Raw genomic sequence first — 106466 nt, 5'->3', positions numbered from 1 at the left:
TATTTCAAAAAAATATTTCTCTTTCACACATTTTTTGTTGGGAAAACGCTAATACAGCGTTTATGCACATTTGTGAGCTGAACGCAATGATATGCAAATCAAGACACTCTCTGACAAAATGGCTCTCTAGCGCCCTCTTCAAATTTTATATTCAAAAATTCGTCGAAGACAATCGCTTTGTTGTGGACTTGTGGAAAAATTCACAGGGGCCTTATTTGTGATGGGGCACAATGTGAGAAAGTCACATGACTGTAGCTGTTATGGTTTAGGAGAAAAATAATGGGTGGAAAATGCGTTTCCATTATTAGGCCCGAGCCTGGGACTCCGTCCCGGCGAGGGACTCATTAAAACCGCGTCCGAAACCCAGAAAATGGCAAAAATCAAGTAGTAAACACACCCCGACATGGCAGTGAGTGGTGTCAAAAATTAGAACTCGACGAGCTCTAATTGTCACAAAAGACCCCGAGAAAAAATAACGAAAGATGACTCGGTAGCGCCACCTCAAACTTTGATTTTCATGGGGCCAATGGGAGCCCGACTCGGAAAAAAGTCGACGTAAAAATCCGAAACTCACATCAAAAAATAGTACATGTCGGGACATGACAAAAATGATATTATGGCCCCGCCCTAAAATGTACAGGACGTCGGCCATATTGGATCAAACCCGAGAACGACAAAAGTGCACACCCTCACATTCAGGACATTTTCTCGCACAGTTTTCATCACAAACACGTCAAATTTGGCCAAATCCCTCTAAACCCATGTGTGATCAAAGATTAACAATTACATTTTGATTATGACTTTGGGTGTGGTCAGGGTGAATTTTCAACAAAATCGCAATTTTTGCAATATTTCAATAAAATATTTCTCTTTCACACATTTTTTGTTGGGAAAACGCTAATACAGCGTTTATGCACATTTGTAAGCTGAACGCAATGGTATGCAAATCAAGGCACTCTCTCACAAAATGGCTCTCTAGCGCCCTCTTCAAATTTCATTTTCAAAAATTCGTAGAAGACAAGCGATTTGTCGTGGACGTGTGAAAAAATTCACAGGGGCCTTATTTGTGATGGGGCACAATGTGAAAAAGTCACATGACTGTAGCTGTTATGGTTTAGGAGAAAAATAATGGGTGGAAAATGCGTTTCCATTATTCTTCTTCTTCTTCTTCTTCTTCTTCTTATTTTGGTCGCGACTTTGAATCCACTTTTGACCCCCTGAACGTTAACGAAAAGTCAATTTTATTGGACCCAAAATTCAAGATTGGTGAAAAATTAATTATTTTGATGTTCAAAAAAATTAATGTATCAAAATGACTCAATAGCGCCACCTCAAAATTTGAAATACATTGCGGCAATGAGAGACCTTTTTCATCGTAGACAAATGAAATTTGGTACAAACATAGAACATGTCAAGACAAGTAAAAAATGATATTATGACCCCACCCTAAACCCTACAGGAAGTCGGCCATTGTGGGCGGAACCTCATTTTTTCAAAATTTTACCTCTCACATTTGGATTTTTTGCGCCTTGGATTTTCATTAAACAAACTTGCAAATTTGTCAAAATGAACTAGACCCATGTGGGATTATAAGCAACTCTTTTGGAATTTTCTAAGTAATAAAATGTGGGTGTGGCCAGCCTGCAAAGAAAAAAGCCATTTTTTAAAGTTTTTAATTGCATGTAACTCACACAGTTAGTGTCCTACGTCCCGGCATGAATATACTTTTTTATTCAAAATGTTGATCTGAACACATAGATATACAATTTACACAGGTCAGATTTTATATTGCTCCACAGCGCCCCCTCAAACTTTGATTTTATGGGGCCTATGGGAGCCCAACTCGGAAAAAAGTCAACTTAAAAATCTGAAACTCACATCAAAAAATAGAACATATTGGGACATGACAAAAATTATATTATGGCCCCGCCCTAAAATGTACAGGAAGTCGGCCATATTGGATCAAACCCGGGAACGACAAAAGTACGCACCCTCACATTCAGGATATTTTCTCGCACAGTTTTCATCACAAACACTTCAAATTTGGCCAAATCCCACTAAACCCATGTGTGATTAAAGATTATCAATTTTACTTTGATTATGACTTTGGGTGTGGTCAGGGTGAATTTTCAACAAAATCGCAAATTTATGAATATTTCAAAAAAATATTTCTCTTTCACACATTTTTTGTTGGGAAAACGCTAATACAGCGTTTATGCACATTTGTGAGCTGAACGCAATGATATGCAAATCAAGACACTCTCTGACAAAATGGCTCTCTAGCGCCCTCTTCAAATTTCATTTTCAAAAATTCGTAGAAGACAAGCGATTTGTCGTGGACGTGTGAAAAAATTCACAGGGGCCTTATTTGTGATGGGGCACAATGTGAAAAAGTCACATGACTGTAGCTGTTATGGTTTAGGAGAAAAATAATGGGTGGAAAATGCGTTTCCATTCTTCTTCTTCTTCTTCTTCTTCTTCTTCTTATTTTGGTCGCGACTTTGAATCCACTTTTGACCCCCTGAACGTTAACGAAAAGTCAATTTTATTGGACCCAAAATTCAAGATTGGTGAAAAATTAATTATTTTGATGTTCAAAAAAATTAATGTATCAAAATGACTCAATAGCGCCACCTCAAAATTTGAAATACATTGCGGCAATGAGAGACCTTTTTCATCGTAGACAAATGAAATTTGGTACAAACATAGAACATGTCAAGACAAGTAAAAAATGATATTATGACCCCACCCTAAACCCTACAGGAAGTCGGCCATTGTGGGCGGAACCTCATTTTTTCAAAATTTTACCTCTCACATTTGGATTTTTTGCGCCTTGGATTTTCATTAAACAAACTTGCAAATTTGTCAAAATGAACTAGACCCATGTGGGATTATAAGCAACTCTTTTGGAATTTTCTAAGTAATAAAATGTGGGTGTGGCCAGCCTGCAAAGAAAAAAGCCATTTTTAAAAGTTTTTAATTGCATGTAACTCACACAGTTAGTGTCCTACGTCCCGGCATGAATATACTTTTTTATTCAAAATGTTGATCTGAACACATAGATATACAATTTACACAGGTCAGATTTTATATTGCTCCACAGCGCCCCCTCAAACTTTGATTTTATGGGGCCAATGGGAGCCCAACTCGGAAAAAAGTCAACTTAAAAATCTGAAACTCACATCAAAAAATAGAACATATTGGGACATGACAAAAATTATATTATGGCCCCGCCCTAAAATGTACAGGAAGTCGGCCATATTGGATCAAACCCGGGAACGACAAAAGTACGCACCCTCACATTCAGGATATTTTCTCGCACAGTTTTCATCACAAACACTTCAAATTTGGCCAAATCCCACTAAACCCATGTGTGATTAAAGATTATCAATTTTACTTTGATTATGACTTTGGGTGTGGTCAGGGTGAATTTTCAACAAAATCGCAAATTTATGAATATTTCAAAAAAATATTTCTCTTTCACACATTTTTTGTTGGGAAAACGCTAATACAGCGTTTATGCACATTTGTGAGCTGAACGCAATGATATGCAAATCAAGACACTCTCTGACAAAATGGCTCTCTAGCGCCCTCTTCAAATTTTATATTCAAAAATTCGTCGAAGACAATCGCTTTGTTGTGGACTTGTGGAAAAATTCACAGGGGCCTTATTTGTGATGGGGCACAATGTGAGAAAGTCACATGACTGTAGCTGTTATGGTTTAGGAGAAAAATAATGGGTGGAAAATGCGTTTCCATTATTAGGCCCGAGCCTGGGACTCCGTCCCGGCGAGGGACTCATTAAAACCGCGTCCGAAACCCAGAAAATGGCAAAAATCAAGTAGTAAACACGCCCCGACATGGCAGTGAGTGGTGTCAAAAATTAGAACTCGACGAGCTCTAATTGTCACAAAAGACCCCGAGAAAAAATAACGAAAGATGACTCGGTAGCGCCACCTCAAACTTTGATTTTCATGGGGCCAATGGGAGCCCGACTCGGAAAAAAGTCGACGTAAAAATCCGAAACTCACATCAAAAAATAGTACATGTCGGGACATGACAAAAATGATATTATGGCCCCGCCCTAAAATGTACAGGACGTCGGCCATATTGGATCAAACCCGAGAACGACAAAAGTGCACACCCTCACATTCAGGACATTTTCTCGCACAGTTTTCATCACAAACACGTCAAATTTGGCCAAATCCCTCTAAACCCATGTGTGATCAAAGATTAACAATTACATTTTGATTATGACTTTGGGTGTGGTCAGGGTGAATTTTCAACAAAATCGCAATTTTTGCAATATTTCAATAAAATATTTGTCTTTCACACATTTTTTGTTGGGAAAACGCTAATACAGCGTTTATGCACATTTGTAAGCTGAACGCAATGGTATGCAAATCAAGGCACTCTCTCACAAAATGGCTCTCTAGCGCCCTCTTCAAATTTCATTTTCAAAAATTCGTAGAAGACAAGCGATTTGTCGTGGACGTGTGAAAAAATTCACAGGGGCCTTATTTGTGATGGGGCACAATGTGAAAAAGTCACATGACTGTAGCTGTTATGGTTTAGGAGAAAAATAATGGGTGGAAAATGCGTTTCCATTATTATTATTATTTATTTTTTTTTATTCTTTATTATTTTGGTGGCCGGATTGAAGTCACTTTTGACCCCCTGAACGTTAACGAAAAGTCAATTTTATTGGACCCAAAATTCAAGGTTGGTGAAAAATTTATTATTTTGATATTCAAAAAAATTAATGTTTCAAAATGACTCAATAGCGCCACCTCAAAATTTGAAATACATTGCGGCAATGAGAGACCTTTTTCATCGTAGACAAATGAAATTTGGTACAAACATAGAACATGTCAAGACAAGTAAAAAATTATATTATGACCCCACCCTAAACCCTACAGGAAGTCAGCCATTTTGGGCGGAACCCCATTTTTCCAAAATTTTACCTCTCACATTTGATTTTTTTACGCCTCGAATTTTCATTCGAGAAACATGAAAATTGGTCAAAATGAACTACACGCATGTGGGATTATAAGCAACTCTTTTGGAATTTTCTAAGTTATAAAATGTGGGTGTGGCCAGCCTACAAATAAAAAAGCCGTTTTGTAAACTTTTTTATTTGCATGTAACTCACACAGTTAGTGTCCTACGTTCCGGCATGAATATACTTTTTTATTCAAACTGCTGATCTGAACACATAGATATACAATTTACACAGGTCAGACAATAAATTGCTCCACAGCGCCCCCTTGAACATTTGAATTGGACCAAAAAAAGTACATTGACATAAACATTTGAAATTTGGCATGGACAGCTCTATTGCTATACTGAACAAAAAAGTCAATGACACCATACCTCTATTTTCAAAGGTGTTGCCATGGCAACGTCTGACATTTCTCATTGAAATACATGGGTTTTGGATAACTGGGATGAAAAATTATTACTTTGTCATAGACCATTGAAATTTGGTACACATATTCCTCTTAACATACTGAACAAAAAAGCCAATAAGAACATACCTCTATTTTCAACTATGTTACCGTGGTAACATAATAAATGTGTCATTGAAATGAATGGGGTTCAGAGTATTGGACTTTGTTGTAGACTAAATAGATGCACTACACTCACCAAACAATGGCCTAAAATTCAAGATTGGCTCATCATACTGAACAAAAAAGCCAATGGCAACATACCTCTATCGGCAACTATTATTAGGCCCGAGCCTGGGACTCCGTCCCGGCGAGGGACTCATTAAAACCACGTCCGGAGCATGGAAAATGGCAAAAATCAAGTAGTAAACACGCCCCGACATGGCAGTGAGTGGTGTCAAAAATTAGAACTCGACAAGCTCTAATTGTCACAAAAGACCCCGAGAAAAAATAATGAAAGATGACTCGGTAGCGCCACCTCAAACTTTGATTTTCATGGGGCCAATGGGAGCCCGACTCGGAAAAAAGTCGACGTAAAAATTCGATACTCACATCAAAAAATAGAACATGTCAGGACATGACAAAAAGGATATTATGGCCCCGCCCTAAAATGTACAGGACGTCGGCCATATTGGATCAAACCCGGGAACGACAAAAGTGCACACCCTCGCATTCAGGACATTTTCTCGCACAGTTTTAATCACAAACACTTTGAATTTGGCCAAATCCCTCTAAACCCATGTGTGATTAAAGATTAACAATTACATTTTGATTATGACTTCGGGTGTGGTCAGGGTGAATTTTCAACAAAATCGCAAATTTTGGAATATTTCAATAAAATATTTGTCTTTCACACATTTTTTGTTGGAAAAACGCTAATACAGCGTTTATGTACATTTGTGAGCTGAACGCAATGATATGCAAATCAAGGCACTCTCTCACAAAATGGCTCTCTAGCGCCCTCTTCAAATTTAATTTTCAAATATTCGTAGAAGACAAACGCTTTGATGTGGACGTGTGAAAAAAATCACAGGGGCCTTATTTGTGATGGGGCACAATGTGAGAAAGTCACATGACTGTAGCTGTTATGGTTTAGGAGAAAAATAATGGGTGGAAAATGCGTTTCCATTATTATTCTGCTTCTTATTTTAGTCGCGACTTTGCATCCACTTTTGACCCCCTGAACGTTAACGAAAAGTCAATTTTATTGGACCCAAAATTCAAGATTGGTGAAAAATTAATTATTTTGATGTTCAAAAAAATTAATGTATCAAAATGACTCAATAGCGCCACCTCAAAATTTGAAATACATTACGGCAATGAGAGACCTTTTTCATCGTAGACAAATGAAATTTGGTACAAACATAGGACATGTCAAGACAAGTAAAAAATTATATTATGACCCCACCCTAAACCCTACAGGAAGTCGGCCATTGTGGGCGGAACCTCATTTTTTCAAAATTTTACCTCTCACATTTGGATTTTTTGCGCCTTGGATTTTCATTAAACAAACTTGCAAATTTGTCAAAATGAACTAGACCCATGTGGGATTATAAGCAACTCTTTTGGAATTTTCTAAGTAATAAAATGTGGGTGTGGCCAGCCTGCAAAGAAAAAAGCCATTTTTTAAAGTTTTTAATTGCATGTAACTCACACAGTTAGTGTCCTACGTCCCGGCATGAATATACTTTTTCATTCAAAATGTTGATCCGAATGCATAGATATACAATTTACACAGGTCAGACTTTATATTGCTCCACAGCGCCCCCTTGAACTTTTGAATTGAACCAAAAAAATTACTTTGACATAAACATTTGAAATTTGGCATGGACATCCCTATTGCTATACTGAACAAAAAAGTCAATGACACTATACCTCTATTTTCAAAGGTGTTGCCATGGCAACGTCTGACATTTCTCATTGAAATACATGGGTTTTGAATAACTTGGATGAAAAATTATTACTTTGTCATAGACCATGGAAATTTGGTACACATATTCCTCTCATCATACTGAACAAAAAAGCCAATGAGAACATACCTCTATTTTCAACTATGTTACCGTGGTAACATAATAAATGTGTCATTGAAATGAATGGGGTTCAGAGTACTGGACTTTGTTGTAGACTAAATAGATGCTCTACACTCTACACAAACTATGGCCTAAAATTCAAGATTGGCAAAAAATGTTGTATTTTGATGTTCACAAAAATTAACGTATCAAAATGACTCAATATCGCCACCTCAAAATTTGAAATACATTACAGCAATTAGAGATCTTTTTCATTATAGACAAATTAAATTTGGTACATACATAGAACATGTCAAGACAAGAAAAAAATTACATTATGACCCCACCCTAAACCCTACAGGAAGTCGGCCATTGTGGGCGGAACCCCATTTTTCCAAAATTTTACCTCTCACATTTGAATTTTTTACACCTCGGATTTTCATTCAAGAAACATGAAAATTTATCAAAATGAACTAGACCCATGTGGGATTATAAGCAACTCTTTTGGAATTTATGGAAGTTATAAAATGTGGGTGTGGCCAGCCTGCAAAGAAAAAAGCCATTTTGTAAAGTTTTTAATTGCATGTAACTCAAACAGTTAGTGTCCTACATTCCGGCATGAATATACTTTTTTATTCAAACTGTTGATCTGAACACATAGATATACAATTTACACAGGTCAGACAATAAATTGCTCCACAGCGCCCCCTTGAACTTTTGAATTGGACCAAAAAAATTACTTTGACATAAACATTTGAAATTTGGCATGGACATTCCTATTGCTATACTGAACAAAAAAGTTTTGGATAACTGGGATGAAAAATTATTACTTTGTCATAGACCATTGAAATTTGGTACACATATTCCTCTCAACATACTGAACAAAAAAGCCAAAAAGAACATACCTCTATTTTCAACTATGTTACCATGGTAGCGCCACCTCAAAAATCAAAATACATTACGGCAATGAGAGACCTTTTTCATCGTAGACAAATGAAATTTGGGACAAACAACATGTCAAGACAAGTAAAAAATTATATTGTGACCCCACCCTAAACCCTACAGGAAGTTGGCCATTGTGGGCGTAACCCCATTTTTTCAAAATTTTACCTCTCACATTTGGATTTTTTATGCCGTGGATTTTCATTCAAGAAACTTGCAAAATGGTCACAATTTACTAGACCCAAGTGGGATTATAGGGAACTCTTTTGGAATTTTCTAATTTATAAAATGTGGGTGTGGCCAGCCTGCAAAGAAAAAAGAAGTTTTTTGAAATATTAAATGGCCCGCAACTAAAACATGCAGTGTCCTAATTCCCGGCATTAATATACGTTTTGTTCAAAATCTTAATCTGAGTGCATAGATATGCAATTCACATATGTCAAATATTACAGTGCTCCACAGCGCCCCCTTGAAATTTTAAATGGTATGTAAAAAAAATTTACTTTGTCACAAACATTTGAATTTTAGCATGGACATCCCCATTCCAATACTGAACAAAAAAGTCAATGACACCATACCTCTATTTTTAAAGGTGTTGCCATGGCAACGTCTGACATTTCTCATTGGAATACATGGGTTTAGGTTAAATAGGATGAAAAATATTTACTCTGTCAGAGACCATTGAAATTTGGTACACCTATTACTCTCATCATACTGAACAAAAAAGCCAATGAAGACAAACTTCTATTTCCAACCGTTCAGGCGTGACAATGTGATAAATGGTCCCATTCGAATGAATGGAGTAGTATTACTCAGTCGCTGATTTTGGGGGAGCGAAAGGCAGGATCTCCGCCGTGGCATGTACCCCGCGGTCGCAAGGGGTGGCGAGGGCCTTTATCACTGCTTGCAGTTTTAATTTTTTTTTAGGCCCGAGCCCCTACAGGGCGTAGGGCCTATTGCTTCCGCAACGATGAGTGCGAAGCACTCATCGTTGCAAACTGTCTTCACGAAGTTGCGCGCGAAGCGCGCAACTTCGTGGCAGCACCGCGACCTTGCACAGACTCCTGTGTCCTAGCAACCCATGCCGTAGGCATGGGTTTGCATATTTGTTGTTGCTAGCATGTCAGCGTCAACATTGAGTCGTCGTATTTTTCACTGGGTTGCCATGGCGATGCGCGAGAGCGCCCATGTTATCCTAATGGGAAAATTTCTAAATTTTCGTACATTTCAAAGTCTTATAACGACATATTACCGTCAACGACGGACATAAAATTTGGCACAGTGATTCTTCAGGTTGTCCCCGTCAAAAAAGTCCGGGGGGCCAAGTTTGTATTTTGCACGGTGTTGCCATGGCGATGCCTGGAAAAACCCAAATTTTGCCATTTTGTGCATCAGCACTTCGAGTCTTTTCACTTGTTTTGGTGCCAAACGGAGTCCAAAGCCGCAATAAAGAAGGGACAAGTGGCGCGTCAGCGCCACCCACAGGGAGTGCGGGTCGGCCTAGTGCGAAGCACGGCCCGCGAGGGCCGTTCGATGCCGCTTGCGGCTTTAATTATTTTTTTTTTATTCTTCTGCTCTTTGAGCAGTAATTTGACCCCCTGAACATTTTCAAAAACTCACCAAATTTTGCCCAAAATTCAGGTCTGCTGAAAAATTTATTTTTTTATGTGTTGCATCATTGGGCATAAAAAAATGGCGCGACAGCGCCCCCTGCAAAAGTCAAAATACATTGCGTCAATGGGAGACGTCCCGACATCAACTTTAGCGTAGAGCTATGAAATTCGGTACACACATTCTTCAAGTGATGCCAAACAAAAAATATTATTATGGCCACGCCCTCGGACGCACCGGAAGTCAGCCATCTTGGATTGAAAATTCCAAAATGCTGAGTCAGCGTTTTCGCTGACCTCGCATTTTCGTCAACTCCTCTGAAGGCGCTTCACCTGCAGGGCTGAAATTCACTGTACATCATCTAGACAAGTGGGGCATCAAAAGTTATCCAATTTATGATGATCCCTATTACGGTTTCCGTGCGGCGAAGCTGCAAAATTCCATCGGAATTTTTGCAATTTTCAAAAGTCCAAATTTGTTCCCGTTTGCGCAAGCAAAGTCAATTTGCCTCAATTCGAATCAGTTGTAAAACTTTCGGCCCTAATTCTTATGTTTGTGAAAGAATAAATTTGGCGCGACAGCGCCCCCCTAACAGAATAACAAATAAATTTGTATGGAAGGCTGAAAATTTAGTTTTTCCAAATGTTACCAAATTTGACACACAATTCCATTGGGTCATCCCAATCAATAAAGTCAATCAAACCTATGTCGTCTTTTGCACCGTGTTGCCATGGCGATGCGCCAAACTGCCAATGTTATCCTAATGGGAAACCTCCAAATTTTTCCCATTCATGGGAAAAATATTAGTTTCATGGAATAATGTGAAATTTGGCACCATGACTCTTCATGTCATCCTGATCACAAAAGTCAATCAGACCCATGTCATATTTTTCATTGGGTTGTCATGGCGATGCGCGAAAGCGCCCATGTTATCCTAATGGGAAAATTTCCAAATTTTCGTACATTTCAAAGTCTTATAACGAGTTATTCGCTTCATTGACGAATGTGAAATTTGGCACAGTGATTCTTCAGGTCGTCCCCGTCAAAAAAGTCCGAGGGGCCAAGTTTGTATTTTGCACGGTGTTGCCATGGCGATGCCTGGAAAACCCATGTTTTTGCATTTTGTGCATCAGCACTTCCAATGTGTTTTGACTTGTTTGGTGCCAAACGGAGTCCAAAGCCGCAATAAAACAGAGGCAAGTGGCGCGTTAGCGCCACCCACAGGGAGTGCCGGGTCGGCCAAGTGCGAAGCACGGCCCGCGAGGGCCGTTCGATGCCGCTTGCGGCTTTAATTATTATTATTATTATTATTAGTATTATTAATTTTATTATTATTATTATTATTTATGTGACACCTTATTCTCCGCCGTACAGGGATAAGTACTTTACTTTACAGGGATCTATTAAAGTCCAACGCTTCTGCAGGAGTTATTATTGAACTTAGACCAGAGTTGCGCTCATTCTCGTTTTTCTGATGGATGTTTACATGAGCAGCATCGTCCCTCACACGTGTCTTTATATCTGGACTAAGTGTTTACAGTGGCCTACGCAATCGAACATAAAGAGCATGCAATACCCGGATGAACACAGGTCAGATTCACTCAGGTGTAATATTGAATTATTGAGTTGAAAAACCTCCATAGCAACAGCAGCACACACCTCCTCGTGCCGCAGCTCTGAACTGTCACTTTAAGCCAATCACAGCGCCTTTCTGTGTTACGTACGGCTGACGCTTTACAAGCCCCGCCTTCACGTGACGTCTCCTCAAGCAGAGAGGGGCGGGGGTAACCAAAGATAGGCTCATGAAAGAAGAGGTGTTACTCTGTTTAGACACGCTTCTGTGTAAACATACTTCTGTGTAAAGCAGTCTCTTTAAAATCAGAGGACAATTTATAGAAAAAAGTAGCACCTGAGACATAGACTGTTTATTTCTAAAGTCCAGAGGAAACAGTCCAGCTTCTGGTTCAATTAACTTCGGTATCGGGAACAAACTGGACGCTTCTTAAATGATCTTCGGAGCTAACAACTGTGGAAATTATAAACTATTCTAAGATCTAAGGTCGAAATAAACTATCTGCTTCAAGACTGTACGAGACTAATCTGAGGAATCGGAATCGACGGAAGCGGACGAGTCTCGTGGGCATCTGGGTTGATTTAGGTGAAATAATGTCATATTCTGCGCTAAAGGCTAAGCTAACAGCTCAGTCTGTAGGTGGAGTCATGTAAACAACATGAGTCAGAACAGTGAGGATGAACTGTGAGCACCTCCACACACTCTGTTTTATACTCAAACACACAGCTTTATAGTTATGTTAGTTACTTACTTTACTGTAGTTAAGTTTATTTCTCAGTAAATGTTCCCAACCAACAGCCCACATTTTTGTTTAATGCATTTTCATAGGCTTGCCTCTTCAGAATAAGCTTTTATTCTGACAAAAAGCAAGCAATGATTGATTGTTTGTTTCAGTCAAATATCAGTTAATCACAATGAATCACATTGGCCTGTAGAAATCATTGTCGAAGAATATATCCATCTCAAAGACACTAACCACTCCTTTGAAGAGAATGAGGTTCAGATCTGAGCCAGAGAAAAGAAATTGTTTGAGAGGAGAGTTAAAGAAGCATTTTTGTTGGGAAAGACAATCCTTCTTTGAACAGGAATGTGGCCTTAGACATCTCCATCTATAACTCCACCCTCAGACCCAACACAAACAAAGGACACAAAGAGAACAATAGTGTGAGCCATTAGTGCAATTAAAGGCTGAATAGGGCTATTAAGGCTGAAACTGTTAACAAAAGCTGTTTCCAGTTTCAGTTTAGTGAGCTTCTTCCTTCAGATATAAGGCAGTGTCCAGCATTAATCTGACCAGAACTGAAGAAACTGCTTGAACGAGCAGCAAAACGTCTTCACTCCTACAATGTTTTGTCCAGTTGACAGATTTAACTTCGGCTTTTGCTGTCAACTAATATAATTGGCTAATTGGATAATTGTTCTCTTGTTTATGCCCATACTTCAAAACATTATAAAAGAGGGTGTTTTGGTTTATAGGTTTTATAGCCAAATAGTACAAATATGTTTGGATGTCCAATGAATGAAAAGCCTTAACGTGTTGGTTAACAGGAGCACGGCGTGACACACAGCGTGACACACAGCGTGACTGAGTGACGGCTCTGAGGGAGCAGTAGAGCCACAGGTGCAGGGTCACTCTAGGTCCTGAGCTGTCCTCAGAGAGACTCCTCTCAGAGACTCTGCAGAGAGACTCTGCAGTGAGACTCCTCAGAGAGACGAGAAAACTCCTCAGACAAAATAACTGAAATAGGTAACACTTAGAATAAGTTACATTATAAAACGTCTTCAAAGTAACAGCCTTCACAGGCAATAGTGAGCCATTGCAAACAACAAAACTTCAGTGTCCAGCCCAGTGCAGTACAGGCCATGAGGAGGCTCTGAGGCACTGGCAGCTAAAGTGTAGGGTGATCCCATCGCTCGCCTCCACTAAGTGATAGTGTAGTGTCTGATTGGATTGGCGTCCCGGACAGATCCATCTGGAAAGGATTAAAGATGTCCGACCTGATAACCAGAGGTGGCGCCGATACCATCCACTCTCCCTATGTCCCATCTCCTCTCATTTTCTGCTCCGTATCGCTATGTTCCACGCTCACGTCAAGGTCTCCCTGGTTCCTCTGATTAGTTATTGCTTCCATTTCATAACATGCAAACTACAATAACAGTAAAAGTACAATTTACCATAATAGATAAACTGTTCATTCCATTCAATTACATTAGCTGTAATAAAACAAAAATAAAAAACGTTATTTTTTTAAATTTCTAACCAGTCTTTTCTTAAATATACAGGACTGGAATTGAACAATGGGAGGAGACCAGAGCACCGAGAACAAAGACAAGGAGAAGCATGAAAGTTCTGAGTTCAACAGCTCTGACAGTAAACAACCTGCTGTGGAAGGTAGACACATTTCAGCTTATCATCTTTTATTTTTGCCATATTCATTTTGTGTCTTCAAGTTCTTGGAACCAACTACTTTTTTGCCAGTGTGTTTGAATATTCCCACCAGTTGTTGTTATTATTATTATGTAAAACTGGTCCAGTAATTAGATCTTCACCATGAATTTTAAAACATCTGGGTCTAGAATTCTGCCCTGCCCTCCACTGTAATTTTAAAATGGCATTTTATCGAAGATGAAACACATTTAAATGAGATTTTTTTTCCTCCAACAGACGCACACACTGGAGAAATGCCCCAGTGCAGGATGGGAAACAGGACGGTGGACAATATGAGCTTCATGATCTCATGCACAAACTGGTATTGACCTGCAATTGACACAGTGGAAATGGCTGAAAAAATGGAAGACTGGAAGTAAAACTGATCTGTTCACTACTTGAGACGTGTGGCTGGAGCGCGGTCCTGGTTCTTAAATTGTGATAAGTACTGGAGATGGCACATGGGCTCCTTGCACTGCAGATTCTGATCCAGTGCTGTTGTTTTGCTTGATTTAAAGTTGATTCAATGCACATTTTTGCTTTCCGTTGTGTTTTTCTTTGTAGAACAATTGTAATGCAATGATGTGGTCAGTGGTTTTGCTGTCAGGGCCTAAGCCTTCTCTGCGGGATTTATATGGTCACTGGCAACTATAGGCCGACATATGCACTGCCTGGCCAAAAAAAATTCACCACCTGGATTTAACTAAGCAAATAGGTCCTCTCCTCCTGCAGTTGGTCCGTTCTAGCTTCAGCAACAGTCCGTGCTCAAAGAATGAGGTCAGCAGACGCCTGAATATTCTGAATGACCAGGTTAAAGGTGGAACAACCAAATGTTTTTTTGGTGGTGACTTTTTTGACCAGGCAGTGTAGTTATATCTGTAAATATGTGCGTCTGGCCACTGGATGTGGTCTTATTTTGAACCTAAACAGTCCTGTTATAGACCTGATATAAATCTGGTTGCACTCGCCAAATGTCGTGTGAAAAGTCTTTGTATATTTTGTTAATACGACTAACTTACTTTTACTTCAAATGCAAAATAAAAACATGTACATGATGCAGCCTAAATCAATGTTTCCCAAAGCAGTACTCATAAATATAACAGTAATTTATACCGGACGTTTGCTTCTGAAGAATGCTGCTTGGGAACCTCCCTTTTTACTCAATAAATGTTTTGTGTTGTTTTAGCCATAAAGATCAAATTATTACCAAATTGCTTAGAGCTGAACATAATCTAACAAACCATTAGGGCTAAAATGAACGTTTAAATGGGCTCGGCTAATGTCCATGAAATGAAACAAGGTTGGCGAGATGTATCAGGTGCACTCTGGCTACTCAGCAGGTGGCAGAGCATATTGCACATCAGCAGAGGAGGAGCTGTAGATCCCAAAGGGTTATTTCAGCAGGACACACCAGGCGGATTTATTACACAGTTGTGCTCAGTTTATACTGCACATCAGCGACGGGTCTAGACCAAACTGACTGAAGGTGCAGAGGAGTTTCTAAAGGGCACAAAGGCAATACTCCTCCGGTAAGTGTCATTAATTAACCTGCCTAAAATGAGGGTGCAAGTATTTTAAAATGAGGTTGTAATGTGCCCCTTTGCATTCCCCAGACCTGCTGCACATAATAACGCTAAAGCCCCTCAAACTGTGGTAATAGGAGACGTAGTAAAATAATAATAGGTCTAAGTACTGACTCACTGTAGGGCATTATCCACTGTAAAGTTAGAGTTTGTATTCACATCGTTCACACGTGATCAGACGTGTTTGACGTACATAGACCAGGATTGTGTTACGCCTGATTTTCAGATGTTAAACTAATGGAAAGTTTATTTGTACAGCACAGTTCATCACATCTTCAGGAGACTGTCCCAGGTTTTAGCTGAATAAAACTGAAAAGCTGATTTTCCATGTCCAAGTCCTGGTTTAGTCCTGTTTTAGTCCTGGTTTAGTCCTGGTTTAGTCCTGGTTTAGTCCTGGTTTAGTCCTGTTTTAGTCCTGGTCTAGTCTTGCTTTAGTCCTGTTTTAGTCCTGTTTTAGTCCTGGTTTAGTCCTGTTTTAGCCCTGTTTTAGTCCTGTTTTAGTCCTGTTTTAGTCCTGGTTTAGTCCTGGTTTAGTCCTGTTTTAGTCCTGGTTTAGTCCTGGTTTAGTCCTGTTTTAGTCCTGTTTTAGTCCTGTTTTAGTCCTGTTTTAGTCCTGGTTTAGTCCTGGTTTAGTCCTGGTTTAGTCCTGGTTTAGTCCTGTTTTAATCCTGTTTTAATCCTGTTTTAGTCCTGGTTTAGTCCTGGTTTAGTCCTGGTGTGAAGTACTTCCTGGTTCTAGTCCTGACCCGAGCAGCAGTGTTCTGGATGTTCTGGATGTTCTGGATGTTCTGGATGTTCTGGATGTTCTGGATGTTCTGTTCTGTGTCTCGTTTGGAGAGTCCAGTGATCAGGACGTTACATTCGTCTAATCTACTGGACACAAACGCAGGATAAGTCTGAGTCTGGTTTTGACAGTTTACCTTTGATTTTTGACGTGTTTTTAGATGTAAAAAGCTGCAGATGTTACTGATTTGATGTGTCTGTTAAAGTTCAAGTCTGAGTCCATTATTGCCTCTAGATTTCTCCCCTGATTTGAAGGTTTTAGAGACAGAGACTGGAGGTGACGCTGACACTTTCTCTGTGTTTTATGACCTGAGTTTTGTCTGAGTTTATCTGGAGAAAGTTGTTTTTCCTCCACACACTGATCACACTGTACTGGACTGTACCGTACACTGTCTGTCTGTGTATTTGTGTGTGTAGAACAAACAGACAGCATCGTAAGACATCATAAATTTTCACTTTTATTGACATTTAAATTTGAACAGAACATAGTGTTACTGGTATATAATTGGCGTGGGACAATAAAACCAAACAAAATATATATTTATAAAAAATCGTATGCTCCAGTCAGAATTTAAATAGGAAAACAATATACTGCAATAGAAAGTGTTTTCAAGTTATGAACGTAAACATGCCTCTGCCGTAAGCATTGTCATAAAAATGTGCAAAAGATTAATTGTTAAATAAAGAAAGGTCTCAGTTCTCTCTATAAAGACAAGAAATCTGACTAAAAACATAACAAAACCCCTCAAAACAAAAAGTGCATCATTTTGTAAAGAGTGCTATGATTAAATTCAGATTTTTAACATTTTTATTTTATTTTATAACCAACCCATTTAATCCAAAAAAAGCGATCAAAGTTTAAAACTATTTACAGAAAAAAGATCTCTTAAAGCTATAGCAGATGTGACTAAAAGTACTACCCAGAGTCATGTTACCCAAAGGACTTCAAAAATCTGATCAGAGACTGCGCTGATATGTTTTATTCACCCATAGGTTAATGTTTTTTTAATTTGTTGATCTAAAAAGAGGATTAGAAACGAAAGGCAACAACAGGCAAGTTAAATGAAGACTCTGCCTCTGCGCCACAGCCAGACTCACAGTGAACTTTGAGATGGGACTGAACAGGTCCATGGGCTTAAACATGAAACATCAGGACCACTGTTGATAATTTAAACTAAAACATCTGTCTTTTAAATGGTGAAAAGTCCAGAACAAAAAGCTGAAACCAGTGTATGTGGGAGAAATGTTTGTAGCTTGTTTTTCACCATTGAGCTGCTTGTAAACGTCTGCAGGAGAATCTCTCTGGATCTGTTTCCTCTGAGTGACTGTGGTGTTTGACATATTATATGAAATAACTAAGTCTAACCTAAAGACGCTGCACTGTTTGTTGCCCAAAGCATCAGACCCGGGACAAACGCAGCACGAGGCTTCAGCAGCACCAGTGTCTTCATATAAATGAACTGAATATTTGAACTGAACTGAAGAATACAGAAACAGTGTTTTTAGGCAGGAAACTGATCGATGTTGACACCTCATTGCCGTTTGTGCCAGGTCTGTGAACAATCTCAAATTTACAGACGACCTTTACACTCAACAGCAATAAATAAATATAAAATATGAAGGTGGGCTTGCATAACCCTCAGCATAGTATAAATTACAACCTAACCTCCTACTTTTCAATGTCAGGTCACAATATTTAAATGATGTGTCTGCTTAAGATGCTTTTTCCACAGAGTAAACGCTCAGTCTGGGTTTGCCTCTGTGTGAGTTTTACTCTGTAACTTTCTTCTGTTCCACAGACATCTGCTGATCTACATGTAAACAGCATCTCAGTAAATATTTTATATACATCTTTTAAGTTCATTTAATGATAAGTTCTATTTTTAATGAGCTGATTACCTTTCACTAGCTCCACAAAGTTGCTCTTCTATCGTTCTCTTTTGTCCTGTGAGCAGCTGGCAACAATAAAGCAGAAAAAGAAGCCAACGGCTAAAACTCTCCTGACCATGGAGACAAAATAGAATGAATCGTGTCCTTAAGCAAGGCACTTTTCTATATGTTCACTGAAAGCACAAATGACTACGCCTGATTGTTGATTTTTCAAAAAATCTAATGACTTGGTCTGAGGAGGATGATTCATTTCTTAAATGTTTAAGTGGAATGAGACGTACGTAACACCGTCATCAGCCCAGTGTCCTCCAGGGTAAACTCCACTCTCCTTTTAATTTACAGCGTAACAATCCCGACTTAAACCAGCGTCTGACACTTACAGCCACAGGCTGCACGATGGGGTAAAACTCTACTCCATGAACCTGCTGAATAAAAACTACCCTGACCACAAAGGACAGAACTGAATCCACGATGAAAGTGGTAAAATCCTCAATGAAGAAGAGGCTTTGAGGTTTTTACACAACCCGCTGTTTCTATGTGAATCATGACATAAATCAGCTCCTGACATGAGTTCAGACATTTTAGGTGGAAACACATTACAGCCAGTTCAATGTAAACCAACATCAACCAGATTCAAGAAGAATACGATTTTTACAAACAATTTAAAGTGTTTTAGTCCCTCCCCCTCTCTGCTTCTTTAGCGTATAACTCTATGGAGTCTTCTCCCACACAGCACATCAATAATAAAACACGCCCCGCGCTCGTCCTTTGTGGGTGATTGGTAATGTCGTTTTTGTCTATTCACTTGTATTGATCCTCGCTCTGCGTCTCTGCCACTGAACGGCTGAGTAAACATTATGACTCCATTGACATTCATGCATCTATGAGCGAAAATCTGAACTGTGGATTTTCCTCAAGTACCTGTAGTGGAATGTCTTATTTTGTGTTTATAGTTCCACCTGAAAGAACAAAATGTGCGTTTTCCACCATGTCCAAATAGTGCTGTGGGGTATTGAACTGCATTGATTTGTGCTGAACGCTGCATGTGCTGAACTGCTCACGACAGCAGCGAGTAATTGCACGGTTATGCACCAAGAACACATTCAAAACAAGTGTAGGACCGGGCGCTCCGTGAATAAGGCTCCATGTGGGGACGAGAGGGAGGACGCGGAGAGGTCAAGACTTCATATTTTTACACAAAAGAAGAAGATCATTTCAGCACGGGACTGGAACAACTTATCATAGGAAGTAGAAGTAACATTTACATTCCTATTAAATAATTATACAAGATCTTAACTGAAAGATCTAAAAACCCTAAAAACTGTGAGTTCCGCCCGGAGTGTGGGGGTCATAGACGGGGGGACTCCAACACGCCTCTGCGGAGTTAAACATCCGCTAAATGAACCATTATGAGTCATTTGTGAGTTAATGACATTTAAATGAGGAGCGAGTGTGTTTAAATAAAGAACGCTTTATGCTCCAAACCACAGCGCAGCAATTTCGCCACGCTTCAGCACTTTTCTAAAAGGGCCTTCATGACATGTTTCAATCGACTACACAGAGGTCACGGCTTTATTAAAGTGGAGTTTCAGCGTCCGGCTTCGACCAAAAGAGGCGGATGTTTGTGGATAATGGGGCAAAAATGGGAGAAACGTGTGGAAGTCACCTGCGGGAATGTTTAAGCGTGAGCCAATTAAAACTTAGAAACAAGAACGCCAATCGCTACTAGGCCCTTCGCACAACTGCTGCTGTTTTTTTCGTGGTGAAATGATGCAAAATAAACAGGCAAATTATGTTAAAATGCAGGAAGCTTTGGCCGTTGAAGTCTGCCAGAGGGATAACCTGATGGACGCAAAGAAAAGACACGTGCGGACACTGGTTTTAAAAGTGTGCAGCTCAGAGCAGAGCCTATTAGAGCTAACAGAAGTACTTCATTAAGCTACGTCAATGTTGTAACGCTGCCGGAATACTAATACAGAGCCATGGTCACCTTCTCTTCACTGGTTTTCTTTAAGCGCTCACTACGAACAAACATATTCCAGCTGATGTAAGCCAACCTGTTTGTTACGGTTTGTTAAAATCATGAGCTGAAACTGTGTGAAGACCATAAAGCTTTAAGGTTAAGTGCTAAACGGCCTTTGAAGACTGATCTGTTTAGTCGTATGGCTGTGATTTTAGTGAAAACAGAAAAAAATCCTCTTTGAATAACGTCTCTAAGCATAAATACGTTTAAACCCCTGCTTTGTTCTTTTAGTTATGGCCTTCTAACAACTGTTTAAAGTTAGATTTTTCATACACTTTTTAACTTGAAGTAGTTCACATGTACAAGCATTTGAAAATGTCTGGCCTGATTTCGTTTTTATTTTCACTGAGAATAAAAGTCACATGTTTTAGGTCCGAGAAGAAATCGTCAATGTCTCTTTTTTTTTTTTTTTTAAGCTTCATCCACAAACTCTTGCTTAAAGTTTTGTCTGACCAGGGATCGTGGAAACCCGGCAGCGGTAAGTTTTTGTGGCACAAAACAGGCACAAGTTCTTGCGACGTTTAAACCTCGCTCCCACGTTATCGTCTTTAAGCGTTGAGGTTCCTTCGTGGACGCTCGCCTTAAACCTCATTCAGTTGGCAAAGAACAAAATGACCACCTGGTTTTTGGTGAGTTTTCTGATAAAAAAACGGAGCGTGTCATACCCACTCCTGCACGGGGTATTTGTAGTACTGCTGCGTCATCGTGTTCTGTTGGACTCCTTTGTTTTTGAATTGAAAAATGGTGTAAACCAAGACCAAGATGCACAGAGACAGGATGCAGGGAATCACCACGGCGATGGCATTGACGGTGGTCGGGACGTCGTTGATGGTGACCATGATGTCCACGTCGTCCAGAGGCAGCTGACGGTCTCCACGGTTTCCGCTGCCGCCCAAACGCTCAATGTCCGACTGGTCGCAGCCCATCCAGTCGCGTAAAATGGACTTGGGGTATCCGGGGTCCACTGTGAGCTTCTGGTTGTCAAACTTCCAGTAGTCTTTGCCCTTGTAGAAGTAGGTGTAGTCTGGAGGGAGAGAGACAACGAGGATTTAACGCAGATCTATTGTACAAAATAAACTTTTCAGAGGCTTTACTCATGTTACAGTTGTTTCCTCCTCTCATTTACCCTTTTAAACTTGTTTTTGGAGTGATTCGTGCATATTTGAGCAGGTTTAATCGCTTATTTTCAAGATGTCATTGCAGATAAATCCCCGTTTTCACCTCCACCTGCGCACACGCTCACTGTGATGTACGAACTTCTTTAATTTGATTTATTAAGTGGTTTTAGATCAATATTACGATTTAAAATGTGAAAAATACAACGTAATGATCCACAGGTGTCATAGATTATAACTACAAAGCAGAAACATGCACAGTAGGTCTGATTTAAGGATGTGAGTCTTTTTAATCCAGAAGTAGAAACACGTGGTTTGGAGCAGAGTTCAAAGTTTTCTGTTAAATGTTAATGATTAAAAGTCTGAATTGTTTATGTTCAGGAAACTAATACTGAAAGTCAATTGCGTTTGTGTTTTAATCAGACAAAAAAAATAAAATAAAAAATGTGATTGATCTAGGAGGAATATGATTTATGATTTATTTATTTATCTATGTGTGTATGTATGCATTTATTTATTCATTCATCTATGTATCTATGCATTTATTTAATTATTTTTTATTTATTTATATATTCATTCATTCATTTTTTATGTATGTATGTATGTATGTATTTATTTATTATTTTATTCATTCATTCATTTCATTTTTTTATTTATAAATTATTATTATTATTATTATTATTATTATTATTATTATTATTATGTATTTATGTATTTATTTATTTAATTTAATTTAATTTTATTTATTTTTTATTTTTTTTACCAAGCTCTTGGTGCCAGCTCTCAACCACATGAAACAGTCGTAGTCCACGTTTCTCAGATCTGTTTCGAGTCTTTACAGTGATATATAATATGATGATATATAAATGTGCATTTCTACAGAAAACAATCCCTGCTCCTCCACGCTTGTCTCTCGTGTGCGTTTATATTTGCTCCGTCACCTCCACCGCTCCCCAGCATTCATTTGTCTGGCACATTGAAACCCCCCGAGCACCCCGTCTCACACTAGAACACACGCACACACACCCTCACACACACACGCAGTCATGTGACCTTCGTGACCACATGGGATGATTTGAACGCTTCTTTAATCAGGTCTCATTGTTAAATCTGTATCGTTGTCTTAGTTACACATATTTACATTGAACAAATACAAGAAACAGTGCAGAGAGCGGTTAATTTTAACACAATTACACATCATTTCAAGGGCCTTGGACGGTGTTTTGAACGACCACTTCCGTAAAAGAGTCATAAATAAATAAAAAAAACCTATTTGACGTGTAACTTACATCCTTCTTTGCTGATAAAGGCTCCTTGTGGTGAGCTGGGGATCCCTTTCCACACTGTGATCGGTTTGGGGTAGCCTGGGTCTGCAGTCTTCTTTTCCTCGTTGTAGCGCCAGTACTGGTCTCCTTTGAAGAAGTACGTTTTACCCACAGGTTCCCACCGCAGCGCCGTATCGATGCCGTCTTTAGGGAGGCAGCTGCCCAGCTCCACCAGGCTGTGGGGGTAGCCCGGCTCAGCTGTAACCTCCTTAAAAACCCAATACTTATCACCTGGGACGAACAGAACAGAAGAAAAACTTTAAAACTCACCAACTTTGTCTTCAAACGGACCCTCTAGCGACACTTACCTTGGATTTTTAAGAAGGATTATATCATTGTTAATGTTTAAATCATTCAAAAATCTTATCAAAGACTTTTTTGGCCCAAGGCTCATTTTCCTGCCAGTTTCAGAAAAAAACCCAACCCGCTTTGTGCAGTTGAACGTGTGCATTTCTTCTACAGCTGCTTCTTACCCAGGTCAAGTTTGTCAATGAGAATTAGTTCACATTTACCTAATAAAATAACATAATAACGTCCATATTATTCATATTTTTGAAGTGGGCAGGGTCAGTGTGTTGTTTTCTACAGGAGACAGATCCGCGGCTGCAGCTTGGCCGCTCTGCCGTTCTCTATTTCACACTTTATTAAATATCATCTCAGGGCAGGGAGGGGCTGCACAGGGAAGACACGGTGTAATAACATTAGAGCAGATGGCGCACTGCGAGTTTAACAGCTCTCCAGACCTTTGCAAACTTTGTCCACGAGAAAGTGACGAAATACGAAAACATTTTGCCCTAAACAATGAACTGACCCACACTTTGGAAAAACAATGGGAGGATGTGTTTTTCTAGGAATTTATGCAATGGGTAAGAGTAAATGAAATGGTTATAGCGCAGTTATATATTACATACGCCCTAACAATACCGTACATTTGGGACTATAGAGCGCACCTGAATATGAGCCGCACCAGCTAAATTTGAAAAGAAAGTCAATTTTGTACATCTATAAGCCGCACCTGAATATAAGCCGCAGGTTTTCATATTGTAACGTGAGATATTTACACAGAAAGATGCTACACGGACACGCTTTTTTTAAACTGTGCCTGAAAATTGGCACTGAAACGACATCAACACAGGATGAACACACCTGCAGGTTTAGAAAATAAAGCTGCACCAACACAGACCGTCTGCTTTTATTTCCTTCTGTCGTCTTTTTACATCGACCAAGTTGGATTCATTGATGCCGAGCTCTCGTGCAGTGGATCTATTTCCTTCTTTATCTTAAAAACTGCATCATGTCCATTTCTTCGTGTGTTTTCCATGATGCGCAAAATGATCATTCAAAATCAAAACAAGTGAATTCTTCAGAGCATAATCTTTCCCCACGACTGTCTCACTTTTACATTTACAGCTAGAGAGCGCCCCCCGGTGGCCGTTATCCAGTAAAATTCTATAAATAAGCTGCACTGTTGTATCGGCCGCAGGGAAAAGTCACGGCTTATAGTCAGAAATTTACGGTATATTATTCTTGTTTTTACTACATGGTTAAAGAGTTTACAATGTGAAAGTCTCTGCAAATGCTCCAGCGCAGTGTAAAACGACAAATACAAAGAGTTAGTTTAACCCTATAGCGTCAGATCCTATCGTCGCCGATAGACTTGCGGTTGTGGACTTTCCAGCAGCGTAACTCCGCCCCCAGTCGTGCTTCATGTAAATTCAAACGGCGTCTCAAAGCGGAGACGGGGCTGTCTAAATATTTTACCCTCATTAGGGTAAATCTGCCTCTGTTGTCCCTGGTGACGAATGAGAGTGCGGGGCTGCGGGGATTTTCACTCATTTATTTGATGCATAAAAGAAAAAATACGGATGGATGTGTAAAATAGAAGTAGTTGTGTGAAAAAAATGCAGTAAATTCTGATACTTCGTTTAACATGATTTTTATGACTATAAAAAAAAGACAAAACCATAATCCACATGATTATCTCTGTTATCGCTTTCAAACGAAAAATGCAGTTTTACTCCTGTCTGTCAGAAGCTTCTGCCCGAACTCTGCCCTCACTGATTCATTCAGTGTCAGAGCAGTAATCATCATTCAAGTCATTATGAACATGTAAGAAGTTCAGTTGTATTGTGCAGTTTTATCTCATGATGTTGTGCAAAGTACATCAAAATGCACTGTACATGTAAGAATTCATAATACATTTACAAATAAATATATGTTTAACATTTTTGTATTAGGTGGTGGATCTTTCAGACACGATCATTTTAAAAGTATCTCACATACTGAAAAAGTCTGAGCAGCCCTGGTCTAAACATTTAAAGTGCTTTTATATAAAACTCTAGTATTATAATATATTATATTTTAATAAAAGCTCTGGTGAAATACATCGGGTCAGTCTGTCTGTCCATAAAACCGTGTGCACTGTCGAGTTAAAAGAGCATCATTGTTCTGTGTGATTCAATATGAACATTTGGTGCGGCGCTGAGGTGATTGTGCCAACACTTTCACAAAGAAAAACAATGTTCCTGTCAAGAGTCTGAGTCTGAGGCCTGTTACTCATGTGCAGCACCTTCTCTCTTCTGTTCACACACTTATCTCTGCAACTTATTGAGCGATGGAAAGAAAAACTGTTGTCAATTTGCATGGGAACCTATTTTGAGATCCTCCCCTTTTGTATGTCACACGTGCATCTACCGGTACTTGGTTTGCTCTTACCTTTAAAAAAGACAAATTTCCCGTCTGATCTCTCGTAGGCAGCGTCGATACGAGGGGGGAGACCCTTCCAGAACTGGTCAATCTGCATCGGGTAACCCTCCTGCACCTTGTTGTTTCGTAGACGCCAAAACCACCGGTCCTAAAAAACAAAACATGACATTCCAATACCATATTTTGCAATTTCTTTCTACCCTTTTGAAGTAGTGCATCTTATTTTATCACCTGAAATAAGTGAATAACAAAATGGGAAACATTCTGTATTGGACACGGAGACATTTACTGTATTTGAACTGTTTGTCTTATAATGTAATTGTGATGAAATGTGTGTTTTAATGTGCGTTCACCTGCAGATGGAAAGCAGCAGCAGCTAAATCTGGTATAAATCGTATTTTCTTTTGTAAGATTCATGAATTTGTACATGATCCCTGACAAATAAAGAATAAAGAAAGAAAGAAAGATGGTTAGATGAAGGGTCTGTTGTTAATTTAAAGTGATTTACCAAACAAAAAGATGGGTTAAAATCACAAACGCATGAATCATTTGGATACAGTTGTCCGTCACTACATCGCTATTTCGTGCAATTTTACATGTTTTTTTTTAACAGCGTATAAACGTGCATTTTGTCGTGCGTCCTGATTGGCTGTTGGACTGTAGACCATTGTGTCGTGCGTCCTGATTGGCTGTTGGACTGTAGACCATTGTCCATCAGTCTCCTCCGTGTCGTGTCTCCTGTCCAGTACAGAATGTGTTCAGACAAATTCATGTAACCTTGATTTATTTGACGTATTTTATTTTATGTATTAACATTTATTTGGCTCATTAGTATTTATTTTATTATGTGTACTTATTTTTATTAACAATGAATATTATTTATTATATTATGTTGGACACATTATTTTCTTTCTTCATAATAATATTGGTTCCTACTTATTGCTTCAGTACAGCACATTTGAGGAGTGCACCGATAAAAATGTAACAAGAGTGAACGCGCACAACGAGCTGTAACTGTCCTGCTGTCGGTCGATTTAAGCAAAAAAGAAGTGAGAAAATACATCAAATTAAACCTAAATGTGACAAACCACCGCCTCAAGAGACTGAACAGAACAAAATATTAGAGTCAAATTTACATAAACGTTGGATCTCAGTGTGACTCTGAAGTGCTGTACGTTTGCAATTTGTTTTCTCCCCGACAAAACCCACAATGTCGATGAAACGTTCTGCACCGACAAAGACGCCGACGAAGGTTTGAACTTTGAGAGAGTTTAAACGAGACAGAAATGTGAGAAAATGTTAACGCCTGTGTGAGAAAAGTGTATAAAGTGTGTGGTGAGGGGTTTGACAGACAAAAACAGAGAGAATAATGTAAAAAATAAAGTTGATACTTCGCGGACTTCATTTATTGCGGGTTATTTTTAGATTTTTAGATTGATTTTCAGATTTCTGTTGGTTAAATCAGCATTTTCGTTGCCCTGCTGTTGTGATTTTAGGTTATAAATCCTCACGTATTAAATATAAACCAAACGTAGTGCAGATAAACTCCTTTTACTCCTCTGCACTGAACTAAACTGAACTGTTCTGAGCTGAGACTTGATCAAAGTCGAGGCCTGTCTCACATTTTTAGCACATAAATAAATGCTGCGTTTGAGCGCTTTGACAATACGTCCGGCGACTGGATGTTCTGCGTTGTTTACTCAAAAGGAGAATGAGGAGTGGGTGTGATGAACCAAGACAAACGAGCGGACGGGAGCACCGGAGCAGCTCTGAGGCCGCCGCGAACGCGCAGATAAGAGGAAGAACGATGATGCATGCTAAGTGAAGGACAAAAAGGGTGTGTCTGTGCCCGGAGCAGAGCGGCGGAGGAGGCAGGAGGAGGAGGGAGGAGGAGGGAGGAGCGCGAGGCAAGCATCAATCTTCCCTCATTATCATTTGGCTTCAGTGAATCTAGGACACAGCCAAGCACCGTCCCCACTGAATACACGCCATTATACAGAGCTCCCAAACAGGTGCAAACACAGACAGTCAGACAAACAACTCCAACGCGACGTCTTGTGAGTTACTTTATAATACGAAGAGTCCACCACCTGAAACATTTATACAGTAAATTACAAAATATGCTTTCTATAGATGAGCAAAAGTGAGCAGAGACTTTAAAACGTGCAGTCCTTTTGTGAGAAACCGGCTCTTTAATTAAGCGAATTTGGGAATTACGCACACAGAACACTGGGATTGAAATGTGAAAACTGATTGATTATAGTATTTAAGTAGTTATGGATGTTTTAAAAAATGATCTTAAGCAGTATTACAGTCAACTGCATGTTCTAGTAAAAGGTTTCATCATAAATACATGTAAAATTATCTGATTAGATGAATTCAAAGAGATAAAATACATCTAAAAGAAAACAAACTATGACTTTACTGTTAAGCTAAATTGTTTATACTGTTTTTTTCTGGAAGATAAGTGTCACTTTTTCCACAGTTTGTCGTTGGTGCGACTTATACTCAGATGTGACTTATATGTGAAATGATTCAAATCTATAATGTCACATGTTGGTTCTTGTCACAGTGACAGTCGTGCGAGGGGCTCTAGACTTGGACCAGTATCTACTCCTCCTGAACCACTCAACATTTAAAATATCAACATTACACTCATTTAAAAGACAAAGACAAACACTGAACGCTTCATCTTCCTCTGGAGTTGGTGGATTTGTTCAGAAGCGACACCGAGGATGAAGAATTCAATGGATTTATTGATTTGGAGTGAGTAAACTTGTGAGTAAACTAATCCAGAGTAAACTTGTTGTTTTTTCTGCTTTATTTATCTGATTAACTGTTAATATCTTACGTTAACAAACCAGACACGTGTTCAGTTCTGTCTGTGCTTCATGGAGCTGAATAAATATAAATGTGTTACGTTAGCGTGATGTACTGATATTCAGCCTGTTGGTCCACATTTTATTATTATTATTAGAACTTGACTTTAAAGATAAAATGTCTGTTCTTGGTCTCGGATTTTGTAAAATAAATTTCCCCAAACATGCGACTTATATGTTTTTTTCTTCATTATTATGAATTTTTAGCTGGTGCGACTTATTCTCCAGAGCGATTTATAGTCCGGACAATTTATATTCCTTCAACGCTTATTTTCCCACTGCCTCAAATCTGAAATACGACTTTACCATCCCTAGATTCAAAATGATCCAGAGAGAACCACTCCAGTCTGTAACACAATTCCCTTTGTCGTCACAAAGACATGCTGCATATTTCAGCTGCAATTATCAAGCACTATCCACAGACCGCTAATGCCCGTCTGAACCAGTGGAGGAAAAAATCAAATCAATGACTCAGAAAAGACTGAAATGTTTTTCACAGAGGAAACATCTCATAATGAGTGGCTCTTTGAAAATGAACACTGGCTTTTAACACCTCCTCATGTCCAGACACAACCTTGGACTCGAAGAAGTAGAAGAACTTTTTGTGCAGTATATATTATTAATGCTATTTACAAGACACATCGAACAGGTTTTACACGTGCGTCAGTGAAGTGTAAGAGGAAAAATGTAAAAAGGTGGCCATGTTTTGACTGTGTTATGTCAGTAAATGGACAATAGTACCACAATGCATCGAGTGTCCATGTCTCCAGGTGAAATATCGACGGGAAACAAACTTCTACATTAGATATCCATGGCCTCTTGCCTCGTTTTAGCTGTCACGATACTTGAATTACTCTACGACAAGTGGTAGTAGTATAGTTAAATCCATAGTCACAATACAGCCCAAAACCATTAGTTACATTGAAGAATTTCCAGCAAAAACTATCCAAATAACAGCTTAGTTTCCAGTGTAAATGCATGTGGACATACGGCTGTGTAAACTTGCAGAACATGCATGTTTTTTTCTCCGGTGGAACGTCCCGCTTAAATCACAGCATCCACAAAAATGTAGAGCAAACAAGACTTAAAATACATTGCAAAAAATCCCTCATGACCGTACGGGCGCAGCTGCGGTTGTGTAAAGTGCTACTTAGTAAATGTCTCCCAAACACTTAAGATTTACTTCAGAGACTGGAGCTGCACATGGATGTCGCGGATACTAATGCACTTCACGTACGAGCGTTAAGGGATGTATTTATAGAATGTTCACAGCTTGAAAATAAACTGGTGCAAAGGTATAGCTGAAATATGATGAGCTTCTGACAAATACAGAGAACAACACCTATACCTTTAGCTTTTATTATGTCGTATTATTATTGTACTTCTAACGCCATGTTTACCACAGAGCTAAGTCCATGCTAGGTCCAGGATGGATGAGAATACAGGTCTAAAACTCTAAAACTCAAGTCTTCCACGGAGATGTCGATGCTGTAACGATCTTTCAGGTTGACCAAACAAATGTGAGGAAGCTCCAACCACATAAACACAACACACTCCCAAATCTGCGGTAAAATGTGCACTACAGCTCCACCTACAGCGCGGGGGTCAGACTCATTTTCACAGAGGGCCACATCAGCAAAATGGTCGCTCTCAAAGGGCCAGATGTAAATGTAACTATTTTTTAATCTTGTTAATTAACCGTTTCTGTATTTATTACTTATTCACGTTCCAAATATTGCATATGAATTTGTATAGATATTAAAAAATGTCTGTGTAACTTTGTCTCTCCTGATAAACTGACATTTTAAGAGAGTCATTCCTTTTAATTTACCTTGTCGCGGGCCACATAAAATGATGTGGTGGGCCGCATTTCGCCCACGGGCCTTGAGTTTGACACGTGGGCACGAGGGCGATAAAGAAACTGTAAGAGAACATCGTGCAAAAACATAGAAATCCTGTTTTCTGCAGAACGTGGCCTGGATCAGGGAAGATCTCGGCCAAAAAGCACATCCTGATTCTGCACCAAAGCCAAAAAATGTTGCACAATGTAACTTTTTCCGCTGCTTGTCTCCGTTAAGATGTTATGGAGATATATTTTCTTGTAATGCTGGAGTAGGTCTATACTTAAACTAATCCATCTCTAAGGAGTCAAGCAGGTTGTTGCACATCCAGGGTAAATTACAGGTCAGATCTGAACCAGTGGCCCAAAGTAAATGTGTTTTTCATGTATTTTTGAACATGAAACGCACCTGTAATTGAATAAACGTACGGCATTTATATGAGTAATACCATCTCCGGGGAGGCGAGCTAGAAAAGTTAAGATAAGATCTGGATGTGATTAAACCAAAAATACGAGGATTTCAGTTCGTTTTCTGTTGTGGACGTGTGGTGGAGCGTCCTTGTGCTGTTCACTGATCGTGGATATTTAATAAAACCACCATCGTAAAATAAAATCTTACTAATGTCACATCGTATTAGTTTATAATTCTCCAGAGCAGGAGCTTGGTGCCAAATACAGAAGAGTGGAGACAGGTGAGCAGGCTTAAAAAAACAGACAGGAGGTGGAGCGGAGAGACAGACGCGCCCTGACCTTTTCTAACATTCAGTTTTAAAGATCACAGGCATCACCATAGATTTTTCACCCTCTCCACCAACATCCACAGTGTCCACAGCCTCGTGCTCGCCGCATTTATCTGAGACGTCCGTGTGTCGTCCACCGAGTCGACAAACTTACATCACATTAGCAGCGACAGACGCGTTATTATTAAGAACGATAAATCCAAATCTAGTGCAGTATTTTCACAGCAGCAGCACCGAAACTGACGTATTGTGAACGTCCTTGATGATATCATGTTTACTGTAAATATATAGAGACAAGGTGACTTTATTCTTTAAACTATTCAATTGAAATCCACCGCACGTGTTCACAGCATAAAAAAAACAATGACGCAAGCTCTAACATCAGCACCACGGACAGCGCCAACGTGTTTTAAAACAATGTGCTTTAAATTCTGCACGTTAACTCTAACATCAGCACCACGGACAGCGACAAAGTGCTTTAAACTCCTACGATCGGGCGTCCACATGTGAGGACAACGCATTCTGGGTTGTCTAGGCCACAGTGCACATTTTTAGAAGAAGAAGAACAGCAACAAGAACAGGAACAAGGCAAAAATGTTCAACTTAGAATATTTCTGTAAAGGCTCATGTCTGCAGCTCTTCACATGAGACACTTTGTTCCAAGAGTCACATTTGTTGTTTCTCATTTTGTTTTTACTCAGGAAAAATGTCACCATGTTCAGGCTCTTAATAAACAGTTTTTTGCAAATCTTTATTCAAATGTTTGATCAAATTGATTAAAACATAGAACGAATGTCCAAAGGTCCAATGAGCCAAATAAGAAAGAGAAATAAATAAAACCACGAAAGAGCTCGAGTCTTAGGAGGTTAAAACATATATGCTTTCATTTTTGTGCATTACCTTTGTAGTTAATAGATTATTAACAAACAGTTTATCTTAAAGTAAATTTAACACATTTAGCAGATTCATTACATATACAGCTTTATTTTTACTACAATTACAAATTAAATATCCAGTGTAATAAACATGCTATAAATAATGTGGATAACACTTAATTCACAATGAAAATTAAGATTTATTAAGACATATTCAGGCTTAGTAACGGCTCAATTAAAACCCTAACTCTTAACGCTTTTATTGAGTCGTCATTAAGGCTGAATATGTTTTAATAATTGATTTGTTCATTATAAATTAAGTGTCTGTTCATGTTTTATTAAGGTGTGATTAAGTATTATTACAAACTGTTAGCATACGTTGTAATATCTTAGTCCATATTTTTGTTTAAGAATCACACCGTCTGTTTTCAGGTCATATTTGTTGTATTCGTAGAAGTAGAACGAGTGTAACTGCTTTACTTCGTAGCATGTGTTGCATATTCACAGATCTGTCCTTGTATTTAAAATGTGGTTATAAAAGCGCAGATGTTCAGGACATGTCCAGCAGCGTTGAAGCTGTTATTTGGTGCAGAGTGACTGTCATGTTCCTCTCACAGCACTCAGAGCCCTCATCCTCCACTTAATGTTCAATTAAAGCTTATCTCCGTCCCCCGGTGCTGCGCTTTCTATGGCAGCCCACAGTCGTATGAGTCACTGTCTGTAGGAGCGATGGTCCGCTAACTACACACATCTCCACCTCACGCACACGCTCGGTCCTGCGCTACGAGCTACTTTTACCCACTTTACAAAAAAAATATTTCATTTTTGCATCTGTTATTACATATTTTTTTAGTATAATGAAACAAATGACTGAATAAATACATAAATAAAGGGATGCACATCTATTATTACTGAGTATCATCCACCTCAGTAAATGCACGAGGCAAAATCCAACTGCATGAAATATCAATGCAGAAAATAAACTCATTTCTCGAAGGTTTGGACTGAGTGTTTTGCCTTGAGTTCGTTGGATAAACCAGGGCAGAGTGTCGTAAACAGATAAACATAAATAAATACATTTCCAGAGTTTGGAGAGCTCCACAAACTCACCTTGAACACAAACATTTCTCGTCTGAAAAAGGCCACAGTGTTGAAGTTGCCGTCGCAGATGTTTGGTTTTCCGTTGCCGGGCAGCGCGGGGCGGTCACCGGGGGGGCGGGCGGGACGGGAGTGTTTCCTCTCGGACGTGGAGTGGGTGCGACGAGAGGGTAAGGTGGGCAAAGGGCGGGTGGGCTCGAGCATGGCTGTGGGCACACCTGAGGAAAAGAAATGTGTAATGTGACATTTTCAAGCAGGATTTGAAAATAAAAGTGATATAAGTTTAACCAAATCGAAGTGTAGTTAACTTTAAAAGCAGATTTACTCATTTAGTCACAGCCGAAATACTTCAAACTATATATAACGTGTAATATTTTTGTTTCTTTGCCGTGCGTTTTGTCTTCACTACTGCACATAAACAGGATTTTAAGTTGTTGTGATAAAAAGAGACTAGGCAGGGATGCTTATGTCCCTGACAAGCTTCCACAGCTCTTTGTTCACTTTAAAGTTTACCAAAATGACAAGCATTTGTTTTTCTCTCTGCAGTAGAACAAAGCCTCCTGGGCGTATTTGGAACAGTGACAAAATAAGCAGCATTTTTGTTTTTATAATTTTGCCTTAAACCTCTTTAATACCTCCTGCTCGGGGTTGGCCACGGGACCACACTGTTTCATAATTCAGCTTCACTGGGTTTTACGATTAATAATGTACAAGTTCGGGTTTTGGTTTGAGCTCTTGCAAGTTTTTGCTTTCAGGGGCAACTTAAAGAGTCTTAGTGTAGATTAGTGCAATTTGAAATAAGAAAGGAACATGTTTATCCCAAATGAGCACCACGGACAGCACCTTTAGCTGTGGCACATGTTTTAAGTCACTGACAGCGGAAAAAAATGCATAAATCTTTTGTTTCTAAATATTTTTATTTTATTTTTCCAGAGCGTGTAGATCGACTCTTCCCACATTAATCTGAGCAAATCCAGCACCGAGGAACGAACCCTCATTGTACAGTGGAACTTTGAGTCACATGGGTCAAATTTACAAACCCAGCAGTGTTTTACCGTCGACATTTTAATCCCAGAGATGCCCCGAGCGTAAACGCCAGTAAAGGAATAATAAGTGTTTTTCAAAGACAGGGGACAGTATCTCCACAGACCTGACTCGTCCTGATTTCTTCCTGTGGGTCGATCTTAAAGAAAAGGTGTTTGTGAATAAACCTCAGACGATAAACGACTTAAAACGTGATATCGAGGATCAAATAAGAGACGGAAAAGCCCGGAAATTATTTAAATGTGACGCAAAGTGAGTTGGATCGGGCTGTTCAGGGACAAACACAAAATGGTGGACACTTAAGAACATTATTTTTACTTTCCCAAGTTTAAGTCGTGATAAGTTCAAGTGTAAGTGAACAATTATAACTGTATATATCGCCAAAAATCTAGGAACGTTCACTTTATCTACTGCTAAAATTTGGTGAGTTTAACTTAAGAATCACAGGAGCGACTGAAGATTTAAAAGTGTCAGTGACTTTTGGTCCTTACCGTAGATTTTCTGAATGCCCTGTAGGTCATCCAAAGGCAGTTTGAAGTTGTGTGTGTCCATATACTGGTAGAACGGAGCCATGATGGCGCTGGGGTCGTTGGAGTGCTCCAGACCCAACGCATGACCCAGCTCATGAACAGCCACCAGGAACAAATCATTACCTGAAGAAAAAGAGCAAGAAGAAAGAACAGAAAACAGAATAAGACACTGGGACATGCCACAAGAAACACAAGCTCTGACCAGATTTAAAGTGACAAACGTAAAGGAATAAACATTTTGTCTTCATCTTGGCTCCTGTTGGTTGGGATCTATCAGGAAACATGAGCACGCTAAGGTTTATGTAGATTTAGAGCATTTCCATATCTCCAGCTCTCATCCCCAGACTATAAAGATGAGTATCTGAGTGGGATATATCTGTTTTATTTGTGCACTTAATCTGGAGCAGGGGCTGTATAATGTAGAGCACGTAATGTACATCTCTGTTGTCATAACGGAAACACTGTGCTTCAGGATGTCCTCTGTTATTTTGCTCCGAACTTCACATAAAAAAGTAAATGCAAAACTGAAATACAATAAAGGTTCCCCGATGGAAACACAATATAAAGACCAAAGGAAGCACTGGGAAGCGGGCTAATGCAGCTCGTAGTCAGAAGCGTCGTATGAATCTCACATCAAAAGAAGCATTAGAGTGAACTCAAAGTGCTGTGAGTGAGAAAATCCTGAGCTTTGGGCCGAAACTTCAGCATGATCCTGTTGAAATACTGCAGCTCACTGAAGATTACTGCAGAGGCAAAGTGCAAAACTCAGACTTGTATGAGACAAGATTCTAAATTTGTATGACTAGTTAATAATGTATATGTGCGACGGCGAGAGTTTTAAATATTCGCACTTGAACAAGCGAATGCACTCCCGAAATACAATGAGTCATTGTTTAGATGTTTTTTCAGTCAGGCAGCTTATCCAGAGCACCAGAAATGGCACAAAGTTTGAAAAAAGTCTCAGCCTCAGTGTCGGATGTTGTGTAAAAGCTTTCCAAGTGTGTCTGCCCAAAACAATTTCTCTCACAAAAGTATTGCATCCATGAACAAACACAGTACAGGCTCATCCTCCAGCTCTGCACTTCACCCTCATGTTCCACTTTAAAGCTAAAAGTTACACACATTACATCTCATAACGACACACCTCATAACAACTTTACATCCTCGTTAATGTCCATCTTCAGAATGTGCAGTATTTCATGTATTTCATGTATTTCATGTATTTCCGGTGGCCTTGTCTTCAGTAATCCTGCTGTCAACCTCTAAACGACTCGGCGTACGGCTTCAGCGAATACTTTTCATCAGCTCTGTAATTGCTTTGACTCTTTCTGAACCTAATTAGACAAATCATTATGTTCCGTTGGAGACATGGTTCCTCGGTGGACACGCAGATTTATGGACAAATGTTACTGTACTGGAAGAACACATGGATTTCTTGGATTACAGGAATATTTGATATGTCCTGGGACACGTTCTGTCGCTGTTAATAAGGATAAACTTTAAGAAAACAGCATGTCAAATGTTTGATTTCTACATCAAAAGGAGGTTTTTACTTATTTATTTGTTGGATTTTATGAGCTGGAATCTAGTATTTAGTATTTCAAGCCACTGGTTTCTTGTAAAATGACAAGAAATTATACTTAATCTCCTGTGTGGCAGTTTAGTGTTTAATTACATATTTTGTTGGCTGAACAAAGATTGTGAAAAAACTACACTAACAATTAAACACAATAATGTATGTACAGTGGTCCCTGGTTTATGGCGGGGTCACGTTCTAAAAATAATCCGCAATAGGAGAAATCTGTGAAGTATCAGCTTTATTTTTTACATTATTCTCTCTGTTTTTGTCTGTAAAACCCCTCACCACACACTTTATACACTTTTCTCACACAGGCGTTAACATTTTCTCACATTTCTCTCTCGTTTAAACTCTCTCAAAGTTCAAACCTTCGTAGGCGTCTTTGTCGGTGCAGAACGTTTTGTCGACATTGTGGGTTTTGTCGGGGAGAAAACAAATTGCAAACGTACAGCACTTCAGACTCACACTGAGATCCAACGTTTATGTAAATTTGTCTGAACACATTCTGTACTGGACAGGAGACACGGCACGGAGGAGACTGATGGACAATGGTCTACAGTCCAACAGCCAATCAGGACGCACGACACAACGGTCTACAGTCCAACAGCCAATCAGGACGCACGGCACAATGGTCTACAGTCCAACAGCCAATCAGGACGCACGAAACAATGGTATACAGTCCAACAGCCAATCAGGACGCACGACACAATGGTCTACAGTCCAACAGCCAATCAGGACGCAGGACACAATGGTCTACAGTCCAACAGCCAATCAGGACGCACGACACAATGGTCTACAGTCCAACAGCCAATCAGGACGCAGGACACAATGGTCTACAGTCCAACAGCCAATCAGGATGCACGACACAATGGTCTACAGTCCAACAGCCAATCAGGACGCACGACACAATGGTCTACAGTCCAACAGCCAATCAGGACGCAGGATACAATGGTCTACAGTCCAACAGCCAATCAGGACGCACGACACAATGGTCTACAGTCCAACAGCCAATCAGGACGCACAACACAATGGTCTACAGTCCAACAGCCAATCAGGACGCACAACACAATGCATGTATTAAAAAAAGGTGAACTGTGATATAGTGAGGGAATGTGTTCATGCATAAAACAGTTTTACAACAAGATTTTTCCCAGCAGACTGCACGTTATAACCGAGTGCCATTAGCTGAATCTGTAAGTCTTCCCTCTGCGTCGCTCCTAGAAGCTACAGCACATTTTCCAAGAATATTCCTTGTCTGACGCACATCTCTGCAATAACTCACCCGTGCATCCTTCATATGTTATATTTATTCAGTCCTGTGCTTCACATCTTCCCATCTGATCTCTCACCCTCCACATTTTACGGCGCTTCATGTCGACAGCCAGAGGGAATTCCCAGGAGGTCTGTCGTAAGCGTAGACCCCCCGTGGCCACCCCTCATCCGAGCCCCTCCAGACGTCTGCTCCGAGGTTTGCTACAAAGTCCTCTGCAGTACGTCAAGTAGAGCTCCAGAGAGAAAGGTTAGAGAAAGTTTGTTCTCGTGTGAGGATGTCACAGCTTTTTTGTTACTGAAGTTGCCAGTGGTGTTTGTGGGGAGTTAAATACAGTGTGGCTCAAAAGTCACTGACAGATAAAAAAAACTCATAACTCTTTTGTTTCTAAATATTTTCCTTTCATTTTTCCAGAGCATTTAGAACGACTCTTCCCACATTAATCTGAGCAAATCCAGCACCGAGGAACAAACCCTCATTGTACAGTGGGACTTTGAGTCACATGGGTCAAATTCGACATTTTAATCCCAGAGATGCTCTGAGAGAAAACGCCATTAAAGGAATAATAAGTGTTTTTCAAAGACAGGGGGCAGTATCTCCACAGACCTGACTAGTCCTGATTTCTTCCTGTGGGTCGATCTTAAAGAAAAGGTGTTTGTGAATAAACCTCAGACGATAAACGACTTAAAACGTGATATCGATGATCAAATAAGAGCAAATAAGAGCCAGAAATGATTTAAATGTGACGCAAAGTGTGTTGGATCGGGCTGTTCAGGGACAAACACAAAATGGTGGACACTTAAGAACATTATTTTTACTTCTCCAAGTTTAAATAGTGGTAAGTTCAAGTGTAAATGAACAATTATAACTGTACATATTGCCAAAAATCTCAGAAGGTTCAGTTTATCTACGGCTAAAATTTGGTGAGTTTAACTTAAGAATTACAGGAGCAACTGAAGATTTAAAAGTGTCAGTGACTTTTGGTCCTTACCGTAGATTTTCTGAATGCCCTGTAGGTCATCCAAAGGGTCGTTGGAGTGCTCCAGACCCAACGCATGACCCAGCTCATGAACTGTATACTGTATAACAACTTAAATATAGGACCTGAAATAAAATGCGTCGCCATCGAGTCAAAAGGCATCGTATTTCCCTAAAACCCTGGAACACTGCACATGGGCCCGTCCTAATTCACACAAGATTTAACAATGTCAGCGACTGTGAATGCTCGATGCATCTGTTCTGGACTGAATTATTACCAAAATCTTAACAAAATCTAACCGTAAACATAAAACATCAACATAAACTGTGGGATTAAGAACCAGAAACAAGCTCACAGTACAGTAAACAGGGACGACGGGGCCTATCAACTTTCACCGACCTGGAATACTGTCCTGGAGAAGTTAGACTGCAGATGGCGCTGTTTTCTATCACCAAAATCTGCGTAAATCGACTGGAAAGACATGTCACTATAACACCTAACAATAAACCTGGCGCAGACTGAAGAACAACGCGGAAGGAGTTCGAAACACGTCAAGGTTTGTGGAAATAACACAAAAAGAACTGTTATTTGGAAAAAAGGAAAATGTATGAGTTTTACAAACAGAGCTACACTAATCAGAGACACATTTAGTCACCAAAATAACATAATTTCACAGCGATTAAATCAGTTTTTTCCTTCAGCACAAATCTAAACTTTTACTGATAAAATCCAGAGCTAATTTCTTCCCTCTTACGTGAGTTTATTTATCGATTTGTTCCAGCTCATTCCAAATATTCCTGCTCATTCCACATTTATCACGGTTAAATAAAAATGTCGTTTAATTGCGACTTCACAAACGCACGTTCACTCCAGACGTCAAAGCCGGACTGTCCCGGTGCATCTCACACCTTCCCTCCTGTAGCCGCCGCTTTTAGGAGTCTGTCGCTCTATCGTGTCTCTAATCTTTCAATTACTCTGAGCGTGTGCGTCTGGAAGTGTGCGCAGGAATTTGGAGATAAAGAGACATTGCAAAGTGTCTCCATGCGCACACACACACACACACACAGAGGCAATACTCAAACGCACTAGAGGCATAAATCATTAATTCGTAGATAAGTCTCCACTGTATATATTGACCAATTAGCAATTAAACATGGAGAGAAGATGAAAATACATGTGCTGTATAATTTATGATGCTCCACAGGGCTCTTATCGTCTTTGATATATATTTAGAAATAGGTCCTGTGGAAATAATTTGTTATATAAGGGCCGTGCGGCGTGGGGCAGGGCGACTATAGGTGCTCTTTTGTCTCAGCTAATTGTTTCTGCGTCTAATCTCTGTGAGCAGACTCCTCTCCTGCTCCGTCACTGTCCCTCTGCTTTCTCTCTATCACACGTTGGTTTGTCAAAGGAGCCAATCTGGCACCGGCCATTTGTCAAACTTAGTGCGAGAGAGAAAAGAAAACCACAAAGTCAAGCGGCGTCTCATTTTTCTTCACGAGACTAAACGGAGCGAATGAAAACTCATGTGTTATGAAAGAAATCGATGTGATGGTGATGAATGAATGAATGAGTACATTTTATTTTGGTTGTTTACATTTTTTTTGAAAAAGGCAAAACAAAAAACATTTCCTTAATTAATGAATTAATTACAACCAAAAAAGGATTGGGCTGAAGCCACATTCTTATGTAAGCCCATCCTAACCAACACAAAACTCCACAATAACATAACACCATTTATTACTTAAATCAATATATTAAACACAATATCTTGGCCCATACGACCTGCTGCAATGTATATGTATGAATGAATTCATGGTTTAAAGTTTTTTTTAATTTAGACAGAGTTTTAATTAACTTAAATTCATCATTGAGATCATTCCAAAATTTTTATTCCTAAAACAGACACATCTTTGTTTCACATTAGTTCTTATTTTACTGGACTCAAGCCGAAGCAAAACCTGAAATTATAGTAACTACTTTTTAATTTAAAGGACTGAATTCTTATGGGGACGTCCTTATTCACAACACAAAAGAGAATTGTCAAAATTTTCAACTTAACTATGTCCGTAAATTTTAATATATTTGATTTATAAATAGTTCGTTAGTTGGGTCATGGAATCCTGCTTTATTAGTGATTAATATTGGACGCTGTGTTTGATATAATGGTTTAGTGTTGGGAGGAATTCATTGAACTGTACTCTGAGTACTTCAAATACTTTTAAAATATAGTAGTAAACATCATGGGGTGTCACGTCATCTGCAGGAAGGAAATAGACAGTTAGAATCACTTTGGAAGATTCTTTATGCAGATGAATATATTTTATGCCAAACTGTGGAATATTAAAGCAACAAACAACATTTTCTTCCTAGTAAGAGTCAGGTTTGTGGAGATGCAAGCCCGCTCACAGTAAGGATTAGGGCTGGGTATCATTAAGAAGTTGCCGATACGATACATAGGCCACGATGTGATAAGTATCTCAATTTGATACAATACGATATATTTCAAATCGATTCAACACAATTCAGTGAAAAATAAAGACTAACCAGAAACTTAATGATCAACTCCATTTTCACAAAAAATAAACATAAATTTTATCTTTTTTTTTTTTATTTATCTTCCATTTATTGAAGATGAATGAACAGAACAAAGTGCATTTTGTTTTGTGGATTTTACCAACGATAAAAACACATCAGACTGTTCCATGTGTCAGTTTTATTCATCCACAGTTTATACGAGCTCCACCTTTACATTTACACAGAGACATGTGCAGTTTAACGACGAAGGATCAAAACATATCGACTAAAACAACTGTGGAAGTAAAAGACTTTGTTAAACCAAAGTTAATATGAAATAAACTGATTTTAATCATCAAAACTGTGAATCAAATGTCAAATGTTCTGCATAAATGAGCGTCTTTCCTCTAAACGAGCCGCACGAATGTAGCACCGTGACAGAATAATTTGGTAAAATACACAAAAACATACTCTTGGTGATATATATCAATCTAAAATCATATCAGGCTGTGTTTTCCAACATGTGCATTGTGTCGCCATGGAAACATTCCACCAGAAACACCTGCAGATCTCCCACAGCATGATGTCACTGCACAGAATCATGATGTCATTCTATCGCCGTGGCAATGACTCGGTGACATCACAAAGACCTGTGATATGCCAGAGGAGAGAAGGCCTATAGGCGAAACCAACCAACTACAGTCATTTCACTTTGAATCTCAGAGCGAGAGACATGTCGCGGTACAGCAGGAACCCAAACTATCCAAACATGAGGGCTACATCTCATACTCCACCAGCGAGGGGCGCCTTTCAACACCCGGAGGACAGCCCACTGGTGATGGACCTGAGACTCCAGCTTAAGGACGTCCAGAGAGCCTACCAAGAACAGCTCCACATCAACGCCAAACAGAAGTGGAGACTGAGGGAGCTCGAGGCTGCGAATCAGGTTCCACGAGACGTTCAACTCTCTGTAGAGGAGAACCCACTCGTGAAGGACCTGAGGAGACAGCTTCAAGGACAGAAATATGTCAACGAAAAACAGCAGACAAGGCTGAGAGAGCTGGAGGAGGAGGTCCAGGAGAAAAAGGCCCTTGTTGAAGAGCTTCAAAAACAGCTGAAAGAAGCTCAAGAGGAGAAGGAATCTATCATGGAGTTTGGGAAATTTCTCCTCAAACAGAAAGACGAGGAGAGAGAACAAATGATCAAGCAGGGCAGGCAGAGGGTGAACGACTATGTGCAGGGCCTCTACGAGGAGAACGACAATCTCAAGACGTTCTCCCATGAGCAGCAGACTCTTGCTCTGAGGTACCAAGCCCAGGTGGAGCAGCTGGAGGAACAGCTGGAGACACAGAAGGCAAACAGCCACGGCTACAGCGCTGATGTCTTTAAGGAGCTGGAACGCACCCGCGACACCGTCAGGAAACAGAAAGCCTCCATGATTAAAATGTCCGAGAAACTAGAGCTATGTCAGGCAGAGAAAAGGGCTCTGGAGTCCACACTCCAAGACACCACTGAGGAGGCAGAGAACAAGGACAAGCTTCTGATCAGCACCCGACAGGAGCTGCAGAGGGAACAGGAGGAGAAGCAGGCTCTGCAGAGGAGGATCACCATCCTGGAGTCTGCCCTCACTGAGCAGAGGAGGACGGCTGAAGACGCCCTCAGCGCACAAGTCCTCTCCCTTGAATCGACCATCGCAGCAGAGAGGCAGACTGCTGAAGAGGCTCTGAACAAGCAGCTTCTCAGCCTGGAGTCTGCCCATGCAGCAGAGAGGAGGGCAGCTGAGGAGGCCTGGGACAGACAGGTCCTCTCCCTGGAGTCTGCCCTCACCGAGCAGAGGCAGAGAGCTGAAGACGCCCAGGACAAGGCACAAAAGCTGGAAGAGAGCCTCAACATCGAACAGAGCAAAGTCCAAACACTCCAAAAGGATTTGGACACTCAGAAGATGAGTTTTACAGCTGTGCTTGAAAAATGTCACGCCACCCACACGGCCCTGGTGGAGGAGATCTCACTCCACCAGAAGAACATCCAGGAGCTGAGCACGGCTTTGACCCACAGCGAGGAGGAGAGAACATCTGCCCTCCTCAGAAGTGACGAGCTGCAGACGTCCCTGAAGGAGTCAGAGGATCAGCTGCAGCAGAACAAGGCCATCGTGGAGGAGCTCCTTGCCGAGGTGGACAAAAAGAACAAGAAGAAGAAGAGGAGGTGGTTTATCTGGCGGCAGTAAACCACTCTCCAGCCTGAACCCAACCCCTTCTGAACCTCTGTCTGTATCTTGACTTGTTTCTGCCATAAGTGGCACAAATACGACACAGGTCCTGCATTTTAAATAAACAAATAAAAATTTAAAATTCAAATGAGTCTAAATGTTTCTTTCTGTGTCCCAAACATTTCCTCCTTATGTCGGTTACATGTCAGTGGTGAAGAGGTGCTTCTCACAGTTTCATAGGTCGATCTGTAAAAATACACTTTGTACACACTGAAAATCTGAGCAGCTCAAACCTCAAACATCTATTATTTACATCATATCTTCAACAAATTTATGACTAGTGCTGGGTATTTTTAAGAAGTTGCCAATACAAAACAAACCTCGATACAAAGGCCACGACACAGTGAAGTATGAGCCCCACATTTACATTTACACAGAGACATGTGCAGTTTAACGACTCTGAACGAGCAAAACATATCGACTAAAACGACTGTGACGCTAAAAGACTTTGTTAAACCAAAGTTAATATGAAATAAACCGATTTTAATCAACAAAACAATGAATCAAATGTCAAATGTTGCACAGACGATTTTATTTCCTCTAAACGAGCCGCACAAATGTAACACTGCGACGGAATAATTTGGTCAAATATATAAAAAAATGCACTTGCCGATATATCGATATAGCAGCCCACAATATTTATACTGCATTGTTAAATGAAACCATATGATATATCGATATTTCAGTATTTTTACATACCCCATAGTAAGGATCCTTTTTTTTTTTTTTTTTTTTTTTTTGTTTTTTGTTTTTTTCAGAGCTATAACAATATTAAAAAAACAAGACAAATAAAAAAAAAAAAAAAACCAAAACAACAAAACATGCTTTCATTTTAATCTATTTTTGGGGCTAAAAAGTTCCTTTTTGGGGCTTTGATTTGGGCTTCGGTCTGGAGTCAAAGAGCGCCAGCCGGCCTGGGGTCCTGGGGCATCAGTAGCTCTGTGGTCCTGGGGCGTCAGTAGCTCTAGGGTCTTGGGGTATCAGTAGGTCTGGGGTCCTGGGGCGTCAGTCGGTCTGGGGTCTTGGGGCGTCAGTAGGTCTGGGGTCTTGGGGCGCCAGCCGGCCTGGGGTCTGGGGTCCTGGGGCGTCAGTCGGTCTGGGGTCCTGGGGCGTCCAGCGCTCAGTGTGAGAAGTACGTGAGTTGCTTATGTTTCACCCTCCTGACAGCGTACGCTCTGGTGCAGAACACGTGTCTTACCGTCGTGGTTGGCGTTCCCCAGAGTCCAGGGCTCGTCTGAGTCAAAGTGTGTGTCTCCTCCGATTCCAGCGCCGGGGAAGTAGGCGTGAGCCAAGAATCCCCCCTCGCCGTCGAACGGAGAGCTGTCACCATGGAAACCCGAGGCAAAGAAGATCATGATGTCGGCTTCTTTGCCCTCGTTTTTGATCTCTGAATAGGGCACTTCCTGTAAGACATGTCCACAAAGCCCAAGGGTCAGAGGTGAAGAGAAACAGATACGCTCCGCTGCATGTATGAAACGGCGAGAGAGAAAGACCTGGAAGGAGAGTGGCGTGACGGCCTGCCACACGTTGAAGGCCTGTCGGATGGCTCTCTGCGTGTCCTTCTCCCCGACTTTAGGGGTGAAGTTTGATATGCTGCGGAAAAGAAAGACGAGAAAATGAGTCCATGAACAGAGGGAGAATTAAAACATCTAAAACTGGAGACATTTGGTTTAAGCGTTTAGAGTTTTTATGCTGCGTACAGACAGGATTTAGTACATTTAAACAGTGAATAATAATGGCATTCTTAGATTAGCTCAAAAGACGCACAATTATTCTGTCAGTTGGACGAAAATTTTGTAAGCGAAAACGTTTGACCACTCGTCCAAGCAGCTTCTTCAGTTCACAGTTAGATTACTCCCTCATTTCTAATTCAAATGTTTATAATTTGTTATAATTTCAAAAGAAAAAACACAACCAGCGACAACAAAAACTCAAAAGCAAATACTTAAACAAAAGAGCTCGAACAGTTGGAGAGAAACACCAAAACCACGCAGTGTTTTCCCACTTAAATCATATTCAAATCAACATCTATTAACTCGGCAGCGGCGTATTATCCGCTCATTATGCAGTAACCTCGTGTTGACCAAAGGAAAAGGAGCGGACCAGTTTCAGTGAGTTGCACACAGCTCAAAGAGGAAGAACAAGGCTCGTCAGTGAGTAATTGCAGAGGAGAAGTCACCGATATCTTTACTGTGAGGTGAACATCATTATATGTGTCATCGAGCTTTCCATTTTCATGTGGCTTCTGGAAAACTCTTTGAAGCACAGATAAAACTTTGAGCAGAACAGCAGCAGCAAACCAGATACGAGCAGAAAAGAAAAGACGGAAAGGATCGTATCATAGTCCACAGTGACGGAAAAGTCTTTATTACCTCCAGCACTTAAGTAGAAGCTGTGAACTGCTCTAACAGTAATGATCAATGACAATTAAACAGTTAAATGCCACATTATACCACAGCTGTAAATAAATATGATCCTCCTCATAAAACACGTCCTTGTGCTACAAAAATGTGCTAAATCTTCTTATTATATTCATGTTTATGAGAAACATTATCTTAAAATGACATATGCCTGATCTCCACAAAAACAGCTCTTCATAAACAGTCAGTCGTGTAAACTCGCACTGGATAAACTAAACTCTATATAAGATAAACTCTGTATTAGCTAAACCTTCCATCCTCTTGGTTTATAAAAAGCTGCAGTTCTGCTTTGGCCGAGTGAATTGAACCGTCTACTTCATCATTTTCAGAGTAAGTCCTGACTCCTGAGTTTCTTTTTATTTTCAGAGAATGTGGCTCAGACTTGAACCAATGGAACTTTAAAATCCAGCAAAAACAATAATCCTTACAGAAGTGAAGTTCTGATCTTGCTTAGCAGGCAGAAAATATGTCCAAATAATCAGTGGGCCATTTAAACGTTTGTGATTTCTCCTCTGCACCACACTCCTGTCCCAGGGCGCTGGAGGAAACTCTCATTTAAAGACGCACGCTTGCATAATCCTGCAGCTTCAGCAGGAGCAGTAGAGTGTGATCATTTGAAGTGAGCAGAAGGCTACAGCTCCTTTACTCCACTCTTCAACACCTTAAGTGTTGAGTCCGAGGCACTAAAGACAGTTAGAAGTGCCCTCAGCGGCCCCCGACAGGCTGAGGTCAAGTTAAACACGACTCTGCTGTTCACAACACAGTCTGTCCCGAGACAAGAGCAGCTCAGAGTGTCAAAGGGCTGGACACAGAGAAGAAAAGGGGAAACGCAGGGTTTTTGGAAGTGTTTAACAATAAAATAAAAAGTGTCGTTGTGACAAAGCACTTAACCAAATATTTATCAAGATTCAGTCGTTGCATATGGCCAAAGACGAGCTTAAATGAAGTGTTTTAAATCATCTCCAGTGCAGATTCAAGACTTTAGAGGAACAAATTTGACCATTTATTCTCAATGATTAAAATGTCTGTGTAGTTTAAGTTCAAGGAATAGATGTTGAAAGCCATTTTCTCTCTAATTATAAAAATAAGAGTTTACAGAACATTAAAAACACAAGCTGGAGCAGATTACATTATTATTATCAAGTCGACCACAGTGTTAGACGTGAGTTTGTTTTTTGCACATTATGGATTCAAACAGACAGAATACAACTTTATTACCATCTATTATAAAACATCTTTTCCATTTGCGATTAGTAATATTTTGAGAATCCAACTGATAAAAAACAGATAAAATAAGTGTGAATTCAACACCCTGTTCTGCTTTGGCCCTGTCCTGGAAACACACGCCCCGACTGAGGACCGATGTTACTCTGAAGACGAGCTGGCGGCGCGGTAAAAGGAGTAAAGATGTAAAATATGATTAGGCTCATGTGCGTGACAGCTGATAGCACGTGTAACACTATATCTGCAGTAAAGAGGCATTCACATGAGGAAAGAGGAGAGGAGCGAGCCCCAGGGTTATGTAAATACTCCAGAGAAAAAAAAGAGAAGAAGCCACGACGCTGGGATGTCTTCACTGTCCCAGGAGCGTTCTGGAAATTTACATTAAACCAACAAAGCCTCGAGACGGACGGTGTGGACGGACAAGAGAAAACAGGACAGAATAATAATACTACATTTAAATGACTGGCATCACTATTGATTTATTACTATTTATTTATTTATTATTATTTATTATAGCTATGGCAACCACTCCACTCTTTAACCCTTATCTTTTTCATTTTTTATTAATTTATTTCTTTTTTTTTTAATGCAAAACAGCCCAACATAGTGACAGATACAGTTGTGACAAACCAAAACAAACCAAGACGTAACAGGGTTTATAGACGTAACAGATATTTACAATTGTATGTGACAAGTCTGTGTTGTGTGTGTGTTTTGTGTGTGCGTGTGTGTGTTTGTGGGTGTGATATTTCCATGATTTTGGAGGGGTACGGTGGAGACGGCAGAGGAAAGCGCTAGTACTACTAAACTGGAAATGAGAAAAGAAGGTATAGAGAATATAGATGAGCTAAAAAAAAAAAAAAGTAAATAAATAAAATAAAAAATAAATAAATACAATTAATTAAACATAAATAATAATAATAATAATAATAATAATAATGTCATTAAGAGATATTTAACTTTTTTTTGTCATAATCCCTGTCGGTCCTGCCTTTTTTTGGTCTTTCTCCCTTCCCTTCTGCGTCTGAGCCTGGAGCTGGGGTGGAGATCTTGGCTCCTCCCACACACACCTGGAGCTAATCTACAATCAGCTGCACCTGGGGAGGAGAAGAGGAGCCAGGACCTGACACCCAGCGCCAGATCGTCCGTGTATCTCTGTGGTACTCGCTGCTTGGCTCTTTTTGACGTATAAATAAATAAACACTGTTAAATCTTTACCCGGGTTCTGTCTTTTTGGTCCCTCCTGTCAGACGTTACGACATTTTTATGTAAAATATAACTGAAGACTTAATTGTAAACTAAATGTCAGTTCAATACAGAATAGTTGTACATAACATAACATAATAGGGGCATTGTTTGGGGTAATCCTCTGATCTGCAGTTACAGTGATCAAAACCACAGAAATGCATCCACAAAGATAAAGAAACTGAGCTGGAGAGAAACAAGAGGACGAAACCGGGACGGGCACAGCTGAAGTACGAACGGACGCACATCATCTGTTTGTAAATTCAGATTCAGGAGCGGCCTGTACCTGTATGAGATCTTCTTGTCCCTCCATTTCTGTCCCGTCAGAGCGTAGCGTTTATTCCTCTGTTTGCGGCTCTGATGGGGGTGGTCGGGTACTCCACAGCGCGGCCTCCTCATCCACCTGGACACAACCGAAACAGTAAAATTAACACAAAAAAGTACAGAAATATACTGTTTAAGAGATTAAATATTTGTTCCATTTTCATTTAATTAGTGTATTTATTTCGTGCAGATTAATGAGCGCTTGGATCCAGTAAACTTAACCCACATTTCAATTTTTTTTTCTTATTTAAGCTTGTAACCGAATGGGAAGAAAAGCACTGATTTTATTTTTAATCAGCTCTTTTTAAAGCATTTTCAGATTATTCCAACACAATAAACCCAATTTTCACATTGTGCATATCCTTAAAACAATAATTACATATGTTTTCCACCTTTAATTCATTCATTTTATCGTTTCAAAAGGTTCACGTGTATCAGCGCCAGACGTGGACTCACTCTATAGTTCTCTCGTCCAGGATCCCGGTCACTGGAATCCCGTAGAAGCGCTGCATGGCCGCCACCGCAGACTGCATGGACTTCTCCTGCCGCAGGTCTGAAGTGCGCACGTCGTGGGGCAGCAGGTACCCATAAGTCTTTAACCAAGTCTGAAAACACAAGGAATATGGCGTCACGCAGAAATAAAAGCTAAAAGATGCGAAATTACATAAAGAGGTGGTTTAAGATGATTGTTTTGATTCAACACCACGTTTATCCACGTTTGGGGCTCTCTTTGAACAGGAATGGGGCGTTAGACATCACCTTTCCCTCGTATATAACTCCACACTCAGACCCAAAGCAAACAAAGGAAACAAAGAGGACAGTAGAGCTAGCAAGAAGGCCCGTTCAGGCTGAAACTGTAAACAATAGACAGATATAAGGCAGTGTCCAGCAGCAATGTGACCAGAGCTGAAGAAGAGCAGCCAAACGTCTTCACTCCTACAACTTTTTGTCCAGTTGACAGATTTTACTTTGGCTTTTACGATGGATCAGGACGACTGAGGGACACACAGAGACGTTTGGGACTGGAAAAAACAACAGGAAAAGGTAAAATACTGAGCCTGTTCTGCCTCCAGTGGACAAAAACAGTGTTGACAAGAGTTTTTGATTTAATGTGTCTGTTTAGAGCCACCGTAGCTGCCTTATTGTTTCATTTCACTGTGTTTGACCCCGGTGGACTGTCGTTTGACCCCGTTTAAATATCTGTCTGTGAGTATTGTGGCTTTATAACACGTTGGCTCATTCTGTGGACTCATTTGGGTTGATTTACGCAGAAGTGAATGACGCTAGTGGAGCTGACGTGTCTACGGAATTTTACATTTACGTTAGCGTGATGCTAGTTATAGCTACTTTTGGGCTGGTGTTGTGCACATACTGTATTTTAATAAGCTGCTATATGTTTTGTGTAGCTCTGCATGGTTTTTGTTCATAGAAATGCGTAAATATGACTGTAATGTGCTTGTATTTTCTTGTGTGTTGCAGTTTTACAATCTACACCATTAAATGTCTACAGCAGGACACGTTCAGAGTATTTTCCGACACTGTACTTTCATTTGTACTTCAGTATTCTTATTTGAGCACTGTAAGTCTGCAAGTACAAAAACTTTATGTTGTGAATATTAAAAAGCTGAATATTTGTGTTTCTTGCATCGCTCCTTTAAGACTTTGCACCTCTACTTTTTGGTTACTCTTTTCACAGAACAATCTATGCAAAATCTAAATATAATATGATCTTAAGTCAATGAAAACAGGCTCCACGGATAATTTAAATTAAGCTGTATTTTCCAGCAGGCAGCTCCTCTTATCTGTTCAATATGACATTACAGCAGCGTAACCTCCAGAGAAACGCCGAGAGACGATAGAGGAAAGTGGTTAAAAGATAAAACAGGACCAGCGGAGCCAGAGGAGGTGTGTGGACATGACGAGGGGGAGGGGAGAGTCGCTCTACATGGGCTCATTAATGTTTCAGAGTGTGTGCGCCGGCGTTTGTGTGTGTGAGGGCGAGCAGCGTGACCACGACGGAGGGACGCACCACCGCGACCGGGCGCAACGTCATTTATGTGGTGTTTTTAAAAGAAAGGCGAGTTTATTTGTACAGGACAAGGTAATTCGAAGTGTTTTACAGAATAAGAAAGACATTTAAATGACAATACGACCAATCAAAACATAAATAATCATCATGAAATTAGCATTAAAGGAGAAAAGTGCAGAATAAACCCCTTTCAGTCACAGCAGATAAACAGAACAGAGTCTGGACTTAAACATTGTCAAAGTCGAGGCCTGAGTCACATCTTCAGCAAGAATGATCCAGGTTTAAACTGCAGAAAAATGAAGCACTCATTCTCCATGTTCAGTCCTGGTTTAGTCCTGGTTTAGACCTGGTTTAGTCCTGGTTTAGTCCTGGTTCAGTCCTGGTTCAGTCCTGGTTTAGTCCTGGTTTAGTCCTGGTTTAGAGCTGGTTTAGGCCTGGTTCAGTCCTGGTTTAGACCTGGTTTAGTCCTGTTTTAGTCCTGGTTTAGTCCTGGTTCAGTCCTGGTTTAGTCCTGGTTTAGTCCTGGTTTAGTCCTGGTTTAGTCCTGGTTTAGGCCTGGTTTAGTCCTGGTTTAGTCCTGGTTTAGTCCTGGTTTAGTCCTGTTTTAGTCCTGGTTTAGTCCTGGTTCAGTACTGGTTCAGTCCTGGTTTAGTCCTGGTTTAGTCCTGGTGTGAAGTACTTTCTAGACCTGAGCCACAGGACACATGTGTGAAGTACTTCCTGGTTCTAGTCCTGACCCGAGCAGCAGTGTTCTGGATGTTCTGGATGTTCTGGATGTTCTGGATGCTCTGGATGTTCTGGATGTTCTGTTCTGTCTTAAGTCTCGTTTGGAGAGTCCAGTGATCAGGACGTTACAGTCGTCTAATCTACTGGACACAAACGCAGGATAAGTCTGAGTCTGGTTTTGACAGTTTACCTTTGATTTTTGACGTGTTTTTAGATGTAAAAAGCTGCAGATGTTACTGATTTGATGTGTCTGTTAAAGTTCAAGTCTGAGTCCATTATTACCTCTAGATTTCTCTCCTGATTTGAAGGTTTTAGAGACAGAGACTGGAGGTGACGCTGACACTTTCTCTGTGTTTTATGACCTGAGTTTTGTCTGAGTTTATCTGGAGACAGTTGTTTTTCAGAGAGTAAAATAAATGTCGTTATTAAAAAAAGGTTTGGAATAATGAAGAAATATATGAAAAAACATGAAAACTTTATATCAATCTATGGGTTTTGGGGGAAAATCTAAATAGGGAAACATAAAAATGAACTGAGTGAGTAGTTTTAAGCCAAATAACCCAACTAATAAGACTTGTTGACCCACATAAAAGGGAAAAACATCATTCAGATTCCCATGTGTGTTGTGGTTGGAGAACGTTCGCCTGCTTCAAGACACACGATCCTATAAACCCGTGCATACTAAATTACGTTTGCATGAGGCGAATCATTTTAACTCATTTCTCTGCATGTGCACACATCGGCTCCACGTATTCAGTTTGTGCGTCTAATCTGCTTTTATCACAACAGTCCGCACAAAGGGAACGGCCGGAGAAGTTGACAAATGTCTGTGTAAGATCCAATTAAAAGTCACATGTCGGCAGCTCGGTGACAACACGACATAAATCTCCTCTTTGTAATTGAATGACGCTTTACTCAGACACAAATAAAAACACACTGAGCCCCAGGACAAAACGCAGTGATATTTATCTCCACTGGTGTCTGGCCTGTTGGATTGTGCTGTGGTAATAAAAATATACTGGATGTGATTCATGTTTGTTTGAATAATGTTAGAATAATGTTAAAATGTCTAATCCATTAGTTTAGCTCGATATAACTGCATCGATAGAGAATAAATACTGTTACTGACGGTTTACAGTGGCCGATTGGTTCTGCTGATACATTTAGGACCAATTTTTATACTTTTCCCCCAATAATATAATCTGAATTTACTACCAACTCATACACAAAACTGCTTTAACCTCCTAAGACCTGAACTCTTGCATGGCTTTATTAATTTCTTTGTTTTTTGGGCTGATTTAAATAATAAAGAGTTACATTTTTTTACACTATGAGAAACATTATGTCACGTATGAGGACATTTGTTCTACTTTTCACTGATTTTGATCGAAACAATAAAGTCATATTTGAATAGTGATTTGCAAAAAAAGCATTAATTAAGTGCGTGGAAACAACATTCTTCCTGAGTAAAAACAAAATGAGAAAGACAGGAGCGGACATGAGCCTTTAAGAAAGTAAAAAGTACAATTTTAGTAAAGTAAAATGTATTTATTTGGTCATTACATTCAAATCAAACGTTATTCAACTTGTATAAGGTTGTACAAAACATTTCTATCATGACCGAAAGAGTTTAGGCTGAAGTAAAAAAACAACACAAACGTATAACCACCCATTTTAATAATACAAGAATTCAAAGAAAAGCAGCATCAGTTCTACAACATGTGACTAAATATGTAACAAAAGAAAAACTACAAACCACGACATTTCTGAGTCCTGTAATGTTCAAAAATGCTTTAAACCTCTTTTTAAATGCTTCTATCGAGTAGCAGCTTTTTAATTTATCATCCAGGTTGTTCCACACACTGACCCCTCGAGTATAATGTGTTATACTCTTCTGTGGCCACTAAGGGGCAGTATAATGTCCTCATATGTGGACATCAGGACCTTGTAGAGTTAAAAATGTGTATCGTACAACCCAAAATAAGTTGCCAGGTCCTGGGTGGTTACTACAAACTGAATAAAAGAGGCGTGTGGTAACATTTGTGTTGTGTCCTCTTCATTTATAATAATAAAGCTCTGTGTCTGTGTAGACCCTCAGTCGTCCAGGTCTGATCCATAGCAAACAACGAAGTTAAATCTGTCAACTGGACAAATCTTACTCTAATAAAGCTCTGTGCATGTTCTAAAAAGCATGGTCGACCCAAACAAACCTGTGTTGCAGATTTAAGTCCAACAATCGATGTGCTAAAAACGCAGAAACAGGCCTGAATTAAAAGAATAAAAGTGTTTCTTCACTGTGGAAAAGACAGGAGAGTTTGTCGCGTCTCTGCGTCTCACTGGAATCTTTCTTATCTTGACTCACTCATTAAAAATGCCAGAGTCAGACACATGTCTTAATGCATTGAAGTTATTTTGGGCAGGCCTGAAGTCAGGATGTCACTGCTTCAGCAAATAGCGACGCAGACAATGAAAGCTTCAATTTACATCTTCACTATTTTTAGACTTTAGTTCTATAGAAAATTTAAGCTTTTGTGTCGCCGTAAAGAGTCACGGGCAAGAGTACATTTCACAAAAACAAATAATAGTGTTGAATTAAGGAGGATTTTAGGGGTAAAACCTATGAAAACAATTAGTGCGTGTACATTTATGAATAACTCGATGTAGAAACAGTGTCACAACATTGAAATAAACTGGGAGAAACACTGATGGAAGTTGTCAAACCTGAGCTGTACTGACAAAGATTACTGGTGCATTCTTCATTACGTTAAATAGCGTAATAAAAAAGACGTTTTTAGCACTAATAACAGAGCGTACACCTTGATTCTCGATGGATCACCAGCACAAACGTTGGGTCTGGTTTGTGACATTTGGACGTGAGCAGCAGGACTCAGTGGAGACGTGACTGAAGAGGATAATCCACGTTCACACTTGTTTTGATTTCGTCCTGGTTCAAGCTCGTGTTTAAGCTCTTGTTCAAGGTTTAATCCTGGTCTAGTCCTGGGTATTTTCGGGTCTAGCCTCAGTTTAGTCACAGTTTGGATGTGGTGAATGTGCAAGAGTTTGTTTAAGTGGGTTTCTTTTTTTTTATATTTAAGCTGTAATTTTTCAACAAATGGTGTTTCTTTAGGGTTAAGATTCCCCGTCTAACTCATGGTTCCCACTTCCAGTCATTGACAAAGTACGTTGGTAGATTTTTACGTTGAATCGATGGATAAAATTTAACATTTCACCCTTTTTATTGACGTGCAAACAGTCTCCACAACCCCATTATCTCAAGTCCGTGAAGGTGAAGCTCAACAAACAACAAACTCAAACTTATTGTGACTGAAGACAAACTGTAAATATACCATCAAACTCTTCCAGATGAATGAATAATTTACTGCGGTTACCCCCGACAGAAGAAAGGGGCTTTCACCATGACGACTAATCATTTATTCATGTCTGACCGGTCCAGGGATAGAACAACAAACAGAACGTCAGGAAAGGTTTTAACGGCAATCATCAGGAGAACGTTTTTGAAATTAAGATTCTCCAGGGCAGGACTAATTCCAGTTCTTTAGACTATTAGTTTTAGGTTGAAAACGACTTCCAGATTGCAAGTGAAACGCTGGGATTGCGAAACATTATCCACGACGACCTTTGAAACCTTTGAAACCACAAACTCAACTCTTATTTTCTGATCAAAACTGTACGATCAACATAAAAATCGATCGAGGAATTAGACTCCGACGCTGCAGTTGGTTACGCTGAGCAATGCCTGTTTTAGAACATGTACCCTGCAGTGCGCGAGTGCCTTTGTGAGGGCGCAGGTGGGACAGACGGGTGCAGCTATGAGCTCATGTCTGGAGTATCACATAACACAATGACCACAAATCAGAACAACAGTAAAACACACATCTGAACCATGTACCGGACACACGATCGATGGCTTCCAGGACGAGGAGAGAGTAAGACCATCGCACTAGACTCAGGTTAGTCAACTCAGCCACGCAAATTATTAAAAATGAATCTCTGTAGAACACATATGTCAAACTCAAGGCCCAGGGGCCAAATGCAGCCCGCCACATCATTTTATGTGGCCACGAGAAGGTAAATTAAGGCTTGAGTTTAATGTGTGCACTGACAATAAACTAATGAGATTTTCCCAACAAGTGACACAGAAATATTTGCAAATAATCATCCCAAATTGTTCAGGAAGAGGAAAACTGTGGGCGTGGAAGGAAGTTTCAAGAAAGACGCTAAAGGTGAATAAAGTTTGTGCTTAAAGGAGAAAATCTGTATGTTTTTTGTGTTATGAGGCGCGGTCGGTCCAATCTACGTCGACATTTTGACACAAAACACGGAGCTAAGTATGAAAAAGTTAGACTGCAAGAAAAACAACAAACTGTCCAATAATTAAAAGGCTAAAAAAGTCTGTTTTTGAAGCAGAGCTGAAGAAAAATGTCACTTTATCAGGAAATTCACATACACAGATACGTAATATTTGCAACTTGAATAAGTAATAAACACAGAAACAGTTATTTAACAAGTTTAAAATTAGTTACATTTATTTTACATGACGTTTGTTTACATTTAGTGACATTTATCCTGCCACAGTCACATCTGGCCCTTGATGGCGGCCATTTTGCTGATGTGGCCCTCGGTGAAAATGAGTTTGACGCCTCTGCCGTAGAATGTACGTAAAGAGTAACGACACACAGATTTGCACGTACTGTGAAGAAATACTGATGGAGCGGCGCTAAGCTGGTCGAGCAGAAGGTTTAGGGTGAAAAACACACTTAGAACACGCGTGACACTCACAAGAACCTTTGTCCATTTGAATAAATGAGTGAATAAATGCATAAATAACCCACAGACGATGCCCGCTGCACTCTGTCTGGGCATATTTACATTACCATTAACACACTTAGATAGAAGATTGATGCTTTGTCTAAATCTTGGATCCGATTCCAGGTCATACTATCTCAGGGCGGCCTGTAACCCGACCCCAGTCCATTACCAGTGGTCGTAGAGATGCAGACTGGAAAACACGTCTACAATCCTGTTTCCACATTACATCATCGCCCGAGAGAAGCGGGGGGTGCCCGAAGTTTCTCCACAGCGAGTCAAAATGAATGTGCGAAAATGAGTCGAGGGGCAAATTTAATGACAGTCTGCACATAAAAAAAACTTCTTCTATCATTAAATTGACTTGAAATATTAGCAAATACAGACATGACAGACGTTTCCTATGTTTTGACAGTGTTTTTAATAAAGAATTGAATTAAAAAATTGAATTAAAATAGATAAAAGTTGTCCCTCGCTATATCACGGTTCAGCTTTCGCGATCTCGCTGATTTTTTTTGTGTAATTTTGGATGCTTTTTCACAGCGTATGAACGTGCATTGTGTTGTGCGTCCTGATTGGCTGTTGGACTGTAGACCATTGTGTCGTGCGTCCTGATTGGCTGTTGGACTGTAGACCATTGTGTCGTGCGTCCTGATTGGCTGTTGGACTGTAGACCATTGTGTTGTGCGTCCTGATTGGCTGTTGGACTGTAGACCATTGTCCATCAGTCTCCTCCGTGCCGTGTCTCCTGTCCAGTACAGAATGTGTTCAGACAAATTTACATAAACGTTGGATCTCAGTGTGACTCTGAAGTGCTGTACGTTTGCAATTTGTTTTCTCCCCGACAAAACCCACAATGTCGATGAAACGTTCTGCACCGACAAAGACGCCGACGAAGGTTTGAACTTTGAGAGAGTTTAAACGAGAGAGAAATGTGAGAAAATGTTAACGCCTGTGTGAGAAAAGTGCATAAAGTGTGTGGTGAGGGGTTTTACAGACAAAAACATAGAGAATAATTGTAAAAATAAAGCTGTGACTTCGCGGATTTTGTTTATTGAAAGTTATTTTTAGAACATAACTCCGTGATAAACGAGGGACCACTGTATTCTTAAAATCTCAGACTTGCTGACCTCCGCGAGGGCCAAATTCAACCTCCGTGGGCCTCATTTTGGCCTTTAGACGCTTCAATATCATCCCACGTAGATCTACTCATCTCAGTTCAACAGTTTCAGCGGCTAGATTTCACCAAACGACCCAAACGATAACAGTTAAAACGAGAAACCCACTGCTCCACGTTTCGCCCAAACTTTAATTATAGCTCATAATAAGTCGTAGATGTGGCATAAATAACTTTCTGAAGGTCTCTCTGGTGAATAATTTATCACGAAATACTAGCGCACTTAAGTTTGCCATAAAATTTAACGTTTTTGTGAATCGAAATGTTTAAATGCATCAAAATCTTCAGGAGTTCCCCGTCTCATCTGTGCAGCCTCACTGAGCCTCCTACACTCGGGCGTAATGTGGAGTTTAGAGAAACGATTCTTTTGGGACGAGAAGCAAACTCCCAAATGTACAAAGAGATTCAGAGGTATTTTCTTCTGACAAAACATCAAGACAGCGGCGTAACGACCGTCATAATCATCCTCTCGGCCAGTTACGTCAGCGTTTATCTCCATTTATCTGCACGCTTCTGTCAAATCTGCTGTTAATGTCGCCAAAATATAGACACAACATGAAGATTTAAAAGCAGATCGTTTGTCTTGTTTTATTAATGTGTCAAGGAGCATTTCAGTGTACCAAACCTGGAATTTATCAGCGTTTCTGGAGGTAAATATTAAGAATAATCTACATTTACTAGGCTTGTAATGGTTTCGCTTAAATGCAACACCACAAAACTCCTCCACAGACAGAAAGTACAGTGTCAGGTACAGTATCCGCTCTTAAATTAGTCAAGAACCTGGACTCGTGTTGCGCAGGGAGCTTTGTTTCCTCCAAAAATAGAAGCCAGAGATTCATCTTGTTTGTAACACAGGGAAGACGAGCGCAAAAGGAAGCACAGAAGGAACATCCAATAAGCAGCGTGTAGCTATTAAAGGGATGATGACATTATTGCAACATGTCAAGCTTAATAAAGGATCAGAGATATACGAGGAAAGCTGTACGTTGCATAAGCCGCCACATATAAAACAGATTCATATTAGTTATTAGAGTTGTGCTGCTTTTAATCTGAATACTTTGTTCTCTCCACGTCTGCAGATCTGAATATCGTACTGTTCACATGACGCTTTCTCCTGCCGTTAAATAAGACATCTCAGACCCGAATGTGCAGTCTGAGCTCGTCAAACGACTCAGTTTTCATTCTGGCCTATTCCCAACATGCATCATTAAGAGGTAACGAAAGCCGTGTTCTGCTTCTGAGAGTTCACGCTTCGCTGTGGTTGGTTAAATCCAGTTGTCAGTCACTCGGAGCATGACAGAAACATCCGAAAAAAAGAGTGTGGGGAAGTGTATGAATGTGAGAATAGAGCTGCAGTAAAAAGAGAAACGCTGAATAACAAACAGCAAAAAATGTGAATCACAAATGCAAGGTTTGATATTGTTTCCCAAATCGTTCAGCTCTAACTTAAAACAATATACAGCCCGATAGAACCAACCTGATGGGGAAAAAAGCGGAATTTTCTGACCAATACTTCAAGCTGCTTCACAAAAACACAAAGCACTTCCCTCTGCACGTTTTTAAACAACAAAATAATCCAAAATCGAACAAAATACGTCCATCGGCGGCATGTTGGTTTCAGGTTTTTTTGGGAAACACAATGCAGCCCTTTAATCTCCGTCCCACTGGTGAATTTGAGCCCAAACACAGACATTCAGAGCGGGACAAGAAGGATTCGACTCAGTTTGTTCAGTCACAAATATCACGATTATTCACCTGCTGCACAAAGCGACACTAGAGCTTGATTCATGACGCACAATGACGACAATTACTCTTACGTGGGCAGTTTAGATTTGTTATTTCTTGAACAAATCTCAATTGATAACATCGGGAAGACGTAGAATCTGCACTTTGAAGAAACACGTCGCGCATTTGAAAAGAAACCAAACTAAAAGCAAATGCAAACGTGTAAAGAGATGTGTTTTCAGAGACGTCTGCAGCTGTTTGAGTGTCAGTTGTATGAAACATTGAACAGAGCTTTCTCTTAATACACCGACACCACACCGATCTGCACGGCTTCACTCGGCCTGACCCATATAGTTCAACAAAACATCAAATAACGAATGAGTCATGATCAAAACCTCTTTTATTTCTGACGCTTCACAAACATCAAGGTCTGCTCCTCACACACAGGAGCCGCTGCCCGAAGCGTCACAAAGCTCACATAAAAAGAAACGGGCCGTGTGTCTCCACATAATCACGTCGGCCGGGCACCGAGCAGCGAGACGACCATCAAACACAAACGTACACCTCCAGGTTTAAGCTCAATTATATAAAATAAGATGTATGTTAATGTTTTTAACCATAAACTGTTTCCACCTGTCACCAAGACGTTAAAAATAGACTTTCTGATTGATTTTTATGTCTCAGTCTATGATTTATGACGCTCCAGTAGTTCAGTGCAGTTTCTACAAACAGCACAAAGAAAACACAGCAGTAAAAATAAGACTTCTGATTGGCTGGATATGACTTCACAGAAGTAACATCACACGTTCAGAAAGACGGAGGATTAACTCTAACGGTTCATCCGCATCCGTCCTTGGACAAAGAAACAACTGATTTTACAAGAGCCACAACAAACCAAGTTACAATTTCAGATTTAAATTTAAAGTCACTTTTACCGAGTCGAATGTCGTTCACTGATCTGCAGATAAATAATAAAACAATAATAAATCATCTCAGTTTAATTCTATAAATGCACAATGATTTAATCTTAATAAGTCAAATATTCTAAACAGCAAAGTTTGAGACGTTAAAACATTGTGAAGACAAACATCACAGCAACAATAAAATCCTCATGGTTCATTTTCATAAGTGTTTAATTAACATGAATAAATTACAGTGTGATGTAACTCACAGAAGACGCCGCGTTTCAGTGAAGCAGCTGTTCGTATCTGAATCAATCAGTTCTTTGTCCAGGAAATAAGAAAACTAAAAGTGTATTATTATATTATTATATTTTACAGACACTACACAGCACCAAATTAAAAATGTTTTCATAAAAACAGAAGAGCCACAAGTCTTTGTCTGAGCCACAGACTCCAGGCTCTTGTTTTGATGTTGAGACGTGTGCATTTCATTTGTTCACGTGTGCGTTTCTACAACATATTTCCCCCGGTGTGACACACAGTCTACGGTGGAGTATCAAATATGACGGTTTCACGTGAAAAACAGAGCTTTGTGTGTGACACTGGTGTTAGCAGCACAGCCACAGGCGCTCTCTTTGTCTGAATGAAAGTGTCACTAGCAACAAAAGCATCACTGAACACCACCTCCACTGGTGTAGTACGACCACAGCCGACGCATTTATCCACAGATCCAAAACATAAAACAAACGTGTATTAACCTGTTACTTCACCTGCACAAATGAACACACCAAGTATTTATACCAATATCTCAGGATTTATCTTTGTTCTTCACAAACAAGAGGCACATTCTCCACTATTTTAACACGTTTCCAAATGTGCCTCTCCGTGCGCCTCTTCAGATCTCTCCTCTGTTTTCGCCTGCTCTAACTCCTGCCATTTCCATCAATTATAGAAGAGTGCTATATTTGGACTGGGTAAAGGGGAGAAGAATGTGCTGCTGCTGCTTTGTCGAGCTCACACGTAACATAAGGGCAGATTCATTCAGCTCAAACGCACCGTCAAACGTGTTTACAACAGAATATGGACATCTCAAAATCGATTAGTGCCTGACGCCTTCTGGTTCACTGGGGAGGTGCGAATAGTGTTTGGCATTTTTGTAAACAAGCCCTGGAATAATTGCAATTTGCAGATTATGGAAAACACAACGAAAGGTTTTTTAATCTGTAGAAATAGCAAATGACCCAATTTATCCATTTATTGTTATTTTGTGTTTTTATAAAATGCTGTAAAACATTTCTAACACATTGGACTGTTTGTTAAAGGCTATAAATGTGATCTTTTGACACGAGCCCAAACAAAAGCGCCACTTTAAAGAGTCCTAACACCCGTTTATCTTCCTCAATCTTCAAAAACTATTGTCTTCCATCTCTCTTTGCAAGGAATTCTGGGTATTACTTTGAGAATAACAGACGTGAGAAAAACAACAGCAGGTACCAGGCGTGCAACACACCTCGTGCATGCTTTCAGAGTGAAAAATAAGCAGGATAAAAGCAGTAAAAAGGAAGGATGAAGGGTTAAAACATCACTTCTTTTAATGTTGTTTTTTGTGTGGATGAGAAACGCTCACCTCAACAATAAAAGTCTTCTCCTCTCCGCACACAGAAACCACCCAGAAGAGGATGGGAAAGTAGCAGCACAATCCGGGGAGCCCTGTTTTCTTCCAGCGCTTCAGTCCACCTCGGCCCCCCGCCATAGCTGCGTCCCCCCGTGGTCCCCCCACCTCCTCCGCCTCTGCTCCTCCACCACGATCTGCGCGCGTGTTTACAGGAGAAACCCCGCGTCCATGATCCCGGGCTTGGAGTGGCGTCTGCGGGGTGCTCTCTCCTCTCTCCTCCTCTTCTTCTTCTTCTTCTTCTCCTCCTCCTCAGTCCTCCTCTCCTCCTCCGTCCCCGGGTCTGTGTTGTCTCTCACCCGCTCCGTCACTGAGCGCGCGCAGAGAGACGCGCGATTGGCTCACACTTGACACGTTCCCATTGCGCATGCGCGTAAAGGTGCAGCAGGAGAACAGCTGGGGAAGCCTGGCTACAATGGAGCGAGGCGCAGGTTGGTCAGAGCGATTGGATGTCACTGGAAACGAGAAAGAAGAGGAGGGGCTGAGGCAGGGCTGAGAGGAGCACAAACACATTCTTTCACTTGGGTTTGTTTGTTTCTCTTCTCATAGTTTTGCCTCTTATTAACATTTTATACCGTTTTTCTATTTGCAACGTGCACAATGAAAACAAAACTCTCTCCATGTGCAGTCAATGTGTGAAAATAATAAACAAAAATACACTAATGTCTTGTTTGTTTGTACTGATTTTGAAGATGCAAAATGTTGTTTCCCATCATGCAGCAGTGGTCAAATATCACACTAAGACACGATAACAGTCGTGTTCTGGTCGTTCTAGTTGGTTTTCTGTAGCTCCTCACGTCTCTGGGAAGAGTAGAAAACACTCACCTTCATCCATTTTATTTTACATTTATTGTACAATGTAGAATGTTTAATCACCCACTCTTCTAGTTGTATAAAAACTGGACTGGACTCTGCTCTAGACTCTGGACTGGACTCTGGACTGGACTCCGGACTAGACTCCGGACTTGACTCCGGACTTGACTCCGGACTTGACTCCGGACTCGACTCTGCTCTAGATTCTCCTTCAAACGTCACTTCTCCCTTGACTCTGCTTTAAATGTTCCGAACTCTGCCTTTAACTCGACTGTTTCACTGTACATGTGCAGATCTCTCCCTCTGCGTCTGTTCTTCACACAACAGAACAGACTCCAACCCTCGTCGTCATTAGAGTCTGAACATGTGACATATGTGATGTCTCTTTAAGCGTTGGATCCACAGGCTGCAGCTCGGGCTCCGTGTTGTTGTCGCTGGTGACAGTGTGACCTTTAGTGTGAATGATGCTCTGCATAACTAGGGCCGTGAACATGAACACGAGACTAAACTCTTTGGGTTCTTTGGGATCACATTCAAGGTTTAACACAGACTTATCCTGTCAGTGCATCACCACAGAGGCTCATGAAACACTACGGCTACAGCGGATTGGACAAAACTCACATCTTAATCATTTTAAAACAGAACATGACCCTGATTTTAGAATATTTTTTATGCAACAACTTTTAATATAATAATGTGTCTACAGTCTTATTATGAGCTTCTGTGAGGCTGCACGAGGCCTAAACTTCTATATTTATCTGTTTATTGACCTGAAAAAGAGCAAAGGTCAGATCATATATACATGTTTTTATGCCTTATGTGCAGCTGAGGACATTTAAAGCTCCACCGTGTAACGTTTTAGCCAAGAAATAGAAAAAAACTAAAAGCATATTTGTTTGTTTGTTCGATTTTTTCCATTTTGGTTGTGTTTATTAAACTGAAAACATGTGTCCCAAGCACATCTTTACACTTATATATTATGATTATTCAGTGTTTTATGTTGCACTTTATCACCGGAGAAAGTTGCTAGTTTGTGAGTTGTGTTCACTGACAATGGCAATAAAAGTCTAATGATTCTGATTCTGATTCTTCTGGGCGTGGACTTGTATCTCCACAAAACTGACTCTTATTCAGTCTGGAAAAAGATCCTCCAGTGCGTTTCCAGGCTCTAATATTCCACATTTTGGCATAAAACTCATCTATCTCCACTATACAATGTTCCCACGTGTGATTTTAACAACACAAAACAAGAAATAACACAATGAACCTTACAAAATCACAATTCTGACCCAAAAAAAAGCCCTCAGATCTGCATCATCGCACTGATAAATACTGTATCTTCTTTCTTGGAGTCACATGGCGCCTGGAGAATGTAGCACCTGCACCCACGTCAGGCCTTATCCGAGGTGACACCCGCTTGGAGAGCACCCGTGTCACATGACGTGGACTCGAGCCACGCAGACGACACTCATCCTGACGTCTTCATACTTGACCTGACAGCGTCGTTCTCCCTCTACGGCAGCGGTTTTGAGACGTCTCTGCAGATATGAACCAGCTGCTGTCCAACTTTTTCTTTTTTTTATTCGTGCATTTTTTACCTGCACAGTCGAGACTTGCTCATGTGCAGGCGTCTCTAAAGCTGCTTCAGATTCTGCACATTCATATTTACAACTCGTCTCACTGCACTTTTGATTATTCCTTTTATCAGCCAAAACTTTAGACAGAACTCTCGCTTCAACATACAGAGCAATGAGTTTAAAAGAGACACCAGTGCGACACCAGCCTGGAGTATTTTTAGATTATTGTCTGATTTGTTTTAAATGTTTTCGCACAGATTGATTGGTAAATGGGATTTTTCTTCTTCTTCTTCTTCTTCTCTTTCATCTTTTCCACCTCCTCTTCCTTTCTTTCCACACCTCTACATTCAGCTGTCCACCCGCGCAACACTTCATTCCCCACACATCATCTGTCTGCTCCACACATCCATCTTCTTCTCCTTCATCCCATTGTGTTTGCCTAAAAGTGCACACCGTTTACTCTGTGGTGCATAAAGCTTCTCCAGAGCTCCATAAACGTCCTCCGTCCCTGGTTTGGTGGCATTTCCCCCCCCCCCACACACACACACACAGCCCGAGAGCCAGTTCACACCTCCCTCTTCCTCCTGTTCAGTTATAACGGCTTCATTTTTCTGGGTTATGACCCACATTTGTGCCGCTGTGTCCCGTCCCAGTCCACGTTTGGGACTTCTATTCCAGAGATGTCAGTGTCGCCCGGGCCTGGATTTATCCTGAAAGGTCATCAATAATTTATAAAGTTTGTACAACGTTTTTTTTATAGCTGCATGATAACGACAGCAGAGAAGAGCGTGGACATTTACAGCGAAGTTCAGGCAAAATTTTGAGTTATTTTTCCAATTGTCTTCGACGTCTGACTTTAGCTGCAGCCGAGTACAATGTTTCTGTCTTTTTACTGAATAAACAGGAAAAAATAACTGCTCAAAGAAGTTTACATGTTTTGATTAAAGTGGTTGTGTGTAGAGATGTTACGCTGATGTTATGTCACGCCCAAAAATCACGTGACCAGACAAACCGAGGCCTCGTTACGTCGGAAGTGTCAGAGAAACGTGTCGAGCTCCGGTTTCGAGCTGATTTGTGAAAATTTTGAAGGGGCTTATAATTGTGTCAGAGCTTTAAAAGAGACTGAATCCCCCCAAGAACTGTGGGTTTTGGAGGAGGAGATTTTGTTGACACATTTTTAACACTGTACTAGTTATTCAATAAGAGAAAGTTTATATTAAAGCAGGTAAAATACAACAGGTAAGAACAGATTACACCTAGAACAGATACATTTATATACACAGACATATTACATCACACAAGATACACTCCACCACACACACAGATTCACATCAACACACACCTGGGCCTATATAATACACACAGTCATAGTTTTAGGTCAGTGTTGAGAGTTTGAGTGGTTCAAAGAGAGTGAGTGAGACGGTAAAGAAGAGATACAGCAAAAAAGCCACCAAAAAGAGCTCGGTCATATGCACGGGAGCACTTAGACTTAATAAGCCTGAATAAAGTCAAGTGTTTGATTTGTGCTCAAGAGAAAATCTCTAAGACTTTATAAATACCTTATCTCACATTTACCCCGCTCACATCCCCGACACCTTTTCCAAAAATGTTCCAATTTCAGAAAAACTACAGTCGCACAATCACAATCCCAGTTGCTTAACCACATCATTTTATTCTCCAATTTTTCCAGTTTAAGGTTAAGTTTTAGTTGGCCAAGTCAGAGTAAAACTAATACAAACATATAAGTACAGGACACAAAGACACCAGTTTGAAAAGTACATTTTTTTATGAGAAAGTAGCCATTTTATTTGTATAACACATTTAAAAAACGTGAGTTGCGCCAAAGAGGAAAAAGCAACTTAATTTAAACACAAGTTGACACAAAATAATGTAAAACTATTTCATAATAAACAGGAGAATAAGTTATAAGAGAATAAAAATAAAATGGAAGTGATAAAATTCATTCAGATAAAAGTCACAGAAAAGGGGAGTGGGGGTTAGAGGAAGTGCAAATGCAGTACACACACAAATCCAGCAGGTGTCGCTCTTCTGTGTCAAATGATTCAAAGCAGTGTGTCATTTTCAGTGCAGTTGTGTCAAAGTGGTTCAATGTTTCATGAGGTTTCGGTTTTACCATCACTAGTTGTGTGTCGGTTAATTGATCGTCATTGAATAGTTTTGAATTTCTACTCACCCATGTCGTCGGCCATTTTAGGTGTTACAGCCAAATGAGTCCCCTGGGAGCTGTGGCACTTTAAGAAGGTTCCGGGGCAGACGACTCTGTGCTGAGGAGGAGGGGGGTCCAAATATTTGAGCTCGTTGTATCTTGTTTGGTTTTTCACAGTTAAAACAGATAAATTAATGTAAAGCTTTATTTTTAACAACATATTTAATTGAATAAAGGTGTTCACTTTTTTTTTTAGCAATAACTTTTAACAAGATTATGTGACGTGCTGAAACTCACCTGTGCTGCAGAGTCGACTCAACTGATTAAAGGAGGAGCTGTATAAAAGGAGCAAACCTCAATCTGCTCCTGTGAGTTTCCTGCTTTTCTAAATATTTTTGGTGTTGGAAATAAAAGCACTTGGGTCTGCACTGGACAAATTGTCTCAGCTCTGCTCTGTCCCTCGTCAAACGGCTAAGGCTGCTATCGGGGTGATTACAATTGTATATATTGAATACTGAATGTATATATCAAGTACCTCGCGACCTGGCCCCGGATAAGCAGAAGAAAATGGATGGATATATCAAGTACAAGAACAACATGGTGGTCACACAAATGTTTTTTTCTGTGCGTTTTTAGCATGTTTCTCCGCTGTCTCTGAACTTTCCAGTTTCCCCTGTCAGCCCCCGAGGAGGAGCCCCCGAGACAATGACGAATGGGTCAAATGTAGAGGACACTCTTCAGTTACTCCAAGAATAATTTCAATAAAAAGTTACTCAGATAAATGTAACTGAATTCTACCAGACTCTCGTCCTGCACAGACATTTTGACCCATGACCTCGTCCCGTTTATTTAATATGATCCATCGTTTTTACAGGGGACACATGCACAAAAAAAAAAGATTTATAAAGATGGCATAAAAGGCTGTCCTAATCCTTGATAATAACTTTCACTTAGACATTCAGACTTGCAGGTTTTAACATATTTTGAAATGTGACACTGGCTGAATTCAGTCCATGATCAGTTTGACCTGAGTACCTACAGCTGAGGATGAGTACCTATATCTAAGATGAAACAATCAGCAGCCTCACATAAAACAAACAAACATTAAATGACACATGCTAAAATCAGAATGATGTCACACTGTTTTGCGTCAGGTTTGAAGACTCGACAGTGGCGTCTCAACATCTCTAAAAATCATCAAACGACTGAAACATGACACATAAAGTGAGACAGAGCAGCCTGTTCAGATCAGTGCGTTTATATGAAACATTCTCCTGGTCCTAAACCTCCAGCTGAGAGTTACACTCTGGAAAAACAGTTTTCTAAGCTCAGGCCTTGTTCATGTGACACCTCCTCCAGCCACAAGAGGGCAGCACGTGTTTGATCAAATCAGGCTGTAGATTCTGTCCCCACTGTAACATTTAGTTTTAACAGACTTTAATCAAACAGGAAAACACTGACCTCTTTAAAATCAGTCATAAAACGTCTTGTTCTTGAAATTAATGTTGAATCTAAATAAAATAAATGTCCCATAGTTTTAGACAATCTATGGTAAATATGTATTTTGTTATATTGATGTTATATTGTTATATTAGAGTCTATTTTTAGTTTATTTTTAAGTATTTTTTTTTATTATTTTAAACTATTTATCTATTATTTATCTTGTTTTATTGCATGTTCAATTTTCCCTTTGTTCTTTAACTGTGGGGTGCAACACTGGAATTTCCCCACTGTGGGACTAATAAAGGCAGATCTTATTTTATCTTATGCAGGTTTTAGTCAAATTAAATCCATAAGGCGACAGGATGTTTGTCCTTGTTTTATGGAGTCAGTCCAAGTCCAGAGAGTTTAGTTGATGCACTTCTTTATCTCCACCAGGCGGCGCTGTTGCTGTGTCTTGTCACAAAGACCAGACTGAATGAGGACACCTTCTTCTTCTACTGTAACATGCAAAACACTTCAACCGGTTCCAAGGAATCGATTCAAGAAACGACTTGTCACGCAACATGTTCAGCTCGTGACAGACACTGAGTCACTCAAAGACACTGAGAGGACAGAGGACAGGACAGAGGACAGGACAGAGGACAGGACAGAGGACAGGACAGACAGACAGGGCAAGACAGACAGACAGGACAGATACAGAGGACAAGACAGAGGACACATGTTCAGATGACAGACAGTGTGTCATTTAGAGAGACTGAGAGGACAGAGGACAAGACAGAGGACAGGACAAACATACAGGACAAGACAGGCACAGAGAACAGGACAAACACAGAGGACAAACACAGAGGACAAAACAAACACAGGAGATGAGACAGACACAGAGAACAAGACAGACAGAGAGGACGAGACAGACACAAAGGACAGGACACACACAGAGGACAGGGCACACACAGGGGAGAAGACAAATTAGACGAAGAGACAAACAGATGGCGAGACAGACACACAGGACAAGACAAATAAAGAGGACAAGACAAATACAGAGAACGAGACAAACACACAGTCTGTGGATTAGGACGGATCTGATGCTGTGTGTCTGTAACATGTCACAAACACACGGTCTGTAGACAGGGACGCACGGTCTGTGGACAGGGACGCACGGTCTGTGGACAGGGACGCACGGTCTGTGGACAGGGACGCACGGTCTGTGGACAGGGACGCACGGTCTGTAGACAGGGACGCACGGTCTGTGGACAGGGACGCACGGTCTGTGGACAGGGACGCACGGTCTGTGGACAGGGACAGACGGTCTGTGGACAGGGACGCACGGTCTGTGGACATGAGCTGAGACAAACTGAACTGTTCCTGTGAAATAAATACATCAAAATTCATTGGTATAAAAATAAGACGATGTGACTTTTCATCTTTGGTGTCAGAGTTTTACTGATTTGATTCCACTGAATGTTTATGGTTAATATTTATATGATTTAAAAACATTTCCTGGCACCTGACTTAGTTTTCCTTCTGCTGGGAAAGAATAATATAATATAATATTATCAACAAATAATATAGCATTATATTGTTGTCAGTAATAATATAATATAATATAATATAATATAATATAATATAATATAATATAATATTATCAGCAGTTGTGGCCCTGGTTTTATGAACCTTATCAACCTCCAGGACTTTGAAGATCTGAAGATTAAGTATTTTTGAAAGTTTTATCATCACAATAAACACCTGGATATTTTCAGTTTCTCTTTAAACTTTTATGGCTTCAGCAGCTTCAGCAGCTTCATCTTAAACACGCAGATCTTAACCTGTTACACAATAAAAACATGACCAAACCACATGTGTCATGTTCTTTTAAGTCTTTAGTCACAAAGTGACCACAGACTCAACGAGACAAGAACAAAAACAGAACAAGAACAAATCAGAATGTCCAGGTCTGAGCCACAGCAAAACATGAAATATAAATCTGTCAAAACCTGTCACTCATCATTATTATTATTATTATTATTATTATTATTATTATTATTATTATTATTATTATTATTATTATTATTATTATTATTAAAGCCAAACGAGTGTTAAAATGTTTTAGACTCATGTCTGTGCCTCAGTCGAGGAGGGGAAGAGCAAAAGAGACTCAAATATAAAAACATGTTCATCTATAAACTTAGTCCAGCTCATAACCTGCTTTTGTCATGTTTTTGTCTTTTAAATGTGGTCTTTGTGCGTTTGTGTCATTTATCTCTAGTTTTGACCCTTTCAGTCCAACAGTAAGGATCAGTGTGTGACATTAAAGTGTAAAACCCCTGGAATAAGGAAATATCGTGCTGTGAACCTGATGACTGACTCTCAGGAGACTGGATGAATAATCTGAGATGTGGCGTCACGTGTTTATTGTTTCCATTAAGCTCGTATTAAACAGGAACAGAGTGTGAGTAAACGCTGTAGTCACAACCTGGTGATGCATTCACTGACCACAGCAAACACGAGTAAACACAGAGTCAGTTTAGATGTTCAGAGGGTTAAACGATCAGTGAGGGATGAATGAAACGACTACAGTGTTTCTTTACAAACCTGTGCAGAAGTGAGTGATGCTTTACAAGAACAAAGAGCAAAACACACATGATAGAGTGATGTTTTTGTGTCACTTCTTCTGATACAAAAGAAGCCACTGAAAATAATCTACTCCACAACCTGCCCCTATAATTTAAAAGATAATGACGTTTCAGAAATGCATTTGGCAAAACAACAATGAGTATAATTATGGACCAGGCCCCAGACGTAAACAGCCTCACAGTTTTTCTTTTTGTTTTTTTTTAACCGTGGTCGACTGTACACAACACAACCTCGACAGACAATGACTCCCGGACGCCGGAAGAGCTGTGCATCCTGAAGATAATGAACAACAACCATGTTCTGTGAGAGGAAATGCAGAGGAGAGACACCTCTGTGTGCACCATGTGGGTCAAATAAACGGTTCTTAAAATGTGGTAAGTCTATTTATGTTACACAATACTCATATTTTTATTAGTCAAGGCCACAAACCACAAATAAAACCTTACAATACTTCACTGTATCATAGAGGCGTCAGGGCCAAAAGGTGTTCTCTGCTGGTCTAAACATGCTCCGAAAAGTCCATTTATTTTCATTTTAATTTCATAAATATATTTAAAAAATATTCTCTACTCTCTGTTCTCTTTATGTCATATTATATCCACGTCGTTGAGTGACTTCCGATGTTTTTTTATTGTGGTGGAGTTTTTATCCAATTATATTTCAGCTGCTCGTGTTGTCAGGCAGATTTCATTTTCCTGGGGTCTTCGGAATAAACAGAGCAGGGCCCGTCCACTATAAGACACAGACACAGGGCCGGTCCAGAATATAATCAGATTGAGCAGCTGCTGAGGGCCCCAAGGTCACCAGGGGGCCCCCAGGAGCTCATACATTTAGATTGAAAATAATATAACATCAAGTTTTGTGTTTACAGCAGCTTAAATATCCCTCTCAAACAGTGAGGGCAGCTCTGTGTTTACACCGGAGCAAGGACCCGACATCATGTGAACGTAAGAAACACACAACTGAACACACAACTGAACACACAACTGAAACACATTAAAATACAACAGAAATGAAGAAAAAACATGTAGAATTTCAAAACTCTTGTGAATAAACTGCTGCTTATTGGTTTAAATGCTCCTGAATTTAAGTGTTGCTTGACTCTGTATCGTTGTGATGTTGTAATGTGGGACGTCACTGAAGGGTCAAGGGTCAAACGCACGGCCCGACGCTGCTCCATTAGGATTACGTTACACTTTTTGGTAAATAAATGTCAAATAAACACTAATGTTTGGTGAAAATGTCCGACCTATATCCACCCAGTTCCTCTACAGAACCACGAACAGAGGAAATAACTGTAAAAAGGACGAACATGGATTTATAATATCAGTGACCTTTTCTCACGAGGTCAAAGGAGTTTCATTTCCTTTCAGCATCTGGAACCACGTAAGAAAGAAACGCTGAAACATGCACAAGAAGAAGAGTTTGCAGAAGGGCGTGTTGCATTCTTGTGTCTCTGAATGCGTCTGTGTTTGTGTCAATATGCACAGGTTTTGTCCTTTAACTTTTATTTTATTATGCACTGAATTTGTTGTATTCATTCACTTGATCAGAACATTGTAAAAGAAACAAAAAACATCAGATTTTAATGTGCGATGTGGATGTAGAGCTCGATTCTGGGCTGTTTGAGGGAATGAAAGCTTATCGTTTCAACCCCAAAACTGACAGAATTTGGTTAAATAATGTTCATTCTAATCATTTTTTAACGTGAAATGTTTGTCCAAGCCCAGTGTAGAGCTACTGCATTAAAGCTGAAACTAATACATCAGTAAATAAACATGTGTGACGCGGTAATTTTGTCTTTTATCAAGTTTTTCAGGTGCGATTCTCCACATCCAGCAGCTCGTAGACAACCCCAGATCATAACCCTGCCACGCCACAGTCTTCACAGAGCGCTCCTTGTCAGTCTCCAGAAAAAAAGCCTCCCTTTGTGACACAGATAGTGGTGAGAAGGCGTCCATGCAGCGAGCGCCCACAGCCCCACACCGGCTCAGACGAGGGGACGCGCTCGGGTTACACGGACGAGCGGGAGTCCTCTGTGCGCCTGGTATCGCCCGGAAAGAGCTCGAGTCAACGAATCAGGAGCAAGTGAAGAGATTATACGTAGATATGTAGATTATACGATGGGCCTGGAGTAAAACTTGTGACGTTGTGTATCAGAACTATCACAATACTGACACAAAACTAAACTATTCTCTATATTCTACACTTTAAATTGCCAAAAGTCTTTAAAATTGCACCGATTACAGACACTGACTCAAATCTATTGCTGTTTTTTTTCTTTTTTTCTTTCTTTATTCGTTATTTGTCAGGGCCAGTGCACAAATTCATTAATCTCCCAAAAGAAAACGTGATTTGTACCTGATTTGTGAAGGTGAACACACATAAAAACACACATTTCATCACGATTACATCATAAAAATAACAGTTCATCGTTGACATTTGCAGGAATATCCAGGACAGTGTGTTTCCTTCAGTCCAAACCAGTTTAAAAATCAATTCTGTGCAGGTTTTTCCAGTGAAACACAACAAATACAAATGAACTAAACTGATGTGGACCCTGATGATCTAAACTGTACTTTTTCAAATCCACAGACAGTTTCTGGACTTTTTTTGGAGCTGATTTCAGATTCCAGCTCTTCACAAAGTCCTGTATGTTTGTAAAGTTTAATAATGAGCTGGTTATTAGACTCTGGAGCTCGCCGTCCGCTCCGTCCCTCTCAGCGGTCAGGCCTGAAACATGAGCGTCAGTGTTGTGTTACCTCATCTGCTCCACAAACCAGATACTTTACGGCTCTTTGGCTCTTTGGCTCTTTCCCGTGAGCCTCATTCACGTGTGGACATGACGGTTATTAAATATACAGAGTTAAACTTAAGGACCAGGTGAAAGTCTCTGTGAAATAAGCCACGTTTATTATCATGAAATGTTTCTTTCTTTAGTTTTACATGTGTAACTTTGAGGAAGTGGCGTGATTCCATAGAAATAATGAGTTAAAATCACACTGTGGAACATTCTTTATGGAGTTAGACGTGTTTTAGGCCGGTCTGTGTTAGATAATAGATGATAGAATTGTTTTTTTTTGAGTGTGATGCTGGAAAACTATGAACACGTTTGTAATTTCCTCTGGTTTTAGACATGACACATCTCACGTAAAAAAAAGAGATTACAGTCGTTTAAAGTTAAAACGTTTATAAGCCTGAATCTACGGTTTAAACTGATAAAAAGTGTTTGAAGGAAAGAGTTTGACAGAAAGTGTTTGACAGAAAGTGTTGAGGTAAAACGCCAGACTAAACCTGCGCTTCCTGTTTGATGAATAAGGAACAAAATCAAAGCCAGAAATCAGCTGGGAATGTTTTGGCTGCACCTGAAAGTGACATCATCGTTTAACAACTCTAAAGCCTAAAGAAGGACGCCCTGGAAGAGTCAAGTCTGTGGAGATGCGAGCGGAGTAAGGAGGCATGTTTCTCAGCACGACCTGCAAAACCGAAATGAGAAACGATGCTTTTATTTGTGTTTAATTCTTGGCTGGACTAGTTTGAAAATGACTTCTAGATTAAATAAAACACAGACTATACCAAACAAAAACGGGAAGTGGAAGCAAATACAGCTTTGTTGAATGAAACCTGGTCAAAACACGGAGGTTTCCAGTGGAAGATCTAAGCTCAAACTCATAAAAGTGCAGATAAAACCAGATATTTTGTAAAACCTGCACAAAGCTCATATTATTCAGGCTCATCTGGTTTTTGGAGGAACTGTCGTGTTTCAGGGAGCGAATCGTTTTCATTTGTTTTGATGCAGATTTATGGGAATAATCAGAGTTAAAAGTAATATTTAATTACAAAGTGCCTTTAAATTGGGACGATTTATTGTTTGGACTTTGTCTTTTCATGGAATGGTTTACAAATTTGATAAAACACGGGAGAAATGTAAATGTTATATTCTCTTTAGACTGTAATGTGCACCTACTTTCTTATTATTCACTGTTTTAATGTTGCTGCGTTTGTGTCTTTTTATGTTTGTTAAGTAAAACAGCTGAAAAATAACATAAAAAATCCATACTGCGGCGTTAAATCTGCATAAGACAGATACTAAAAATAGCCACTGGGCACATTTGTTAATAATAATTTCCCTTGTCCTGTTCTGTTGGTTTATTTTAGGAGCTGGAGCTGCTGGAACAAGTGACTGACGACTCCATAACTTTCCATTACTTGTTCTATTTATTTTCAAATATTTGTTCGTCTGAGTCTAAGTCACACCTAGATTTTGACAAAGCAAACGAGGACTTTGAAAATAAATGACATAAGGCCTCGAGCTTAAACAATAGTACGTCACAACAGGCCTCAGTGTTAATAAAATGTCTAAAAGGACCAAACACGGGCTTCTCTTCACCGTGGCGTCGCTGTAAAATGCAGAACTACGACGGGTCAACGCTAAAATACAGATATGTGCATTTTAAAACATGTATTATAAAGTCCAGAGCTGTCCAAGTCAAATAAAGTAATTAAAACGTAGATATCCTCAATAAAAAGACATATGCAACTGTAAAATGAAAGTACTTTGTCCCTCATAAATAAATATAGGCCTAATTTAAACTGTGTTAATAGTTTAAGTAAACGCACCTGGGATGTTTCATTGAGTCGTATTGTTCACTTTGTGACTCTGACCCTTGGTACGGGCGGGATTTCCTGACAGGAAGGTCCCCAGCGCTCAGCAGTGTAGATTAAGTTCTGTGCATTTAAAACACAACACACTTTAAACCTTATGTATGTGTGTGTGTGAATCCCCAGGGCTCAGGGGAGTAGGTCTATCAAACCATTTACACAAACTGTATGTATGACAGTGAAATATTAACATAAAAATAAGTCTTTTGGCTTGTTAACATTGAAAAAGGATTCCCTGAATGAAGTGATCAAACCGTGAGCCGTTTCCAGAGTCGTGCTTTTGTTGAATCAGGAGCAGCTCTTTTGTCATCGACCACATGTCGTGAATGAAACTACTTTGATGTCAACTCCAGGGAAATGGCCTTTGTGATTCAGGAGTTTGAATTAAAATGACACATTTTTATACTTTTATATTTTTATTATCATTTGAATTCATCCTAAAAGTAAGATCATATATACAGAAAACTTTACATTCACATTTTCAACTAAAGAATGAATTTGCATCAAAACAAAAGCTCTTTGACGTTGTGTAAACCCAAATGTGCCAAAGTCTATAAAGTTTGTCATGTACAATATGCACTTTTTACACATTTGTCTGTCGACAAACACGTGGATCTACAGAATGTGTTTATTGCTCATCGGTCGTTGTGCTTCTAAAAGTGACACTCAGAGTCTCCAGTGTCTCCTGCACTCACGACTTTCACTGATCATTGCATATTTTACTTATTTAGCATAAGCCAATTATGATTTCACTGCAGGATACAGATTTATTAAAGTGTAAAATCACCACAGAAAACTGTACACGATCACGACAACCCATCGTAAGAAACAATTCAAATATCAACTCACTTCTCTCAAATAGTCTCTTAAAGAGCTTGGCATATTCATATTTACAAAAACTTCCATACATTTGTCAGGAAGCACGAGCACCAGGGTGTGGTTTATGTACAAGGTGCTGTGTCTGAGGGAGGTCAGAGTCTTAAGGCAGAGGAAAGAAGGCACCGCTGTAGGAAGAGTTCTCCTTGGAGTGTTACTTACAGTCAAATAAATGATAAAGTAAAGGTATGTTCAAGTTAAAGATGCTCTTTCCACTGTGAGCGGCACGTTAACACTCACAGTTACACACAGCACGACACAGATTATCCCAAACCCAAATAACACTTTCACACAACAGTCGGGTGTAACGGGCTGTGGACTCAGGACAGACCATGTCCCAGGAAACATCACAACCACAGATTCATAATCACATAATGATCCTTGTAAACAATGAGCTCGAGTCCAACTTTTAAAACTACTGGACATTCATAAAATCACCAGGTGCATGTGAAAATTGTGTCTTATTAACTGTGAAAATACAGATTCTCTCATATGAACCGAAGACGTGAGATCAGATTCTGTAAACATAAAGTTCAACTGTACGTGAGGTTTGTAAAGTCTGAATCAGGTCTGTGGAAGAGAGAGTGAGACACAGAGTGTGTGGAACCAGCTGGTCTGTGTGTGTGTGTGTCCATGTGTGTGTGTCCATGTGTGTGTGTCCATGTGTGTGTGTCCATGTGTGTGTGTCCATGTGTGGGTCAGTTGTATGTCCGTTGTGCGTCAGTCGTGGGTCAGTTGTGCGTCAGTTGTGGGTCAGTTGTGGGTCAGAAGTGGGTCAGTCGTGCGTCCGTTGTGCGTCAGTTGTGCGTCCGTTGTGCGTCCGTTGTGCGTCAGTTGCTGCTCTTTAGCTCAAATCGACTGTACACGTTCCTGGACTTCATCTTGTTGTACTGATTGACCAGGTCCAGTTTGCTGTGTCCCAGAGTCATACGTTTCATATCCTGGCGGTTCATGAGGACGCCCGGTGAGGGCGGGGGAGGGGGGCTCTGCTGGCTCTCAGGCTCAGTCTGGGACAGGTCCGGGCCCCCCCAGTGTAAGGGGGCGAGGGGCGAGGGCGACCTGCGGTAGGCGTAACTGTCTTTATCTTTGCTGGAGGGGGAGGGCAGGAACAGGTCTGACAGTTTGTTGAGGAACTGGTTGGATGAGGTGCGCTGTTTGGTGTTAAGTTTGGGGTCAGAGGTGGGTGCGGGGGTCGGGGTGGGGGTCTTTGAGTTTAGATTAGTGTTCGGAGTGGTGGATCCGTATCCGCTGTTGTGGAACAGCGTGGGCTTGTGGTCGTACAAACCTAGAGCCTGGAATTTGGACGAGGCTCCTCCGATGTTGGAGCGCATCATGTCCACAGGACTGTTCTTATTCCACTCGATGCCCATGGGCTGATACATCGACGACGGCCGCTCTGAAACCGGGCTGTGATTGGCTGCGCCGTTGACACGTGCTCCTGGGGAAATGGAGGTTTGGTTGGTCGGGGTCTGTCCTCCTCTCCTCTCTGGGCTCATGTGGGAGCTGCTGTTTGATTCCTTCTTTTCGTGACTTTGCGTGACTTTGTAGACGTTGTTTGTGGTCATTCCTGGAGCCGCCTTCACACTGGACACGCTGTTACTCGACTGACTACTGGAATTCTCCGAGCACCCCCTGTCTCTTTGCCGGCTGCAAAAAACAAAGAAAATATCAGCGAGACCGCCAGAAAAAACAAAACAGAAAAAACAAAAGTCCAATAGCATCGATGTGTTGTATGCAGCTGTGTAGATTCAGCACGAGCCAGAGCTGTTGTAATCACTTTATATAAACTGAATATTCATCACTGATTCTATAAAATGCTTGTTTACCTGTCAGAGAGGAGGTCCAGCCCCATAACCGGCCCCAGACCCAAGTTGAGGCCCATGCCGGGCATCATGGCCTGGTACGAGGGGTAGTAGGGCAGACCCTCGTCCTCAGGGTTGAAGAAACAGTCGATGACCTGAGAGTCGGCGTAAAGACAACGAAACTCTCGATCAAAACTGTCCGTGATTCGACCGGAGAAATGCATCACCATGTTACTGTGCACCTGGGCCGACAGCCACGTGAAACTGGAAGAGAACACGAAGAAAAACGCTAAATTAGTACAAAATCTGTAGCAATATTCAGACATTTGCTCCGAAAACATGTTTAAAAATATACGATCGTGCTAATTATGCGGTTAGCGTCAAGCAGCACACGCACGGGAAACGAAAATCTGTGAAATTGTGAAAAAAAATCATCATTTTACTATGGATTACACTTGAACTCCCTCCATTTAAGTCACGGAAAAGGTCAGAACGATGACTCAACGATACGGCACGAATGAAATGTGATATATTCAAATAAGCTTCAATTATACAGGTTTAACTGCATAACTTGGACATTATTAGGTGTAAGTTTGTGCTGCAAGGAGATAGTAAACAAATAGTAAACAAAATATGTAGAAACTGTAAAAAAGTAATAGTAAAATAGATAACGGAATCATTTATTTGCGAATAGGAGCAGTGAGCGTTAGGATTTATGTCTCAGTGGGTCGTTTAAATAGTGAAAAGTCAAACTAGTCTTGAACGCATCATTATAGACTCGAGTTCAGCTAAACGAGGTCCTCACTCCCCCTAAACAAGTCGAACTAGTGACTTAACAAAACACGAGAGGGAGAGGCTTTAGGGCTTGTTGGAAAGTACCCAAAAAGTTAGTAGAAGCTGCATTTTTACTAAGAAGCTTTACATATCGTCAAAACAGACCAGTAAAACCCCCCGAGGCCTCGTACCTCTGCTCCAACACGCCCCAAATATCCACGTTTCATCTGTGACATGAGGATTTAGACTTTTTAATCTGAGCTAATATCACAATCAAATCACAACTGCAATATGCACAATCACACGGCTGCAATTAATTAAGTAAATATGTCTCCAAATAACACAGGACGCGCTGTGATTAAGTAAAAACATCTGCTCGGGTTTAAACCTTTACAAACCTGTTCTCACATTCATGGGATGTTTGTGTTTGTCGGTTCATATTTCAGTCTCTAGGCTCCGTTTAAAAGGTAAACGCTGAGCAGAATCCTACTGTCAAAACTGGAATGATTAAGTAATACCAAATTCCAATACTTGTACAACAGAAAGATTATGATTTTTCTGACGACATTTGAAACTCTTAACTAGTGAAAAAGTATCTGAGGATGAGACGAGCAGAGACAGAAACAGTTCAGCAGCAGGAAAAAACTGTTGAAACCAGCAGAGCAGCTTCAGCGTAAATCACTTCTGTTTCTGAAAGTCGACTCCAACGTCTCAATCAACACCAGACAAATACATTTCATTTCTATTTCAACTTATTCAAAATATTGTAAAAGTTGAGTTGAGTTTTCTTCATTGATCAGGTCATAGAGGAGCGTACTACACAAAATACTACACACAATATCAGTACTAGAGGGGGACATACTACACAAAATACTACACACAATATCAGTACTAGAGGGGGACATACTACACAAAATACTACACACAATATCAGTACTAGAGGGGGACATACTACACAAAATACTACACACAATATCAGTACGAGAGGGGGACGTACTACACAAAATACTACACACAATATCAGTACTAGAGGGGGACATACTACACAAAATACTACACAGAATATCAGTACTAGTATTATAACCGTTTAACTTTCTCCATAACTTACTCAAAGTTGTATTTACAGTGAGCCATGTGTGTATAAGATCAATATTGTTTTTTTTTTGTTTTTTTTAACTCTTTTTATTATGTTTTTGAAATATAGAACAAAAAAGAAGAATAAAACATAAATAATAATAATAATAATAAGTAAAAATAAAAAAAAACTATAAATAAAATAAATAAGAAAAAATAAAAAAAATAATAAATACAAATAAAAAAATAGTAAGTAAAAATAAAAAATAATCGTAAGTAAATAATAATGATGATAGAAATAATAATAATAATAATAATACATTAATTAATAAAAACAAAAAAAAAAGAATAACAGAACTGAACACCTGCACCTGAATATTTGAACATACAAATATTTATACACATAGGAGGACTGTCTCAATATTTATCTATCATTAAAATACTCAATAAAAGGTCAGATGGTATAAAAAAAAAAGCTCTTGTTTGTTTCTCAGTGATAATTTCATCTTTTCTAGTTGTGAGTATTACATTTTGTCTCTCAGAAGATTTTGGTGACTTGTTTTGTTTGGTTTTTTTTGCTTTTGTTTTAATATGTCCAAAATCTAAAATGTAACGGATGTCATAGATTATAACAACATAGTAAACACAGATATAATACTGAAGAAAAGAAGACAGATTTTGGTCATGTCTCAGCCGCAGGTGGAGTGAAGCAGCAGACGGCAGAGATACAACAATCTTTGCCCTGCCTGAACCAGTTGGCTCGACTCCAGAGCCTCGCCCTTCATTCCACGAGCAGAATAAAGACCTGAGCCTGATCGTACCCAGCTGCAAGTAACAACAGCAGCTCTACGTGAAAACACAGCACCTGGCTCCATCTCACCGAGCTCCAAAAGTCCTGCGAGTTCAAAGAAGGACCCGGCCATTTTGGAGGCGGACGCACGGCTATAATCATCATTTAGGATTTAAGTTTTCAAATAAATCAGTCCACGAGTCAGATTGTCAGCACACCCAACAGCGGAGAGAATATAAACAACATAAAAAAGCCAAAATAACACTGGGATATTTAAGCTCTTATTGGCAGAGTAATGAAAAGCAGGATTACTTTGTGTTTTTTCCATAAAAAGACAAGATATTTCGCTGTTTTCTGTGGATTTATTTATAATTTCTAACTGATAAGCATCAATATTTATCTCTGTCTCGATCTATATTCTTGGCAAACACGCTAAATAGGCCAAATAGGGGCGTTATCTCGTAAAATCAGAAGTGGCCATGAAAAAAAAACCCTATAAAAACTAAGATTACATAACTGTGATTCATAAAAAAACACAACTGTCAGAAGCAACAGAGGGATTTTGACTGAGCTGCAGAAAAACTCTCTGACCCACTTTGCCTTTTGATGTCGCCATTTGAACCTTGGACCTGGTCTTATCCCGACACAAAACGGTATTTTGTGTGAGAGTATGTTTACGCACAGAGCATGGCTGTACTCTTACTCTTACTCCAAGTGGAATGGCGTTTTCCTGGTCGCTGCGCTAAATTTCAGTCATTAAATACACAAAATAACCGCTTGACCGTCATGATCTCAACACCGTTTTGCCGTGACACTTCAGCGTTTGCTTCAGCGCAGTCCTGCCGTGTATTATGATCACATTTACTACATGAGTGCACATTGTAAATACTGCACAAGAGCGAAAAAACACACACATACGACTGAAATATGAACTGATAAATTAAAACAAACATCCTGTGCATTTCAGAACGTGATTGTAAAGGTCTAAACTACAGGTACAACAAGCAGCTCTATGCAAAAAAACAGAGTATTTTGTAGTAAAAGTACACCGTGTTCTCGAGGGACACGCTTCTTCAATGAGGAAAAAAGCAAAAAGCTGTCAAAGAATATCAATGTGATTTTAGTAGCAGTTTTGAAACCGGATTGACGGGAGATTAAAGCAACAGTTACAACCAAGAGTGAGAAGGTGATGAAACGACTTATTATAACCGCTCCTTCTTGTGACACGAGCTTGTAAAATCCTCCGAGTTCCACCGTCCTGTTAGTCTGGCACTTCACTGGTTTAGTACAGTTACCCACAATCCCCCAGGACCAAAGAGGAAGCGACAACAAAAGCCACGTCTAAACGGAGACGTCAGTCGAGGGATTTTCTATTTTTAATGCAGCGTTTCCTTCATAAACATGTTTTAACTAGGAATATTTTTGACTATTTTAAATATTAGCCCTGCTGTATCAAGGTTTTAGGATCATCTGGATGAAATTTTGTTTAAAAAGTGAACAAAATAACAATTATTCACCATAATCTTAATTTTCTTTTGATAGATTATTACAGCATCGACACGTAGATGCGCCATTCATTTGAAATTGTGCGTTACTTATAAGTTTATGGAAGTATTTTGCATCTAAATATGATTATTCATGTTCCACTGACTTCCTATTTCTGACTTCCTCATCAGATATTCCTAAATTATTCTGTTTAGAGGCTGTGTAGCGTTTAAACGAACCAGTACGATAGCAAATAAAAAGGTTTGGGTACGACTTTTATGGAAAAAAATGGACTGAAAACTGGCAAAGCGAAGTCGGTCTTGGTAGAACATGATAGAAATGAAATAAAATGATCAATAAACCTCTAAATAATTTAAATTTAAGTGAACTAATGAACGTTACAGTCCTGTTTTGTCATTCTAGACGGTGATTAATACAGAAACAAGTGACACAGAAAGGTCCGTTCAAGAACCGGTCAGGTATCGTCCAAGTATCGGAAAACAGGTACCCAGCCCTAGTACCAGTCCCAGTCGTCCCAGTGCTGCACATGTCACTGGGACACACCGGCTCCAGTGAACACACTCAAACCGCACGTCTCACCGCTGTCGCAGAAGAATGCAGCTGAACGCCCGACCTCACACTGTTTTCATCACACGTTGTTTTGTAGCAACGTGAAAAGACACAGACGAGCTTCAAACCGTAAAGGAACAGACTAAGGGGACGTAAAAAGGAAACTAGAGTGAACACAGTGCGTCCCCGGAGCGGTGACGTGAACATCTGGTCCCACTTTTCACTGCGGCGTGCTTCAGGCTGTTGGGGTTGTGGGTTTAAATGATCTTTACAGCGATGAGCAGAAGTGAACATCCAGAGAGTCTCCAGAATATAAATGGTTTGTGGTTAAACTGGTTTCCTAATCTTTCCCTTTATGATCTGCTAAGAGTCACTCCCCATTTTGCATATTTATAAAGTCAGACTAATTATTTGAACATATGGTACTTTGGTCTTGACAACATTTACCTAAGAACGTTTCTGTTATTGAAGATTTACAGTTACAAACTTCATTAAACAAACGTATTTTAGTTTAATACACTGAATGAGTTAAATAGTAGACAGTATATTAATAGTTTTCACATGTTTTAGTCTTGATCTATATATTTGACAGTGTATTATCTTGAATCACTGCCTTTCCAAAATAAAAGTTGGGTAAAAAAGTCTGTTGTTTTCATCCAGTCCCTCTTTGCTCTGCAGCCTGTTGTCCAAGCAACACTGAATAAATCCGCCTGAATGTGCCCGTGTGCATTCTGTGCCAGGAGCCGGGGGTAACAGGTTTGTGCCTGGAGTGTGACATCAGCGAGGGCCAACAGAATCACACAAGTTCTGCCACAAACACCAAGTTTCACAAGTGACGGAATCTGTGCAGCCCTGAGTCTGAAGATTAGACGGTCTCAACTCAGCCCCTTTTTCTCAGACATAGTAACAATAGTTTTAAATATCCTGTATTTGCAGAAAGTTAATGAACAATCCCTTAAGTTCAGGTGATATCAGAAGTGACGGCTGTGAGGTGGGGCTGGTTTAAGAAAAGTATGTAAGTACACACTGTGCTCCAGTACACACCTGTATGACCCCGCGATGACCTCTTCACAGTCGATGATCATGAACTTCTCCAGTACTTGACCTGTGAATTTCTTGCCACTTTTGGTGCAGTACGTGTCTCCACAAACACTACGGATCCTCATGTGCTGTTCAACACACAAATACAAGCAATTTAAACAAAAAGCACACAAAAGACACAAAAGACTATTATTACAACTATTTCTTAGTACAAAAAAGCCCGACAGAGTTCATAATATTATAAATACTTAGATTTGACATGTTTTATATTACTTTAACACAAAAGGCTCTGACACACAGTGTAAGCAGCACAGAGCTTATCCACAGACACAGAGTAATGTGCTTTTGTGAGAGTAAAGCTGTGTTTGCTAAAAGCACTACAGACCTGCTAAGGCCTGCACTCCGGCTAAACAACAAGTCACTGTTCTACTGTTGGACACACAGTCGGAAGGTTTTGCTACTTGTTACGCAATATTCTCCATGAGTTCTTTCTGAGAGACTCACATTTTAGGAGGTAACACAGGACAGTTGTCCGTGTGTGTGTGGGGGATTGTGTGTGCGTGCATGTAGGGGTGTGCACGTGTGTGTGTGTGTGTGTGTGCGTGCGTGTGCGCGGGGGTGTGTGTGTGCATGTGTGTGTGTGTGCACTTACACTCAGGTGAGAGTTCTGGATGTCCAGAGCAGAGCACATGTCTGTGAAGGAGCTCAGGTTCTTCTCGTCCAGCAGAATATAAACTGGAACCTTCCGTTTGTTTGATGCCTCCATGAGGTCACACAGCAGGTCCACGTCAGTGAAGACGTCCATCACCAGAGCTATGACCTACAGCAACACAACCAGTCAACACAACCATATAAAAGACACTTTACATCACAGCGAGGCCAAACTGTGACAGGAGACCATCATCACACAGAGTGACTCCTCAAGTATCACTAATGTGTGAATCCTCCTCAAAGGACAGGTATGTTCACACAAACAGGTTTACACATGCCCCTCAGCACATACATGTGACAAGAGAAGTGGAAAACACTAATGAGAGCTGTGGGATCAGCTGATACACAGAGTCATTCTCTCAGAGGGGATAGTTCTGTGCACGTTACACCTGAGAGTCCAGGCTCCTGGGAGCTCTGCTGACTCTGCACCGACATGTGTCTGCGTTTAACTGAATACATGAAGCTGAATCAGTGTTTCAGTCCTCAAAGGTAAGAGTATTTTATCAGGCTGACCACAGGATGATTTATTAATAAATGAGAGGTGTCTGTGAAGACGTGACTCATGCAGCGTGTGCTGGACGTTCTGCCAAATCACCAACTGTCTTCTTATTTAACTGTTGTAGCACTGAGCCCAGACAGGTTCAAAGAGTCAGAGCAGGACATTTACACAAAATCATGTTTTACAGCATCAGTCAGTGTGAAGAGTGTGGGGCGGGTCATCAGCCCAGAGCAAATAAAGACAGAGGTCAAACATGAAGCAGGAGCAATTTGTTTGTAAGCAAAGAGGAAACCACTGGAGACGGGTAATAATTTACTACCACAGAAACACACGAGTAAAATGAATGAGAAAGAGTCACAAAACACTGCAGAGGAATGAGTCTGAAAGTATCAAGATGTGCACATGTGTACACACACACACACATATACACATGTACACACACCCCTACACACACACACATGTACACCCCCTCATGTACACACTCATGTACACACACACACACATATACACATGTACACACACATGTACACACACATATACACTCACACACATGTACACATACACACACATGTACACACACACACACATACATACATGTACACACACACACACAGACCTGCTGTGTGTCGGTGCAGTGGGATAAGAGTAAACCATTAGTGAGTTTTCCAAAGTGTTTCTCGTTGTCTGTAGTTGACGCTTCTGCTGATGCATTAATCTAATCTAAGCCCTGAGATATTTATAGTGTCGCTCTGTTCAAAACATTCAGACTCGTTTTAAGCTCTGAGCTCAGGATGAACAGCACATTTACTCATTATAGACCTGTGTATTTATTGATTATATCTGTGTATTTATTCATTATATCTGTGTATGTGGATCTGTGAGGTGTTTTAAGCCTTGGTGAGGAGGACAGAGGTCTGGAGGACCAGCACATGTGTGTGTTCATTATAGACCTGTATATTTGGTCTTGAGGCAGTGTAAGATCTGTGAGGGACATACACACACTGTCACACACTGTCACACACTGTCACACACTGTCACACACTGTCACACACTGTCACACACTGTCACACACTGTCACACACTGTCACACAGTACTATATAAGTGCACACTACCTTCTTGGCCTTGTTGATGAGGGACCTGATCAGGTCCTTCACATTGTGGGACTTGTCTCTCTGGAAGTAGATCTGTGTCTCGGACGGTCCATACCGCGCGGGGGGCTCGGGCCAGCCCAGCTCCAGCATGGGGGGCTCCTCGTCTGACATCATGGGGAAATATGTCCCTGAGGTGAGCTCAGACACCGCGTCCCCGTCCCCAAAGTCCCGGTCGTTGGGGCCGGTGCCGTTGGAGTCCAGACAGGCTTTGGCCGCGTGCTGCGTGATGTAGCGGATCTCTGACGGGGACAAGAAGGTGACCTCCCGCTCCTCGGACAGGACCCGGCGGTACTCCTTCTCCCCGTGCTCCAGCAGAGCGTCCGTGGCCAGACGCGCGGCTTCATTGTGGCTCAGCTCCAGAGTCGAGCCTTGTCTCCACGGGTTCTTCACCTCCTCCAGCCGCGACGCCAGTTTCCCCAGCGGCTTCCGTCCGTTGGACGAAGGTCTGAGCCCCTCAGAGCTGATCATCATGTGTCCACTCAGTCCAACTAAGAAAAGAACAGTGTGAGGACACTAGCCCTTCTGTACAAACATGGTTATAAACTAAAGAAAAGTTCCATTGTGACGCGCAGAAAAACAAACGCGGATCAGTGAACGATACTGGAGCGATACTGGACAAGAGCCGAAGTAAAACTCAAAGTAAAACCCAAAGTAAACTATGAAAAAGATGAACGTGACGTGTCTCCCCGCTGTCCTGAAGCTCAAAACAGGAAATAATCCCACACAAAGCGCTGCGTCCTGAGCTCTAATGGTCCTGGCTTCTCCAGTTGCTCCGTGAGTCCCAGGAGCCTGAACAGGCGGATCTGCGGCTCTGTGCGCAGGAGCAGTGCGCGCGGCTCTCACCTGTGCGCTCCCTCTGCGCCATTGGCTCTTTTATAAAGGCCCCGCCCCCTCAGCCCCCTCCCCCTGCTCTGATCTGTAAAAACATTCAAAGAGCTCGTCTTTAACTTTATAACTGACACAGAGGAATTCAGCTCGAACAAAACACACCAACATTTCAGAGCTTTGATGCTCATTTTATTTTGGTAAATCCACGAAGGAAACAGCTCCTGGAGCTTTGGACAAAGAGCTGCTGCTTTTTACTGAATAACAGAGTTTTAGCTCTATTTTCTTTAAACAATAGAATGAAATAATTGCACATTAGTGAAGATAATAAAGCCTCATCCCCCCTGACTGCACCTGTGGAGGTGACACTTTGGATAAGATCAGTCACATGATGTGAAACACTACTCCCCCGTCCCCTGAGACTCTCTGTCTCTGTCCTCTGTTACAGTTTACTGCCACTGCCACCTCAACAGGCCCAAAGACTCAGACTTGTTTCCTTCAGTCTGATCTAAGTCCAGTTTATAAACAAACAGAACTGACCCGAGAGAATCAACAAAGACCCAGAGCCACCGTCTGAACAACAGGTTAAAATCACAAACATCTAAGATAAGATGATCACATTATTCTCATCTTCACTGCGTCAATTCCACTTCATCCCACTGGGGCTCTGACCTAGTAATTAATAAAATGATTGTGCACATGCTATTCCTGGTGTGACACATGGAGGGGTAATGATCCGGCTGCAGTGAGGTCAGGAGCTGCTCTCATTCCTCCTGAACTCTGCCTGATTCCACATAGACATTTCTCCTTAATGTGCCTTAGAACACCAACAATCCTAACCCTTAACCTCTTTGTATTGTATTTCTTTCACTGTGGATCAGCGTGGACGTCTGAGGATTAAACAGACCTCTTTTTATTGTGTGTAACTTTGTGTTTGGCCGTGAATCACAGTTTATCTAAATCATTATTTTGTTATAAATGAACTGTGTTATTGGTTTGACAGTTGTTTATAGACAGACGCAATTAGGGTTTGTTTAAGTCTTATAATCTCTATTTCCTGACACAATAGGATCTGGGGCTGGCCTGGGTGAGTAATCGAATCATAATTAAAAAATCTGTCCAATTATAGAATGACAAACACTAGAGCTGCTTGTAAACCTGTATAAACACGATGAATACTCCTGAAAAACTGCTAAATGATACTCCTCCAGCCCGGGGTCAAAAGGTTTAGAGCTTGTAAAGAGACGGAAACATCCTCGTGACAATGATGAACATGTTTAATATTAGTTTAAGTGAGAGCAAACAGACTCAAGTGTCACTGTTTGACATCATCATTGTGTTTGAATAAGGAAAGGCCCCGTGCACTGACAAGATTTACATACATGAGATAAGTGGAGCAGTCACACTGGACAGACATCTCGCCCAAACTCAAACGTCACGTCATCAGGATCGTCGCCATGAGATTAAAAAGCCCAAAAACATCCTGCTGGTCCAAACTACTCACCAAAGTTACATCTGTTTTTGTTGTTATTTGGTGCTTTTATCATAATGTACATTCATAAAAGATACACATGTGTACGCTCAGCTTTCTCTTTAGTTATGGAGCAAAATGAACATGTACAATGCATTTTCTGCTGATGTTATTTGATGATTTGAGAAAATTTGTAATTACTGTATAGAGGGAATTCAAACCTGTGCGGAATTATTTTTATTATTTTATTTATTTATTTTTTACTTATCACATTATTATTATTATTATTATTATTATTATTATTATTATTATTATTATTATTATTATTATTATTATTATTATTATTATTTTTTTTTTTTTTAACTTATTGCATATTTATTATTATTATTATTATTATTATTATTATTATTATTATTATTTTATTTTTTGTAACTTATTGCATATTTATTATTATTATTATTTGTTATTATTATTTTAATATTTGTATCCTTATTGTGTATTTTTTATTTATGTATTTATTTTTTGTCTTCTTTGTACATGTCCATCAAAAGAGGATCTCGGGGGAAACAGGTGGAAGATGTGGGGTTTAAAAAGGGGAAAATGTCATCAAAATCTAACTTGTGTAACTGATGATATCAACACTTGAATAAAAAAATGTATCACAAAAAAACAAACAAAAAAATATTATAATTTTATGACAAAGTAGAATATGTTTTAATAGGAAACTGTCCTCGTGGTAAATGGTAAAATGAAGCAGAAAAGCACGAATAAACCAAATAATTACACTATAAAAGAGAAATAAACAGTTTAATATCAGATTTACATGTGGATTTAAAGTGTTTATTTTAATTTGAATGGACTTTAGTTTGTTGTATTGTCATTTTACACGTTAAATGACACATGTATAAACTGCTTCTTTGTGTATTTTCCATGAGCGCTATAATGGCAAATCCCAAACTGTAAATGTGATGAAATATTAATGTTGTTATGATCCAGTGAACTCTATCAGGTCAACATTTATTATTTCTGTGGAACAACTCACGTTTGATCAAACTCAGTGATAATAAGAGTCTATAAGAGCTGACACACTTCTGGGAAACTCATAAATCTCATAAATCCATCTGATAATCCAGTTTTATTTGATACTCGAGCCGTAAAGAAGCAAATAAACCTGAGGCTCTAGAAGGAGCAGCTTCCTGTTTGTGTCTTGGTCATGGGTCTGATCTGAATCATGTTTGTGACACTGGAGAAAAGTCACATAATCGGTATCGGCCGAAACTCGAAGACTCCAGGCCTCAGTTTGTCTCTGTTTGTCTCAGTTTGTCTCAGTTTGTTTCTGTTTGTCTCTGTCTCTGTTTGTCTCTGTCTCTGTTTGTCTCTGTTTGTCTCTGTCTCTGTTTGTCTCTGTTTGTCTCAGTTTGTCTCAGTTTGTCTCAGTTTGTCTCAGTTTGTCTCTGTTTGTCTCTGTCTCTGTTTGTCTCTGTTTGTCTCTGTTTGTCTCAGTTTGTCTCTGTTTGTCTCTGTTTGTCTCTGTCTCTGTTTGTCTCTGTTTGTCTCAGTTTGTCTCTGTTTGTCTCTGTTTGTCTCTGTCTCTGTTTGTCTCTGTTTGTCTCTGTCTCTGTTTGTCTCTGTTTGTCTCAGTTTGTCTCAGTTTGTCTCTGTTTGTCTCTGTCTCTGTTTGTCTCTGTTTGTCTCTGTTAGACTCTGTTTTGTCTTTGTCTCTGTTCGTCTCTGTTTGTCTCTGTCTCTGTTTGTCTCTGTCTCTGTTTGTCTCTGTTTGTCTCTGTCTCTGTTTGTCTCTGTTTCTGTGACATTGAAATTGAAAAAAGGGAAGATTTGGACACGATGTGACAAAGGCACAAACATCAACATGTTATACATGTATTATATATATATGTGTGTTATATATATATGTGTATTATATATATATATGTGTGTTATATATATATGTGTATTATATATATATATGTGTGTTATATATATATGTGTATTATATATATGTATGTGTGTTATATATATATATATATATATATGTGTGTGTGTGTGGGGGGGGTGTGCGTGTGTGTGTGTGTGTTATATATGTGTATATGTGTGTTATATATATGTTACATAAGGGCAGACTATAGCGGAACCTACAGCTCTGGTGGATAAACTGGTTTTCTGCAGCGTCACTGTCACAGTCGAGATAAAGTGTCGAGATAAAGGATTTATGTTCAAATAAATAAAGTTATATGTTTTATGTTCAAATAAATAAAGTTCATGACCAAAGCCTCTGGAGTGTTTCACATTTAGGCACAAAACCATCTCTGTTCAACTCTAAAGGTCAAAAAGTGACAAATATGGACACGTCCACAAACAGAGCCCTGTGTTATATATGTGCATATATGTATATGTGTGTGTTATATATGTATATGTGTGTGTTATATATGTGCATATATGTATATGTGTGTGTTATATATGTATTATGTCTCTGTCATGAGGCTGATTTATTTTAAAAAGTTTACACATTTTATCATAAAGCAGCAACAATCCAGTTTTTGTATTTCTAATGATTCTCCTTGGATCACAAGAGTAAAGCTCTGATTCTTCTGTGGTGCAGGTTTGTTTCCTCCACAGATTTGGCTGAAACTGAGACTTTTTTATCGAGAGGAATAAAAGATTCAGATCTATGTCCATTTGCAAAAAAAAAAAAAAGTCTCCACCTGGATTTAACTCGCACGTTTTTATTCAGGCAGTGCATAAACAACACACATTCTTATGTAAAACTGTCTTATCCAGTGATAATTTGAACTTTTTTTCCATTTTATACCAAATATAAAGTTATGCAGCTCCGTAATTTCACAAATGAATCCAAATACAGTCAGAGAGAATTATGAGTGACACCTGCTCTTTCTTTAAACTGGTGTAAACTTTCACAAACGCACAGCTGAACTACACACAATCTACACACAATCTACAGCATTTGTGTAGCGTCCATTTTCTCAGTGTAACTCAATCCCGTGCGCTTTATGTGGACATATTTGGAGCATTATTTTGTACCTGCCGCTTGTGTGTCTTTTCACGTCTTTACAAAAACCAGCAGAGTCAGGAGGACACTGTACGTCACTCACGCTCCGAGTTACATAATGAGCCGTAGAGCTGGCAGAGTCAGTGTGAAGTGAACACAACGGGGCCGGCTGTGCTGTGAATGAACACGGCTCAGCAAACACACTCGAGACTCTGGCCTTTGTGCCTAAAAACACCAGAGGATCAGCGTTAAAGAGTCAAAAACACAACAGCAGAGTTAATTTGAGTGGAGTTTGAGATGCAGCTCGGACAAACTTATTAACCCGCTGAGACCTGGTGTCCTCATCTGTGGACAACACATTTTGGGTTGTTTAGGCCACAGTGCAAATTTTTAGAAGAACAGCAACAAGAACATGTTCAATTTTGAATATTTCTAAGAGTTTAGAATATTTATTTATTTTTATTTGTATTTATTTGTTTTATTTTTAACTATTTATTAGTATTATTTTTTATTATTTATTATTTTATTTTTTATTGTATTTAAATTAATTAATTTATATATTTTTTATTTTTTATTTATTTTTATATATATTTTTTATTTTTTTTATTTTAATTTATTTTTTTCATTTTATTTATTTATTTATTTTTATTTAAAGGCATATGTCTTCCTGCACCTGTCAGCAGCACAAATGCGACACATTTTTCCTAGAGGCAAAATTGTTTCTCATTTTGTTTTTTACACAAAATCCATGTGTTCAAGCTCTTAATAGTTTTTGTAAATAAAGTCGTGCAAGAGCTCGGATCTCAGGAGGATAAAAACAGAAGTGCGGGTTTGAGAAGTGAGTGTTGGGGATTGTGTTGTTCATTTCTCACACGTTGCTTAATTGCATGTTATTGTTTGGAGCTGTGCACATGTGGGAAGTAACGACCAATTATCAAGATTATTTATGGAAAAAGGAGAAATACACAGATGTTTTCTTCTTGTTTCTGAACTAAGAGCTGATGCGAGAACTTGTGTAAAATGTTATTTATTTAGACCTTTAAGTTAAATAGTTAAATGACCACAGTTCCTTTTCTCTGAGACTGAGAGGGTTTTAAATCATGAAACGTTTGTCGATCCGTGAGAATGAATCTGAGAGTGACAGATTTATGATTATATGGTATTTACATGTAAAATGAGTCTCCTGTTTCATATTTTTACTGATGCGTGAACAAATATTACACTATATTTAGACAACAAATGCATACACACTTTTTCATTTTTATATAACAAGAACTAAAACTTTAAAAAAAGTAAATAAAAAATAATAAATAAATAATGATAATAATAGTACAATAAATAAATATTATAAATAAAATAAAAAATAAAATAAATAAAAAAAATAATAAATAAATAATGATAATAATAGTACAATAAATAAATCACACAAATCTTGAGTGAATAGAGCATCACACAATAAATAAATATTATAAATAAAATTAATTAATTAATTAATTAATTAATTAATAATAATAATAATAATAATAATAATAATAATAATAATAATAATAATAATAATAATAATAATAATAATAATAATAATAATAATAATAATAATAATAATAAGTCAATAAATGGTTGCCATTTTCTATATATTTTTTTTTTTACAATGCCCATCTGATCTAATGAGTCTTATAATGTGCTTACAGATACTTTAACACATGATTTTTAAAGTTGATTTGCAGAACGTGCTCACAGACGAAGCTTGTGGTCGTCCTCCCACTGCTCTGACAGAACAGCTCTGGTGAAGCCGCTCTGGCTCACAGTTAAAGGTTACAGCTCATACGTGTGAGACTGCCCATTGTCCACACTCTATTCGTTTTCCTCACCACAGAAAATGCCAAGTAGAAAGATGAATTTAAAATAAACCACACAAAAGGTCTATTGTTGGACCATCAGCTGTTCACATGCGAGTTGTGATGGATGGATAGAAGCTGCATTGTGGCTTTGGTAATAACCAAATAACCAACGTCTTCTACCATTTTAATTATGCATCCAGAGAATCAGAAACAGACTCATAATAGTGAATAACACCAACACAAGGAGCAGCTTTAACCCTTCAACAGCCACTTAAAGTGTGAACATCCCTCATGAGAAAGTACCACACTATATATATACCACACTGTTATTTCTGTTTTTATGACTTTATTCACTAAAGTCCATTACATAGATAAAAAAGTCATATTTTCAAGTCATTTTAACTCCTTAAATACCAGTTTTAGCAGTAAAAGTCTTGGACCTGTGGCTCACCTATTTATAAAATGTCTGATTAATTTAGTTCCTGCAAGGTCAGATTAAAGACTGAAACGTTGAGGACTGGGGCCTTGTGGCGAGGGCAGGGCTGTGGGAACACACCTGCTGACAAGGGGCAATATGTCAAATCAAATATATGAATGTGCTGTGATTATAAACTAGAAAGAACAAAATACAAGCCTCAGGCTCAGGGTCAGACAAGTCTCAGCTCGCTGCCTCTTTCCACAGTTTGTGATTAATGTGACAGTGAACGGCTCACACATAACGTCTCAGTCACATCTACATGAACCCAGAGACAGAACCTCGTTCTTCACCCGACGATCATCAAATCAACTAAATAAATGGATAATGAGATGCAGTTTCCTGCAGCGATGCTGGAGGAGTCTCCTCAGTGTCACTCTGGTTATATGTGATGTACAGAACACAACGGAGGAAAAGAAGAAAAGTATAAACTTAAAGTATCTGTATTTTACTTAATTCAGTTTTGAATTGGATAGTTTTTAGTTTTACTTCAGTACATTTGAGCAGTATCTGTACTTTCTCCTCCACTGAACAAGACTGAAAAGTGTTTTTATTATTGTGAGACCTGCTGAAAAGTTTATCTTTACACTAAAACTAAAAACATAAATAAAAACAGGTGGGAAAAAATATGAATTCCACTGTTCAAATTCAGTCCAAATCTTTATGAAAATGACCCCATTTGAAGCTTTAGTAGATCTTAAAATCTGCAAAAATATGTTTACTGTTTTTAAATGGGTCCTTCAGTACTTCAGTACTTCAGTACTTCAGTACTTTTACTAAAGTAGATCTTTTCATGTGACACTTTTTTTTTCTTTGTGCTCCAGTATCTGTACTTTTACTTAAGTAACAAAGTTGAGTACTTCATCCACCACTGGAGGTTTATTATCAGTTTGAGGAGAAAATTTGAACAAATTCAAAAATAAAATGATAAAATAAATGTGTGATATCGTCGACATACTCATGGTATACTCATGTTATACTCAAAGGCTTTTTATGAACAGGTAAAGTCTGACACAGGCCTGAGAGGGGCCTGATCTGGGGCGTGATCTGTTTGTTTTATGTGGTTCCACTGGTCACATGTGAGATTGTTAAGTGTCAAAAGTAAATAGACTAAATTGTGCACTTATATAAGCCTGATATTAGTTAGATATGATCTGGGTAAACTGACTTTACAGCTCTAAACTTAGTCTCAACTAAAATCTAATATTTTTACCTCTGACTTTTGATTTTCTGACTTAAAGAGCCTGAATAATAAACATTCTCTTTTCTCCTGTCACAGATCAGGCCGTGGCACAAAAATAGACTCTAGGCCAAGATCTATAATTACAATTAGAATCACTTTCCCTTCTCTTTCAGTGGAGCTGTTGGATTCTGTTGAACAGGTATAAACATGTGTTATAGCGCCTCCTACAGGTAAATGCAGGAGGTCAAATAATAAATGCACTGTCTAATTAATTGTCAGTGTATTTTTAACTCCATGTAGCCATTTTAAAGTAAATAAAGGAGAGTGTTTCACATATGATCATAATAAATGCCACAGGTTTCCTCCTCGCTGCAGTCAGGGCTGTGGTCAGTGAACGTCCTGCATTAGTTTCTTATTGGATTTGGGTCCATGAACAACAGAGTCTAGAGTCTTTGAATTAAAAGCTTAAATAAAAACCTACGATTTACATTGTGCGCCTTTTAAACATTAACAACTGTTGAATGATTTCCCCAGGACTGACCCCCCTGAGCCTCCGCGCCGACCCCCATGAGCCTCTGCACTGACCCCCATGAGCCTCTGCACTGGACTGAGTGCTCCAGGACATGTCCGATCCACAGGAGACTTAGAGCAATTTTCATCATTAATCTGTTCCCTTGGCTTTGAGGTTTTTTTTTACTGTTCTTTAAACTTGTCCACGGGTTTGTGGAGCTGTGCGCAACCAGTCACTGACAGCTCATGTTCACACAGTCAACCTGGAACATCCATGGACAGGACGTGGACAGGAGGTGGACATGAGGTGGACAGGAGGTGGACATGAGGTGGACACAGTGCTCCAGACTCTGTAGTGAGGACAGTGTGTTGTGGTCCTCATAAATAACTCAGGGTCAGGGACTTAAACCAGTTTCATCTCTGTGTATTGGACAAAACTGAAAATATTATGACTTTATTGTGGTAAAATTATGTCTTTCTGTGTTTGACTTTATTCTTATTAAGTTCCAACTAATGTCGAAATGTTCCTCATTTTCAGTGTCCACATAATTATTTTTTCGATGTGAGTTTTACTCCGCCGTAATTTCAAATGCACTTTTTGATTTGGTGACATGAGCCATGAGTCCAGTGCACATTTATTAAAGCAACATTATTATTAAATAGACCACAGAATTGTGTCATTGCATAGACAGTTTCATTTAACCTAAAGTTTCACCAGTGGATTTTAAAATGTGAAATACTAAGGATAGTATTTCATTCATTTGAGCATTTTGGTTTCTCCATAAAACAGGAAAAGTGACACAGGGTTGATTCATTGATATTCTGACACTACAGTGTGATTAAAGCTTTTACCACCGCTGACCGTGACTGAGCTTATTGGGTCATTCCAGGGCTCATTTATTTAATTTGCCTTATTTCTGCAAATGTTTTTCTATGGATATTTTGGACATCTGGCAAGAAAAGCTTAGCATGTATAAAAAAAAGACAAATTCAAAAGATGGTATGACTTTTCTTTATTGTGATGCTAAGCACAGAAGATGAGATGTTGTAGGGGAAATAACAGAAAATATAAATACAAATACAGACGTTACTTTTTTTTTTTTTTTCTTTCCAAGAAATTATGCACAGTGAACAAGTAATTATCACGTCCTGTTTTCATCTTGAGCTTGTGAGATTTAAGATTACAACAAGAAAAATGCAGAAGAATTTAGGAATGCAAGAGGACCCACAAGTTTAAATAGATATTCCAGATTCTGTAGAGAACTGCTAATGTATTTTAACATACATGTACATCCAGGCCATCAAACCTTACTGAAATATGCCTTCAACTGTGGTTTATAGAAGCAAATTATAAAAGTGACCAGCGGATTTTTGTGGAAGTTTATGTATAATTTCAGTCTGAAGGATTCTGAATCACTATTAAAAAGTAGTCTTTATCTGTGGAGAGAGAAAAAATATATTAATGAAAGAATAAATTAAATCATGTACAAAATAATAATAATAATAAACTTTTTTTTTTTTACCAGGTGCTATCATGATCTCGTTTTTCTTGGAGCGGACTCGGAGGAAGGTGAGGTCATTCTGTGGGTCAATATCTCGGACAGTGCTCCTGGCCTTCAGTACCAGCTGGTGGATCAGACCGGCGTACTGCACTGTGCTCGAGTTGTCTAGCGTTGACTTGATGGGGATTCCTGGAAATTCAGCAACACATAATTGTTGTAGATGGGTCATGTGATAGAAACAGTGAAAAAATGCTTGTCTGTAAATAATTTAAGATTATCAATGAGAAATAACAAGCTAATTGTTGTATTTTCCCCCTTAGAGGATTTTATCTGAGCAGTGCCTGTGTTTATAGCAACCGAAATAATAGCATGCATTGTATCCAGAAAAAGAATAACCACATGAAAAGTGCATTTAAAATACTGACAAGGCTGAAATCATCATTACACAATATACAGAAAAATGGTTTTAACATGAATTATATGGAAACAAACATTGAGCAACACTGAATCAAATGTGTTGAAAAGAGTGAGCGGCTCTGGCCTGCACAAAACTGACAGAACTACAGACAAGGAGCTAAGGCGAATCGTCCAGTGAAAAGACCAAAGCTTTAAGACGAATCTTACCTTCTGAGTTGACAATAACAATTCCTTGGACTCCTTTTTGGCTCTGAATCCTTTTTAACGTTTCCTCCACTTCAGCCTGAGAGAACAGCACAGATTTACACACTTTAATAACTGCAACAATGATACATGGAAAAACACGTTAGAACTTTAGCTTTTTAATCTAAAATAATAAAAAAAAATGAGGGGCTATGATAACATGACATACAGAGAAGCTATCTTATATTAAACACAGAGGGGCTATGCTAATATTAAACGCAGGGGGGCTATGCTAATATAACATATAGAGGGGCTATGCTAACATGGCACACAGAGGAGCTATGCTAATATTAAACACTGAGGAGCTATGCTAATATTAATCACAGAAGGGCTATGATAATATAACAGACAGAGGAGCTATGCTAATATTAAACACAGAGGGGCTAATGCTAATCTGACAACGCCCGAGTCTGAGCTAGCATCACCGCTACATTTAAAGGCTATGATCAGTTACAAAAATGATTTTAGGAACGTAAACATTGCGTTATATTAAACTGTACCATGTTTGAGGACCAGAAAAGGCTGTAGAGATGTGATTTGTTGCTTTATTGTTAAAATCAGAGACTGCGGCAGGAGGAGCGTCGCCTGGAGAACAGTGACGACAACATCCGGGTCACAGCGCAGTGTGGCGTTCACGGCCGAACAAAACGTGGGAAATAGCCTCACTCTGGGTATGAAAAACACACAAAACACAAAACGACCAGTGTTTCTTCTGTGTTTTGCAAAGTATTAAAAGCCACCACAAAGATAGCTCTTTGACTCAAACATTAATTAATTTAAAACATTTTTTTCCACAACAATGTAAATGAACCCAGCCCGTGCAGTTCACCAGATAAGTCCTCACATCCCGAAATAAATGTCAGTGTTTACGATCAATAAATACTGACGTAAAACCCGCTGTTGGGACGTCCGAATTCTGTTTGAGTTTGTGGCAACACCAAACTGTAATAAAGACAAACTCCAGCAGAGAGCAGCAGAGTGTCATTAATGGAGCTCACAGACTCACAGGGCAAAAGAGCAGAGGTTTACAGTCCTACAGTCAGTGAAACACACATGTCTTCATCTCTCAGCTCAAGTTTTACCAGAGCAGTGACTATCATCAGTGTGGGAAATTTTACAGCTCAAGAATCTACTATAACTATCAAAGAACTGGGAGAAAAGAAGTTTCTGAGTCTCTTTGTTTTTCCTTCACTCATCATTGATTGAGGAATAGATGTAATACCTGATTTTAAGGTTGAGGCTTTATTAAGGTTAAAAATCTGAATCTCTGTAAATGATGTGGCCTAACCTAACATGGAGAGTACAGTGATACCAGCAGGTCTAAACATATCACAGGAAAGCTCCACTGGGATTAATTTGCGCTTTTAAAGGAGCTCGGTAAAGGTTTATAAGCTTGTCTACAAAATACAGGATTGTGAAAAAATAAAATAAAAAATAAAACCATCAAAACTAACCTTTCCTTGCCCAGAATAACCCGCCTGTGATCACAATGATTCCCATCAGAATTACCCTATGTCGCTGCAGTTGCCATGGTGCTGGAGATGCTGCTTCCTCCTCTGTGAGTGTGAATTAGACAGACTGTGGTCAAGTATTATAGAAAACTGGGAAATAACACTTACACAGGAGAAATGTGACTTATGAAATGTGCTGCCATTACCCAAAAATAGAGTCTAAGAAGCGTCACTTGGACCTATCACACAATTTTAACATTTAAGAACTCTCTTTAACAGTGTTAACAGTGTGAAAAAGACATGTATGGATGTGGTTTGTGTTTAACTTACCACCCCAATGTAGAGTGAATGAATAATGCAGTGTTCTTCTTCTTCTTCTTCTTCTTCTTGCTGTTCTTCTTATCATTACTGCCATTATTATTATTATTATATTATTATTATTATTATTATTATTTGTTTTTATTTATTTGTATTTTGTATATTTTATTATTATCATTTATTTTGTATATTATTATTATTATTATTATTGTTATTATTATTATTATTATTTGTTTTAATTTATTTTTATTTTGTATATTATTATTATTATTATTTATTTTTATTTTGTATATTATTATTATTATTATTATTATTATTATTCATTTTTATTTATTTTTATTTTGTATATTATTATTATTATTATTTATTTTTTATGTTTTATTATTACGATTTTTTATAGAGACATTTAATTATTCATCTCTGAGCTGATTAGATTTGAAGGCTTGCTAATTGCCCGTTGACACATGAATAAGTGTCCTGAGAGCCGTCCAAATCCTCTGGACAAAAGGGACACAGGTCAGAGAACCATTTACAGGGATTTGTCAATTAATAACTGGCAACGACCACCCAGAGGACTTCATAATGCGTCAGTGTGCTCAGTCATCAATAATTCTCTCTAAATGGACGTGTTTAAGTCTCATATTAGGTCTTGTCCCTTGGTCCCTCCTGGACTGCAGCGTCTTTTTGTCTTTCTCCTGGGGACACGTGTCTAGTATATAAAGAAGAAGCTGAAAACCATGAAGCGCAGAGTTTCACCTTCAGCCTGTGGCGCTCTACATCTTTGAAGACTTCTACAGAGTTCTCTCAGCAGCCCGTCTCCTCCTGACCATTATGGACACAGCCGCGGTGGTCACGGTCCTTGTCCTCGTCCTGGCGGTAGCGGGGGTCAGTCAGGCTATTCACGTCCAAGGAGGTGCACAGAGAGGGGACGTCCTGCCCAGTGGGTCACAGGAGAACACAGCCGAGAACCGTCTGGTGAGACAACACACCCACATCTTTATTTTCACATTTTTATATTTGTTATGTGAAAGTGAAAGTAAGATATCATCCAAGACAATCAAAAATATAACTATTATTTTATGTTTTTTTACAAACATTCAATGGAAAAGCATAAAATATTGAGCACAGTTTAGCTGAGGAAACATATGCTGCTGATCTATGAGCTTAAATACTGAGCTGAGGGACTCATCTGGATAAGGTTGAACTTTACCTGAGACGCTGTTCTACATAAGTTTATCTGTTATTGTAGAAGGTTCTGCCACATCCAAACCGACCAAACCGAACCTCATTCACTCCCCCGTGGCCTAAGCTGAAAAGTTTGTAGTCTACATGTTGCTTTTCGAGTGGTAATTTGCTCGTTTAATGCTGATATTTGTGTCTTCAGGAAAGTGACAGCATAGAGGACACTGTGGATGAGCGTCTGCTGACTCTGGCTCTAAAGGCTCTGCTCTTTGGATCTCAGAGGGAAACGAGGAACTCTGTGTTGCACCAGCCACAAAGGTCGGTTTCTGTGCAGATTTCATACTGTGAAACTATAAAAACACTGACTGAATGAGCATGTTTTGGTCTTCTCCGTCCCAGGTTTGGCCGCAGCTCCAGAGGGTCACAGCTGTCAGAGGAGCAGATCATGTCCCACGATGGAGCGGCTGTCCCGGGACAGATCTGGAGTATGGCTGTACCCCAGAGATTTGGAAAGAAATAATTTGACCCAAAGAGCTCTGGGGTGAAGCCAAGTGGAGAATAAAAAAAGAAGAATGAATAACTCAGCGTTCAGTCGAAGGCTTCTTCCAGTGAGAGCTCATCTGACAGTGTTCACACAAAAACGTATTTACATATTTACTTTTGAATAACCGGCGCTGCTCCTGTTCAATAAGCAGAGCCTGTTTGTCTCATCTGAATGTGCTGAGTGTAAATTGACCGCTTTGCTATATTTTTATGCATAATGTAATGGATAAATTAAAATAGCTTTGAAAATATAACGTATGTGCATGAAATACTCTGTTTTTTTTTAAGATTTGACAGTATTCTGAGGTATTAACCAAAGATAATTCCATTTGTTATGATATTTGGAACGTTGCCAGGCATTGTCCAACACCAAGACACAGCCAAGAGTTGAAATACTGTGATAATTCGCCAATATTCACAGTATTTCTTCACAAATTAGCGCGTATAAGCATCAAACTGTATCTATTGTCACACGTCTGCTAATGTCACATCCCTTAAACATCCACTCAACTAACTTTTGTATATTACTGGAGCCAGTTTGCGTCTGTGGGGCGGCTTTATGGGCCACAGGGGAAAGCAGCGTGCAATAAGCTCTGGCACTAATTAAAACATAGCAACATGCAATTAGTCCTCACTTACACGCTTCCCACAGACAATTACTGAAAACCAAGGCACGTCAGCATCACTTAGGCTCCACAGCACAGGCCTAATGTGCAGGAGAGGGACGGTTATACAGCAAACTGCCACTGTAGGATCTGAATTTAGCTTATCTATGTGCAGAGAGTCAGATCTGTGGAGAGGTGAACCGCACTCACGTGTTTTGGTATAATTTTTAACAATAAAAACACCTGCAATAAACCATCCTCCACCTGAAAAGCAAAGTGCACCTGTTCAAATATCAGTACATTATCACTGATGTTGGAGTTTTCTTTTGTCTCAGCATCTCAGGTTCATTTAACTGTTTATGTTAACAACAGCATTGCAGTGTATATTGTGTAAATACGGGCGTCCCGATGAGACAAAGGCTTAAAAACATGATCCCCACAGCTGGGCCCAGATGACACAGCTCATTTGAAAGTCATGAGTCTGCAGGGGGTCGCTCGCAAAAACTGTGAGCTGCGATTATGCCACACAGACACAAAGCAGATTCTTTTCAATATTCTATCACAGTCCTGCCCTGCACTCACGAGTCGCATGTTTCATTTTTGTGCTCATGTTTGTATGTTCAAAGCATCGCGCAAGAGTCATTTCGACATAAGGAAAGGTAAGTTTATTTGCACAGCACAAATCGTACGCCAGGTAATTCAAAGAGCTTTACAGAATAAAAAGACACATTAAAATCACAATACAACAAATCAAAATATAAATACTCACAAATAATCATCATAAAATTAACATTAAAGGAGAAAAGTGCAGAATAAACCCCCTTTCAGTCACATGCACCTTAACAAAATCATTCAAATACACCTTGGGGTTGCTGAAATAGACCAGTTTATATATGGATATACATTTTTCGAAAATTTGTCTTCAAAATAGGCTTAGGTAGTAAGAGGTTAGTCCTGGTTTAATCCTGGTTTAGTCCTGGTTTAGTCCTGATTTCGTCCTGGTTTAGTCCTGGTTTAGTCCTGCTTTAGTCCTGGTTTAGTCCTGATTTAGTCCCAGTTTAGTCCCAGTTTAGGACATGTTCACATAAATAAACACTTGTCTTGAAGTGAACTCGTCACATAAAAACATTACTCATCATAAGTTTCATATTTGCAGGATCTACCTCATGTTTATTATTTGTATCCGTGCTGTTTGTTCTGTGGACTCTGTGCTGATTAAAGCCTGACCATCTCGACCCTCTGGTTTAGTCCTGGTTTAGTCCTGATTTAGTCCTGCTTTAGTCCTGGTTTAGTCCTGGTTTAGTCCTGTTTTAGTCCTGGTTCAGTCCTGGTTCAGTCCTGGTTTAGTCCTGATTTAGTCCTGCTTTAGTCCTGTTTTAGTCCTGTTTTAGTCCTGGTTCAGTCCTGGTTCAGTCCTGGTTTAGTCCTGATTTAGTCCTGCTTTAGTCCTGGTTTAGTCCTGGTTTAGTCCTGGTTTAGTCCTGATTTAGTCCTGCTTTAGTTCTGGTTTAGTCTTGGTTTAGTCCTGGTTTAGTCCTGGTTTAATCCTGATTTCGTCCTGGTTTAGTCCTGCTTTAGTCCTGCTTTAGTCCTGCTTTAGTCCTGCTTTAGTCCTGGTTTAGTCCTGCTTTAGTTCTGGTTTAGTCTTGGTTTAGTCCTGGTTTAGTCCTGGTTTAGTCCTGGTTTAGTCCTGCTTTAGTCCTGGTTTAGTCCTGGTTTAGACCTGCTTTAGTCCTGCTTTAGTCCTGGTTTAGTCCTGGTTTATTTGTATCCGTGCTGTTTGTTCTGTGGACTCTGTGCTGATTAAAGCCTGACCATCTCGACCTTTTATTCCTTCATTTTGGAGCGTGTCCATAACGGTCGTCTGTGCAGGACGTCTCAGCTCCACCAGGCTCTGCTCATGACGCAGCAGTATCCATCAGAGCGTTTAGCTTTTACAGCCAGAGAATGATCTGTTATCCACAAACAAGCACAAGGTGACTTTCAGAACTAAATTACAAAGAGCTTTGCAGAATAAGTTACAGCTCGTGTGAGGAGACAGTGCAGACCAATAAAACAATGTCTTTGCTTATAAAATCTGATTATTATCTGATTTCTGTAGCTTTAATTTGATTTAAATTACACACAAATGACAAAATCTTATGTGAGCGAGAAAGAAATGTGATGATTTTGCTGTATACGTGTTATTTTAGTCTTGAATTTTGAGTATAACATGATATTGTACTGACAAAATAAAGAGAAATAGGAGAAAACAGATTGTCTCATTTTAAACTGAGCACACTGGCATTTATTGAGTTGCTTGAGGTTGATTTTTTTGATCAAACCGACTGAAATTTGACAAAACTCTGCATGCACTGTGTTTTTTCTTGCTATACAGAGTTACTAAATTATTATCACTTGTTTCTGCATCAAACTTTCCTTCACAAAAAGCTTCATTATTATCTTTTAGAAACGTTCCACTGCAGCGTTCGGCGTTAATTAGCTCGTTGCAGTTGAATCGTTCTCATCGCGGTGGTAACTGCTCTTTGTAAATTAGATAAACCGAGGTGGGGGCATTGCTGAAACGTAGTTATAAAACAAAAAGCACAGGTAACGCTTCAAGTATCTGTAGTTTCTGTTTTAAAGCCTTGAACAGAGGGTACAAAGCATGAAGTAGATGATGAAAAGACGTAATGACATAGAGGTTTATACTGTAGGACACACTGTGAATCATCAGAGCACAGAGTGTGGCTCGGATAAACTGGGCAGAAGATGGCCTCACTCGAGAAGCCTTCTGCCAGTTTGGCTCTGAAAACGCCCCATGTGTGTCCTCATTCATTATTTGGACTCAACTGCTGCGTCTGGTGTGTGCAGTGGACACGCCGTCCCCGCAGACGCACCTGGGACCAGCTCGAGTTAAAGAGTCTCTGTGGGATTGAGGTTGACCAGACCCTGACCCTTCAGATTTTACACATCATGAAGTGAAATTTATCTGTAATTGTGGTTTTATCTTTCAGTGAATTCAAATGAAAATAGAAGAAATGTTAAAATCAGATTTACAATATCATAAACTGCCTTTTAACGATTTGCAAATGTATAGTAAAAATTTTAATCTGTCACCGGACTAAACTTCGTAGGAGTGAAGACGTTCGGCTGCTCGTCCATGATTCTTCTTCAGCAGATGAGCAGTGAAAATTTTTAACTTTGGCTTTTACTCTGGATCAGACCTGGACGACTGAGGGACACACAGATAATTAGCAAATATAGAGTATTGTCATGATGTGTGTATTTCTGTTCCTGTTTTGTCTCCCTGTGTGCTCTTCCCCCTCCCTCACCTGTCTGTACCTGGAACTGGGCGGAGCTCTCGGCTGCTGGTCATCTGGCTAATCACCACACCTGCCGTGGATAAGAGGAGCTGGGAGAAGACACTCAGGGCAAGATCGTCGTCGTCCCTTCATTCCTGTCGTTCCCTGTGTTCCTGTGTTCCTGTCGTGCCTGTGTTGCTTCACCCTGTTCCGTACTGGATTATCTGCGTTTGGTGCCGGATCCTATGTGTGCCTTCAGCCCTGCTCCGACCCTGCTTCTACCCTGCTTCTCAGCCCTGGTACTGTCTTGGTTTTTCCCTGCACTCCACGTTCCTGGATCCTGGCCCACACCTGGCTTCACCATCAGATCAACCCTCAGTTTTGCATCTTGTCTCAATCTGTACAATAAACACTGTAAATATTCCCCGAGTCTGCACTCTTTGGTCCGCTACACCCACCGTTACGACAAGTATTAATGCGACCTTGTCCGTGCCCGATCTTGTCTAATCTTAGAAGCTACGCAGTGTTGGGCGAGTCACTTCGATGGGCGACTGAGCAGTGGCTCTAGAGGAAACTGTCATAGTTTAGTAAAGACTGACGGAGGGACCAAAGATACAGGTTCTAGAAACAGTTCAGAGTTTATTTGCAGATACGTGAGTGTGAATGAAGGTAGACAGAGCGGACAGTTGGGAGCGGTGTCGTTTTGGAGCAGTTCGTGGGACGCAGGGTCAGAGGCTGGGGTGTTCGTACCGGACGTGGAGAGCTGGGTCGGAGACGGAGGAGCAGAGCGGTTCCAAGGGTGCGGGATCTTGGCGGACACACGAACAAATAAACCGGAGCGTGACACGAAGAAAAAAACGGAAAATGACAAGACGATCTGGCCCAGAGCGTTGAGTCCTCTGTCCTTTAGCGCTCGCAGGTGAAGGTTTGATCGCTTCAGGTGTGCGGAGGTGGTGTCAGAGTCCCCGCCCACCTCCAGGCTCAAACACAGAAGGGAAAGGGGAAAACGGCACAGAACACACAAAAAACCCCCACAAATCCTGACACCCACATTGCCTAGTGTGAGAGAGAGAGCGAAGATTATCAGTCTCACTTCCATCAGTCGACCTCAGGGCAGCTGTGGCTACGGCAAACCACCTCTGAGTACGAGCAAATGAATAATGCACAAAATAAATCGACTTTGAGCGTGTGGAAAAGCGCTGTGTAAGACTCTTGCATTACATTATTATTACCGTAGCGTTTCTGCTTCTACCGCCGCTCTTCTCTACACAAAGTCGCCCTCTGCTTTCTCACCGGAAAGTTTTGTCTCTGCCGCTGCACAGATCCCGCAATTTTCACCAAACGGAACTAAGCCGTGTTCAAAATTCAACGAAATGTCTATCCGTTAAAGCTGGTCAAGTGCAAAACAGCAAAAACAGGGCAGATTATTGTCCTCAATGGGCACAGATGGCTTCCTCACAAACCTGCACAAGCTGAACCATTAAAATAATAAACAACGATAAGAGCAATATGTCCGTGAACAGGAGCTGCGTTTGTATTGGCCGCGGCGGCTGTTTGCTGCTCCCTGATTAATTCTCCGCTATAACAAAAGCGTGTATCTGTAAACCCGCTATTATAGTGCCAGCTTACATTATTGTCCTCACAGCTGCAGAAAAAACGTAATTACTTTGACTCGTGTACAGAGAAAACAGATTCAAACGCTGCTTTGAAGATACAGACTAGGAATTAAATGGATGTTTTGATTTTTGGGGCAAGATTAGCAGTAAAAACCGTGTCGCAACAGATTTACAAACTGATTTACAGGTTGTGGTAGGTTTGCTTTTCCTACAAATGTTGATGTACCAAATGCCAACAGATGCAGCGTTGACTCAGCGCACGGAAAAACGAACGAGCAAACAGCATCAGATATGTTTTGATAATGATTCATCAGTGTTTCAGAGCATAACAAATCACAAATATACACTCTTTTATTTTAAATGTGGCTGAACAGGAGCCTCGAACTAAAAACCTCAGTGCGTTTGGTTGAATCGCGTCTCTATTCTCATAATTTAGTTGTAAATATGTCGACACAGTAGCGTTTGGCCCCCGAAATCTCCTGCTAATGTGAAACGTGAGTCCATCCGTCTGCTCCGTGGTGTCACATAACAGGCCCCAGCTGTGGATGTGTGATGTACGGCCAATCAGACTCACATCTAATCAATAAGAAGCGAACCAGCAGCTGC

General features: G+C 39.9%; 4 protein-coding genes and 1 long non-coding RNA gene across 5 annotated transcripts; 2 read left to right on the top strand and 3 right to left on the bottom strand.

Annotated features, from left to right (window-relative positions):
* Positions 1 to 12082: 12082 nt before the first annotated feature.
* On the top strand, positions 12083 to 14361 carry LOC117371357 (uncharacterized). Its single transcript, XR_004541441.2, has 3 exons — positions 12083 to 12167; positions 13866 to 13974; positions 14248 to 14361. It is a non-coding gene; the product is annotated as an uncharacterized LOC117371357 (long non-coding RNA).
* A 6578-nt stretch (positions 14362 to 20939) lies between these two features.
* mmp24 (matrix metallopeptidase 24) lies at positions 20940 to 61404 on the bottom strand. Its single transcript, XM_033966541.2, has 10 exons — positions 61279 to 61404; positions 48722 to 48870; positions 48228 to 48344; positions 44546 to 44645; positions 44251 to 44455; positions 34403 to 34564; positions 32880 to 33085; positions 25445 to 25583; positions 22694 to 22960; positions 20940 to 21313 (listed from the first exon to the last, which is right to left on the bottom strand). The coding sequence occupies exons 1-10, from the start codon at positions 61402 to 61404 to the stop codon at positions 20949 to 20951; spliced, it is 1836 nt and encodes a 611-aa protein (XP_033822432.2). The 3' UTR covers positions 20940 to 20948.
* A 13633-nt stretch (positions 61405 to 75037) lies between these two features.
* On the bottom strand, positions 75038 to 86225 carry fam83c (family with sequence similarity 83 member C). Its single transcript, XM_033966917.2, has 5 exons — positions 85352 to 86225; positions 83681 to 83848; positions 83032 to 83156; positions 77319 to 77558; positions 75038 to 77139 (listed from the first exon to the last, which is right to left on the bottom strand). Exons 1-5 carry the CDS (start codon positions 85859 to 85861, stop codon positions 76323 to 76325), a joined length of 1860 nt encoding a protein of 619 aa, XP_033822808.1. The 5' UTR covers positions 85862 to 86225; the 3' UTR covers positions 75038 to 76322.
* A 9470-nt stretch (positions 86226 to 95695) lies between these two features.
* On the bottom strand, positions 95696 to 97476 carry dynlrb1 (dynein, light chain, roadblock-type 1). Its single transcript, XM_033966524.2, has 4 exons — positions 97362 to 97476; positions 96826 to 96901; positions 96223 to 96390; positions 95696 to 96136 (listed from the first exon to the last, which is right to left on the bottom strand). The coding sequence occupies exons 1-4, from the start codon at positions 97362 to 97364 to the stop codon at positions 96093 to 96095; spliced, it is 291 nt and encodes a 96-aa protein (XP_033822415.1). The 5' UTR covers positions 97365 to 97476; the 3' UTR covers positions 95696 to 96092.
* A 1916-nt stretch (positions 97477 to 99392) lies between these two features.
* Positions 99393 to 100404, top strand: npffl (neuropeptide FF-amide peptide precursor like). The gene is made up of 3 exons (XM_033967077.2): positions 99393 to 99605; positions 100015 to 100130; positions 100212 to 100404. The coding sequence occupies exons 1-3, from the start codon at positions 99462 to 99464 to the stop codon at positions 100330 to 100332; spliced, it is 381 nt and encodes a 126-aa protein (XP_033822968.1). The 5' UTR covers positions 99393 to 99461; the 3' UTR covers positions 100333 to 100404.
* The last annotated feature ends 6062 nt before the right edge of the window (positions 100405 to 106466 follow it).

Source organism: Periophthalmus magnuspinnatus, chromosome 5, assembly GCF_009829125.3.
Source record: "Periophthalmus magnuspinnatus isolate fPerMag1 chromosome 5, fPerMag1.2.pri, whole genome shotgun sequence".
NCBI classification, from domain to species: Eukaryota; Metazoa; Chordata; class Actinopteri; order Gobiiformes; family Gobiidae; genus Periophthalmus; species Periophthalmus magnuspinnatus.
This window is presented reverse-complemented; position numbering and strand designations above follow the sequence as displayed.

Bases quoted from the DNA above. Each gene is read 5' to 3' on its own strand.
- mmp24 (XM_033966541.2), bottom strand. From the start codon at position 61,404: ATGGCGGGGGGCCGAGGTGGACTGAAGCGCTGGAAGAAAACAGGGCTC. The intron at 48,871-61,278 runs GTGAGCGTTTCT...TTGTGTTTTCAG, and splicing joins AGAAGACTTTTATTGTTGAG to ACTTGGTTAAAGACTTATGG. The intron at 33,086-34,402 runs GTAAGGACCAAA...TCTTTTCCTCAG, and splicing joins GGGCATTCAGAAAATCTACG to GTGTGCCCACAGCCATGCTC.
- fam83c (XM_033966917.2), bottom strand. From the start codon at position 85,861: ATGATGATCAGCTCTGAGGGGCTCAGACCTTCGTCCAACGGACGGAAG. The intron at 77,559-83,031 runs GTGTGTACTGGA...GTTCTCTTCCAG, and splicing joins GTCATCGCGGGGTCATACAG to TTTCACGTGGCTGTCGGCCC. The intron at 77,140-77,318 runs GTAAACAAGCAT...TGTTTTTTGCAG, and splicing joins CTGGACCTCCTCTCTGACAG to CCGGCAAAGAGACAGGGGGT.
- dynlrb1 (XM_033966524.2), bottom strand. The intron at 96,391-96,825 runs GTAAGATTCGTC...CTGAATTTCCAG, and splicing joins TGTTATTGTCAACTCAGAAG to GAATCCCCATCAAGTCAACG. The intron at 96,137-96,222 runs GTAAAAAAAAAA...CTCTCTCCACAG, and splicing joins CGAGATCATGATAGCACCTG to ATAAAGACTACTTTTTAATA.
- npffl (XM_033967077.2), top strand. From the start codon at position 99,462: ATGGACACAGCCGCGGTGGTCACGGTCCTTGTCCTCGTCCTGGCGGTA. The intron at 99,606-100,014 runs GTGAGACAACAC...TTGTGTCTTCAG, and splicing joins ACACAGCCGAGAACCGTCTG to GAAAGTGACAGCATAGAGGA. The intron at 100,131-100,211 runs GTCGGTTTCTGT...TCTCCGTCCCAG, and splicing joins GTGTTGCACCAGCCACAAAG to GTTTGGCCGCAGCTCCAGAG.